The following is a 144,179-nucleotide window of genomic DNA, read 5'->3' as shown; positions in this document are numbered from 1 at the left end:
ATTCCTCTTTAAGCTCACATCCAAAGAAGGAAAAGAAGTTAAAGCGGAATCATCAATTCTAAGCCTGTAGAACCTTGATTATATACCACCCTTGCATATACCTTCTCCAGCGATAGATCAACCGTATGGATCTTCCGGTTGAACTTGACGTACTGTACGAGTGGTACTCCGAGGAGGTTTGCTGGGGTGTCTTCGGGAAGGGTACGAAACATAAGGTACTCTCTGCATGAGTACCTCGGAGTTCTGGATTGCCGGCTTCGCTAGAAAGGCGATTTCGGAGAAAAGGATTTACGCATGAAACTGGCATGGTGAGGATCGAATTGGCTCTTGTTACATGATACTGTTGGACTACGCAGAATAAAAGGCGTTAGACTAGATCATAAAGGTGTTACAAAAACATAATGGTGCAACTTTTACAGAGTTTCGGTACTTTAGTTTTACCTATAAGTCTACTGCTGCGAACAAGGTATACTACAAAAAGCAAGTATACGCAGCACGAGAGTCCCTTGTCTGACACGGTCTCGCAAAAAGATAAGACTCGAGTTGCACTAGTTTTTAACAGTTTATAAGTCTACTAAAACGAAATGCCCTAATATTTCAACGTGGGTCCGGAGTAGTCTCTCCTGCGGCGGTGATCCTTAGTATCTTCCCGTTTGCGCCAGAGTTCTCTGTTATTGGACAATCCTTCTTGAGATGTCCTATCTCACCACATAAATGACATATCTGGCTTGTACCAGCATCAGTGGTGGAAGTGAAGTGTCGGGTCGGAGTTATGTGGACACGGTTGTTTTCGTTGATCTTCCCTTTTGGACAATTCTTATAATAGTGTCCTGCCTCACCACAACTATAGCAAACTTGGCTGGCTCCGGTGGTAGAGGTGGTTCTACAGAAACAAACAATGTGCCCCGTTTTGTTGTAATTGATACATTACAATACCCGGCAAGCTCCATTATGATGATAGTTACACTTGTTACGCTTCGGGAGTGTTCCCTCATATCGCTTGACCGGTTCTGAGGTGGCAGGGGTCGCCACTGGTTGTTGTTGCATGGCAAGCCTTTGGAATCGCTTGCGTTCCTTTTGAGCTTGACGCTTTCGTTTCTTAAACTCTGAGTTGTGGCTTTGGGTGTTTGCAACAGTTATCATTTGTTGACTTCCCGGGTGGTTACAACAATTTGAACTGTCAACACCTTTTTCAGCCTTGCTTTCGTTACTAGTGTTGAGGTGTGCAAGGACAGCTGTTACTGCAGCTGATACCGCTGCTTGGAAGGTGGCAGCGTCTATATGAAGGATCGGGGTTGTGTCGTTCAGCGGATTACCTCTTGGTGACGACATGATTCTTCTATTTGACAAGAAAAGGAGTTTGTGAGTGATTATGGTCGGCCCTAGATGTATTCTACTCAATCATGTAATTGTAAAGTTTTTGTTTTGTTAAACTGTTCTCGATGGTTCGACCTACATCCCTATGATGCAGTACAGGAAGAGAGTTGAAGTAAGTTCATAGAATGTTTACTAGACATTTGCTATTTTGAACTAGACTATCGTTGGTTGGTGGATAACCGGATCCAACCTTTGACAAGACTTGGAAGTAATCCTTGAGCCAATTCACCACAACTCAATAATTTGACGAAGTGGGTGTTTAGATAGGATCCTAATGATAGCAAAATGAAAGCATTTGAACAAGGATTAGCACAGAAATTAGCCGACTGTCAATATCATTGATATTTAAGATGTAATACGTTTAGGAAAAATGACCTTGGAGTAGGTCTTACATCATATCCGAAGTAGAAAAGTCTTGACGGCATACTGGCCTAACTAGAAAGTACTTACAGTACAGAGTTAGTTACTTAGAAAAGTGGTACTTAGAGCATAGATAGGAAGACTATTCTTTCAACCAAGGAAAGAAAGGTAGAATATCTCCTACTGGTGATGGTTATCCCTTGGGTGAACCCTCAGTTTAGCCAGCTGACGCTCCATATCAAGTAGGTACCTTTCGTACACCCTTTGGCGTACTTAGAGCTCTATGACTTCAGCTCGAGTTTCAGCTAGCTCTTGCTGCAGGGTCTCATGGTCTCCCCTAGATCTGTCACGGGCATCTTCCAGACGAATGGTACGGAGGGTATGCATTCTCGCATTGGCGTCAACTTTCGTGATTCGATGGAGAGCTGTCCTGCCCTGAATCTCGTTTCGGGCCACTCTGCGGACCAGGATTGGCAAGACTCTGTCTGCTGAGCCTCCTTCGCTCAGGTCATAAAAGCTTTGGTCCCCGTTGAATGGTATGGGTTGATTCTGTTCTTGGCTCCATGTTTCCAAGATTTCCACCCACGGAGGCGTCGGGCGTTGAAAGGCCGGACGAGGGTTAGGATTTGGGACAAGAGCCATCGGGGGTAGGTTCTTAACTTCAGGCTCGGAGTCAGAACCATCTGCAAAGCCTTCTGCCTGGTGATCATCCAAAGGGATTGGATAATCATCATCTGGCTCCTCTTCAAGCCATCCTGCATTGCCGTTGTTGGGATAGTATGGGTCTCCGGGGATATGGAATCCAGCCATGATATCTACGCGAGAAAAGGGGGTATAAGAAATAAGCACATAAGTAATTTGTAGTAACACAAAACACTCCTATAGTATTTTAGGTTTATGTTCTGTTCTAAGGTTTTCGTTGTGGTATTGTTGGTAAGTTTTTAGACTTGTTGCAACCTCACAACCACACTTAGGCACATGCTAGTCACTCCTCGGATAATATAGTTGATCAGGCTATATCTTCCCAGATTTGACTATATGTCTCTAAGTCTACTTGTGCTGCCCAACAATCGTAATACTTTTGTTCTGTCCTAGTGACACTGATTTTAGCATGAATGCAGGTAGGTATACTTGGTTAAATATTTTATTATTTAAAAGTATAAACTCTTTATCAGAGTATATTTTTTTTAATCCCGCTGTGTTTATAGTTCGTCTATCTTTTATGCGTTGATATACTCGATTCACTATAAACAATGCTCTGATACCAATCTGTCACACCCCAAAACCGGAACGGCGGAATCGTTCGGGGGTGGAGGACGTCATGTATAGTATCACAACAATGAATAGTAGTAAACAAGCAACAACATCATCCATTGCATTAATAATATAATTTAATATAAGTGTGTTCTGTCAAGTTAATAGACACTAAAAATATGAATCAAAATAAAAGATGAGTCTTGAACGAGCTCCATCTTCTCAAAACCTGACGTCGGTACCTGTCTACTGGTGACCTGAGAATACAAGTTATTTTGAAAGGGAGTATCAGCTTTAAAGCTGGTGAGATCATAAGTATCTTAGTGTCTGTGTTTGTATGAAAGTGTTTGTAAGTAAGTGATGTGTAAGTTTGTAAAAGTTTGTGTATGTTTGCAAAATGTTTGAATCTCCTAGAAAACCCTATGTTTTACTACTAATAGTAGCCTTCTACCAAGGCATCAAGTATCTGTGTGTGTGTCTCTTGTAAGAGTATGTATTTTCCCAAATCTGACTATCATTAACCAAAAATATAGTTTTTACATTACTGTTCATTGTGTGAAGATCACAAAGTGAATGCAATGGGAAAATAAAATAGTACTGTAGTGTTGTATTAAGTAACTACTGCTGTACTAACTACCTTAAACCATTTGTTATTTAAAGTATTATGTGATCGGCCTATACCATACTACCGACTAGAAACACGACGATGTAAGACGTCGGAAGGAATGACGTTTGGCACCCGTAGACTTGCAAGTCCCACTGTAGCGAGCAGCAAGGTGTAGGATAGTCAATCCAGTATAGATCTATACACAAACTCAACGCTCTCCAATTAAGGAGATTTTGGATACAAAACGAGCCATGACAGGTGATGCCATGCCCCGTTACGTGGCTCACATAACTATAGTAATATTCTTGTATATATATTATATGTACTAGCTGTATTGTGTGTTCTTTCTCTGTCTAGCATGTATGTTCGTTCTCTCTCTATCTAGCATGTATGTTTTCTTGTAAAATGTATAATATGTACTAGTTGTCTTGTAATGTATAGTATGTACTAGCTGTATTGTAATGTATACTATGTACTAGCTGTCTTGTAATGTATAGTATGTACTAGCTGTATTGTAATGTATAGTATGTACTAGCTGTCTTGTAATGTACTGTATGTACTAGATGTATTGTAATGTATGTTTCATTGTTCTAGTAATAGTATTAGTAACTTCCTAAACTATGCCAATATAGTTTACTAGTAATGTTGTTTGTATGTATGAACATGTTTGTATACCTTTGCTACCCAAAGGTATTGAATAGAAAGAAGGAACTTTTATATCTATATACATATACATAATATATAACTAGGATTCAAACGACCTTCGGACAAACAACCGATACCCTAAGTCCATCACCAAACAAGGAACAGGAGGTAAGGCGAGCTATTAGTCCTAAGTCCTTTCAATCCTACTTATATAACTATATCTATATAGATACATATTTAACAGAATATAAGTTTAAAAGAGTTTAATAAAAGTATTTGACATGTAAAATAGTTTGTAAAAGTATTTGACATGTAAAAGAGTTTGTAAAACAGTTTGAAGTAGTTTGTTTGATAACACAGTTTGAAAAGTAAGAAATCCACTTGTTTGGTAGTTATTAATCACATGTGATTGATATAATAACTAAAATAGTTCAACTTGTATCCCCCCCATAAAAGCATTTAAAATCATTTAAAAGGTTGATTAAGGGGTATGAACTCACCTGTAGTGATTGGTTTGGATGAACAGATGGTATAGGATGCTAAGTGTCAAGTGAAGACTTGAACACACACAAGGATCCTAGTTAACATATAATAACACATATATGTATCCAATTAGTCATTAAACAACTAATTAACCAAGTTAAGACACCCTAGGACATGAAAACACTTGATTCAAGTTCTATAAGTACCAAGGATTGCATCTAAGGGTTGTAGGGCCTTGCTTTTGAGTTTAAGGTCCAAGGGTAAACTCTTTTGGAGTTTACGGTTTTGGGACCAACTCCCATGGAATTTACGGTCGTAAACCCATGAGTTTACGGCCGTAAACCCATGGTAATTCCTACCATTTCAAGTTTTAAGGTCTTCCAAGTCATAAAGAAGCATCCTAACTTCAAGTCTAAGCCTTAGGAAGTGATTGGCGCACCATTGCACCAACTTGTAGAGTTTACGACCCATGGACCATTTCTCCATGAGTTTAAGGCCGTAAACTCTAATGGTTCTTGGTCTTTTTGATGATTAAGGTCCTATACACTTCAAGGATGTGATCTAGACTAGTATCCAAGGCTTGGTAAGGGACTAGGGCACACAATGGTCCTTTCATTTGAGTTTACGGTCCACGGAGATTGCCTTGGCCGTAAACTCCTATGATCTTATGTTTCTTGATGTTTTCTAGTTGTTTAACAAGTGTATCAAGCCTATAACAAGCTAAGGTAAGAGTACTTACAATATAGAAGCTTGTAAGGGTGCTAAAAGTCCAAGAACACTAGTGTGTGTTCTTGGTGTTCTTAGTGGAATGAAGAACACTTGAAGATCTACACAAATGGAATGATTTCATGGATGAAATCATGTAAGATCACTAGATTAAGGAAGATATCAACTAATTAAGGCAAGAAACACTTACAAAGTTGAAGATCAAGAAGGAAAATCGGATGATACTTGAGAGGATTTTGATGTTCTAGCTTTGAAAATGTGAAAAAGTGATAAAAATGACTAAGTGTCATATTTATACTCCTTAGAGTTTACGGCTGTAAACACCATGTTTGGGCCGTAAACTCCAAACTCTTGGAGTTTTGAGACTTTATTGATGCACAATAAACCCTAGGGTATCCTCTCTCCTGTTATCTCTTGAAGTACTAAGCTTTAAAACACTCAAACTGACTCCAAAAAGCTTAACAGTTAGCAAAAACAGTTCTGACTTCTATTGAAGTGAATGGTTGTACAGAATAGAAATTTCGGGTTGTCACATGATATTTTAATATTGTAGTTTACTTAATTTATGATTATAATTTAGTTTTTACGTTAAGTTAACATTATTAACCAATTGATAATAATTATTAGAATGAAATTGAAAAGTTATGGAAGTTTCAAATGAATGTAGCAATAACGTTGTTGTTAAATTTGATATAATAATTTGTATACTAAATTAATATAATATATTGATTATTTTGAATTATATGATAATATATATACATCTATTATAACTGCATAATCTCAATCGTTTGAATGACTTCTACCCGCGAGTTACACATGAATAAAATTAAATATAATATATGGTTTAATGTTATTTATAGTTGTTGTTATTGTTAAATAATTTTTTAAAATTTATTGGCTTAATGTTTTAATTTCTATCATTGTAATTATTTAAACATCAAACATTGTTTTTTTATTTTAAAGGTAACAATATAATCATTTATATAGAGTTATTTTTAACTATTGTTATTGTAAATTATTTTAAGCTATTTATTTGAAAACTTTTAACGATTATAAAAAAATCTTTAGGAAATATTTTAGTTAAATTGAGATTACAATTTACTTTGCACTTATCACTACAATTTATCACTTTTAATTATTTACAAAATATTCTTTGGTTTTTAAGTGGAACTGAAATTTATATTTAAGTTGACACTGTAATGTTATATTTATATTAACAATTTAAGTATTTTGTACAAACTGTTCAAAAGTTGTAACTTTAAACCGATAATGGTTTACTTATAACAACATTTTAAATCTAATAAATTAAGTATAATATGTTAAAAGGCAAAGACATAACTTTATATGTAGCCGTAAAGATATTATTTTAAAACTGAAATTTAGTTTATTTATGATTACACTTTAAGTTTGATATTTATTTAACCTTATTAGCCAACTTATAATCATTATTAGAAAGACACTACAATATATCACTTTTAACTATTTACAAAATATTTTTTGGGTTGTTTAAGTTAAACTAAAATTTATATTTAAGTTGATCCTGTAATATTATATTTAAATTAATAATTTAAGTATTTTATACAAATTGTTCCAAAATTGTATCTTTAAAATGATAATGGTTTACATCCAACAATATATTAAAACTAATAAATTAAGTATAATATGTTAAAAGTTAAAAAACATAACTTTATAAGTAGAAGTAAAGATATTATTTTAATATTGAATTTTAGTTTATATATGATTACACTTTAGGTTTGATATTTATTTAACCTTATTAACCAACTTATAACTATTATTAGAAAGAAATTGAAAAGTCATTGGAGTTTCAAATGAATGTGGTGAAAGGAAAAATGCTTCCTCAATAAGTATATATATATATATATATATATATATATATATATATATATATATATATATATATATATATATATATATATAGACCTAAGTTCTTTTTGATAACTTAAATATTTGTAGGAACATGAGAACTCCTAATCCGATCATCATTTTCAACACTAAAACCACCAATATTAACAAAATGCAACGTCTAAGTCATATGTAGGCTAAAAAAATAAAATTGACTGTTTTTTTTTAAATGTACGTATGTATGCATTGCGTTCCAAGTCCATACGACTGCTGATGTATATATGAATATATGTGTTCACAGTCCCATATGACTACTGATGCATATATATATATATATATATATATATATATATATATATATATATATATATATATATATATATATATATATATGTGTGTTCCAAGTCCATATGACTGCTGATGTATATATGAATATATGTGTTCACAGTCCATTTGACTACTGATGTATATATATATATATATATATATATATATATATATATATATATAGGCAAAATTGGAAAAATGGTCTCTGTGGTATGCATTTTTTTGGGGTTTTGGTCCAAACCACAACTGTTTTGGATTGGTGGTCCTTTTGAGCTAGTTTCATTGCGTTTTTGGTCCCTCAAAAAACTGAAAAGACTAAAATGTCCTTCTGATACATTTTTTTATGGTTTTGCTATTTAATTTAAAGTTTTATTAATAAAAATTATGGGGCCCACCTCTTTCTCTCTCTCTCTCTCTCTCTCTCTCTCATTTCTTGATCGCTAGCCAAAGCAACAATGGTTCTTCCTCCTTCAACCACTTCCCAACCACCCATTGTAGCTCCTTTGCTCCACTAGATTCGTGACAGCCGGTGACGGAGATTCGACCAACAAAGGAGCGCCGGTATCGACGGACCCCTCCCCTTTCTTCACGATCTGTCTCACACAAACCACCCCTATCAACCCTATGCCCCCGCTATCACCATGGATCGAAGGCAATAGCCCCGTCAGAAGCTTACAACCAAGAGAAGACAAGCCGGAAAACCTACTGTCCCCTCTCCCACTCGACATTTCAGATTCAAAAACCATTGTCTCCATCCACCACCTGCTATATTGCCTCCAATTTGCTCCACCCTCTCCCTCACTTTGTGTTTTCTTCTAATCGGAAAAGGAAGTAACCGTCAAGAAACTGTTGGATTAGTGTCTAAGTCCATAACTATATTTGGTATGTACTTGACCCGGTTGTGCATGGTCCTTTTGGGTTGCCTTCACCAAAGCAACTTGACTGGCTGAATAATAGAGAAAGAGGTTATTATGGTTTATTAATATATTATAAGAATAATATATTAAAGGAGAAATCATATTTGTTTAATTAACATTGGTCAAGAATTAATTAAGAATTAATTTTGTGGTCAAAAGAAGTTAATTGAACTAAGAGGAATGAATTGTAATTATGTGATAGTTACAATGATGGGCAAGGAAACCCTAAATGATAGGGTGGACGAATTCTAAGGATAAGGCCTTAAGAATTCGTCCATAATGGGGATTCTAGAGTTATCTTATGGGCTGCTTGGTGGCTAAGTAACCAGATAAGGATAATGACTGAAACCCTAATTCCCACACCTATATAAGGACCCCTTGGGCATGAGAATTCGGTTACACCTAACCCTAGAAGTCTTGGAGCCAAATTTTCCCTCTCCTCTCTCTATCTCTCTCTCTCTCTCTCTTGCTTCATCCAATTGCTATTGGTGTTTGTGATTCATTAGAGGCACAACATTTGAGGTGCTAAGGTACTCAAAGCTTCAAGATCTACAATCAACAAGCAAGGTATTCATCTAACTTGTTTATTTGATATTCGATTAGATTTTGTTATATGCTAGAATAGGGTTCTTCAAGTCTTATACAATATGCATGAATCATTAGAAAAACTAGATCCAAGCATTAGGGTTTTCATGAACACCATAGGAATGTTGTTTTGTTCATAACCCATCAGTGGTATCAGAGCTTAGATTGTTTATTCCAATGTATTTGATGTAAAGTTTATTGTTCAAATCTGCAAAATTCGTTTTTCTGTTTTGACTGAACTTACGACGTGACCATAGAGGCTCACGACGTGAGTACAGCAGATTGCTGGATTACGAATTTTCTGCCTTGATTTGCTTTGGATAATTACCATAAATTAATTTTTCAAATTAAAAAATCAGATTTTTTATTTTGGTGATTGATATCCAAATCAAATTAATGGATAATTGTCAATTTAAGATAATTACTAGCTTTATAAGACAAAAATTAATCATTTGTAAATTGAATTGAATTATCTTGTATGGAAAAGATTAAATTATGTGATAAATATTAATAATGTGATTATCTAATAATTTTCGAATTTAATCTAGTAATGTTTTGAAAAGTTTCAAAACTTTCCTTCAAGTTTTGGAATTTAATTTTTGGATTAAAAGTTTAATTTTATAATTGTTAAATTCCAAACCCTAGAATTTTACAAGTTTAAAATTCACCCTATACTATTATAATATTATAAGAATAGTTATTATATGTATAACTTAAATGCTAGTCTTACCGTTAGTAGGCCTCATTCACGAAGCGGATCTATAAGGGGGGTATAAGGTTATGGCCTATAAAATGGCCGTTGAATGGGTGTCCACTCTCACCCACCGCTCCCTTGATTGGTGGAGGGTCGTTAGCCGAACGGGTAGGATAGGGCAACCCTTTCCTCATTAAAAGTATAATGAATTTATAAAAGTAACTAAATGTTTTACAAAATTCCCAATCTTAGTTACTTTAGGTAAAAGTGAATTGATGCAATTCCATGAAATTACACTTTGTACCCTTGCTAAGACGTTAGTGGAGCGTGTGTGGTTAACCGGCACACTAATTAGGCTCTAAGAAAAGATGGCAAAGGGTGACTCGATGTTTGTCATAGTTCGATGGAGCGTGTGTGGTTAACCGGCACGTCGAATAGGTGACTGTAACATTGAGGGCACCATGTACATTTGCATGGTTATTTACACCCGCTTTGTGATCCTCGGCATCCCAGTCACAAACTAGAGGGGCATATCGAGATTTAAACATGCCATTAAAAAGTTCAATGAATCTCAAAAGATCTAGGAGTTTTCAATACATTTAAAACTTAGCTTTAATTTGTTTTTCATGGTGGAAATTAGTGAATCGTCATTCACTAACTTTCAAATTATTTACATGTTAGATTACGACATCCCTTTTCTAATTTGTAAATAATGTTGTTGGGTCCTAGCCCTAATTTCTCATTTGGGTGTTTAATTTGGGATTCATTTCTAATCAAACTTGTCTCTTTTCTATTTCAGATGTCGAACGTTAACAACAACGTGTCCGGCTCAAATTCCTCTGGCTCGTTCTCACTCATGAACTTGTGTGGGAGAGTGATCTTTGACGGGTCCAATTTCAATGATTGGATCCACAACATCCGAATGGTCACTTGTTACGAGGACAAAGAGTATGTCCTCGATGAGAAGCTGAAGGAAATCAACATCAACACTGCCTCTGCTGAAGAGATCGCTGCCTTTGAGGCCCATGAGCGTGATGCTACGAAAGTCCATTGCATCATGCTGACGACTATGACTGCAGAACTCCAGAAGTCCTATGAGGACATGTACCCTTATGAGATGCATCAAGATCTGCTGGACTGGTACCACCAAAGCGCTAGGCAAGAAAGGTACGAGATCATCACTTTGATGATCACTGCCAAAATGGGTAATGGAGAGTCCCTTACTGCTCATCTGCAAAAGATGCAGAGATATGTCGATCACCTGCTAATGTTGAATGTGAACTTTGATGAAGAGCTGACAATTGACATCATCCTTCACTCCTTGCCTCCCTGCTACAACCAGTTCCGCATGACCTACCACATTAACAAGGAGGATGTCACTTTGAGCAAGCTTCAAGGATTGTTGAGGACTGCTGAGAGCAACCTCAAAGAAAAATCTGTTGCATCAACTCCTACTCCTACTGCTGTCCCAGTCTTGGCAATTGGGCAAGGGAAGGGTAAGAAGAGGAAGGCTCCCTCAAAGAGCCACCATAAGGGAAAGTCCCATGATGGCACCTCTTCTAGTGGAACCAAAGTTGGTTCTGCTAAACCCAACTCCAACCCCAAGGAGGCAGAGTGCCACCACTGCCATGAAATAGGGCATTGGAATTCAAAACCGGAATCGCCTAAGTGGTTCCGGTTCCAGTTCTCAAAATGTGGAACCGATTGGAACCGGTTCCGATTCCGGTTCTCATATTTACGGAACCGTTACCCGCTGGATACCCGTTGGAACCGCCTTCATATATGCATTTTTATATATAACTTCCAACACTATTTCGTTTTAACTTAAAACTATGCCCTTTAGATAATCGTATATTTTCAATATAACTATTTTCCTACTTTAATTCTCGGTCACGTTGATTTCAGTCGTTCCTTCCATTTACATCTTTAATAAAATCACTTTTCTATTTTACTCATTTTAAATTTGCAGTTATAACGTAATCGTTAGTTGATTTCCATCGTAATAGACAATTTGACATGAGTATTTTTTAGTCCTTATAATTCAAGTATATCAACAACTGATCGATATCACAATGAAAAAAAACACATATAAATCTCTGTTTTGATAAATGCTTTCTTTTTATTGTCATTTAATTTTTGAATGATTAGCAACTAAATTTTTGTCATTTAAGACACTTAATTTTTTGTCATTTGTAATGAATAAATTTTATATGTCGTATTAAAAAAAAAAAAAACGAAACCGGGTTACCTGACATCGGAACCGGAACCGCCGGTTCCGGGACTAGTTCCAAAAATTTAAGAACCGCTTAGACCGGTTTCGGTTCCGGTTCCAACTTTAGAAGAACCGTCGGTTCCGGTTCCAATCGAATTAGGCGGGTACCCACTTATGCTCACCCCTACTAATAGCTACAAGGAAGCCATGGCAGGCCCGAAGTCTGCAAAATGGAAAGAGGCTATGGATGGCGAGACTCAGTCCATGTATGACAACCAAGTTTGGAATTTGGTTGACAATGTGCCGGGTCGTAATACGGTCGGGTGTAAATGGATCTTCAAGAAGAAGACCGACATGGATGGGAAGATACACACCTATAAGGCGCGATTGGTTGCGAAGGGTTTCACTCAAACTCCCGGAGTTGACTATGATGAGACCTTATCACCAGTTGCGAATATAAAGTCTATTAGGGTGATGCTAGCCATTGCTGCATTTCATGACTATGAGATATGACAAATGGATGTCAAAACCGCTTTCCTTAATGGGAAGTTGGCTGAGGATGTTTACATGAGTCAGCCAGAGGGTTTTGTCAATGTGAAGCATCCCAATAGAGTGTGTAAGCTTGAGAAGTCCATTTATGGACTGAAACAAGAATCTCGCAGATGGAATCTTTGTTTCGATGAGAAAGTCAAAGAGTTTGGTTTTCTGCGAAGCGAGGATGAATCATGTGTATATGTCAAAGCCAGTGGGAGTATAGTAAGCTTCCTCGTATTGTATGTCGATGACATACTACTCATAGGAAACGACATCCCAACCCTGAAGGAAGTTAAATCCTGGCTTGGGAAGTGCTTCGCTATGAAGGGCCTCGGAGAGGCTGCCTATATTTTGGGTATAAGGATAATGAGAAACAGAAGTAAGAGACTAATAGGACTTAGTCAGAATACTTACTTGGACAAGGTACTAAAACGTTTTAGTATGGAGAATTCTAAGAAGGGGGAGTTACCTATCCAAAGTAATGCCAAGTCGAGTAAGACTCAAAGCCCGAGTACCGAAGTCGAGATAGCAGAAATGAGCCGAGTACCATACGCTTCTGCAGTTGGCTCGATCATGTATGCTATGACTTGTACTCGTCCTGATGTGGCCTTCGCTTTGAGCATGGTCAGCAGGTATCAAGGGAATCCTGGCAAAGCACATTAGACCGCAGTCAAGAATATTCTTAAGTACCTTCGGAGGACCAATGAATGGTTTCTAGTCCTCGATGGGAGTGATGACTTAAGGGTGCGAGGGTATAGTGACGCCAGTTTTCAGACCGACAGGGACAACTACCGTTCGCAGTCGGGCTGGGTCTTTACTCTAAATGGAGGAGCAGTGACTTGGAAAAGTTCCAAGCAGGAGACCGTAGTTGATTCAACGTGCGAATCAGAGTATATAGCGGCGATAGAAGCGTCAAAGGAGGCGATATTGTAGTGGTGTTGATTATGATGGCATGTGCGGAATTAGAAAAGATCTAGTGAATCATCATGTAAACTCAAGAACACAAGGAGTAAATAAATCTGTGTAAGCTCATATTAGATCTAAAAAGGATATACAAATTGGTTTGTACAAATTTCTCTCTCTAGTCTAACACTCTAAAATGATCATCCTAAATATGAGTGTCACTCACTTCCTATTTATAGGAAAGACAACTCATTTACACATCAATAAGGGTAAAGCGCAAATACATCCAAGCGTGACTTTGCACCCTAACATTCTCCCCCTCAAAGTTAGGATTGGATGTCCGACTTCAATATCCAACGAGCTCACGCGATCAAGACCAAACTCCCCCTCGAAGTAACACCAGTCTTCAAATCCGCAAATGAATACTCGAAAAAATCGCTTCGAATACCCATCATTCTCCCCCTTTTTATAATCAAAAAATGATTATAAAACTCATTAAGGGTGAGAAGCACCCGAGGAATGAACTTCACAATACTCCCCCTTGATGTGTACCAAAAATGAATCACCAAAAATCTTGCACGGAAAAACAATCACGAAAAAGCCTCAAAAAATTTCCAATTTGTGAAAATTTTTGACTTTTGTGGGTGAAAGCTGCAAGATTTTCCAAAATCCGGGTAGAAATTGTCATTTTCTGAATTATGCAGGGACCCATTGCGCCAAAAACAACTAAATATGTGAAACACTCCCCCATTTTCCAAACTGGGTAGAAAGTGTAAATTCGCACAAACTTCAGGGACTGATCTTGTAAATTCTTCAATTTCTCAGATTTTTTTTATCCCAATTTCGAAGTTGGGTTATTTTTGCCAACATTTCGAAACATCAGGGACTTAATGCGAAAATTCAGGTTATATCATCACTTTTACTCCCATTTCGAATCTGGACCTTTTCTGCCATTTTGTTGAAAGTCCATGGGTGCAAACTGAAACTCTTTGTGTTCTTCCCCAAACCACCGTGTTCCAGTCGAATAAGACTTTAAAGACAAGTAGCGACTATCGATCATCGATGTTCAGTAATACCCATCGACCAAAATCGACATCTCGATTCCAAGTACAGACTTTGTTCGTCGCTTTTCATTCAACATCGACACCAAATCATCACACTTCGATCCCCAAGGCTTCGAACATCGACTCCAAAATCGACATTAACATACCTTCGAAATCAAAATCACCCAAGTCGATACTTAAAATCAAACTCAGCTTGACCACCAAAATCGAACTCTTCGTTTTTTCAGTTCGTTTTCCAGTTCATCAACCTCAAAATCAAAAATCAATCAATTCTTAGACTTCGAAATCAAAATCAACTTCCATTTTCTTCATTATCATTCAAAATCAGCTTTGACTATTGACTATCGACCTGTAACTATTCGAAATCAAAATCAATCCTTCCAAGTTGATTCCAAATGTCGACTAAACACCCAATACCATTCATTATCTATTAAGCTCCAAAACTCAGCCTTTGCTTTCAATCATTCCACCCAATAATGAACACAAAAATCGACATATAGCCATCGTCCATCGATACCAAAACAATCTATCGATTCTCCCATTTCAAATCTGTCGATGTCAATACTAGGTCTCATCCTCACAACTTCAAACGATTAGATACACACAACACACCCAAGATATTCAATCATCCCTATAGATTCGAAATCAATAGAACAAAGTTTGACTTCAAAAAGTCAACACAGATCAATTTCCTGAATTCGTTCACAAATATGAACTGAACACCAACTTCAATTGATTTCGAATTATCCTTACAACAATGCACAGTGAAATCGATTCCCCATTCAGATGAATTTCGACATTCAAACAAATCAGTCAATTAACCCCCAAGCAAAACTGTAACAGTTCGTCATTGTTCTTGAGAGAGTTTTTCGAAAATCAAGACATTAATCGACTTCAAATCCACACTTATCGATATCATGACTCTACTTTACTCAAATTGATATTAGATTTTGATTTTGAGTAGAAAACGAATGCGAGAATAATCTGATCATGAACTGATGAACAATCGGATAAACAAACGATTAAGAATTGAGCCGATGGTATAATCAGATAAGGCATATGTACAAGTCAACCGATGAACAATGCTCATACGACTTTCGGACTTAATCAAATACATCAGATCTTGAAAGGAATGATTGGGCTCCCAATAACTGATCAATGAATAGTAACATGTTAACAATTTTGGTCTCAAATGATTTATGAACAGTGACAGATTATCATTTTTAACGAGGAATGAATCAAAATTTGGGCTAAATCAAGAGTAATTTGGCTTAATCAAAGAAAACATGAATTGGATCAACAACAAGTAGCCTCGAAACGAATATTATTGATCATTAAAAAAATAATTGGATCAACAATGGGGTTGAAACGGATTAGATCCAATGAAGCAAATCGATCAAAAATGAAAAAACGCTCAAATACGAATCGAAATTATGGACGTTTTGGAATCCATTTGAGAATTTGTGATACCTTTTTGACGAATCGAGTTCCATTTTCAACGAACGAATCAAATTTAGAAGATCTTGGTTCTTTTGTTGGAATGAGAAAATCTCCAATTTAAACATTGTACCACCCATTATGCGTGATGTACAACTCGTTCTTCGTGTTCTTCAACGATCCAAGAACATCTTCAAAAGAACCACCAACACATTTGGGTTTTGACTTCAAATTCATTGCAACCTTTGGAGATTGTTGCTTTGGAACCCAAATTTGCTTCACGGATTTCGGATTCACAACAACATTCAATGATTTTTGTGAATAAACCCGCTTGTTCTTCCGTTTAATCTTCTTCTTCTTTTTCTTTCTCATCTTTTTGTATCTTGAAGATTTGATTTCATGAACAAACCCACTTTCCACAACTTCAACATTGTGAATTTGAATAAAATCTTTTGGAGTTTGATACTTGTGAATTTCTTGGATCACCGGCTTCCGATAAGGAATCATTCCTTCAAACGAATCACAAGGACACAAAATATCATCGGTTTGAACTCCAATCGAGCAAAAAACTTTTTCATCATAAGAATCAACTTGAACTCCTTTTTCTTGAACATCAAGAACATCACATTGAACTCCATTGTCAAGAACTTCAACAAACTTAAGAGCACGAAGATCATTCGGTTTTTCAATTAGAGAAATGTATTTCTTATTAAACAAATCTATTTCTTCTCCTTCTTTTTGATTTCTACTACGAACTAATATGGACAAGGCAATTTTATTCAACCATACAATCTTACAAAGTAGTTGAAAAATCAAGCTTCCATTATCATCCTTCAAATCTCCATAAGAAACCATATTACCCCATGAAATCAATTTGCTTAACACCAACCCATAAAATTGATCTTCATTGACTTTGTATTTGATATCTTCAACGATCACAATCCAAGAATCATATGGAAAATCCACCATGATCACAAAAACTTGAAAATTTCTAGAGAGAGAAAGTGATTTGAAATGGGTTTTCTAGAAAGAGAAAGCAAAAATCACTTGAATTCTAGCGAAGAAAATCGAATTATGAATAGAAGTAATGATGAATTCGATTTCTAGAATCCAAAAACTCTCTAAAACATGAAGATCAAAACACAATGAAGAATCACCAAATCAAGATTGCCACCATGGATCAATTCTTGATGAAAATCAAGAACACCCGCTCTGATACCAATTGTAGTGGTGTTGATTATGATGGCATGTGCAGAATTAGAAAAGATCTAGTGAATCATCATGTAAACTCAGGAACACAAGGAGTAAATAAATCTGTGTAAGCTCATATTAGATCTAGAAAGGATATACAAATGGGTTTGTACAAATTTCTCTCTCTAGTCTAACACTCCAAATGGTTCCTTTTAAATATGAGTGTCACTCACTTCCTGTTTATAGGAAAGACAACTCATTTACACATCAATAAGGGTAAAGCACAAATACATCCAAGCGTGACATTTCACCCTAACAGATATGGTTGAAGAACTTCATCAGAGACCTTGGAGTTGTGCCAGCCATAAAGGAGCCTATGGAAATTTTCTGTGATAATGAAGGAGCGGTTGGCTTGACCAAGGAACCGAGGGATCATGGCAGACCTCGACATATCGACATGAAATAGCATTTTATTCGACATCGGGTAGAAGAGGGACTCCTCGTAGTGAAGAGGGTATCGTCGGAGGATAACCCAGCAGATCCCCTTACGAAGGGACTGAGTAGGGTTAACCACTTGCAGCATGCTAGGAGCATCGGGCTGAAGGACGATATTAGTTTAGATTTGATAGTTTAGAAACATGTAATAGATGAATTGTAATTTGTAACATCCCAAATTTCGAGTCCAAAAATTTCTTCTAAAAACATTACTGATTCATATCATTAAGTCATTCAAACATACTAAAAGGGTTTATATGACAAATCATAGTTTCATTTCCAAAACACTTGTTTAATTATCAGAGTAAACATCCAGGCTAACTTGTCATGGTGTGTGCACTGCAACCCTTCCGAGCTCCTCTTCTGAAAACTGAATACCTGAAATCAAAACTGAAAACCGTAAGCACGGAGCTTAGTGAGTTCCCCAGATACCACATACCATACAAACCAACTGATCCATACATACCATATGTAACCATGAGCCATACATAACAAACATATCCATAATCAAGTAAAGTGCTATGTGCCAAACATAGTCTTGCTGTATTGCCACGGCCCGCACGTGGTCCTTCTTGTCAAGCCTGGGGCCACTCCCTGGGTCTTACAGACAAGTGCCAAGGGCCACCCCCTGGTCTTCCATGCAAGCATCACAAAGACAGCTATACCTACTACTCTACTAGGCTACTCAGCATCTAGTGTGCCAGGAGCCACCTCCTGGTCTTTCATTCATAATAGTATACAGTGTGCCAGGAGCCACCTCCTGGTCTTTCATACATGTTGCCTAGGGCTAACCCCCGGGTCTTCCTACCATACATAATAACATACTGTGTGCCAGGAGCCTCCTCCTGGTCTTTCATGCATAATGCCTAGGGCTAACCCCGGGTCTTCCTACCATATATAATAACATACTGTGTGCCAGGAGCCTCCTCCTGGTCTTTCATGCATAATGCCTAGGGCCAACCCCCGGGTCTTCCTACCATTCATAAACTAAATGGGTCGGCATTGTGGCCGTAGACCCATACAAACAGTGAGGAGACTCACCTCGCACTGCTGAACTTTGCCGATAACCCTCTGGCTGCTGTCCGACCACTCTCTGAACCGCTGCTCCACTAGCTCCCCGAGCTACTAATATCAATAAAAAACTTAGTTCCAAACTGAACTCTAGGAGTCAAACTAAGTCAACTCTGGTTAAAGTCAAAGTCCTGGTCAAAGTCAACCTTCCAGTTGACTCGACTCGCCGAGTCCTTAAACTCAGAAGCTCTCAAAATATGACCCAACTCGCCGAGTCACCCCAGGACTCGTCGAGTTCAACGATCTCTGAGTCCCATCCTGTCCAACTCACTGAGTCACCGCTCAACTCACTGATCTGCGTCTTAACCAGAAGAGGTTGGGGGTTCTGCGACCTGACTCGTCGAGTCCAAGAACAGACTCGCCGAGTCCTAGGCAATCTTCAACAGACTCGCCGAGTTGTTCTTCCAACTCGCCGAGCCCATGCACATATTCATACAACTCGTCGAGTACACCCATGTGACTCGCCGAGTCTCTCCAGTTCTCAATCCATACAGTGGCTTTTCGAGCCATGCAGGGGCTCCAATCCATAGATCCACTCTTCTACAGTCTATCCCCCAAATAAAGTTGCAAACTTTACGTGAAACCAAGGAGCTAAAGGCCTAAAACACTCTAGGGATAGGGTTTAAGGCAAAGGGGCTTCACCAATAACTTATTGACATAAACTTTATGACCTTCTGGACCATCACAAGTCTAGATCTGAGGTAGAAACCTCAGATCTAGGCCTCTAACTCGACATAGATCTCAATCATGCCCAAAATGCCCCAAATTTCAAACATAAGATAGATCTATTTGCAATAAAGCCAAAGCAACAGCTTATTACCTCCAATATATGCTCCAACTGAAGTAGATCCCGGATCTACACCACTCCTTTGCAGCAAGCCTCTTGATCTTCAAGACCCTTTCCACCAAAATCACTTATCTAGGCTCTAAATTGCTTCCAAGGGCTCTCACTCACGATTTAGGGTTTCTGGATCTCAAAAGGGGAGTAAAGAGGCTGGGGAAGGGATGTAACGTTCTTTAAATAGGGCACAACCCCCGGGATTAGGGTTTTTCTCGCCCAGGCCAGACTCGCCGAGTCCACTAGCCGAATCGCCGAGTCGGTCACTTACTCTATGCCCCGGATCCCGCTTCGACTCGTCGAGTTCCTCCCTGGACTCGACGAGTGGACTCTTGACTTAGAGCCTTTCCTTCCTTTTCTTGGTCTTTCTGATTCTGGGTGTTACAACACTCCCCCACTTAAACCAGACTTCGTCCTCGAAGTCTGCCACGGCCAACTACCTTACCATCTGGTTGCCACTTTACCACTAGGTACACACTCCACCCATCCGATCCAAACCTTGAAGATGTCATCTTCAGAATAACCCGTTACTTACTACCCTCGAGTACAACACTTTTATCTAACCGGTAATCATACCGATACTCCTGATACACTTACCCTTGATTTGCAAGGGGTTTACCCTTTTACCCTACACTGTCACTGGCCTTTCTAAGGCACTTTCCACAAGAAACAACCTTCCCAATTTCCTTCGAGGACCGATCCTCTGCTGAAACCGCAATCCCGGCCACTCCCAGTGCCGACCATCATACCAATACTCACGGAATAACCCCCATACAATGCTCTAATACTGAAAGCTCCACCCAATCGTGAGAATTCAGACAATCCTTCGGGTAGCAGATCCCTCTATGCTACGTTTAAGGCTCAGACGAGAACGGCGTCACCGAGCCAAATCCTTTACTCTGAGATCATTCGATCCCGCGATGAGCAGCTTAGCATCATCCAATCGGCTCACGGCTTTTCACACCGAAACCCTTACCATCATTCTTGCCTGTAGTCCTGTTGACTCCCATCCGCCTACCGGATGATCCGAGACCGCCCTGGTCCCAACTGATCTACCATTACCCGGAATACCGGTTTCCCCCATGCTACCTCGGAGATACGGGCCCCCACCCACACTCCGCGAACTAAGCTACTAATGAATGCCACGGCTTACCCGCAGTCTTACGCCACTCTTGGTCTCCAATGACCTACCGCCTTCCGGACCCAACCATAATGTGGCCCACTCACATCCGGGCGACTGCCCCGTCCTGAACTTAGCTATCTGAAAAACCCTGAATCACACACCTGATACATTCGCACTAGCGAATAGGGACCGACGAATGCTACGGGCCACCCTGTAGTCTTACTATACTCGCTCTGTCAACTAGTGAATGCTACGGCCACCCACATAGTCTTACAACACTTCTGTGCTGCCAGCCAACTAAAGCTACGGGCCACCCCGCAGTCTTGCTAACCCAGTGCTACGGGCCACACCGCAACCTAACTATACTCACATACGATTACTACGGACCACACCGCAGTCTTACTAAACTAATGCTACGGGCCATACCGCAGTCTTACTAAACTAATGCTACGGGCCACACCGCAGTCTAACTATCCTCACATACGATTGCTACGGGCCACACCGCAGTCTTACTAAACTAATGCTACGGGCCACACCACAGTCTTACTAAACTAATGCTACGGGCCACACCGCAGTCTAACTATCCTCACATACGATTGCTACGGGTCACACCGCAGTCTTACTAAACTAATGCTACGGGCCACACCGCAGTCTTACTAAAGTAATGCTACGGGCCACACCGCAGTCGCACCACACTTCGACGCTATCTGTTAACCATTGCTACGGACCGCCCCGCAGTCTTACCACACTCTTCATACTATCTGACCACTGGTGAATGCTACGGCCATTCGGTAGTTTGACAACACCTTTCCACACCGACTGGCTGCTAGTGGATGCTACGACTAACCCATAGTCGAGCATACAAGCACAATCTAGTACCCGCAAGTGGTACTCATGTCCCAAATGGAACTCCCAACCGATTTCGCTGCGATCTGCTACCAGACATCTCGAGAATGAGGTCTCGTAATTGGCAAGTTTTTTTTTCCAAACTTCCAATTCACACTGTCCTCAATTCATACAGCCACCTGGGCCGTCTTTCTTCCTGACAGGAGAGCGAAACTTATCCTAGTTTCAAAACGGCTTCTGCTCCCATAACATGATTGTTTCTCCGCCACTTAGCTTCAGCTAAGTCTTTCCTGCACGCGAAAGCCCGAGGATTTCCATTCCTTCCTCCCTTGCATAAAAGGCATGATAACTACCGTCGCCTTGATGTCGCTAGCGATCCATCACTAGTCCGCTCCAAATACCGTACGATTACCGAATACTAGATGAACACCTCCCACATCCCCGATACTGATAATCCCCTGAGCTCCAACTAATGCCCTTAAGGTCCGAATAACTAATGCTCAGAGCAACCCCATCAGTGATAGACCACTTCCCTTGATGCTTCCAAAAGCTATCCCAAGTACCAAGACTAGAACCACCAAACCCTAATGATGGTGGAGGGCTACTCCATGGACTCTGTCCACCAACCTCCACGCAACGCTCCTGAACCGCTTTGGTCATAATCGAGATAATACTGGACACTTCGAACCCAAAGTGAGGGATGACCGTACACTAGCTACTAATAGTTCCCGGTATGCAATTGGCATATGACAATTCTGAATGTACAATCCGAATACAAGTAGAGAGACAACTCATACATACTATTACCTGAGTCCGGGGTAAGAACAACCCTAATACACATAGAATCGAAAAATAGCCATAGATACGTACCTGCAACATTCCCTGCTGTAATCCAGATCTCCCTCATCTATCACTGCAAGGCCCTACCCTCTCACCCATCCGTAATCCTCGAAGTTGTCGGGGCAGACGCACTCCCTGCTCCTCCCCTCACCGTCGGGCAGTCGGCCTTCTTGTGTCCCACCTGATTGCAGTGAAAACATAATGGGCTTTCCCCCTGTGGGCAGTCCCTGCTGACGTGACCATCACTGCCACACTTGTAGCAGCCTGAACCCCTGGAACGACAAACTCCCTCGTGTGGTTTCCCGCACGTGCTGCACTGACTTCGGACCTGCCGACCTACTAATCACTGATCTGAAGTCTTGGGTCTCTTCCCGGGACCCTCCAAAGTATACGTCTAATCCGACCTCCTCTTTGCAATGTGCTCCAAATCAATCTCCCTTTCCTGCGCCCTGGCAATCATAGAGTTCAGGGTCGGGCATGCCGAGAAGCTGACATGCTCCCGAATATCAGCTCTCAACATGTCATGATAACGGGTCCTCTGCATCTCATCATCCCCTGCATACTGATGCACCAATAAGGCCCTCTCCCGAAACTTGGCGGTAATCTCCACCACCGACTCCGTCGTCTGCCTCATGTCTAGGAACTCTCTGGCCAGCTGCTGAAGCTCCACCGCCGGCGCAAACTTCGCCCTAAACTTGGTCACAAAGTCGGACCAGGTCATAGCCTCAATGGCTGAGGCTCCCAAGGAATCACCAACTGACTCCCACCAATCTCTAGCTCTGTCCCTCAAGCATCCTGCAGTAAACCGAACCTTCGACCCCTCAGGACAGAAGCTCGTCAACTATGCAGACTCAATGTCACCAATCCATCTCCTGGCAACAATGGGGTCCTTCACCCCCGTGGAAGTCTGGCGCGCCACTTCCCCTGAAATCCTTGAAGGACAGTGTGCGCGATCCTATCTGGCTGGATGCCATATCACTTCGGAACGCTCTGAGGCGATCCTCCATCAGCTCAATAATCCCTTCCTTGATCGACCCGAAAATGACCGGGGTCGACTCAAGGATACCTCTCGTGATCTCAGACGCGATGAACTCGCGTAGCCCGTCATCGACCTACTCGGATCCTGCCCCCGAGCCTGATCCTGATCCTGACCCAGATCCTGATCCTCCTGCTCCATGTCGCGTAATCATCACCATTCTAAAACGAAACACATAATCGTCAGGGTCACACGTAACCTCAGAAGGTCTCACATACCACAAGTTTCCTGGTTCTATCTCGGCCCTCCTTGACTCGAGTACGGATCCTCTGCTTTCAGTAGTACAGGCCCATACTACCTTCCACATCTATCCGTACTTTCCTCAAGGATTGCTTCGACTTCACCAAGTGCCTTCTACTTCTAACACTGCTCCCAGCACTACTCTCATCCTAGGCTTTCCTAGGTTCCCGAACTCACCCAGTCCTCAGCTGCTGAAAGATTCCCAGTAATGTCAACTAGCTACCTCATGAATATAGCTAGCTCACATTACTAAGAGTCTCACAAAGCACAAAGTAAGCAACATTCAGACAATAGAAAATATAACCATCATATTCCAATCAAATCATTCTATCCTCTAATCAGGAATCTGTACATGCACTTCAAGGGCACATACAATCAGGCATAACCTAAACAGGCTATCCTATTACTGACTGGTCAGTACTAGCATGCAAGTCTACAAGCACATACAATAGGCATATAAGGCATCCTCCTAGATCCTTAGCCCTAATCTAGCATGCAATTCTCATAATCATATCATAACATAAACTTGTATGGGTAATTTGGGAGAACTTACTTGAGCTCGGCTGATTGCATGCACCACACCCTTTTCTCTTTTAAAAGTTCCTTTTTTTTGTCTAAAACCCTTTTCTTTCCTCAAATTCCTTTTATAAATATGGTTTCTCCTTTTGAAAATTTTATACCACTTCCTCAGTTTGAGTTCAGACATACCCGAGAGTGTGCCCGAATCCCTCAAACCAAGGCTCTGATACCAACTTGTAACATCACAAATTTCGAGTCCAAAAATTTCTTTTAAAAACATTACTGATTCATAGCATTAAGTCATTCAAACATACTAAAAGGGTTTATATGACAAATCATAGTTTCATTTCCAAAACACTTGTTTAATTATCAGAGTAAACATCCCAGGCTAACTTGTCATGGTGTGTGCACTGCAACCCTTCCGAGCTCCTCTTCTGAAAACTGAATACCTGAAATCAAAACCAAAAACCGTAAGCACGAAGCTTAGTGAGTTCCCCAGATACCACATACCATACAAACCAACTGATCCATACATACCATACGTAACCATGAGCCATAAATAACAAACATATCCATAATCAAGTAAAGTGCTATGTGCCAAACATAGTCTTGCTGTATTGCCACGGGCCGCACGTGGTCTTTCCTGTCAAGCCTGGGGCCACTCCCTGGGTCTTACAAACAAGTGCCAAGGGCCACCCCCTGGTCTTCCATGCAAGCATCACAAAGACAGCGATACCTACTACTCTACTAGGCTACTCAGCATCTAGTGTGCCAGGAGCCACCTCCTGGTCTTTCATTCATAATAGTATACAGTGTGCCAGGAGCCACCTCCTGGTCTTTCATACATGTTGCCTAGGGCTAACCCCCGGGTCTTCCTACCATACATAATAACATACTGTGTGCCAGGAGCCTCCTCCTGGTCTTTCATGCATAATGCCTAGGGCTAACCCCCGGGTCTTCCTACCATACATAATAACATATTGTGTGCCAGGAGCCTCCTCCTGGTCTTTCATGCATAATGCCTAGGGCCAACCCCCGGGTCTTCCTACAATACATAAACTAAATGGGTCGGCATTGTGGCCGTAGACCCATACAAACAGTGAGGAGACTCACCTCGCACTGCTGAACTTTGCTGATAACCCTCTGGCTGCTGTCCGACCACTCTCTGAACCGCTGCTCCACTAGCTCCCCGAGCTACTAATATCAATAAAACACTTAGTTCCAAACTGAACTCTAGAAGTCAAACTAAGTCAACTCTGGTTAAAGTCAAAGTCCTGGTCAAAGTCAACCTTCCAGTTGACTCGACTCGCCGAGTCAACCCGAAGACTCGCCGAGTCCTTAAACTCAGAAGCTCTCAAAATATGACCCAACTCGCCGAGTCACCCCAGGAATCGTCGAGTTCAACGATCTCTGAGTCCCATCCTGTCCAACTCACTGAGTCACCGCTCAACTCACTGATCTGCGTCTTAACCAGAAGAGGTTGGGGGTTCTGCGACCTGACTCGTCGAGTCCAAGAACAGACTCGCCGAGTCCTAGGCAATCTTCAACAGACTCGCCGAGTTGTTCTTCCAACTCGCCGAGCCCATGCACATATTCATACAACTCGTCGAGTACACCCATGTGACTCGCCGAGTCTCTCCAGTTCTCAATCCATACAGTGGCTTTTCGAGCCATGCAGGGGCTCCAATCCATAGATCCACTCTTCTACAGTCTATCCCCCAAATAAAGTTGCAAACTTTACGTGAAACCAAGGAGCTAAAGGCCTAAAACACTCTAGGGATAGGGTTTAAGGCAAAGGGGCTTCACCAATAACTTATTGACATAAACTTTATGACCTTCTGGACCATCACAAGTCTAGATCTGAGGTAGCAACCTCAGATTAAGGCCTCTAACTCGACATAGATCTCAATCATGCCCAAAATGCCCCAAATCTCAAACATAAGATAGATCTATTTGCAATAAAGCCAAAGCAACAACTTATTACCTCCAATATATGCTCCAACTGAAGTAGATCCCGGATCTACACCACTCCTTTGCAGCAAGCCTCTTGATCTTCAAGCCCCTTTCCACCAAAATCACTTATCTAGGCTCTAAATTGCTTCCAAGGGCTCTCACTCACGATTTAGGGTTTCTGGATCGCAAAAGGGGAGTAAAGAGGCTGGGGAAGGGATGTAATGTTCTTTAAATAGGGCACAACCCCCGAGATTAGGGTTTTTCTCGCCCAGACCAGACTTGCCGAGTCCACTAGCCGACTCGCCGAGTCGGTCACTTACTCTATGCCCCGGATCCCGCTTCGACTCGTCGAGTTCCTCCCTGGACTCGACGAGTTGACTCTTGACTTAGAGCCTTTCCTTCCTTTTCTTGGTATTTCTGATTCTGGGTGTTACATAATTAACATTTGATGATTAATTAAAAGAGTGTTATTTTTGAGTAAAGTTACTGTATTATGTTAATCATTTACCTATTGTTTCATTTTGCATGTTTTTGACTTCCTGAATAATAAGATTATTCGAACAGTCCACAGTCGTTCATATGTTGGAAGTAGGTATGAAAGAAGACTGTCATGAATTGGTTTGTAGATTGTCTAAAGTGTATTAGACATAACAAAGGTTTGATGCAACGTTCATGAGTGCTTATGAATAAGATTTGAGCATTGGGTTAGACCCACGCTTGCTGGTATCACTTCATGGAATTTATCTCGAGTGATCGCAAGACGATAATATCATATGGTCTTAAAACCTAGATATATGATTTATTATTTGCAAGTTGGTTGTGCATTGATAATGCGTAAACGTATCAGTAACTTGATGTTATAAAACACATTGTTGTGTATGATTTGATGAGTGAATGGTATATGCATATAAGTCGAAGTTTATCTGTTCCTTTTAGCCTAAGAGGGTAAAAGCGATATCTGGGCCCCTCGATGATTTGGTTTAACTTATGTGCCGGGCCCGGTAAGGACTGAATTGATGTGTTCAATTAAGTTCTATGTCAGACGACTCAGAGATCGAGAAACAAACAGCTGGACAATAAGTATGACTATGTTCCATGTAATTGTCCGCACGATATCTAGAACGGAGGACTATACGATCCATTATCTAAAGGACAGGTTATTGATAAGATCAAGAGTTTTGAGAACTGCGATTGCTAATCGGATCCAGAAGTTACGTTTGCATTTGTAGTTATTAGACTTATCCAAGTGGGAGACTGTTGGATTAGTGTCTAAGTCCATAACTATATTTGGTATGTACTTGACCCGGTTGTGCATGGTCCTTTTGGGTTGCCTTCACCAAAGCAACTTGACTGGATAAATAATAGAGAAAGAGGTTATTATGGTTTATTAATATATTATAAGAATAATATATTAAAGGAGAAATCATATTTGTTTAATTAACATTGGTCAAGAATTAATTAAGAATTAATTTTGTGGTCAAAAGAAGTTAATTGAACTAAGGGGAATGAATTGTAATTATGTGATAGTTATAAGGTTGGGCAAGGAAACCCTAAATGATAGGGTGGACGAATTCTAAGGATAAGGACTTAAGAATTCGTCCATAATGGGGATTCTAGAGTTATCTTATGGGCTGCTTGGTGGCTAAGTAACCAGATAAGGATAATGACTGAAACCCTAATTCCCACACCTATATAAGGACCCCTTGGGCATGAGAATCTGGTTACACCTAACCCTAGAAGTCTTGGAGCCGAATTTTCCCTCTCCTCTCTCTCTCTCTCTTTCTCTCTCTCTTGCTTCATCCAATTGCTATTGGTGTTTGTGATTCATTAGAGGCACAACATTTGAGGTGCTAAGGTTCTCAAAGCTTCAAGATCTACAATCAACAAGCGAGGTATTCATCTAACTTGTTTATTTGATATTCAATTAGATTTTGTTATATGCTAGAATAGGGTTCTTGAAGTCTCGGACAATATGCATGAATCATTAGAAAAACTAGATCCAAGCATTAGGGTTTGCATGAACACCATAGGAATGTTGTTTTGCTCATAACCCATCTGTTGGGTCTAAGTGTTGCGTCTTTGGGCTCAGTTAATAGTCTATTTTGTTTACCCGGTTTGGGCCTGTCCAACCGTGGAAAATCATTAGGGTTAGCATATATATTGTGCATGCATGTATAGCTTTTAGGTTATCGATCTCATTAATTACTTTGCATTGTAACCCTTACACACCACTACAGTCGAAGTTCTTCATCGAGATCTTTTGAGGTGTGAGTTATTAATCATTCAACATCATTTGATTCATTCTTGTGTTCTTTACTTGATTGATATTGTTTTTCAGCTTAGAATCTATCGATCTGTCGTGTAATATTCTCAACAAGTGGTATCAGAGCAGGAGACTGTGTAATACATACGCATCTCTTTTGTTTGAAGAATCCTTTAGGGTTTCCGCTTTTATCAATATATAGAAGATGTCCTCTTCTTGTCGACGGCATCTCTTGTGTTGGATAAAACCCTAAGTTCAACTTTACAAGTCTGATTCTAACAGAAAAAGTTCATCATGTCTCACGATGACTCACAAATCAATCCGATCAACATCTCCAACAGCATAGGATCAACTACAAGGATTCCCATTCTCTATACTCAAGATTATGAAGTGTGGGCGCATCACTTCGAAGACTATGTAGTTGGATCTGAAGACAATGGCTACTTAATCTGGGAAGCAATAACATTGGGTACGTTTGTTCACTCTGGAACAAACCGAACAGTCAAGACTCAAAAAGAGTATAACCAAATCTTGGCGGACGTAGATAAGATGCCTCAAGACGAAAAAGACAAGGTGTTATGCAACGTTAAAGCCATGAGGATGATTCGATTCGCATTGCAATCCGATACTTTTCGTCTGGTGAGTTCATGCACAACAGCTAAAGAAATATGGGATAGGTTGAAAGAATTTTATTCAACCGATGAAGATCTAGAGCACTCGATCCAAACCCTTTTGCTCTCTGAGTTCGGTGCTTTCGAACAAAGACCTGAAGAGAAGCTTGTTCAGACATTCGGTCGCTTCAACCATCTGCTCAGTAAGATGATGAAGCATGGCATTGAAAGGAAGGTGATTGAACAAAAGGTTACCTTCATGAATGGATTGAGGCCCGAATGGATGGCGGTAGTTTCGACTGTGAAAGCTCATGAGCAATTTAAATCATATTCACAAGCGAAACTGATAGGAATTCTCAAATCTCATGAAAGCGTGGTGACAAAGGAAGCGAAGGTGGTTTCGGGTGTGGGTTCACTGGACCTTGTTTCTAAAAGCAAGAATGTAGTAGACGAAGAGGAGGAATATGATATGTCAGAGTGTGATCTATCCAACGAAGAATATGCTATGATGGTCACAAACCCAAAGAAGTTTGCTCGCAGAAAGTTCCCGATCAACAAGAACCGAAACTGGCAGGGAAGCTATAGTTCTGAAAAGGTGAAAGAAGAACCGAAGAACACCACTCAAAAGGACGAAGAAAAGAAGGAGAGTAAGCTTGTGGGAGACTCTGGGTATGATTGCAACTACTGTCATGGCAAGAACCACTTTGCCAAGGATTGCATGCTAAGGAAGATGGATGAGAAGAAGGATGGTCAAGATGACGAAGCTTACTACATGAGAAAGCTGGAGGAAATAAAGAAGAAGAAAGCTACTAACGTTTCTATGAATGCTTTGATTGTGAAGGAAAACGTTATTGATGATGAGTTCGGTGGAGTGGAAGTCTGGTCTACAGATTCTGAGGATGAAGAGGTACGAAGACCCTCACATGGAAGAGCATATGTGGCGAGAGAAGGAGCTGCTGAGTCGACTGGGAGATGCTTAATGGTTACAACCGAAAGCAAGCATGAGGAAGCGAAGGTCGTTGAAGACAAATGTTTCGCTGCCAAGCCCATGAGTGAAAAGATCAGCGATTGCGATCAGTTGATCAAGAAGGTACAAACTATCCTAGAATCTCATAAAGTACGAATAACAAACTACGAAAAAGACTTAAATGAATTAAAATTCAAGTTTTCTAATTTAAGTGGCAGTCTTATGCAAACTCGTCTAGCTAATTCTAACCTAACTGACCAACTCAGCAGGGTGTCTTCCAAGAGTGAGGAGAGAAGGATGTGGATTCAGCAGAAGGAGTTAGAGTTAAGTAGGGCTAGGGATGAACTTATTTATGTGCAAAGAGACAATTTGAAAATTTTGAAACAAAGAAATGTTTTCTGTTTGATTGCTAAACACCTATATACTAATATCACTCAGTTACATTTAAATTGTGAGATAGGAAAACAGATTCATAAAATGATTTTGCCTTTCCTTGAATTTAAGGAGGACGAAGTCATTGCTGAATGTGAATCTATAATGTCCTCGGATGAAATCTCTATCACCTACAAATATGGACTGGACAAAATTGAATCTTTCATTGAGTCTAAAGAACATAAAAGCATGCTTAAGAATTTACTGGACGAAAACGATAAATTAAAATTAAAGACCGAGACTATACAGAAGTTTGACTCATCCAACGCCAAATTGAGTTTAGAAAATAAAATAAATTTAGAAACTACTTCTGAATTTGATGAGGAGAGTGAGATGAGTGAAATCTCTGTAGAAGATGAGGTCGACTGTTCATAATTTCTTAAGAGCGAACCCGAAGCAGCAAAACCTCTAATATCTGAAAATTCGGTTGAATACGCTCAGATGTCAAAGGACAAATCGAAGAAACTCAAGGAAAAGGCCGTTGTTTATCAGAAGGTGCAAACTACTCCAAACCAAGTGTATTCAGTCACTGGAGTAACTAAGAAACAAACGGTAGAATTGACGTCCTTGGTTGACAAAGATAATGCTGAAGGTTGTGATAACTACTTCTGGTCTGCTCCCATCGATAATGCAGACGAAACAGTTGGTTTGTCAGAACAAACCTCATGGAGAGTTAAGGGACGATACATACCCGAACCCATCAACAATCCTTCAAGCTTTGATAAACCCAGTACTAGTGGTACAAAAGACATACCTAGCGAACCACTGAAAGCTTCAAGTGAATTATCAACAACAACCGAAGCTCATGAGAAGAAAACAAAACCGAAGGCCAACATACACTTGACTCAAGAGCAACTTGCTGAACAAAAACGTCAGAGGAACAAAAGATACATGAAGAATCTCAATGAGAGAAAACATTTTTCGCAATCCCAAAACCCCTCTTATGTTCGCTCTGAAAAAGCTTCTAATCTTAAGAAGGAAGCACCGGCCAAGTTTCCCTCTTGCAATCACTGCCAGTCATGCAGTCAGGTAAACCGAACAACCCGGTTCGGTCCTAATAATAGCAGTGCCATGAACCGAAAGTCAAGTTTCGGTCCCAACTCTTACTACGCCAAGAACCGAAAGTCCTGTTTCGGTCCCAACGCAAGTGCTCAGAACCAAACGTCAGGTTTCGGTCCTAAATCTCATCCTCGTCACTCTCAACCAAAGTCCAACTCTGTGAAGGACATCAAAGGAAAGGGAAAGCTCGTCTCAGATTCTGAAGTTCAAAATACCAAAAAGGCAGCTAACCCTAGGACTCCGAAGAAAAACTCAACTGAAAAACCATCTAACAAAAACACACCCCAATTGAATAAAGATAAAAATAAAATCAAAGTTTACACCATCAAACGAAAAGATGAATCCACTTTAATAAAAAGAACATACATGGTTGATCTTTCGGTTGCAATTCCCTACTCTGTAAAAGACTCACCAGGGCCCAAGAAACTTTGGGTTCCTAAATCTGCTTAATTATTGCAGGTTATCAGTGACGAGCAGTTTGACGAAGAATGGTATATTGACAGTGGCTGCTCTCGTCACATGACTGGAAAAAGGGAAGAGCTTAGGGAGTTTCGGTCCCTTAAGGATGGTGGATGTGTGAAATACGGAAACAACTCTCACGACACGATCAAAGGGTATAGAATGATCACCAATGGAGAATTCTCAATACGAAAAGTGGCCTACGTGGAAGGATTGCAACACAACCTCATCAGTGTTTCTCAACTAGTTGTGGGAACCGGTTTGAAAGTCTCGTTTGATGATGAGGGCTCAGAGATAATTGAAAAGCAAACGAAGAAAGTTCTGTTGAAATCTGAGCGCAAAGAGGAAATGTATCCTCTAAATCTCAATCCAATAAAAGGAAAGCCAGCAATATGTTTATTGTCGAAGGCGAAATCAGATGAAAGCTGGTTGTGGCACCGAAGACTATCGCACATGAACTTCAAAGATATTAATAAACTGGTGCTCGGTGATCACGTGCGTGGATTTCCCGTTCTTAAATTCGACAAAAAACATTTGTGCGCAGCATGCGAGATGGTCAAGCAAAGCCGAAAGAGTCACCCTTCTCGTATTAATACAAAGATCATCGAACCTCTTGAACTACTCCACATCGATCTATGTGGCCCTTCGGCTATAGAAAGCTTCGGTGGTAGTAAGTTTATACTTGTAATTGTAGATGATTTTTCACGCTTCACCTGGGTTTTCTTTATTAAACTGAAATCAGAGGCGACTCCCAAGCTGAAGGTCTTTATCAAGCAAGTGGAATTGCAGATGCGAAAGGTGGTAAGAAATATAAGAAGCGATAATGGGCTAGAGTTCAAAAACAAAGACTTTGAAGAATTTCTGGTAGAAAAAGGGAGTAACTCACAACTTCTCTTCTCCCTATACTCCACAACAGAATAGGATCGTTGAAAGACGAAACAGTTCTTTATGTGAAGCAGCCAGAACCATGCTAAGCTTCGCTTCTCTTCCACTGTATTTCTGGGCTGATGTAATTGCTGCAGCGTGTTACACACAGAACCAATCCTTCCTAAACAAGCGATTCTCCATCACTCCATACGAGATTTTGAATAATCGTAAGCCCAATGTGAAGTTTTTCCACGTATTCGGTTCAAGATGCTTTATTTTCAACTCCAAAGAGAACCGAAACAAATTTGATGTCAAGGCAGACGAAGGAATCTTTCTTGGTTATTCGCTTACTTCAAAAGCATATAGGGTTCTGAATAAACGCTCGAAGAAGATTGAAGAAACCTATTATGTCACTTTTGACGACAATTATGTGAAGAAAATGCGAACAACCGAAAGTCCAACAGAGGAAATCTTTCCAGAATCAGGTCAAGTCTCGGTTCCTATTTCCAATCTGTTTGAAGAGTACATGCTGCTCTTGGATGAACCAGAGAAGGCGATCCACTCAGAAGCGAAAGCAGCAGATAACAAAATCAATACCTTGAAGAAAATCATCGATGAAGCTACTAAAGACATGGAGAGTGACCCTCAACAATCAACCGAGAATCAGACTCAAAGTGAACACACCGCATCAGGTAATCATCCAGCTACTGATGACCCTCCAAGAGAAAGCACAATACTCCAGGGGGAGGGTTCGTCTACACCAAAACCAAACGACATGCCTTTCCAGGGGGAGAATCCATCAAATACCCCAACCCATGAAGATCCATTTGAGGGGGAGAGCACTGAACCTGACATAGGATTCGGTTCGCCATTTGAGGGGGAGAATGAAAACGCAAATGACGAAGGCAATATGTCAGAACTAGAAGAAGAAGTCAATGTTGAGCTGGATCCTGCCAATGATCCAAATTACCCTCCTCTCATAAAATGGACAAAGGATCATCCTAAAACACAAATTGTTGGTGAATCATCTGAGGGTGTTCTCACACGCTCACAAATGAAAGCGAATCAAACTGCTTTATTCTCTCAAGTAGAATTCTGCATGTTTAATTCGTTTGTCTCTAAAGTTGAACCGAAGACGGTAAATACTACTCTTGATCACTCTGAATGGGTCCAAGCTATGCAAGACGAACTCCATGTGTTTGAACGAAATCGTGTTTGGAGACTGATTCCCACACCAAAGGATGCATCTGTAGTCGGTTTAAAGTGGGTGTTTAGAAATAAGTTAGATAAAGAGGGTAATGTCATTCGCAACAAAGCAAGGCTGGTGGTGAAAGGGTATTGATAGGAAGAAGGAATAGACTATGAAGAGACCTTCGCTCCAATAGCAAGGTTGGAATCTGTAAGAATCTTCTTGGCATATGCTGCACATAAAAACTTCGAAGTTTTCCAAATGGACGTAAAATGTGCTTTCTTGAATAGAGAACTAGAAGAAACGGTATACGTTGAACAACCACCTGGATTTGTGAACGAGAAGTATCCTGATCACTGCTACATTTTGGATAAAGCAGTCTATGGATTAAAGCAAGCCCCGAGAGCCTGGTATGAAACTCTAACTCGTTTTCTCAAAATGTCAAAATTCAAGCAAGGTTCGGTCGACCCAACCTTCTTTCGCAAGAAAGAAAGCGAACACTTAATGATTGTTCAAATTTACGTTGATGACATCATCTTCGGCTCCATGAATCCTAGCCTAACAGCTGAATTCAGGAAGTTGATGGAGACTAAATTTGAAATGAGCGCAATGGGTCCGATTAACTTTTTCCTTGGATTGAATATAAGACAGGGACCAGAAGGCATCTTCATCAATCAGGAAGCGTACACAAAGACATTGTTAACGAAGTTCGGCATGACGGGAGATTCTAAAGTAAAGGTTCCAATGACATTTGGCACGAAGTTGAATCCATCTCTTGAGAAACCGGCTGTTGATATGACTCTTTATCGTCAAATGATAGGGTCACTAATGTATCTAACGGCTAGTAGGCCATACATAATGTTTTCTGTCTGTTATTGTGCCAGGTTTCAAGCAAATCCAAGAGAACCTCATATGATTGCAGTGAAAAATATCTTCCGATATTTAAAGCGAACCTCGTCTCTCGGTCTTTGGTATCCTGCAAAATGTGGCTTCTTTGTTCAAGCTATTACATGTCACCTCACGAAATCTCTTTTTATTTTTATTTTTTGCGTGATGTTTATGAAATTGTCTAACACCAGGACGTTTCTTCCCTTAAGATCCAGTTTATTTTTGTTTTGAGATTTCTAAATACATCCTGTCACTGAATATTTTATCAAACCTACTTGTTCAAAAGGCCACATCGATCTCACAAGTCCTTCATCCAAATTTCAGTCTTATTTTAAGTATCGATGTTCGGTTGAAGGTAAACTCCCCACTAAAGCCTAAAATTGAAAAGATGCCTTTCAATGTTTCTTTACAAACATTTGATCGTAATTCACGGGAAACCACACAGACACTTTTCAGTCTCTCTTGACTTTGAAAGAAGAGATTCGTGCCCGGAATCCACAGTTTCGTGTCTGAATAGACATCACGTATATCCCACAAATATTTTGCTTTATTTCCCTTATATGACACACTCTAGCACGAAGATCTTTATGATTTTCTAAATTCTTGTTTGTGGTACTTATGGCACTTTTCCAGATTTGTACTTTCGGCTATAACTGCAATGGTTGTTCACTGTAATATGGAGCAAAGGTTCCTTAATATAAAGAGAAAGGATGCATCACGATTTAAATCAAATCAGGTGAGTCAGCATGAAGTTGAAACGGTTCAAAATTTGAACAGGAGATAAGGTTGAAAAGGCGCGTGAATTTGAAACGACACCTAATTTCACTCCTGCTGTCGTAACCAGGCTGTCAAATTTCGCTTTTTCTGGCGACGTTTCAGAGATCGAATCATCATCACAAACGGATTTTTCTCTCTCTTAGCGACCGTATAAAAGGTTTTCTCACACCTCTTGGGCTACTTTACCAGATCTTCTCTCTCTCTCAAGAACAAATCGGCGATTTTGTTACTGTTCATCTTCTTCTTCTTCACTACAACAATGACGATTCGTACATGCTTCATGTTGTCGAGTGCCTCAAACAGTTTCGTCGTCTTTGCTCACGATAAAACCCAATCAGAACCTCATCATCCAACTGGACCCTTTTCTTTACGATTCGTACATGCTTCATGTTGTCGAGTGCCTCAAGTATTCTCCATTGGTGATTGCACTCACACAGGTCGAATCAGTTCCCATGTCTCTTTTATCCCAGGTGTATTTCACTACTTCATACGACAAACGCAAGGAACGAATCTTCTTTGATATCTTTAATCAAAATACATCGGTATCCAAAGCACGCTTTTGCTCATTACTAGGGCTTGCTGCAGATGCTTCTGTCTTCTCACCGAATTTTATCACTAACACCCAGTTGTTTTCGATGCTTTATGACATGGGATATACAGACGTTCTAACGACGGTGACGAAGTTCAAGAAGTCCTGTTTGCCACCACAATGGAATGGTCTTCTTACCCTTCTCCACAAGGGGTTAGCAGAACGTGTTGCAGGGTCGGATGGAGCTAGTAAAGGATTCTTAACCATTCTCTATGGTCTCTATAACGGGATCAATTTGGATTACGGGTCACTTCTCTGGGCACAACTGGTGCAGAGTCTCAACTCCTCAACAAAACATTCTGAAATTTCTTGTGGTCGTTTTTGGACTTTGGTCACTAACAGAGCTATTCAGACTTTTCAGATTCTTGTCATGGAAGGTGCTCTGGGGTCTTCTATTACGACTTTTCACACGGTCAAAATCATTGTGACTGACCCAACGAAGTTCATATACATCGGTTCTATTCCTGAATCAATGAGCCGATGTGTCTCTAGTGAAAGTAATGTCATGGCTGATTACAGGAAATTGACTCCATCAGGTCCACGCCAACTCACTCCCGAGATGCAAAGCTCGCTAGACGCTGCAGACAAGCCAGCAAAATGAGGAAAGAAGCCTGGTAACAAAGGGGAAAAGGTCGGTCAATCCTCCAAAGTTTCGACCCCTAAGAAACGAAAGTCAGAGCAAGCCGAGCCTACTGCTCCACAGAAGCGCAAGACCAAGAAGAAAGCTCGCAGACCGAAGTCTCCTTCCCCATCCACTAGTGACCCTGAGTATGTTCCTTCTGATGGACAGCCTGACCCTGAGTCAACTGACGACGAAGCCACCGAATCCGAGAGCCCACCTAGAGGTAATTTGCCTCCACCTCCACCTGTCTCCTCTACAACTGCAACATCTATCCTAATTCCAACCCCACTATTCACTACAGTCACTACCACCACCACTCATCCAACCGAACCTACTGTTCATGTCAACGTATCTGATACGGGGGCAAGTCCATTCGGTTCTGATCCTCCTGTTACCTCAACACCTTTATCCCCACCTCCATCACATGACTCTGATCCTGTTCTTGGCGGTGAAGACATGGAATTTGACTCCACTTACTTCAGTCCGTATCGAGTTCAGAGTGATGACGATGATGATGCTCCTGTGTCCAAAAAGCATCTCAAGGAAATGAATGACAAACTTGATCGCTTGCTCTCTTCATCTTCTGCCAGTGCATATTCAGAGGCAGCACTCAAAGCCCTGTTCTCATCTGTTGTCAAAGAACATGAGACCTCCATCTCCAGCGCTGCTAAAGCAATTGAAGCTTCAACCTCGACCTGACAGAAAGCTTCACTTGCAGTTGAAGCTTCCACCAAATATTGCAAGCAAGAGATCGCAAAAGTCGAAAAACTAGTTTCAGAGGCACAAATCTTTCTTGATTCTCTTCAAGTGGCTGCTCAGAAAAATGCTCAAAGAGTGAATGCATCGGTTGATAATCTTACGCGTTCACTGGAGGCCGAAAAGAGACATTTTGAAGAAGCTCGCCAAGCAATTGAGGCTGCTAACAAAGAGCTTCACACTTCAGTTGATGCTCGTCTGACTCAACTTGAAGCTGAGCTTGCTGTAGAAAACAAGGTTATGGATGAGCTGGATAAGCCAACTTCTCAGCTTAAAATTCAGAATCTCAAGCTCAAGTCTGCAACCAAAGAGATTGAAGAATTAAAATCTGAACGTGAAGTGATTAAAAGCTCGGTTGGTGATGTGCATTCCATTCTCCTACATCTACTGGAAGCCCATGACTCCATTCTTACCATCTCCATCCGACGCCACTTGGCTGAAAAGCTGAGACCTGCTTTGGATGTGTTGAGCACGAATGAAGGTGTTCTGGAGTCTGGTGTCCCTCCGAAACAAAGGGGAGATAAGGTTACTCAGGGCAAGGGCCAACCTCATCCATCTCACAAACCGAAACTCACTACTGAGCCGAAGGATAATGAAGCTTCGGGCAGTATAAAGGACAAGAGAAAGAAGAAAATTGGAGACGATGATGTGGATGAAAATGACGATGACGATGATACAGAAGGGAATGCTTCAAAAACTGAAAGTCTGAAAGTCAAGCCTACTGATCAAGAGATTCGGGAGAGGATTCAGAGAGAGAAGGAACTTCATGAAAAGGAGTTGAAAGCGAACGAATTGCTAGAGCAGAAGAAGTCCATGTTTCCTGAATGGACTATGGAATCGCTTCTAAGAGAGGTAATCGATGCACCGAGCACTCATTGGCTCGAACCGGTTTCTTCGTTCGACCTTGAGAACTCCAAGGACTCACAGTTTGACATGCCCATCACCCGAAAGGTGTTCATTTTCCACTGTTTTGAGTCAACGGATGGCATTCCTTCCCCAGACCCGAAGGTCGATCGGGATTTGCTTGAGTATTATCTGGAGTTTGCTCAGCCGCAATACATGACCTGGAGTAATCAGAAATCACAACGGTCAAGGTGTTGAAGCCCACTTCGGCAGGGAAATTCAACAACATCAAATTCAAAGTCACACAAGGCTCTGATAGCTCGATTCATATGATTTCCCTTGCTGACCTGCCAAACCTGAATCCTCATGATTGGACACTTCTGAATAACATTTTGTTGACCAATCCACAGGAGTATCAGCCTATTATCGATCACATCAAGCGAATGCTCGTATGCTATATTCATGAAGTCGCGAAGATGGATTAGGAGATCGCTTCTGCTATTCATAAGCGAACCACTGTGAAGGCGTTAGGAAGGGCAGGCGATGTGAATGCGATGATTAAGGGAAAAATTGATCCCAAGTTTCACACTGTCATGTTCATGAGGGGCGAAGGTCAAAAATGCATGTTTGCTCTGATTGACAAACACCTATTCTCCACCGCCTGTTTGGAGCATATTTTGGAGATTATTCATAGGTGTAATCAGAACAGTGAAGCCGATAAGAAGCTGTTTACTAATATGCTTCGATTGTATATTTTATTTCGGAAAACTCTTCTTTCCATCATTCCTAGGCTGTTCAAGGTTGTAAAGAAGATCAAAGTTAATCAGCCGAAGTAGTCTCTCGCCTCAATTGACGCAAAGGGGGAGATTGTTGGGTCTAAGTGTTGCGTCTTTGGGCTCGGTTAATAGTCCATTTTGTTTACCCGGTTTGGGCCTGTCCAACCGTGGATAATCATTAGAGTTAGCATATATATTGTGCATGCATGTATAGCTTTTAGGTTATCGATCTCATTAATTACTTTGCATTGTAACCCTTACACACCTATACAGTCGAAGTTCTTCATCGAGCTCTTCTGAGGTGTGAGTTATTAATCATTCGACATCATTTGATTCATTCTTGTGTTCTTTACTTGATTGATATTGTTTTTCTGCTTAGAATCTATCGATCTGTCGCGTAATATTCTCAACACCATCAGAAACCTCTCCATCTCCTTCAGTCGATCTTCGCAATCCCTCCCCTTTGATTCATCGAGCACCACCAAAGAACCACCATTCTTTCCCCTTTTTGTGATTGCTACCAATCGATCTAGAAGAGAAAGAAGACGCCGACGACAACCATCTACCGGCGCCCCTACATGCGATTTACTCGATCATCGCCGGGATCTGGTGGCTGCCTCTCCCCTCCTCACGATTGATTTAACACCACCGAGCCACCACCCTTTTTCCTCCTTCGACTGTGTTCTCTTCCCGATCGATTGAAGAAGACGCGCAATCCCTCTTTTTGTACATTTGGTGGTGTTGGCAAAACGAGTCCCTACATTTGGTTATGCAGCCATCGATGAACAATGTGTATGTTTGTTCATCAGATATAGATTGGGGAAGATGAAGGAAGTAGGTAGGGGGTTTGACTTTCTTTTTAGAGAGAGGGAGAGAGAGAGAGAAAGAGAGAGAGAGAGAGAGAGAGGTGGGCTCGATTTTATATTTAATAATAATAATAATTTTAAAAAGCGAAAGAATAATAAAAACTAAACTTATTAAGGGTATAATAGTCTTTTTAGTTTGGACAGGGACCAAAAATGCATGTCAACAAGCTCCAAAGGACCATTAATCCAAAAAAGTCGTGGTTTGAACTAAAACCCTAAAAAAATGCATACTACAGGGACCATTTTTGCAATTTTGTCATATATATATATATATATATATATATATATATATATATATATATATATATATATATATATATATATAGAAGTAGGATCAAGTAGGAACTCAAAAAATGGTAGAAACCGCGAGGAAATTTTTTTGCCTTAAGATTGAAAAAATAAATGGTCAGGATTTGATTTTATTTATCGTGAAAAGCTCACGAGATGATACTGTATTTTCGTAATAAATTACGAGATTCTGATAATTTCCGGGCGCTGACACATGCCCACAAGCTCAGCATGACAAGAGTCCAACTCTTATTTGGCTGGTGGTTTTTTTTCCACCCGCTTAGTTTTTTGGACATAACTTTTTGTTTTCTTTGAAATTTAAAAAAAAAAAAACAAATTTCTTAAAATTTAATTGTCCACATAATGAGTACGATTATGAAAATTTGAAAAAAATATTTATTTTTATTTTTTATATTTATAAAATAACCTAATTTTTTTTTTTCAAAAATTATAAAAACTTAAGGAATACTTCTACTCACTATTATAATGACTTTGTAAAAAGAGTTTTTAAAAATAAAGTATTTTAGATACCAAACTTTATTTTAAAAGATTAAAAGTTCTTAAAAAAATGTTGAACAGAATATGATCCAGATAAAGATGATTCAAAAATATTATGATTTAATATGTTTATGATTCTTAACTTCTTATGATATAAAATTATTTTAATTCAAATATTTAATGATCCTTAATTACTATATTTTTATGATTAAAAAATAAATGATTCAAAAAAAAATAATGATCCAAATGTTGTATCGAATAAATTTTTTTATTTAATTCAATATATTATAATCCAAATTAATATGATCCAAAAATGTATGATGCATAATATCGTTATAATTCAAAATACTATGAATCAAAAATAATATGATTCAAAAAAAACTCTGAACAAAAAATATTATGATCCTTAATATTATTCTTATTTAAAATTTTATAATAGTTAAACATTTAAAACACAAACTGGTATTTAGTTTTAAAAAAAATAAAAAAACAAAAATATCAAAAAATAACAGAAATAAAGAAAAAACCCTATTATCTTCAAGTATGTAGTAAGATATTAAAAAAAACAAACAAAAAAAATGAAAAAAAGAAAAAAAAATAACTTAAAAAAAACGAAAAAAAAAATTAAAAACGTTAAAACCAAGCATATATCTATTTTAAAAAATGTATTTTTAATGAAAAATTAAAAAAATTATAAATAAATGAAAGAGAAAGGAAAAACCCATTTCATTACGTTCCATGAACGTTCGTCGCACGTGATTATTCCATCGATTCCATATTACGTTCCATGCATATGCATCGCGTGCGAACGCATCACGACCAAGTAAATCGGTTTGACGTTTATGCCCTTGACGAAATGATTGGTGGAGAATAATCCTAGCGGTTCTTACCAATTTTTGGGTTACTTCCGGATCCGGACCCTATATATATATATATATATATATATATATATATATATATATATATATATATATATATATATATATATATATATATATATATAGAACCATTATTAACAATGGAACCAATCTTTTTTTCAATTTTAGAGTTTCTTTTTTATAAAAAAAAATACATAAATTCATAACTTTTTATCTTTTTTTCCGATGATATCAAATTCAAAGAAAAAAATTTACTTTTTTTTTTCATCAAATTCACTGTAGCACTCAAGTTTGGTAAGTTTCGCATTTAACCTCTTTATTTTTAAAACCTTGCATTTTGTTCCTTAAGATAGTATGTGGGGTGTACTAGGTCGTACGCTTGGCATACTAGCCCGACGTTTTGATCATGGACTCCACCCACGTACGTTGGGCGTACATGGAGTACGCAGGTCATATGTGGGCCTGGGACAAACCCTAATATTTAGGGTTTGTGCCCTATTTAAGCATCTTAAACTCACCTCCTGACCATTTTAGACCAGCCTCCATATCTTGAAAACCCTAACCTCGCCCTTAGCCTTTGTTTTGGTGGTTTTGAGCTCTTGTGAAACATTTTGTTGTGTTTTTGTGTATTTTGAAGTGGTAGAAGGGGATTGAAGACTCATTCTTTGAAGAAGAGCTTAGAGATCCAGAGTTAACATCATCAGTTCGTGACTTTTGAGGTATAAAGTCCATAAGTTGTCAACTCCTTGTATAGATCTACTCTTGGGCTTCTTTATGGCTATTTTGGTCCCTTTTAGTTGGTCCTTGTGAGCTAAGGTCACTTCAGAAGCTTACCCCTTTAGATCTGGACATTTTAGGGGTCCCATATGCATAAAAATGCAAACTTTATGGTGTATATTGACTCATGCATGTGTTAAGACCTTTGCTAAGCTCTTTTGAGCTCTAGAGCCCCATTAAGCATTGCATGCACGTAAAGTTGCCAACTTTACGTGATAAGTCATCTTTTGAGACAAGGTCTGAGAGTATGGAGTAGGAGCTGAACCGTTTAAGTGCTTAATGGAGTTGGGTTGGCACACTGGGGAGTACGTTGGGCGTACCCAACTGGTACGCTGTGCGTACTAGCCCTAGAAGGAGTACGCTTAGTGTACGAGCTGAGTACGCCCCGCGTACTCAGCAGATAGGCTTGGATTAGACGTTCTCGGTACTGGGCCATTGTTTGGGCTTCCATTGTTGGGGCCTTATTGGGCTACCAAACTTCTGTGTTGGACTTAGACTAGCTTGTTGGGATTCATTGGATTTTAGGCCCATGGTGGGTCTTGGGCCCAATTTGGAAGATTGGGCCATAATTGGGCCTTGGATTGTCAATTATGGGTTGAGATTCAGTTAATAAATTGGATATTGTTGATATTGATAGCGCGTGGATTTACCGGACCAATATCTAGAGATTTATTCCAGTGATTCAGCAGCTTGATGTGAGTCTTCCTGTCCATGTTTAGTGGGTCGAAGGAACAAATGCTGACCCATGGTTTATTATATCAGGATGCTAGATGTACGCGTGACTCTTGTATGCTTAGTGGGCGGTGCCCATGTTGGGTTATAAGCATTCTAACACTCCTAAGTGTACATGCAACCCTAAATACCTTGGATCTATGTTTTCTCTATTATACATACAATTATGAACATCCAAGGTATTATCCTAATCTAGCATACAAAATAATAAATATAACAAGATAGAATACATACCTCTTTGATGTAGAATGTCTTCATGAAGCTTGAGTGCCTAGTGCCCCAAGTGTGACACCTCAAATGGTTCACACAACACCAAATACACTTGGAATAACTTGAAAGAAACTTGAACACTCCTTGAAATCGTCTAGCCCTCACACTCACACATTAGTGCACGATTTCTTGAGCCATGGGATTCTTTTATATGGTGGCTATTAGGGTTACACCATGTAACTCATAACTTTACCCATTCCTTATGCTCCATGGATTTTAACCTCCATGGAGTATCCATGGGTCACCCCATGGACTTAGTCCAACATAAGGAATCTTGGATCACAAGCCCACATATATAAGAATGAATGATTTACACAATCAACCCATATATTTAATTAGTCTCCTTTTGATCACTTAATTAATTCCAAATTAATTCTTGATCAATACTAATTAAATAACCTTATTAATATATTAGAACTTATAATATATTAACCAACCTTAAGTGTTATTTCTCTCATTATAGTCTATCCAAATGCATGATGCCATGCAACCCAAATGGACCATGCCGGGTCGGGTCAAGTCTTACCAATTATAGTTATGGACTTAGACATTAATCCAACAGTCTCCCACTTGGATAAGTCTAAAACTATTATTGCGTATGACTTCAGGAACCGATCAGCAATCGTAGCTCTCAAAAGCTTCTGTCGAACTCTGACCTTGTCGATGAACTGTGACCTTTGTCAATGACTTGTCCATTAGATAAGGGATCATATATTCCTCCATTCTAGATATCATATGGACTGAGACATGGATTATCAATCATTCTCTCTGTCCATTTGTTGTTTCCTGATTTCCGATTCATGATTACTGACTGATTGAACAAAACAAATCAGTCCTGGCTTGGCCAAGCACTCACATGTATCATCTTTAAATCATCGAGGGGCCCACATATATCGCTTTTATCCCGAAGGTAAAAGGAATGGATAAACTTCGACTCATATGGCTTGTTCTACTACTTGTTGAATCATACACAAAGTCACGTTTTATAACATCGAGTTACCAATGCGTTTTCGTGCAATCAATGTATAACCAACTCATAGTAACAACTCATATCTCTAGGTTTGAAGAATATAAGATATTATCGTCTCATGATCACTCGTGATAAAATCCATGAAGTGATTCAAATGAGCGCGGGTTGAATCCAATACTCAGAACTTATGAGCACTCATGAGTGTTGTAGCACCACTTTGTCCACCAACTTGGACCTCTACAAACCAACCCATGACAGTCTTGATTCATATCTACTTCCAACATATGACCGACTGTGGATGGTTTGAATAACTTAATCATTCAGGAAGAGCGACTTAGTTATTCTGGAAGTCAAAACATGCAAAGTGAAACACAAGAATAAATTAATCAAATATGGTATCAAACCCTATGAATATAAATAAACACTTTTATTTATCACCATACTGATTACTCATTATTCATTGTTTCGGTTTTATCAACTTTATACTTGAATTTAAAACAATAGTTGTCCCATGCTCCAAGCATGTACACTATGTTTTCTAAACACTAGTCATGCCATACACCAAGTATGCATACTATGTTTGTCTATGATCTTTACTTTGTAAAATAGATCAATTGAACATCACTCCAATGATCCTCTTTTCACAGTCCCAAATCCTTACTGCAAATGCAAGAATTCCAAATTCATGCCATTTACTGAAATCTGTTAGATTCTAAACTTATATGCATTGATCCTCTTAATGATTATGCACGAAGTCAGAAAGACTTGACAACAATCATTACAGAGCATTCCAAAGGAGATCAGCTCCTTGGAAACATCCTTCTTTCATTAAGTTTCCTAATCTTACACAGATTGAATAATTTCTAACTTTGAAACATTTCCATATTCCATTTTGACTATCATTTCTGAACAAGAGTTGCCTCCTTACAGATTATGTCAATATGGTCCTTCCAAAATTAGCACTATACTTCCAACTGTCCCTGAGCAACCAATCATTGGTAAACCTCAGATTGTCCTCGACAATTGCTTAATCATTTTAGTCATATCCAATTCTAGACCTTTTCCCTTCTTAATGCCTCTGGGTATTTGGAAAAATTTAGAAATGACAAATATTATAGCACATGCAATCGATCCTGTACCCAAAGCAAATGGTACACGATTCATGATGTCTCACATAAAGACATGATTCTAGATCAGTCTTTTGCTACAATATTTTTATTTGCCATGTTTTCAAAATTTGACTATGAAGAGGGATGCCGTAATCATAATCGAATTTTGAGAACGCAATATATAGAATTTCCTTAAGTTGAACCAATCCAACATGAAATTCATATATATATATTCTTGACTGAAGATGATTAAGGTCTCAATCTAAGCCTTTAGAACTGAAATGAAGTATATCCTCTCCCTTAATTATAGCAAAACAACTTTTTCAATCCCTGCAGCCTCACGAATTGAAACTTTTGTTTTCTATAATTAACATTGCTAACTTGCAACACTAACAATAATTATCATGCTCCCACTAACATGATGATTATTAGCATAACACTTATGCTCCCACTAGCTTTGACATGTACTCAGAAATCAGCTGGACTTCTAGAAATCAATACTTTATTGACTTTCTTACCAAAGTTCAGATTTCTGATACGAGATTGTTTTGATAAAACTTTATCAAAATCATACACCTCTCTAGATAGCTCACATGTGTGTCTAAACAATTTTAGAACTATGAAAAAGGATGCCGTAATCATAGTCTCAATTGTTTAGACCTTTGCCACTTCTCACAAGTCCATGTTAGTGTGCCGGTAAACCACACACGCTCCACTAACGACTTTGAGAATGCAAATATCACAATTGCTATCTAGCTAAAATCTACTTAGTGAAAGTGTTTCCTCACCATCATTTTCATGAATCGGAGAGAAACCTTATGACACTTAGATTTAATAGTGTATGTGTTCTTATCCATGTGAATTTGTCAAAACCATAATCACAAGACAAGGTTAGTGACAAATCCAAACTCATATTGATTAAACTTGTGCAATCTTAAATTCTTGTCATTTGGCAGCTCAGGTGCCTGCCATTGCTTCCAAGTAGTTGTGCAACCAATTGCGAACTCTCAGAACTCCTATGCAAAGCCAACTTGAATAGGCACAAAAATTTCAACACGATAGGTTATAAACCTCAAGTCGTGTGCTAGTGAAGGACTTTAGGTTTTATTCTTGATTAAGTCTTGAAACTTTCAAGAGCTTTAAGACTCCCACTGTCCTCTTGACATATAAGACTCCCTTGTCAAATATTCAAGAGATAGTGCGGATTCTTTATCAAGACTAACACTTTACACAATTGGCCTAAGTTGGTCTCTGTTTTATCCAAAACATCACAACTTACCAATTTCAAATGTACAAGAGTAGATAACCTTTTACTCTTACATTTGACTAGTGTTAACAAACCCTCTTTAAGATATGTCACTCAAGTTACAATCTTGGAGTATGACTCTAAGAATTGTTTTGGAACGAAGTATGACTCATCTTTTTGATTTAACCATTTCAACAATTCATGACTACTCTTCTTAGTCATAAGAATGCACTAAGATGACTTTAGAGGACCAATTGTGATATGGTATCTTAATCATTAAGATGATCATAAACATGATACTAAAGTACTCTCCCATCTTTTCAGATTTGAGAAACTTTTATCTTTCTGCCATACTTTGATTCTTCTTATTCGTTCTGTCTCACATTGAAACTTCTCCAATGCTACAAACTTATACTTAAACTTATAAGTATAACCATATTTACTGAACTTAAGTAAATCATGACGAATAGTCTTCTTGATCTTTTGTGGTGGACTTGACCAGTGCACAAGAATGTGTACTCGATCCCTTAGTCCTTTCCTTATTCACATAAGGAATTAGTCTTAATTTTCCAAGCTGAAAGTTCTCATTCATCATACTATACAACTTGCATGATTCCAAGTTTCGGTCCAATTGAACCTTGGGTGATGAGAATCTTTCCTTATTTGGTAATATTAGACACTACCACAACCGAAAGAATCAAATCCATTTTTCCAATATTGCTATCAATGGAATCTTATAAGCAACAACTTTTCACAAATGCCATTGTAAGGATACTTAAAATAAATAAAATCAAAACCTTTTTCTTTTATTTTAAAACTTTGCGGAAAAACTTATCCTTACAATCCATATGAAAACCTTGTTGTTATCTATTCCTAAGCAATATAGATATCATTGGATTTGAAAGTCCTAGATCTTTGAGATTCATTGAACTGTTCAAAGGCATATTTCAATCTCGAGTGTGCCCTTCAGGTTTTGTGACTGGGATGCCGAGGATCACCAAACAAGGTGTGAATAACCATGCAAATATACTTGGTACCCTTAATATTTACCCCTTAATCAGTGTGCCGGTTAACCACACACGCTCCACCGATACTATGATAAATATTAAGTGACCCTTTGCCTACCTTGTTAAGTCCAGGTTAGTGTGCCGGTTAACCACACACGCTCCACTAACGACTTAAGCAAAGTGCAAAGTGTAATTTCATGGGTTAGCACCAAATTCACATTTTCCTAAGTAACTAAGATTGGGTATTAATAAGAGTTTAGTTACTTAGTATTTATCATTAATACTTTTAATGAAAGGAAAATTATAGTCCTTGTCCTACCCGTTCGGCTAACGACCCTCCACCAGTCAAGGAAGCGGTGGGTGAGAGTGGACACCCATTAAACTGCCATTTTATAGGCAGTAACCTTATACCCCCCTTATAGACCGGCTTCGTGAATGAGGCCTACTAACGGTAAGACTGACTTTACTCTTATACATATATATAAATATTATTAACTTATAATATTATAAAGTATAAGGGTTGAATTTTAACTTTTAAAATTCTAAGGGCTAACTTGGAATTAAAGTATTCATAAGTGAAAACTTTTCAAATTCCAAAACTTGAGGGCAAGTTTTGAAACTATTCAAAACTAATTAATTCCATAACTTATGAGTTTAAAGTAGTTTTAATTAAAAAAAAAAAAACTCTTCAAGTTCCATAACTTGAGGACAAGTTATGGAAGACTTTAAACTAATTAATAAAAAAAAAATAACTTTTTTTTATTGTAACTTATGGAACTAATTAAGGTTACACTTTTTTTTTAATTTAATGAAGAGACTCTTGAACCTCCATAACTTGAGGACAAGTTATGGAGTCATAAAACCATTTAATTAGAACTAGACTCTTCATTTTGTAACCTTTGCCAACTTTTATGAGTTTTATGATTCTTAAATGTGACTTTTCATATAACTTGAGGACAAGTTACAAAAACACACTTTGGAATCAACTCTTAGATTAAAATAGATTGAAAACAACTATTTCTATTAATCTAAGAACCTCATAAGAACAAGATAATTCAAATCATCAATCTTCAAGAAATTAGCATGAACATACAAACTAATACAAATCTTGAAATTATGACAATTATCTTAGAAATTGGATTAGCATGAACATTACCACATCAAAAACAAGTTTATAAGTCCAAAAACATCTTAGGGTAATGTTCCTAGTCCAATTCCAGCCAAAACAATCGAATATATGCATCCAACTCGATTTTTCAGCTACTTTTGCAAGTATAACAAGAAAACAAGCCTAGGCTCTGATACCACTGTTGGGTTATGAGCATTCTAACACTCCTAAGTGTACATGCAACCCTAAATACCTTGGATCTATGTTTTCTCTATTATACATACAATTATGAACATCCAAGGTATTATCCTAATCTAGCATACAAAATAATAAATATAACAAGATAGAATACATACCTCTTTGATGTAGAATGTCTTCATGAAGCTTGAGTGCCTAGTGCCCCAAGTGTGACACCTCAAATGGTTCACACAACACCAAATACACTTGGAATAACTTGAGAGAAACTTGAACACTCCTTGAAATTGTCTAGCCCTCACACTCACACATTAGTGCACGATTTCTTGAGCCATGGGATTCTTTTATATGGTGGCTATTAGGGTTACACCATGTAACTCATAACTTTACCCATTCCTTATGCTCCATGGATTTTAACCTCCATGGAGTATCCATGGGTCACCCCATGGACTTAGTCCAACATAAGGAATCTTGGATCACAAGCCCACATATATAAGAATGAATGATTTACACAATCAACCCATATATTTAATTAGTCTCCTTTTGATCACTTAATTAATTCCAAATTAATTCTTGATCAATACTAATTAAATAACCTTATTAATATATTAGAACTTATAATATATTAACCAACCTTAAGTGTTATTTCTCTCATTATAGTCTATCCAAATGCATGATGCCATGCAACCCAAATGGACCATGCCGGGTCGGGTCAAGTCTTACCAATTATAGTTATGGACTTAGACATTAATCCAACAGCCCAATGGGTAATCTATATGTTATTACTTGTTATAATTGTATGTTTGTATGCTGGGTGGGGCCCGTTGTGCGAGTTAGGGTGAGGCCCGTTATACTCAGTGGGCGGGGTCCGTTATGAGAATTACGGTGTCACAACCCGTTATTTTCGATATTGTAAAAGTCAACCAAAGTCAAACTTGGGTCAACTTGAGTCAAACTTATTGTTTTGATTTACTTATTAAGGTTAGATTAATAACCTATATGTGTTTAAAAGCCTTTTATTAGAAGTGTTGCTTAAATTAGAAGTGAAGTACTTAAATCCGAGAAGTCTCGTAGGAACCGAAAACCCTCGGTTCGCAGCCGAGAACTCACTTCGTGTCACACCCCCAAACCGAAACGGCGGAAACGTTCGGGGGTGGAGGACGTCATGCGTAGTATCACAACAATTGTATCATAGCAAGCATAGTAAACACAACCAGACATTGCATACACATATGAAAAAAGTTTACATTGTTTAGTACATAGTTTTGTTCATATAAAAAATATAAAAATAATACTCTTATTGCTCCGGCTTCTCAAAATACAAGGAGTACCTGTCTACTGATTTCCTGAGAATACAAGCAGTTTGAAAGAATATCAGCATAAAGCTGGTGAGTTCATAAGCATTCAGTTTTGGTGGAAGAGGTTCTTTGATTTTGTTGAAAAGTGTTCCTCAAGAAAATCCCATATTTTCTTATGAAAAGTAGTGTTGAAAGAGTATCTATTAGTAGAAGATAAATCATCAGTTTTAGAAATGCCAGTGTTATCCTGGGAAAATCCCATATTTTCCCTAAAAGCAAGTTATCCGTCCTAGAGGTAGAGATGTAAGTTTAGAAATCCCTGATTACTATCAGTGTATATATAAAGGTAGTTTTATTACTAAAAATAAAACAAATGAAGGGTAGAGTCCGTAAACTAAAGTTAGTTTATACTTATTTTGCGAGTCGTATAACCATACTTGATATGACCGAGAGACCTTAATAACGTTCTTCAGGCGTTAAGCTAAATGACATTTGTTCACCCCATGCGTGCCCGCCTAACTGTAGCTAGCAGTTCAGGTGTGGGATTGTCAGTCCCGACTAGATCTATTCACAAATCTCACGCTCTCCCTCCAGGAGACTCTGGTTATACTAAAAGGATTTATCCCTGTACACCTAAGGGTACAGTATTGAAGTAGAGCCTCACAATTATGTATAATCTTGTTTACAAGCTAGAAACAGTATAAAACAGTAATTATCCTTGAATAAATGTACTTTATACTTCTGAGAAAACATATAACATAAACTAAATCTGTCATAGTTTATATATACTCATCCATGGAATCTGATTTGGTAGAAACCACCTAGAGTGTTATCCCAAACTATACCCATTATAGTTTATTAGTGTTGTTATGGAAAATGTTTTGTAAAACCTTTCTGAAAGCTATGAAGTTAGATTTCCAAAATAACAGTGTCCCTTATGCTCAACATATTACAAAAGGGATAAAATATCCGAGTAGGTTATTAAACATGGAAATCGTTGAATTATATTAATAAGTTTAAAACTTAATAAAATACTTTGAGTTTGGCTTGTATCCCCCCTGAAAACATTAGAAACATGGAAAAATGTAGGGGTATGAACTCACAGTTTTACGTGGGATTTGGATGTAGGTCGATAGTAATGCCGAGTGTCAATTGAAGCCTCGGACACAATTGGATCCTATTTAACATATGGTTGCACATACATGTATTAGGTAAAGGCATAACACTATTTGTTATGGAAGGAAACCACCTTAGGGACTAGGAAACACTTGAAACTAAGTGTTAGAATCACATGTGATTGAGGTGGGGAGTTTGCGGCCGTAATCAGGGGTGTACGGTCATGGGTTTGCGGCCAAACAGGGTTTACGGCCCAAGAGTGTGTGGCCCAAGTGTTTGCGGTCCATGGGTTTACGGCCCATGGGTTTACGGTTTATGAGTTTACGGCCCATGGGTTTACGGCCCATGAGTTCACAGCCGTAAACACTTGATGAGGGATACGATTTTTGGTGTTTCAAGGTCATTTCTAGCCTCATAGAAATGTTCTAAGTCTCGTGCATAGCTAAAAGGGGAGTTTAAGGTCGATTCTTGACCATTTACTAGGGTTTACAGCCAATAAAGAGTGTACGGCCGTACACAGGGTTTACGGTCATAAACCCTTCGTTTTTCATGCATGTTGGGTCGATTTCCAAGTGAAAATGGAGGGTTTCTAATAGATATCAAGCATAGGAGATAGTTACTTACTATTAGGAAGCTTGGAATGAAGTTTTTAGCCACCAAGAACTAGTGTGTGTTCTTGGTGTTCTTAGTGAGAGAGAAGATCTAGACAAAGATGAGATTTAATGAGATAAAACATGAATTCATCACTAGAATAAGGATTTGCAACAACATTCAAGGTGGAAAAACACTTACATCTTAAAGATCTTGGAGAGAATTTGATGAATGTAGAGAGAGAGAGTAGAGAGAGGAAGTCCTTGGAGTGGTAAAAGGATGAAATGAAGACTAAGTACCCTATTTATAGGGTAGAGTTTTCGGCCAAGGGTGGGGTGGGGGTGTTCGGCCGTAAACTCGAGTTTGCGGCCGTACACTCCTCTCGAAGGGGTGTTTGGCCCGGATGCTATGCTTTGACTTAGAAAACCTCGTTTTTGAACCCAAAACTTAATTGGACCGAGCTTAGAATATTTAATTAAGCTCAAAATAATGATGGCAAGAGCAGAAATAAATTCCAAATTGTTTTATTTTTAACGGTTTGAACGAAAGAAATTTCGGGTTGTCACATCATCCCCCCGTTAGAGGGAATTTCGTCCCGAAATTCAAGAATAGAGATACAAATTATGGATTTGGAAAAAGATGAGGGTACTTCTGTTTCCTTGAATCCTCACGCTCCCAAGTGAATTAAGGTCCCCGCTTGGCATTCCAGCGAACCTTCACTATCGGGATGCGACTTTGTTTTGTTCGTTTGATTTCTCGGTCCATGATTTCTACGGGTTCTTCGACGAACTGTAGACTTTCATCTAGTTCGATCTCAATAATGGGAATGAGAAGTGTCTCGTTGGACAGACACTTCTTTAGGTTCGAGACGTGAAAGACAGGATGTACGTTGCTAAGTTCTCGAGGTAACTGGAGTTTGTATGCTACGGGACCGATCCTAGCGAGGATTTCGAATGGCCCAATGTACCTTGGGTTTAGCTTTCCACGTTTTCCGAAATGTATCATGCCTTTCCATGGTGAGACCTTCAAAAGGACACGGTCACCAACTTGAAATTCCAAGGGTTTTCGTCTCTTATCGGCGTAGCTCTTTTGTCTATCTCGTGAGGCTTTCAGTCGTTCTCGGATTTGTACGATCTTTTTTCAGTCGTCTCTCGGATGATCTCAGGACCAGTGAGAGTGCTGTCAGGGACTTGACCCTTGGCTAGCTGCGTGTCACCCACTTCAGCCCAACACAGAGGGGATCTGCACTTACGGCCATAGAGGCTTCAAATGGCGCAGCCTTGATGCTGGTATGGTAGCTGTTGTTGTAGGAAAATTCAACCAAAGGAAGATGAGTGTCCCATGAAGTGCCGAAGTCGATGACGCAGGCTCTCAATATATCTTCCAATGTCTGAATTGTGCTCTCACTCTGTCCATCTGTCTGAGGATGATAAGCCGTGCTCATATCCAACTTAGTTCCAAGAGCCTTCTGTAGCGATTGCCAAAATATCGAGGTGAACCTGCTATCTCGGTCGGAGATAATGGGTATAGGTACCCCATGAAGGCAAACTATTTCTCGAATGTAGATCCGCGTGAGTCTCTCCATCTTAAAATTTTCTTTGATTGGCAGGAAGTGGGCGGATTTAGTCAACCGATCGACAATCACCCAGATGGCGTCGTGCCCACTCGGAGATCTGGGCAACTTGGTGATAAAATCCATGGTGATCATTTCCCACTTCCACTCAGGTATTTCCGGCTGCTGAAGCAAACCTGAGGGCCTTTGATATTCTACTTTTACCTTGGCACAAGTCAGGCACTTGCCCACGAAGGTAGCAATTTCTGCTTTCATGTTCGGCCACCAATAGAGTTGTTTGAGATCCAGATACATTTTATCTGAACCTGGGTGAACGGAGTATCTCATCTTGTGAGCTTCGTTCATGACAACTTCTCTGTAACCACCATACTTCGGGGTCCAGATACGGTCCATGAAATAGTAAACTCCGTCTCCCTTGACCTCTAAATTCTTTTCCATTCCTCTCAAGGCTTCATCCGACGTGTTCTCTGGTTTTAAGGCTTCCAGCTGAGCCTCTCGGATTTGTGTGGGTAATCGGGAATGGATGGTCATAGTCAATGCCTTCACTCTACGACCTGAATACTCCTTGCGGCTGAGGGCATCTGCTACTACATTGGCCTTGCCGGGATGGTAGCGAATTTCGCACTCGTAGTCACTGAGTAGCTCTACCCATCGCCGCTATCTCATGTTTAACTCCTTCTGATCAAAGATATGTTGCAAGCTCTTATGGTCGGTGAAAATGGTGCACTTGGTTTCGTAGAGGTAGTGTCTCCAGATCTTTAACGCGAAGACCACTGCTCCCAATTCTAGATCGTGAGTTGTGTAATTGACTTCGTGTGTTTTCAACTGCCTCGAAGCATAGGCGATAACCTTTCCTCGTTGCATGAGCACACAGCCTAGGCCCTGATTGGATGCGTCATAGTAGACAACGAAGTCTTCCGTCCCTTCGGGCAGGGACAAGATAGGTGCGCTGCATAGGGCCTGCTTCAATGTTTCAAACGCAGTGTCTTGTTTTTCTCCCCAACTAAAGGTTACACCTTTTTGTGTCAGGGTGGTTAAAGGCTTAGCGATTTTGGAAAAGTTTTGGATAAACCTACGATAATAGCCAGCGAGACCAAAGAATTGCCGGAATTCGGTGGGTTTCTTTGGTGCCGACCAATTATCCATCGCTTTGATTTTGGAAGGGTCCAAGGTATGCCTTCCTCGCTAACCACGTGACCGAGGAAAGTTACCTTCCTGATCCAGAACTCACACTTTGAAAATTTTGCATATAGTTTCTCCGCCCTTAGTGTTTCGAGTGCCCGCCTCAAGTGTTGTTTATGATCATCTTCGCTCCGCGAATAAACAAGTATATCATCAATGAACACAATCACGAACTTGTCTAGGAAAGGGCGGCACGCCCGATTCATCAGGTCCATGAATACTGCCGGTGCGTTGGTTAGACCAAAGGGCATTACTACAAACTCGTAGTGTCCATAGCGAGTTCAGAATGCTGTCTTGGGCACATCATTCTCGTGAACCCGCAACTGATGATACCCTGATCTTAGGTCTATCTTCGAAAAGTAACTGGCTCCCTGAAGTTGATCGAAGAGGTCGTCGATTCTGGTTAGGGGATAACGGTTCTTGATGGTAAGCTTGTTCAGCTCTCGGTAGTCGATGCACATCCGCAAGGATCCATCTTTCTTCTTTACGAATAAAATCGGGGCTCCCCAGGGTGAGGAACTCGGTCTTATGAATCCTTTGCTGATAAGTTCATTAAGTTGGCTGGATAATTCTTGCATTTCTGCAGGCGCTAAACGATAGGGAGATTTAGCTACAGGAGTAGCTCCGGGGATTAAGTCGATACGAAACTCGACTTGACGCTCAGGAGGAATTCTTGGAAGATCTTCGGGGAAGACGTCAGGAAAGTTACAGACCTCGGGGATTCTCTCGAGGTCTTTAACTTTTTGCGTCTCGTCGACAACATGAGCTAGGAATGCATGGCACTCGTTCTGCAGATACTTCTGGGCCTTGATGCATGAAATGATACGAAGGTTCGAACTGATTTTATCACCGAAAATAGTGAGGGCTTCGCTAGAGGGAAGATTGAGACGGATAGCCTTCCCGTAGCAAAGGATATCAGCACGATTGGGGCTTAACCAATCCATGCCGATAATTACATCGAAACTCTTAATGGATACATGCATAAGGTTGATGGAAAAGGAATGACCGTCTAGCGTAAGAGTACAGCCTATGAATATATCGTTAGTGCTCTCCTTCTTTCCGTTAGCCATCTCGACGATAAATGTTTCGGTTAGAGGTTGGGATTTACATTTGATTAGATGTTCGAATGTATGACTAACAAAACTCCTTTCCGCACCAGAATCGAAAAGAATGCATGCATAAGAGTTGTCAAGGAGCAACGTACCCGTAACAACAGTAGGATCAGTGACTGCTTCCTCCTGGCCCATCGCCAGCATTCTTCCTGTATTGCCGCCCATTGTCGCTCTGGGGCAGTTTCTTTTGAAATGCCCAACTTCTCCACATCCATAGCAGGTTTGGCTGGCACCCGCTCTAGGAGTCGGGTTGGTTGGTTCGGCTGGTGCTCTACAGTATCGGGTCGTGTGTCCCTTCCTTCCACAGTTGTTTCAATTCAAATCACGGCAAGGTCCGTGATGATGAAAGGTACACTTGTTGCACAGAGTTAGTTTCCCTGAATAACCACCGCTAGGAGCTTGGATGGTTGGAACAGCAGTGGGAGCAGCAGTAGGAGTAGTAGCAGCGTGGACTGCCACTGTTTGTTGCTTCTTGGAGGGTTCCTGAGGAGACTGGCCCTTGCGTTTGTTCCAAAATTTCTTCTTCTTGTCGCCACTCTCCTTCTGTGGCTCGGCGACCGCTGATCTTCTCGCCACTCTCCTTCAAGGCTCTATCGGTGAAGGTGCAGGCGGCGAACTTCACCTTGTTGGCTTCGGAACATGCACAAATTTCGAAGATGGATTCAATCTTCTCGAACCATCGAGTTAGAGCGATAGCACCTCCATTTCCGTCGAAGGGCTTGGGTTTTGCGGTCATGAAGTCCTTGTAGGAACACTCCTTTTGATGTCCCTGACTTCCGTCTTGCCGCTGGGGGTCGGTTCCACCTCCAGCCCCACCAGAGTTCACTTGCGCCATTGCTGCGGTTACAACGGGGGTAACTACTGCCTAGAACATGACGGGGTCGAACTGAGGGGGTGGTGGTGGTGGTGGAGTGTCGTCGTTTCTTCTGATGGGTCTTGGTCGGGGAGGCATCTTGTTCTAGAAACAATCAGGAAGAAAAAGATGGTAAGTCCTCGAGATATGTAAAACAAGATATATCTCATCCTGATAATAAAAGTATACTACCGAGCGATAGGCACAGAAAGGTTACTAACGCAAGTAAGTTATCACTTAAGAAGAAAGTGGTATCAACACTTGGAATGAATCTGTATACTGAATTTGGCTCTAGCTAAAATACTCCTATAGTATTTTATGTCGGATGTTTTTGTTCTTGGTAAGTTTTAGGCTTGCTGTAACACCAAAGTCACTCCCAAGCACATGTTGGTCATGTCTCGAATGAATATAGTTGATCAGGCTATATTGACCCTAGACATGATTACATAACTGCCCATGTTTAAATGCAGTGTCCCAACATCCAAATACTTTTGTTTCGTTCTATCTATGACTCTGGTTCTGTTATGTATGCATACTAGTATACTTGTTACAAAATACTTTATATTTCGAAAATATACTTTTAGTTTAGAGCACTTAGGCCCCTTAGTGTTTATAGTTGTATGCCATGTAAGGTTCGGTATACTTAGTTCGCTATAAACAAGGGCTCTGATACCAATCTGTCACACCCCCAAACCGGAACGACGGAAACGTTCGGGGGTGGAGGACGTCATTCGTAGTATCACAACAATTGTATCATAGCAAGCATAGTAAACACAACCAGACATTGAATACATATATGAAAAAGGTTTACATTGTTTAGTACGTAGTTTTGTTCATATCAAAAATATAAAAATAAGACTCTTATTGCTCCGGATTCTCAAAATCCAAGGTGTACCTGTCTACTGATTTCCTGAGAATACAAACAGTTTGAAAGAATATCAGCATAAAGCTGGTGAGTTCATAAGCATTTAGTTTTGGTGGAAGAGGTTCTTTGATTCTCTTGAAAAGTGTTCCTCAAGAAAATCCCATATTTTCTTATGAAAAGTAGTGTTGAAAGAGTATCTATTAGTAGAAGATAAATCATCAGTTTTAGAAATGCCAGTGTTATCCTGGGAAAATCCCATATTTTCCCTAAAAGCAAGTTATCCGTCCTAGAGGTAGAGATGTAAGTTTAGAAATCCCTGATTACTATCAGTGTATATATGAAGGTAGTTTTATTACTAAAAATAAAACAAATGAAGGGTAGATTCCGTAAACCAAAGTTATTTTATACTTATTTTGCGAGTCGTATAACCATACTTGATATGACCGAGAGACCTTAATAACGTTCTTCAGGCGTTAAGCTAAATGACATTTGTTCACCCCAGGCGTGCCCGCCTAACTGTAGCTAGCAGTTCAGGTGTGGGATTGTCAGTCCCGACTAGATCTATTCACAAATCTCACGCTCTCCCTCCAGGAGACTCTGGTTATACTAAAAAGGATTTATCCCTGTACATCTAAGGGTACAGTATTGAAGTAGAGCCTCACAATTCTATATAATCTTGTTTACAAGCTAGAAACAGTATAAAACAGTAATTATCCTTGAATAAATATACTTTATACTTCTGAGAAAACATATAACATAAACTAAATCTGTCATAGCTTATATATACTCATCCATGGAGTCTGATTTGGTAGAAACTGCCTAGAGGGTTATCCCAAACTATACCCATTATAGTTTATTAGTGTTGTTATGGAAAATGTTTTGTAAAACCTTTCTGAAAGCTATGAAGTTGGATTTCCAAAATAACAGTTTCCCTTATGCTCAACATATTACAAAAGGGATAAAATATCCGAGTAGGTTATTAAACATGGAAATCGTTGAATTGTATTAATAAGTTTAAAACTTAATAATATACTTTGAGTTTGGCTTGTATCCCCCCTTAAAAACATTAAAAACATGGAAAAATATAGGGGTATGAACTCACAGTTTGATGTGGGATTTGGATGTAGGTCGATGTAATGTTGAGTGTCAATTGAAGCCTTGGACACAATTGGATCCTATTTAACATATGGTTGCACATACATGTATTAGTTAAAGGCATAACACTATTTGTTATGGAAGGAAACCACCTTAGGGACTAGGAAACACTTGAAACTAAGTGTTAGAATCACATGTGATTGAGGTGGGGAGTTTGCGGCCGTAATCAGGGGTGTACGGTCATGGGTTTGTGGCCAAACAGGGTTTACGGCCCAAGAGTTTGCGGCCCAAGTGTTTGCGGTCCATGGGTTTACGGCCCATGGGTTTACGGTTTATGAGTTTACGGCCCATGGGTTTACGGCCCATGAGTTCACAGCCGTAGACACTTGATGAGGGATACGATTTTTGGTGTTTCAAGGTCATTTCTATCCGCATGGAAATGTTCTAAGTCTCGTGCATAGCTAAAAGGGGAGTTTAAGGTCTATTCTTGACCATTTACTAGGGTTTACGGTCAATGAAGAGTGTACGGCCGTACACAGGGTTTACGGCCGTAAACCCTTCATTTTTCATGCATTTTGGGTCGATTTCTAGGTGAAAATGGAGGGTTTCTAATAGATATCAAGCATAGGAGATAGTTACTTACTATTAGGAAGCTTGGAATGAAGTTTTTAGCCACCAAGAACTAGTGTGTGTTCTTGGTGTTCTTGGTGAGAGAGAAGATCTAGACAAAGATGAGATTTAATGAGATAAAACATGAATTCATCACTAGAATAAGGATTTGCAACAACATTCAAGGTGGAAAAACACTTACATCTTGAAGATCTTGGAGAGAATTCGATGAATGTAGAGAGAGGAAGTCCTCGGAGTGGTTAAAGCATGAAATGAAGACTAAGTACCCTATTTATAGGGTAGAGTTTTCGGCCAAGGGTGGGGTGGGGGTGTACATCCGTAAACTCGAGTTTGCGGCCGTACACGCCTCTCGAAGTGGTGTTTGGCCCGGATGCTATGCTTTGACTTAGAAAACCTCATTTTTGAACCCAAAACTTAATTGGACCGAGCTTAGAATATTTAATTAAGCTCAAAATAATGACGAAAAGAGCAGAAATAATTTCCAAATTGTTTTATTTTTAACGGATTCAACGAAAGAAATTTCGGGTTGTCACACTTCGGATCGCAAACCCTCGGTTCACAGCCAATAACTCCCTTCTGACCGCAAACTTGGGTCTTATCCCCTCAGTGAGCAAACCAATGCATGTGTCCCATCAGCGATTTCGACCTTATACATATGGGGACACCGAAATCACTTCGTCACTTCTACTCTTCTAGCCGAAAACACACCTTTCTCTCTCAAGAACTCCAACCGAAAACCCCTATTTCTCTCTCAACTATCATCCGAATTCGACTTGTATCTCCTTCGGATCTTGCTTAGAACACCAAGTGAAACTTACAAATTAGTCCATTTCCTTATCATACTTGCGATTATATTCACTAATAGTATACATATATATTACGTGAAATGCTTTTAGGACTCGTTTTTGTCTCGGGATCTAACTTGTGGAAAAACATCCTATATCGAACCTTCAATCGAATCACTCACATAAGGTGAGTTCATAATCCTACAATTTACCTTTTTCAATGTTTTTAGGGGGGGGGGGATACAAGCTAAACACAATATAATTGTGTTAACTCTTACATGTGAAGACAAACAAACAAAGGATTTCTTATGCTTATAAATATTGTTAAAAATCATTTTCAAACTCTTTTAAACTATTTTAGATTTTTGTTTATATCAAAATCAGATTCATTTGTATATTTATGTATACTCATGCTTTAACAGATTTAGGATTATTGCTAATACTGTAACTCCTGTTCCTTGTTTGGTTGTGGGCTTAGGGTAGGATCACTAGTCCGACTGTCTGCTAAATCATAATTATAAACGCTAAATGTATACATCAATATTAAATCTCACGAGTCCGACTGAAGGATCTGATGAGGGGAGAATACTGCCCGAGGGGCAAAGTTCAGAAGCTAGAACAGGAACTTTGGAGCCTTACTATGAAAGGCTCTAACATAGTATCCTACACAACTAGGTTTAGTGATCTAGTAGCTCTATGTCCGGGGATGGTCCCCACTGAAAGCAAGAAGATTGAGAGGTACATCTGGGGACTGGTACCTCCATTTCAGGGGAATGTATTGTCTTCAAACCCCTCTACATTCGATAGTGCCAAACGCTTGGCACAGAGACTCATTTGACCATGGAGTCTGTTCACAAGTAACAACCCCTATCCTAGAACCAGCCAAAGCGACCGACAACAAGAGAAAGTTTTGGGAAAAAAAGAAGAATCAATCGACACAGAACTCCACCAAGAAACAGCAGATTGTGGCTGCTCATGCCGCAACGACCCCTGATGTCCATGCACCAGCAAAGCAGTACGCTAGAAGTCTGCCGAAGTGCAACAAGTGCAACTTCCATCACAATAGGCCTTGCCGCGAGATGCAATGTGCTAACTGCAACAGGAAGGGGGCACACTGACCGTTTCTGTAAAGCTCCGGCATGACCAATCACCCAGGTCCATGGTGTTGGAGTAGGCCAGGCCTGCTACGGGTGCGGTGAAGTTGGACACTACAAGAGGAACTGTCCAAAAGCAGGGAATACTGGTGGAGTAGGGAGAGTACTCGCTATTGGTCATGAAGAAGCCGTGGCAGACCCTACGGTGGTCATGGGTACGTTTCTCCTCGATAACTGTTATGCATGCATACTATTTGATAGTGGAGCGGAGAGGAGTTTCGTGAATCAAACATTTAAATACTTACTTAAACAACCACCACAAGCACTAAAAGAAACGTTCATCATAGAAATAGCTAACGGGAAGACTGAGAGCACTAACGATATATACATAGGATGCACCCTCACACTAGATATCTATTCATTTCAAATCGACCTCATGCCTGTCTCAATTAAAAGTTTTGACGTCATTATTGGCATGGATTGGTTGAGTCTCCATTGTGCTGACATTCTGTGTTTTGAAAAGGCCGTTCGTCTTAATCTACCGAATAGCGAAACCCTAGTTATCTATGGCGACAAACCAGGCACGGACCTTCGAATCATCTCGAGTATTCAATCCCAGAAGTACTTACAAAAGGAATATCATCCGTTCCTTGCTCACGTAGTTGATGTGAGCCAAACGGTGAAAGACATAAAGAGCATCCCAGAAGTCCGTGACTTTCCCGACATCTTTCTCGAAGATCTTCTAGGATTACCACCACAACGTCAAGTCGAGTTCAGAATCAACTTAATTCCAGGAGCTACCCCTATTGCCAAATCGCCCTACTGACTAGCACCAGCTGAGATACAGGAACTATCCAGTCAACTGAATGAACTAATCAAGAAGGGATTCGTTAGACCAAGCTTCTCACCCTGGGGAGCACCAGTCTTGTTCGTGAAGAAGAATGATGGATCGTTCTGTATGTGCATCGACTATCGTGATCTAAACAAATTGACCATTAAGAACCGATACCCTCTACCACGGATAGACGACTTGTTCAACCAACTTCAAGGAGCAAGCTACTTTTTAAAGATTGACATAAGATCCGGGTATCACTAGTTACGAGTTTTAGAGGAAGATGTTCCCAAAACAGCCTTCCGAACTCGTTATGGTCACTACGAGTTTGTAGTGATGCCCTTCGGATTAACCAATGCGCCCGCGGTGTTCATGGACTTAATGAACCGGGTGTTCCGTCCTTACTTAGATAAGTTCGTGATAGTATTCATCGATGACATACTTATCTACTCACACAGTAAGGAGGAACATAGTCAACACTTACGTCAGATCTTGGAAACTCTACAAGCAAAGAAACTTTATGCGAAGTTCTCGAAATGTGAATTTTGGATTCGGAGATCGAATTTCTAGGTCACGTGGTCAGCGAAGTAGGAATTCACGTGGACCCTTCCAAAATCAAAGCCATCAAGAACTGGTCGGCACCAAGGATACCTACTGAAATTCGTCAATTTCTAGGCCTCGCTGGCTACTATCGCAGGTTCATTCATAACTTTTAAAAAATTGCGAAACCACTTACCACCTTGACCCATAAAGGTGTGACCTTTGACTGGGAAGAGAAACAAGAAAAGGCGTTCCAAACGCTGAAGCAAGCCTTATGCAGTGCACCGATATTGTCCCTCCAAGAAGGGATAGAAGATTTCGTGGTATATTGCGATGCATCCAACCAAGGGCTTGGCTGTGTTCTTATGCAACGGGAAAAGGTCATCGCCTATGCCTCAAGACAGCTTAAGACACACAAAGTCAACTACACTACTCATGATCTTGAGTTAGGAGCAGTAGTATTTTCTCTGAAGATCTGGAGACACTACCTGTATGGTATGAAAAGAACTATCTTTACAGACCACAAAAGCCTTCAACATATATTCGACCAGAAGGAGCTCAACATGAGACAGCGATGAAGGGTTGAGCTACTAAATGACTATGAATGTGAAATTCGTTATCATCCCGGTAATGCCAATGTAGTAGTTGACGCCCTTAGTCGGAAAGGGTACTCAGGTTGTAGGGTCAAGGTATTGAATATGACAATCCATTCACATCTGTGCACACAAATCAAAGAGGCTTAGTAGGAAGCCTTGAAACTTGAAAATGTGACAGGTGAAACCCTAAGAGGGATGGATAAGAACTTAGAAGTCAAGGGTGATGGAGCCTTTTACCTCATGGATCAGATCTGGACACCGAAGTTCGGTGGTTTCAGAGACGTTGTCATGAACGAAGGGCACAATACTCGATACCCCGTTCATCCAGGTTCAGACAAGATGTACCTGGACCTCAAAAAGTTATATTGGTGGCCTAACATGAAAGCAGAAATTGCTACCTTTATGGGCAAGTGTCTTACTTGTGCCAAGGTTAAGGTAGAATATCAAAAGCCCTCAGGTTTACTACAACAACCGGAGATACCTGAGTGGAAGTGGGAGTGGATTACAATGGATTTCATAACAAAGTTTCCCAAGACAACGAGTGGTCTCGATACCATTTGGGTAATCGTTGACAGGCTAACCAAGTCCGCGCACTTCCTACCAATTAAGGAAACTGACAAGATAGAGAAACTGACCAGAACTTACATTAGAGAAATTGTGCGACTGCATGGTGTACCAATATCTATTATCTCCGATAGAGATAGTAGATTCACCTCGAGGTTCTGGCAGTCACTACAAAAATCTCTGGGAACTAGGTTGGACATGAGTACAGCCTACCACCCACAAACTAATGGACAGAGTGAGAGAACTATACAAACATTGGAAGACATGCTAAGAGCTTGTATGATCGACTTTGGTAAAGCGTGGGATATCCATTTACCATTGGTCGAGTTCTCATACAACAACAGCTACCATACTAGTATCAAAGTTGCTCCATTCGAAGCCCTCTATGATCGGAAGTGCAGATCCCCTCTATGTTGGGCTGAGGTAAGAAAAGCTACATCCGGGAAACGACTAGAAAAGATTGTACAAATCCGTGAACGACTAAAAGCCTCTAGAGATCGATAGAAAAGCTACGCTGACAAAAGACAGAAACCCTTGGAATTTCAGGTTGATGACCTTGTTCTATTGAAGGTCTCACCCTGGAAGGTCATGATACGCTTCGGAAAGTGTGGCTAACTAAATCCAAGGTACATTGAGCCTTTTGAGATTCTCGCTAGAATCGGCCCAGTAGCTTACAAACTCCGACTACCTCAAGAACTTAGTAACGTACACCCTACCTTCCACGTATCCAACTTAAAGAAGTGTCTATCTGATGAGACTCTTGTTATTCCACTCGATGAAATAGAGATTGATGAGAGCCTCAACTTCGTGGAAGAACCCATAGAAATCATGGATAGGGAAGTCAAACGAACGAAACAAAGCCTTATCCTAATAGTGAAGGTTCGCTGGAATGCAAAACGGGGACCTGAATTCACTTGGGCGCGAGAGGATCAAATGAAACATAAGTATCCGCATCTTTTCCCTTAGTCCATATGTATCACGTTAGATTTATTTTCGGGACAAAATTCCCTCTAACGGGGGGATGATGTGACAACCTGTTATTTTCGATATTGTAAAATTCAACCAAAGTCAAACTTGGGTCAACTTGAGTCAAACTTATTGTTTTGATTTACTTATTAAGGTTAGATTAATAACCTATATGTGTTTAAAAGCCTTTTATTAGAAGTGTTGCTTAAATTAGAAGTGAAGTACTTAAATTCGAGAAGTCTCGCAGGAACCGAAAACCCTCGGTTCACAGCCGAGAACTCACTTCGGACCGTAAACCCTTGGTTCGCAGCCAAGAACTCCCTTCTGACCACAAACTTGGGTCTTATCCCCTCAGTGCGCAAACCAATGCATTTGTCCCATTAACGATTTCGACCTTATTCATATGGGGAGACCGAAATCACTTCCCTACTTCTACTCTTATAGCCGAAAACACACCTTTCTCTCTCAAGAACTCCAACCGAAAACCCCTATTTATCTCTCAACTATCATCCGAATTCGACTTGTATCTCCTTCGGATCTTGCTTAGAACACCAAGTGTTATTCATTTCTTCAAGCAATCATTATTCTTTTTGGTGATCTTTAGCCGAAAACCCTTGAATCTCCTTGGTTTCACCAAGAACACCCAGATCTTCATTGGGCCGAAAACCCAAGGGTGGCCGAAAACGCATAGCAGCCTTCCAAAATCGCTTCTAACACTCTTATTTGTAATTGTAACTTACAAATTAGTCCATTTCCTTATCATACTTGCGATTATATTCACTAATAGTATACATATATATTACGTGAAATGCTTTTAGGACTCGTTTTTTTCTTGGGATCTAACTTGTGGAAAAACATCCTATATCGAACCTTCAATCGAATCACTCACATAAGTTGAGTTCATACCCGTACAATTTACCTTTTTCAATGTTTTTAGGGGGGAATACAAGCTAAACACAATATAATTGTGTTAACTCTTACATGTGAAGACAAACAAACAAAGGATTTCTTATGCTTATAAATATTGTTAAAAATCATTTTCAAACTCTTTTAAACTATTTTAGATTTCTGTTTATATCAAAATCATATTCATTTGTATATTTATATATAATCATGCTTTAACGGATTTAGGACTATTGCTAATACTGTAACTCCTGTTCCTTGTTTGGTTGTGGGCTTAGGGTAGGATCACTAGTCCGACTGTCGGCTAAATCATAATTATACATGCTAAATATATACATGAATATTAAATCTCATTTTTAAAGAACATACTTAACTCAATTCCATATGCTGAGAAAATGGGACTTTTCTCCAAATCATTTACAGTTCAAACAAACATACTAGTAAACTATAATACACATAGTTTAGGAAATCAATTCATACTACTTTCTAGATTAGAGAAACAATACATGAATCAATACATAAATACTATCATTTTTCATTACAAAGTACACTTTTCGTTTACAAGAACAAGAAGCATATACATACTATACGTAAACAAGTTAACTAGAATGTGAAATACTACTTCATGGTACTTAGCAACATTCTTGCTAAGTCATGTTTTATAACCAGAGTCTCCTGGAGGGAGAGCGTGAGTTTATGTATAGATCTATACGCGATTCACAATCCCACACCTTGTTGTTAGTTACAGTTGGGACCAGCAGGTCTACGGGTGACAAATGTCATACCTTTTTCGACGCCTGAAGAATGTCGTGTTTTATACTAGTCAATTTAGTATGGTTATAACCTCATTCACATTAAACATTAACTAAACCAGTTAGGTTTACAAGACAAACATTTCTTCAGTGGTTTTATTTTAAACAAAACTACTAAAAGATATTATCTTCAATTCCATACATACAGTGATGTTCACACATGAACAAGGCATACTATTTTTCTAGTAAAGATAGTTTACAAATATGGAAAACATACATTTTACACTATTTCAAGAGAACAAAACATACAAACAGTTGGGTCTTGGGTAAAAGACTACTTTTCATTTTAAGTGGAAAATATAGGATTTTCTGGAAGTATACTAACATTTTCATGAAACAAATACAAACATTAGACACTAAATACTTATGAACTCACCAACTTAAATGTTGATACTCTCTTTCAAAATAACTTGTATTCTCAGGGAACCAGTAGACAGGTACACGAGCACATGTTTTTGAGAAGACGGAGCATGTTCAAGACTCGTCTTTTATTTTGCTATACATTTTTGGTGTCATACACTATACAAAGAACACACATGTATTAAATATATTATTAATGCAATGGATGTTGTTGCTTGTTTTACTATTGGGCATTGTTATGATACTCTAAATGACGTCCTCCGCCCCGAATGTTTCCGCCATCTCGGTTTGAGGGTGTGACAGATTGGTATCAGAGCATTATTTATAGTGAACTAAGTATATCAAACCATAAAAGACATACAACTATAAATACAATGGGATTAAAACACTCTGACCAAGAGTTATACTTTTTAAATATAACAAATATTTTACTAAAGTATACATACATGCATACATACCAGAACAATGTCATACTAGAATAGAACAAAAGTATTATGATTGTTGAACAGCACGAGTGGGCTTAGGGATATATAATAAGGTCTGGGATTGATATAGCCTGATCAACTATATCTATCCGAGAAGTGATTAGCATATGCCTAGGAATGGTCGTGGTGTTGCAACAAGTCTAAAAACTTACCAACTCTTACTACAAAGAAATGCTAGAACTTAACATAAACTTGAAATACTATATGGAGTATTTTGTGGTACTATAATTTACTTATGTGAAAACTAAAAAGACCCTTACTAGTAGGTCTATAGTTGCTGAGTGGATGCGCTAAGGTTATATGTGACTAAGATGCTATAGAATTAGAATCTGTGATCTTCGCTTTACTTCCTGTTCCTTGTTTGGTTGTGGTCTTAGATTTGGATCACTTATTCGAAGGTCTATTCTATCTTGGTTATATATAGCTGGTATGCACTAAGTAAATATAGAAGTAACTAGTAAGGATCACCCTATAAATATCTTTAGTAATCTATTATATGCTTCTTACACCCCTATTCTCGCTTAGATAACATGGTTGGATTTCATCTACCGGGAGACCCGTACTTTCCCAATCAAGGGAACGGTGGATGGCTCGAAGCTGACCCAAAAGAAGATAAGCCTGTAGTCCCAGTAGAAGAAGACCCCGATGAGAGTTCTGAGGAAGAGAACGAAGAGGAAGTTCCAGAAGACTCCGACTCAGAACCCGAGGTCTATAATCCACCTCAAGTTGCCCAAAATCCTAACCCTCGACAAGATTTTCAAGGCCCGACGCCTCTGTGGGTAGTAAACTTGGGAAGGTGGAGTCACGAACAGGGACAACCACCTCCTTATAATGGGGACCGCAACTTCTACAACTTGAGCGAGGGAGGCTCAGCTGACAGAGTCCTCCCTATCTTGGTTCACCGTGTTGCTCGCAATGTGGTACAGGGAAGAGCGACCATTGACCAAGTCATGGAAATTAGGGCTAACTCGAGAGTCAATACAGTTCGCCTCCGCCATCTTAACGATGACCAAGAGTTAACAAGGACTCACACTGATGCACTGCAGAGAGAACTGAATGCCAGCCGATCCAAAGTTAGAGAACTTCGGCAGAGGCAAGTGGCATTGGAAAGGCGTGTGTGGGAAACAGAACACCAGTTGACTGAATCCAGGGCATAATCTAGTACTAATCAGAACAACACTCCTCGCGAGTAGAGCATACTCTACTCACTCTTTTGGATATAGATTAAGTCTACTTATAAACTCTAATTTTATTCTCCCATTGTTTGGGCTTCAATTTCTTGGGCCTTGTTGGGCCACCAGACTTCTGTGTTGGACTTAGACTAGCTTGTTGGGCTTCATTGGATTTTAGGCCCATGGTGGGTCTTGGGCCCAATTTGGAAGATTGGGCCATAATTGGGCCTTGGATTGTTAATTAGAGTTTGGCTATTGGTAAAAGGATTGGACCTAGGTCTGGGCCAATAGATTAGACTTATGATTATGGGTGAGATCCATTTAATAAATTGGATATTTTTGATATTAATAGAGTGTGGATTTACCGGACCAACGGCTAGAAATTTATTCCAGTGATTCAGTAGCTTGAGGTGAGTCTTCCTCACCATGTTTAGCGGGTCGAAGGCACCAATGCCGACCCATGGTTTATTATGTCAGGATGCTAGATGTACGTTTGACTCTTGTATGCTTAGTGGGCGGGGCCCAACGGGTAATCTATATGCTATTACTTGTTATAATTGTATGTTTGTATGCTGGGCAGGGCCCGTTGTGCGAGTTAGGGTGAGGCCCATTATACTCAGTGGGCGGGGTCCGTTATGAGAATTACGGCGAGGCTCGTTATACGAGTTAGGGCGGGGCCCGTTACACTCATCTGCCGGGTCCCATTATATGTTTTATAGACGCGGTATATGGTATTTAGGGGAAAATCACTAAGCTTCGTGTTTACGGTTTTTTGTTTATGTTTCAGTGATTGCAGTGCACACACGATATTGTTCCGCATTTTCATGATAACTTTGATATTCTATGATGTATTGATACATTTGTTCCACTTGGGATTTATGATGATGTTTTGGGATACTTTTTTTATTAATTTAAAAATGAAATTTTTGGGTCTTATTTTTGGGACGTTACATTCACAATGTAAATCTGTGCAAATTCTGTTGGGTTTTGAGCATTCTAATACTCCTCTGGTGTGCATGCAACCCTAGAAAACCTTGGATCTATGTTTTCTCTATTATACATGCAAACTTTCATTTTTCCAAGGTTTCATCCTAACTAGCATATCATGGGGTATATGTAATACAAAATTCTAGTAGAATGACATACCTTTCTTGTAGCTTTGATTCCTTAAGACTTTGTGAGCCTAGCACCCCAAATGTAATGCCTCAAATGCTTCACACAACACCACCAACAATTGGAATAACTTGAGAGAAGATTATATTGCACCAAAATCGGCTCGCCCTCACTTGTCTATGTTAAGTGCCGATTTTGCTAGTATGAGGCTTCTTTATATAGTGTGCACATTAGGGTTACACCATGTAACTCATGACTTTCCACATTCCTCATGATCCATGGGTTTTAACCTCCATGGAGTATCCATGGGTCTCCACATGGGTTTATCCCAACATGAAGAACTATGGATCATAAGCCCACTATATAAGAATGAATGAATTACCAAATCAATCCCCATTTATTTAATTAGTCTCTTTTGATCACAAAAATTAATTCCAAACTAATTCTTGATCAATACTAATTAAATAATATGATTTCATATTAATATATTAGAACTTATAATATATTAATAAATCATAAATATCTTCTTCTCACAATTGTCTATCCAAATTGTTCCGATGCCATGCAACCCAAATGGACCATGCTAAATCGGGTCAAGTACATACCAAATATAGGTATGTACTTAGACACCTTATCCAACAGTCTCCCACTTGGATAAGTCTAATAACTATAGTTGCAAGTACGACTTCAGGATCCGACCAGCAATCGTAGCTCTTAAAAGTCTCGTGGAACTAAGTTGTTGCATTTTAGATAAGTGATCATATAATCCTCTGTTCTCAAGATATCAGACGGACAAATACATGGAACAACGTCGTACTTATTGTCCAGCATTTTGTTTCCCGATTTCCGATTTGTTTGACATAGAACTTAATCGAACACATCAATTCAGTTCTGACCTGGCCTGACACATAAGTCAAAACAAAAATCACCGAGGGGCCCAAGATATCGCTTTTAATCCTCCAAGGACTAAAAGGAACATATAAACTTCGACTCATATGCTTGTACTAACTAATCATCAAATTGTACACAACAGCACGTTTTATAACATCAAGTTACTGATGCGTTTTCTTACTATCAATGTACAACCAACTCATAGTCAACAACTCATATCTCTTGCTTTGAAGACTTATATGATATTACTGTCTCATGATCACTCGAGATAAATTCCATGAAGTGATGCAAGTGAGCGTAGGTTGATTCCAATACTAAGAACTTATGAGCACTTATGAATGTTGCAACAACAATTGCTATGTCTAATACAATTCAGACAAATCTACAAACCCAATTCATGACAGTCTTATTTCAATACCTACTTCCAAAGTATGATCGACTGTGGATAGTTTGAATAATATAATTATTCTGGAAGTCAAAACATGCAAAATGAAACAATAGGAAATGATTGACACAAGACAGTGCCATACTAGTAAATAAAAACACCTTTTATTTAAACATCAAATGTCAATTACATTTCAACTATTACAAGTTCCGAAAGCTATCTAATTACTCAAACTAATATCATCCTTCAGCCCAATGCGTCTCACATGCTGCAAATGCTTAACCCTGCTCAGTCCCTTCGTGAGGGGATATGATGGGTTCTCATGTGATGATACCCTCTTTGCCATGAGGAATCCTTCTTCTATTCGATGTCTAATGAAGTGGTATTTTCTGTCGATGTGCCTAGATCTGCCGTGATCCCTTGGTTTTTTGGCTAAGGCAACTGCACTCTCGTTATCACAGAAAATCTCCATAGGCTCCTTTATAGCTGGTACAACTCCAAGGTCTCCAATGAAGTTCTTCAGCCATATTTCCTCCTTCGCAGCCTCGCTTGCTGCTAGGTACTCTGATTCGCAAGTTGAATCAGCTACTGTCTCCTGCTTGGAACTTTTCCAAGTAATTGCTCCTCCATTTAGGGTAAAGACCCAGCCCGACTGAGAGCGGAAATTATCCATGTATCTCTGAAAGCTGGCATCACTATACCCCACTACTCTCAAGTCATCACTCCCACGAAGGGTAAGGACCCAGTCCTTAGTCCTCCGCAGGTACTTGAGAATGTTCTTTACCGCAGTACAGTAAGCCTTACCAGGATTCCCTTGATATCTGCTGACCATGCTCAAATCAAAGGCCACATCAGGGCGAGTACAAGTCATAGCATACATGATCGAGCCTACAGCGGAAGCATATGCTATTCGAATCATCTCACCTATCTCAGCCTCTGTACTCGGACTCTAAGCTTTACTCAGTTTGGCATTGCTCTGGATTGGTAAGTCACCTTTCTTGGAATCCTGCATGCTGAATCTTTTCAGCACCTTATCCAAGTAGGTACTCTGACTAAGTCCAATTAGTCTCTTACTCCTATCTCTCAATATCCTTATCCCTAGGATATAGGTAGCTTCCCCAAGGTCCTTCATAGCGAAACACTTCCCAAGCCAGGACTTAACCTCCTGCAAGGTTGGGATGTCATTTCCTATGAGTATTATGTCATCCACATACAATACCAAAAAGCTAACTATACTCCCACTAGCCTTAACATATACACATGACTCATCCTCTCTCCTCGAAAAGCCAAACTCTTTGACTTTCTCATCGAAACAAATATTCCATATGCGAGATGCTTGTTTAATCCATAGATGGATTTCTCAAGCTTACACACTCTATTAGGGTACTTTGCATCAACAAAACCCACTGGCTGACTCATATAAACATCCTAAGCCAACTTTCCAATAAGGAAAGCGGTTTTGACATCCATTTGCCATGTTTCATAATCATGAAATGCAACAATGGCTAGCATAACCCTAATAGACTTAATCTTCGCTACTGGTGACAAGGTCTCATTATAGTCAACTCCCAGAGTTTGAGTAAAGCCCTTCACAACCAGTCGTCCCTTATAAGTGTGTACTTTCTCATCCATGTCGGTCTTCTTCTTGAAGATCCATTTGCACCTGACTGTCTTACGACCCGGTACATTATCAACCAAGTTCCAAACTTGATTGTCATACATGGACTGAATCTCGCTGTCCATAGCCTCCTTCCATTTGGCAGACTCAGGGCCTGCCATGGCTTCCTTGAAGTTGTTAGGTTCATCCAAATTTATCAGTGTACTATCACTGATAAAAGCATCACCTTCTTTAATAATATGGAAACCATAATAAAAATCAGGTGTGCTCCTAACCCTTGTGGAACGCCTCAGAGGTACGGACTCATCAATCAACTCAACATGAGTTTCCTCCTCAGGTTGATTGCTAGTGTTTGAGGTTCATTCACCGCTTGACTCTCAAATTTCTTCAAGGTCAATTTGCCTCCCACTGTTTCCTTGGCTTATGAATTCTCTCTCACGAAAGACTCCTCTTCTCGCCACGAAGGCAACATTGTCACTCGGTCTGTAGAAGAGATAACCAAAAGATTTCTATGGGTAGCCGATGAAAATACACCGCTCACTTCGAGGTTCGAGCTTGTCGTGAGTCTCGCGCCTCACGAAAGCCTCGAAACCCCAAATCTTGATGTGGTCTAAAGTGGGAACTTTCCCAGTCCACATCTTGTGAGGTGTTTTGGTAACCTTCTTGGTAGGGACTAGATTAAGGATATGGGCGGCAGTCTCTAAGGCATACCCCCAGAATGAGATTGGTAACGAAGCTCGACTCGTCATGGAACGAACCATGTCTAACAAGGTTCGATTGCGCCTCTCAACCACACCATTCCGCTATGGTGTCCTAGGAGGTGTCAATTGTGAAACAATTCTACATTCCTTAAGATAGTCAAAGAACTCGATACTAAGATACTCACCACCTCGATCGGATCAGGGCATCTTTATGTTCCTTCCCAACTGATTCTCCACTTCTTGTTTAAACTCTTTGAATTTTTCAAAGGTTTCTGACTTATGCTTGATTAAGTAGATATAGCCATACCTACTGTAATCATCAGTAAAAGTCACATAGAAGCGGTTAGCATCCCTTGTGGCGGTTCTGAAGGGTCCACACACATCAGCGTGTATGGGGTCCAACAAACCTTCACCCCTAGCACAAGTACCAGTGAAGGGTGACTTAGTTATTTTTCCAAGTAAACAAGATTCGCAACTATCATCTGACTTTAAGTCAAATGGCTCCAAGACTCCAGCCTTTTGGAGTTGGCCTATGCGCTTCTTGTTGACATGTCCAAGAAGACAATGCCACAAGGATGCCTTATCCAAACTTGTGGAAGAACCAATATGCAAGACATTATTTCCTAAGTTATCTACAACCGACACAGTTTCATATACACCATCACAAGGTAATGCTTTAAAATAAAAAACACCATTATAAAAAGCATTAATACCACCACATTCATTATCAAATGAAAAAGTAAATCCTTGTTTGTACAAACCATGAAAGGAAATAATATTTCTCGCCATTTCAGACGAGTAACAACATTTATTCAAATCCAATATTTACACACTACTAAGCAATAAAGAATAAACTCAAATCTTGGTGACAGGTGAAGCTTTCCTATTCCCCATGATCAAGTTTATCTTCCCATGCTCCACATCCTCACTTCTTTTTAAGCCCTACAAATCAGAACAAATGTGAATTCCACACCCTGTATCAAGGACCCAAGAATTAGTATGTGGTGAGTTATTAGACAATATAGTGTAAATACCTTCATGGGTGGGTTTTACTTTCCCATCCTTAACATCTTGCAAGTACTTGGGGCAGCTTCGCTTCCAGTGCCCTTTTTCTTGACAGTAGAAGCATTGTGCATCCTTCAGGTTGGAAGAGGGAGTGACAGAACCCTCTTTGGTTCCACTCGAAGAGGAGCCATCAAGAGACTTTCCCTTGGTACCCTTCGAAGGGGTCTTCCTCTTTTTCCCTTTGCTTTGCCCGATTTCCAGAACAGGGGCGGTGGTAGGAGTGGTAACAACATTCTTACCTTTGAGACTACTTTCCGCAGTCCTCAAAAGTCCTAAAAGTTTGCTAAGTGTGACCTCCTCCTTGTTCATATGATAGGTCATGCAGAACTGATCATAACCGTAGGGTAGGGAGTGTAGAATGATATATATTGCTAACTCCTCATTAAAGTTCACATTTAACTTTAGCAAACGATCCACAAATCTTTGCATTTTCTGCAGGTGGCCCGTGATGGACTCTCCATCCTTCATTTTTGTTGTTATCATGGAGGTGATGATATCATACCTTTCCTGACGAGCACTATGATGGTATCTTTCCATCAGGTCCTGGTGCATCTCATAAGGGTAGAAATCTTCATTGGATTTCTGGAGTTCTGCTGTCATGGTAGCCAACATGATACAAGATACCTTAGTGGCAGCCTTCTCGTGGGTAGTGTACTCAACAATCTCCTCTGGACTAGCAGAAGACTCATCAAGAACCTTTAGCTCCTTATCAAGGACATACTCCTTGTCCTCATAGAGAGTGACCATCCTTATGTTCCTAATCCAATCATTGAAATTAGTCCCATCAAAGATGACTCTCCCACAAAGATTCATGAGAGAAAAGGAGCCAATAGGGTTTGAGCCAGAAGCATTGTTGGAAGACATCTGAAAAGAAAGAAAGACAAGTTTAGATTAGATATAGAGTCCTTAATAAGACACCCAAATGAAATATTAAGGCTAGGACCCAACACAATATTTTATAATTTGGAAGAGGGATGCCGTAATCCAAGCTACAAAATATTTGAAGGTAAGTAAATGACGATTTACCAATTTCCACCATGAAAAACGAAACATATTATTAAGTTTTAATTGGATTGAAACTCCTAGATCTTTTGAGATTCATTGAACAATTCAATGGTATGTTTAAATCTCGATTATGCCCTTCAAGTTTGTGACTGGGATACCGAGGATCACAAACAAGGTGTGAATAACCATGCAAATTAACTTGGTGCTCTTCGTTTTATCACCTAATCGATATGCCGGTTAACCACACACGCTCCACCAATCTATGATAAACCTTAAGCTACCCTTTGCCACCCTTACTAGTCCATGTTAGTGTGCCGGTTAACCACACACGCTCCACTAACGACTTGGTAAGGTGCAAAGTGTAAATTCATAGGTTAGCATCAAATTCACATTTTTCCTAAAGTAACTAAGATTGGGAATTTATAAAAGGTTTAGTTACTTTATATTTATCATTATACTTTTAATGAGGATTATAGTCTTTGTCCTACCATTTCGGCTAACGACCCTCCACCAGTCAAGGAAGCGGTGGGTGAGAGTGGACACCCATTAAGCTGCCATTTTATAGGCAACAACCTTATACCCCCTTATAGACCGGCTTCGTGAATGAGGCTTACTAACAGTAAGACTGACTTATTCTTATACATATATATAATTATTAGACTTTTAATAATATAATATTATAAGAGTTGAATTTTAAACTTTTAAAATTCTAGGGTTTGGAATTAAAGTATTCTAAAGTGACTTTACAAATTCCAAAACTTGAGGGCAAGTTTTGAAACTATTCAAAACCTTTCATTTCTATAACTTATGAGTTTTAATGATTTTAATGGAAAAAACTCTTGGAATTCCATAACTTGAGGATAAGTTATGGAGTCCATTGAAAGACATTTAGATCAACAATTAAACTAACAAACATGTCAAATAATTTCTATGATCTAACAAAACTCATAAGCATGCATAATTCACATCAACAATTTTCAAGAATCATATAAACTTAATATAAAACTTGAAACTTTGACAATTATCTTTGAAATTGGATAAGCACAATCATTACCACATCAAAAACAGGTTTAACAATCTAAATACTGTTTAGGGTAATGATCCTAGTCCAATTCCAGCATTGAAACTCGAAATTCTGCACTCAGGCCCTCCAACTCATCGAGTGCATGAACCAACTCGGCGAGTTGGATGAATTTTAACATGGACTCGTCAAGTCCCCCAATGGACTCGGCGAGTTCACGGAACAGTGAGCAGAAAATCGACTTTTTTAAGCAAGTAGCATCAAGTATAATTGTAAACAAGCCTAGTCTCTGATACCACTATTGGGTTTTGAGCATTCTAACACTCCTATGGTGTGCATTCAACCCTAGAAAACTTGGATCTTTGTTTTCTCTATTATACATGCAAACTTTCATTTTTCCAAGGTTTCATCCTAACTAGCATATCATGGGGTACATGTAATACAAAATTCTAGTAGAATGACATACCTTTCTTGTAGCTTTGATTCCTTAAGACTTTGTGAGCCTAGCACCCCAAATGTGATGCCTCAAATGCTTCACACAACACCACCAACAATTGGAATAACTTCAGAGAAGATTATATTGCACCAAAATCGGCTAGCCCTCACTTGTCTATGTTAAGTGCCGATTTTCCTAGTATGAGGCTTCTTTATATAGTGTACACATTAGGGTTACACCATGTAACTCATGACTTTCCACATTCCTCATGATCCATGGGTTTTAACCTCCATGGAGTATCCATGGGTTACCACATGGGTTTAGCCCAACATGAAGAACTATGGATCATAAGCCCACTATATAAGAATGAATGAATTACCAAATCAATCCCCATTTATTTAATTAGTCTCTTTTGATCACAAAAATTAATTCCAAACTAATTCTTGATCAATACTAATTAAATAATATGATTTCATATTAATATATTAGAACTTATAATATATTAATGAATCATAAATATCTTCTACTCACAAAAGTCTATCCAAATTGTTCCGATGTCATGCAATCCAAATGGACCATGCTAAATCGGGTCAAGTACATACCAAATATAATTATGGATTTAGACACCTTATCCAACAGATTCACAATGTGAATCTAAATTCACACGACGAATCCGAAAAATGTATAGTTTATTTTTTTATCATTCACAATGTGAAAATATGAATTTAGATTTTTTTTCGATAAAGAATAAGCTCTAAAACATAAAAAAAAATATTTGGTTCTATGGAGAACCATTAATAATGGTTCGCTATTGAACTTTTCTATATATATATATATATATATATATATATATATATATATATATATGTCTTTTATACCCGGAAAAAAACTTTGATTCATTCCATTGATTTCGCTATTCATTCTAGCAACAATCGATATAGTTATAAAAATTACATCAAATTATTATGTTAAACAATGTATGTGGATGAACAATTTTCACCCCTTTAATAATTTCCTTTACCTATTGAATTACTATTTTGATAATGTATGAATAGAATGTTATGTGGTATAAATACTCATCAAATGTAAAGAGAAAAAACACACCATCTTGAATACAATCTTCTAAGAGTTCAAGAATCTTCTCAAATCTCCTTATTTTATTTTATAATGTTTTAGTTTAGGTTTGTTAGTTTTAGTTTTGATTATGTCGAATTTATAACATTTTATCAACACGAAAGCTCTAATCGAGTTGAAATCACATCTATCCTACTCAAGGTATGTATTAATTGACAGTAATACAAAAAAGGTATTTGTTATAAAACAACCATTTAAAAAAAATAAAAAATTATTCGTTAATGTTATTAACGACTAATGATATATTTTTTTCCAACCATTATTTATGTATTCTAACTTTTATTTATGCATTTACATTGTGAAACTAATTTTTATTTATGTATACTAACATTTAAATTATGCAACTAGTTTTTATGTATACTAACGTTTGTTTATACACATCCATAATTATATTTTAGATATTCTTCATGATTTTATTTAAACCTTTACTAATATTTATTTATGTTTTTAATTATTAAATTATACCAAGTAAAAAATATGTACTATTTAAAAGTCTTATTGTTAAGAATAAAACTTGAATGATCGATTAGATTCAAACAGGTAAAACAATCAAGAACACAGAAAGATGATCAAAGTGTCTCGAATGATTAATATGCACAACCTTAGAAGAGCTCGAATAAGAACTGCTACTGTAAAGGCTGTGTAGGGTTTACAAGATTGACAAAAACGACGATTGCAAGATACGATGCATGCATGCACCTTAAATAGTAAAACCCTAATAATAATAAATAACCGGGTGGACATGCCCAACCTGTTATACAGAACATGGACTAAGTAATAAAACAATTGATGCAATATATATGACCCAACAATCTTCCCCTTTGCGTCAATTGAGGCAAGAGACCTTCACTAGGAGTTCCCTTCTGTACTTCAAAAAGTTTTGGAATGGTGCCCAGCAAAGCCTTGCGAACCTGGATATACCAGAGGATCATATCGGAGAAACACTTCTTATCCCCTTTACGATTCCCTTTGCATTTATCCACAAACTCCGGGATGTACTGCAAGCAAGATGTGGTGTAAAGATGCTTATCAGCAAGATAGAAACATACTTTGTGAAAATAAACATCTGTTCGCTCTTTCATTTGAAACATCATGCACCATCCGTCCTTTCTTATCTTCCCCAGCTTCATTTTATCAATATCTTCAGGAGCTTCGTTAGGGGACACAGTTGGCCTCTTTCGTAGAACAGTTGCAATCTCAACATCCATTTTGCAAATCTCTTGGATATACGAAACTAACATTCACTTTAGATGAGAAACAACAGGTTCATAATTCTGTTCATCCTTGAGCAACTTGTTGAGCAGTAAAATACAATCGTACGGGTTCAGGCAAGGTAGTTCAGCAAGAGTAAATTCGCATATCTGACTCGTAGAACCTCTAGCAACCTTAAAGCGAGCATTTGGGAAGTTATCGGTTTCGATTGGACCTGAAACCTTCATGACTGTTATCTTCTTCACACTCCAGGTTTCATACTGAGGCTTCATGTGCTTTAAGTTGAAGGAGAAGAGCATGTGGTCAGCACCATTGTCAGTTGGAGGAACAGTCTCAACTTTAATGAAGCTACGAAACTTGAAGGATTTCGGTGTGATTGGAAGATCCAGTTGCGAATCTTGTGTGTTCTACAAGTCAAAAGACGCAACAGGCTCTAACCAATACTGGCTTGGATTGTCGATGGCCTCATTCATTATTCGCTCCAAAGTCCACAATGGAAACAAAAGTTTCCTTCTTTCCAAAGTGACTTAAGCTTATCTTTCAGATTTCTCTTTCTCTTCTGCTTCTCTCACAATTTTATTATGCTCATCAATCTGAGCTTCACGAGCCTTCCTTCGTTTAAGCTCGTTGCTCATCAGGTTCTTCTTCTTCACTGTCATCAATAATCATTTATCAGTGAACTTTTCTTTTCCTTTCGAACCTGAAGCTACATTAACCTTCGGTTCGTTTTCTGACTTTGGTTTAACAGTTGGCTTCACAGTTGTATCGGCTGGTTTTGGGGTTTCTTTCTTAGATTGCTTCATAGTATCTCCCCCTTGTTTCGGAAGTGAGCTTGACTACGAAACACCCTCAAGCCTGTTCCGCATTGCGAACACAGGCCTAAGTTTCTCAGCCAGATGCTTTTTAACTGTGATTGTGATTAGAGAATCACAAGTATCAATAATGTCTGATAGCAAGGCGTCCACATCTGCAACACAACTCTTCGTCACTGCCTTTTCAGATAAGAGTGTGTTAATCTGCTTCTCGACGTATTCTAACTTGACAGTTAGAACTTTCACTTTTTCTGTTTTCACTACGAACTGATCCATTATCTTGTTCTCCATAGCCAAGTCTTCATGAAGCTTGTCTATTTTGGAAGATATGGAGGAGTTGAGCTCTAAGTTGTCAGATTGGATGCCAGTGCGAACCTTTGCTAGAGCATCATTCTCTGTTCGAAGAGTTGATCCAAGACTGTGGATTACTTCATTCTCCTTCGCAGTATTTGATTCGAAAGAGTTTTGAAAAGTGCTCATAAATGACCAAGCATCAGTAATTAGTTTATCGACTTTTTCGGTTATTTCCTTGCACACAGAAGCTGAAACCTCAAATGGTTGATCGGTATTGTGAAGGTTCGCAGAGTGTTCATTCGTCATCGTTTCAAAGAAGGCCTTGATAGTTGATTATGAGTAGTCATCACGAGAGGATGATTTAGTGGACTCAATGAAGGAATCCAACTTTTCAAATAATGCCTTTGATTTCCTTCTAGTGACTGGAGCCTCATCATTACTCTCTGTTCGAATATTGAAAGGACTGTAGGTGAATCCACCAAAAACATCTTCATCATTACCATAGATAGTATTTGGATCGCCTTGGCGTAGTGGTGAGATGGGCGGTGAAGAAAGACCAAAAGTGAAACTTGAAGCACCTTCCCCTGTATTAGATGCATTTACACAAACTGGAGGTTCACTAGTGGCAGTAGTTATGGTTGCTGTTGAATCTGTAAACAGTGGGGTGGATTGGGCAAGAGTAACCTCGGGTTGCGAAACACCCGTAGGAGGACATGGTGCGATGGTAATGGGAGTAGTATTGGTAATAGGAGAGTAAGGGGGAGTAGAGTGTTGAAAGAAATCATCAGTGATGTGAACAGATTGAGGCATTGTAAAGGTTACCTCTGGGTTCGTTGGTATTGGCTGCGAAACTTGGGGTTGCAAAGATGCAACGGTATCATCATGTTCGTTGTGAACATTTTCTTGAACAGGAATCTCCGAAACTGTATTGGATTGCAAATCTTCATGGTCACTTGGTGTGGGAGTACGAGGCCTGCGAGCAGATCGCTTTATCTTCTTCTTTGGTTTTTGGACTGGTTCAGATGGACCAACCTTCGCAGCTCTTTTCTTTCCTTACTTCTTTGGTTTGTCTGACTCTTCAAGGACCTTTCGTACTTCATCGGTCATTGGGTGAAGGCCAGAGGCTGGTAGACTACGATAGGTTCACATGACTTCACTCGCTTTCAGTATGTTGCGCAGCATCGCCTCAGGGATTGAGCCAATGAATGAAAATCTTGAAGTGTTATCCAAGATTATGTTGTTGGTGTACAAGATCTGAATAGCAGCCATACACGAATCTTTTAGAAACGGGATGTTAAGCCGATCAATGGCCCTTTGAACTACTAGAGTCCGGAAATGAGCACAGGAAATCTCGGTGTGTCGTGTAGTCGAAAGGGTACTTTGGACCAGTTGAGCCCAAAGCACTGAGCCATAGTCAAGATTGATACCAAAAAAGATGTCGTACATTATTGTCATGAAGAGCTTGCTTGCACAATCAAAACCGGTAACCCTCTCAGAGAAACTTTTGAAGATGAGTGTGAACAAACCATTCCACATCGGTGGAAAATTTGGCTTCTTGAACTTGGAGACAGCAATCAAAACTTCCTTGTATCCCATCTGGTAAAACATCTCCAAGATTGCAGAATTAGAGACAGTCTCAGGGTCAACTAGGTCACGACGTTGAGGAAGCCCTAGCAGACTACAGAATCATGATTTCGAGATGTGATTTTTCTTGTTAAAGATCTCGAACATAATCTGTTCCTCTCTTTTTTGGTAGCTTGCTGTCGAATAGGCCTTGGACAGATGAACCAAGGGAATGATTTCTGATTTCGTCAGTGAGATTACCAGTGGGGAATACCGGAGGCACTCGTTGATGATGGGTTTTAAGCACTATAACATCCATATGGTGCACATACAACCCTAATGCTTTGGATCTAAGTTTTCTCAAGTTATACATGCAATAAAATTGTCCAAAGGATGAAGCCTACAACTAGCATACAACTTTGATATTTGAAACATAAAAACTAGTTAAATTAATACCTCTTTGTTGTAGCTTGTAGAAGTTGACCTTTCAAGAGCTTAGCACCTCAAATGTGATGCCTCTAATAAGTCACAAACACCATAAGCAAATGGAGGCTAATGAGAGAGAGGCTAGAAGACACACAAAACGGCTAGGGTTCTTCTTGGAACTCTTAGGGGCCTTTTTGGTGATGCTAGGGGTTAGCTTTATAGTGTGGAATTCCTAGGGTTTCACTTGTAAACCCTAATTCACTTCCTTGGGCCTTTAGTGCAATAATCCATATGATAAGTCCTTTGCACTAACTCTTCATGGGCTCCCACATAAAATTAGTCCATCCTAATCAACATGGATCATTAGCCCAAACTATATGTATTACTGATTTATTTAATCAGTCCCCGTTAATTTAATCAGTCTCTTTTGATCACTAAATTAATTCCAAATTAATTCTTGATCAGTACTAATTAAATAATATGATGTCTCAATTAATATATTATTCATATAATATATTAATAAATCAAAAATAACCTCTTTCTCAAATATCCATCCTATCAAATTGCTCCAGTGAAGGCAACCCAAAAGGACCATGCTACTATCGGGTCAAGTACATACCAATTATACTTATGGGCTTACACACCTAATCCAACAGTCTCCCACTTGAATAAGTCTAATAACTATAACTGCCAACGTAACTTCAAAATCCGATTAGCAATCGTAGCTCTCAAAAGTCGCTGTCGAACTCTGATCATATCAGAACTGCGTCCTTTAGATAAGGGATCAAATATTCCTTCATTCTACAAGATATCGTATGGACTTAGACATGGATTATAATCATTTTCTCTGTCCATGTGTTGTGTACCGACTTCCGATTTATGATGACTGACAACAGACTACATTAAACACATCAACTTAGTCCAGGCTTGGCCAAGCGCTTAGGGTGTCATCACTAAATCATCGAGGGGCCCACAGATATCACTTTTATCCTACATTGGGTAAAAGGAACGGATAAATATCAACTCATATGCTTGCTAAATTTACTCATCAAATCACACACAGCAATACATTTTATAACACCAAGTTACTGGTGCGTTTACGCATCATCAATGTGCAACCGACTTGCAAACTACAACTTATATGTCTCTGACAACAGACTACATTGAACACATCAATGTGCAACCGACTTGCAAACTACAACTCATATTATAGTCTCACAATCACTCGTGATAAAATCCATGAAGTGATTCAGATAAGCGTGGGTTTAATCCAATACTCAAATCTTATTACAGGAGTACTCATGAACAGTGTAGCAAACTTGTGCTATGTCTAAACGCTTAGTGTCACACCCCCAAACCAGAACGACGGAAACGTTCGGGGGCGGAGGACGTCATGTACAATATCACAACAATTGTATAATAGTAATCAAAGCAAACAACAACCATTGCATTAATAGAATAGTATTTACATTGTGTTCAAACATTGTTTGTATGACACCAAAAGTGTATAGCAAAAGTATAAAAGACGCGACTCGACAAAGCTCCGTCTTCTCAAAAACATGTAGTGTACCTGTCTACTCGTTCCCTGAGAATACAAGTGATTTTGAAAGTGTATCAACATTTAAGTTGGTGAGTTCATAAGTATGTTTTTGTGATAGAAAGCTTGTCATTGTTCTTTGAAAAACGTTAGTATGTTCCTCCAGAAAATCCAATATTTTCTATAGTAAATGAAATGTAGTCTTAGGCCTTAAGACCAAAATGTATGTTTGTTACTATACTCTGTAATATATTCTGTAGTCTTATTAATAAATAAAACCATATCATGAATGTTTCCCTGAATTGTATGATGTAGTAGTGTACGATGTACTATAAAAGTAGTGTGTCATAGTAGTGTTTTGTATGAAAACCTTTTGTATGAATTACTTGGAATCCACCAGCTGTAGTGTAAAATAGTGTACTGTAGTTTCATTATTTAAAATAAAACCCTTGAAGTAGTGTTAATCCCGTAAACAATATTTTAGTTGATACTATTGTGAGTTTCTTATAACCATGCTAAAATGACCTAGTGGCCTCCACGACGTTCTTCAGGCGTCGGAATGTTATGACATTTGTCACCCCAGGCCTGCCGGCCTAACTGTAGCTAACAGTTAAGGTGCGGGATTGTCAGTCCCGTATAGATCTATACACAAATTCACGCTCTCCCTCTAGGAGACTCTGGTTATAATTTATATGAATTGAACCTTTACCCTGATGGGTACAACGAAGTAGTGCCTCACAACCCTATATTAACTAGTTTACATGTAGTGTTATAGTGTTCTCTTGTACTTGAAACTGTATGAATTACCTTGTAGTAGTGTACTTTGTAATGAAAAGTAATTGTAGTTAAATAATCATTTTAGTAGCGTATCCTCGAATTAGTGAAATAGAGTAGTGTACCTTAAACTATACCTATTATAGTTTATATACTAGTTTATGTATAGTGTTCTTGAGCTTGTAAGATAGTGTAGTGTTTCTCAAACTATACCTATTATAGTTTAAAAGTATGTTCTTGTATCGTTTTTTGAACTTAATAAAATAGTGTGGCGATTCACAAACTATACATATTATAGTTTAAATGTATGCTCTATAATGAACTGAAAACCTTTGCAATTTATCAGTGTGTATAAAGCAGTAATAAAAGTTTTGTGTAAAGTTCTCTTTTGCTCGACATGTTACAAAAGGGTTAACAATATAATGGAATATGATTTATACTCATATATATTCCTAACATATATAATTAAGAGTGAACAGACAGTTGAATAAGTAATTCTATCCTAAACCCACAACCAAACAAGGAACATGATTTAGGGCGGAATTGCTAATTCTAAGTCTGTTGAACCTTATATATATATATATATATATATATATATATATATATATATATATATATATATATATATATATATTGATAAAATGCAGCAATAAATCAATTTGAAACAATTGCAAATGGTTAGAAACGGTTTGAAATCATTTGAATGTTAACACAAGAGTCCTTGTGTTTTACTTGTATTCCCCCCTAAAAACATTGAAAATTAGTAAAAACGTAGGGGTATGAAATCACCTCGAATGTAAGTTCGTGTTTGCATGCGAAGTGGTAGCGATGATCCTCGGGCTAGCGTACATGAAAATAACGGTATCCTAATATTATGTAATCATGTAATCGTATTTAAATTAGCGAAATAATTAATTAAAGTGTTAGACAACACTAATTTATGTAATAAATACTTACAAAAATTATCGGGAATTATTAGGAGGTATTCTAGGCGTTTTCGGCCTATCCCTCACCGAAATCCCTTGATTTCGGTGTAAAACATCAACCGAGAACCAAGTCCTCGGTCTTAAAGGGGTTCTCGGTCTGGGTGAGTTCTCGCTGGAATGGTTCTCAGTCCAGGTGGTTTTCGGCCAAGCTTGAAGATTTGAAGATTGTTCTTGGTGAATTTATGAAGATTTGAAGGATTTCGCTTGAAGATTTGAAGATTCTCGGATGATACTTGAGAGCAAAATGAGTGTGTTTTCGGTTTGAAAAGTGAGAAATGACTTATGTTTCCGGGTGAAATATATATATAGAGAGGGTTTTCGGTCTAAGGGGAGTTTCCGGTCAAGGGGAGTTCTCGGTGGGGTTTGCAGTCCGAAAGTGAGGTTCTCGCCTGGAGTTTTCGGTCCGAAGAGTAGGACCCTTCGCATGTTCTCGGTTCTAATTTGGCCCACAATTGTGTTTTGGTCTAAGTGTTTTTAAATTCAAAAATTTAAAAACACATATATAACAAAATTTCTAATTAATTGATTTTTGTTTTGACGTAGATGACTTGAAAATAACAGGTTGTTACATTATTCCCCCGTTAGAGGGAATTTCGTACCGAAAATCTTTCTATAGAGAGTACATCATGAACTAGGGAAAATATGCGGGTACTTTTATTTCATTTGGTCTTCTCGCTCCAAAGTGAATTCAGGTCCCCGCTTGGCATTCCAGCAAACCTTCACTATTGGTATGCGACTTTGTTTTGTTCGTTTGACTTCCGTATCCATGATTTCTACTGGTTCTTCCATAAAGTTTAGACTCTCATTTATCCCGATTTCATCGAGTGGAATCACAAGAGTCTCGTCGGATAGACATTTATTTAGATTTGACACGTGGAAGACATGATGTATGTTATTAAGTTCTTGTGGTAGACGAAGTTTGTAAGATACTGGGCCGATTCTACCAAGAATCTCAAACGGACCGATGTACCTTGGATTTGGTTTTCCACGCTATCCGAAGCATATCATGCCCTTCCAAGGTGAGACCTTCAACAGAACACGCTCACCAACCTGGAATTCGAAGGGTTTTCGTCTCTTGTCTGCGTAGCTCTGTTGTCTATCTCTAGAGGCTTTTAGTCGTTCTCGGATTTGGATGATCTTTTATGTGGTTTCTCGAATGATTTACGGCCCTTTAGCTAGTTGCGTGTCACCCACTTCGGCCCAACACATAGGGGACCTGCACTTACGGCCATAGAGGGCTTCGAACGGGGCAACCTTGATGCTAGTGTGATAGCTATTGTTGTAAGAAAACTCAACAAGTGACAAATAGGTATCCCTTGCCTTGACAAAGTCGATCACACAGGCTCTCATCATGTCTTCTAGGGTTTGAATAGTTCTCTCACTCTGCCCGTCGGTTTGTGGGTGATAGGCTGTACTCATGTCCAACCTAGTTCCCAAAGATTTCTGTAATAACTGCGAAAACTGCAAGGTGAATCTACTGTCTCTATCTGAGATAATAGATATTGGCACACCATACAATTGTACTATCTCTCTAATGTAAGTTCTGGTCAGTTTCTCAATCTTGTCTATTTCCTTTATTAGTAGGAAGTGAGCGGATTTGGTTAATCTATCGACGATTACCTAAATGGTGTCATGACCATCCTTGGTTTTGGGTAACTTGGTTATGAAATCCATTGTAATCTGCTCCCACTTCCACTCAGGTATCTCTGGCTGCTGTAATAAACCTGAGGGCTTCTGATATTCTACCTTGACCTTGGCGCAAGTTAGGCACTTGCCCACATAGCTAGCAATCTCGGCTTTCATGTTCGGCCACCAATAGTGTTTCTTGAGATCCATATACATCTTATCCGAACCTGGATGAACGGAGTATCGAGTTTTGTGGGCTTCGTTCATGACAACATCTCTATAGCCACCAAACTTCGGTGTCCAGATCCGATTCATGAACTAACGAACTCCGTCACCCTTTATTTCTAATTTCTTCTCCATTCCTCTTAAGGCTTCATCTGCCACATTATCTGGCTTCAAGGCTTCTAATTGGGCTTCTTTAATCTGTGTGGTCAGATGAGAATGGATTGTCATGGTTAGTGTCTTCACTCTACGACCTGAGTACTCCTTTCGACTAAGGGCATCTGCCACTACATTGGCTTTGTCGGGATGATAGCGAATTTCGCATTCGTAATCATTGAGTAGCTCTACCCATCGTCTCTGTCTCATGTTAAGTTCTTTCTGATCGAAGATGTGCTGAAGGCTTTGGTGGTTGGTAAATATGGTGCACTTGGTACCGTAAAGGTAGTGTCTCCAGATCTTCAGAGCAAACACTACTGCACCCAACTCAAGATCATGAGTGGTGTAGTTGGCCTCGTGTGTCTTTAACTATATTGAGGCATAGGCAATAACATTTCCTCGTTGCATAAGTACACAGCCTAACCCCTGATTGGATGCGTCGCAGTATACTACGAAGTCTTCTGTCCCTTCTGGAAGAGACACAAATAGGTGCGCTACACAAGGCCTGCTTCATCGTTTGGAACACAATGTCTTGTTTCTCTCCCCAACTAAAATTTACACCCTTCTGAGTTAGGGCAGTAAGCGGTTTAGCGATTTTGGAGAAATTTTGTATGAACCTGCGGTAGTAATCAGCAAGTCCTAAAAATTGTCGGATCTCTATTGGCGTTCTAGGTGCTGATCAGTTCTCGATTGCCTTTATTTTGGAGGGGTCCACATGTATTCCTTCTTTGCTGACCATGTGACCAAGGAAATTTACCTTCCTAATCCAAAACTTGCACTTTGAGAATTTCGCATAAAACTTTTTCGCCCTTAATGTTTCTAAGATTTGTCTCAGGTGCTGGATATGATCTTCTTTACTTCGTGAGTTGATGACTATATCATCTATGACTACTATCACGAATTTGTCTAGGAAGGGACGACACACCCGATTCATTAGATCCATGAATACCGTGGGTGCATTTATTAGACCAAAGGGCATTACTACAAACTCGTAGTGACCATAGCGAGTTCAGAATGTTGTTGTGGGAACATCATTCTCATGGACTTGTAATTGGTGATACCCTGATCTCAAGTTAATCTTTGAAAAGTAACTGGCTCCTTGGATTTGATCGAAGAGGTCGTCTATTCGCGGAAGAGGATGACGGTTCTTAATGGTAAGCTTGTTTAGTTCGCGATAATCTACGCACATTCGGAAAGATCCATCCTTCTTCTTCACTAACAGGACCGGTGCTCCCTAGGGTGAGAAGCTCGAATGAATGAATCCCCTACTGTGCAGTTCGTTTAATTAGCTGGATAATTCCTGCATCTCTGATGGTGCTAGACGATACGGGGATTTGGTTACGGGGGTAGCTCCAGGAATCAAGTCGATTCAGAATTCGACTTGGCGTTCAGGAGGAACTCCTGGAAGATCTTCGGGAAAGATGTCGGGGGAAATTACAGACTTCGGGAATGCTCTCAATGTCTTTTACCTCCTGTTTTTCATTGACTACACGCGCTAAGAATGCATAGTATTCTTTACACATGTATTTTTGAGCTTTGATGGATGAGATGATGTGAAGGTTCGTACTGGGTTTGTCGCCGTAGATAACGAGGGTTTCGCCACTTAGCAGATTAAGGCGAACAACCTTTTCATAGCAAAGAATATCAGCACAGTGAGGACTTAACCAATCCATGCTGATGATGACGTCGAAGCTTTTTATGGAGACCGACAAAAGGTCGATTGGGAAAGAATAGTTTTTTAGAGTGAGGGTAAAGCCTATGAATATGTCGCTAGTGTTCTCTTTCTTCCCGTTATCCATCTCGACGGTGAATGTTTCGTTTAGTGGTTGTGGTTTTTGTTTGAGTAAGTGCTTAAATTTATGGATGACAAAACTCCTCTCTGCACAACTATCAAAGAGTATGCATGCATAAGAGTTATCGAGAAGGAACGTACCCGTGACTACTGTAGGATCCGCTACTGCCTCCTCCTGACCCATCACTAGCACTCTTCCGTTACCGCCAACATTCCTTGCTTTCAGGCAATCCCTCTTGTAGTGTCCTGTTTCACCACACCCATAGCAGGCCTGGCCTACTCCAGTTCCAGGGGCCTGGGCATTAGGCTGTGTCGGTGCCTTACAGAAACGAGTAGTATACCCCTTCCTATTGCAGTTAGTGCATTGCAATTCCCAGCATGGTCTGTGATGGTGGAAGTTGCATTTGTTGCACTTTGGTAGGTTACCAGCATATCGACTGGGAGGTGTTGGAGCAGCAGGAACAACAACGGGAATCGTAGCTGCGTGGACTGCCACCATTTGTTGTTTCTTTGAGGTCTCCTGCAACGATTGTCCCTTTCTTTTGTTCCAAAATCTCTTTTTGCTGCCACCTTCTTTGGGTTGTTCAGGAATGGTTGTCATGGAGCCTTGATGATCTCCATGATCCACTAGTGTCTGTGCCAGACGCTTGGCACTGTCAAAAGTAAGTGGATTGGCAACTATAACGTTTCCTTGAGTCGGGGGAGTTAATCCCCAGATGTACCTTTCCACCTTCTTACTCTCTGGGGTGACCATCCCGAGGCACAGAAGAGTCAGTTCATTGAATCTGGCAGTGTATACAGCAATATCAGAGTCCTTCATCTTCAGACTCTAGAGCTCCTGCTCTAACTTTTGCACCTCGCCCCTAGAGTAGTATTCTACCAGCATCAAAACTTTTAAGTCTTCCCAGCTCATGACATTGGCTACCGGGAGGGTTAATGACTTGACATGGCTGTTCCACCATGAGAGGGCTCTGTTTATGAAAGTGCATGCTGCAAATTTTACTTTGCTGGCCTCAGGGGACACACAAATTTCGAACACCGATTCGGTCTTCTCGAACCAGCGGGTGAGGGCAATGACACCTCCAGTGCCATCAAAAGATCTAGGTTTGGCGTTCATGAAATCTTTGTATGAACACTCCCTCGGGTGTCTGTGGCTTTCTCCGCGGTTAGAAGGGTTTCCACCACTACCTGCCCCACTAGTTCCATGCATTAGTTTGCATCATGGCAACTGCCAGAGCGACGATTACTGCTACTTGGAACACAGCAGGTTCATACTAAGGAGGTGGTGACGGTGGTGGATTCGTTGGAGGGTTGTTTTTGTTCCGGTTGGACTTCTTTGGAGGCATCTTTATCTATAATGATTATAGAGAAAGTAATGATAAGTCCTCTATAGTGGTCATGATTAAGGTAATAATGAACAAGATATATGTTATCCTGACTGTTATAGTGTTCTATTAAGCGATTTACAGTGGAAGTCTACTAATATAAGTAAACAATCTCCAACTTCATTTATAGCAACACTTGTAAAGAATTTGTATAGTGTGGATCACACTGGGTCCCCCAATAATCACATAGTGTATACAAATTATATATAACTATTGAGGCCTAAATGTTCTTGTTCTAGTGTTGTAGGATCATAAAATACTCCTATAGTATTTTATCTTTATGTTTGGTTCTAGAGTTTCTCTTGTATATAGTGTTGGTAAGTTTTAGACTTGTTGCAACACCACGATCATTCCCACACACATGTTGGTTATATCTCCAATATATATAGTTGACCAGGCTATGTTTATCCCAGATATGATTACATAACTGTCTAGGTTTAACTGCAGTGTCCAACATCTAAATACTTTTGTGTAGTTCATACTATGATACTGTTTCTGGTATGTATGTATGTTTGTATACTTTTAGTCAGAGCGCTTCAGCCCCATTGTGTTCATAGTTGTATATCTTGTAAGGTTTGATATACTTAGTTCACTATAAACAATGCTCTTATACCAATCTGTCACACCCCCAAACCGGAACCGCGGAAACGTTCAGGGTCGGAGGATGTCATTTACAGTATCACAACAATTGTATAATAGTAATCAAAGCAAAGAAAAACGATTACATTGATAGAATAGTATTTACATTGTTTTCAAACATTGTTTGTATGACACCAAAAGTGTATAACAAAAGTATAAAAGACGCGACTCCACAAAGCTCCGTCTTCTCAAAAACCTGTAGTGTACCTGTCTACTGGTTCCCTGAGAATACAAGTGATTTTGAAAGTGTATCAACATTTAAGTTGGTGATTTCATAAGTATGTTTTTGTGATGGAAAGCTTCTCATTGTTCTTTGAAAAACGTTAGTATGTTCCTCCAGAAAATCCAACATTTTCTATAGTAAATGAAATGTAGTCTTAGGCCTTAAGACCAAAATGTATGTTTGTTACTTTACTCTGTAATATATTATGTAGTCTTATTAATAAATAAAACCATATCATGAATGTTTCCGTAAATTGTATGATGTACTAGTGTACGCTGTACTAGAAAAGTAGTGTGTCATAGTAGTGTTTTGTATGAAAACCTTTTGTATGAATTACTTGGAATCCACCAGCTGTAGTGTAAAATAGTGTACTGTAGTTTCATTATTTAAAATAAAACCCTTGAAGTAGTGTTAATCCCGTAAACAATATTTTAGTTGATACTATTGTGAGTTTCTTATAACCATGCTAAAATGACCTAGTGGCCTCCACGACGTTCTTCAGGCGTCAGAATGTTATGGCATTTGTCACCCCAGGCCTGTCGGCCTAACTGTAGCTAACAGTTAAGGTGCGTGATTGTCAGTCCCGTATAGATCTATAAACAAATTCACACTCTCCCTCCAGGAGACTCTGGTTATAATTTATAGGACTTGAACATGTACCCTAATGGGTACAACGAAGTAGTGCCTCACAACCCTGTATTAACTAGTTTACATGTAGTGTTATAGTGTTCTCTTGTACTTGAAACTGTATGAATTACCTTGTAGTAGTGTACTTTGTAATGAAACATAATTATACTTAAATAATCATTTTAGTAGCGTATCTTCGAATTAGTGAAATAGAGTAGTGTTCCATAAACTATACCTATTATAGTTTATATATTAGTTTCTGTATAGTGTTCTTGAGCTTGTAAGATAGTGTAGCGTTTCTCAAACTATACCTATTATAGTTTAAAAGTATGCTCTTGTATCGTTTCTTGAACTTAATAAATAGCATAGCGATTCACAAACTATACCTATTATAGTTTAAATGTATGCTCTGTAATGAACTAAAACCTTTGCAATTTATCAGTGTGTATAAAGCAGTTATAAAAGTTTTGTGTAAAGTTCCCTTTTGCTCGACATTTTAATTAAGAGTGAAAAGACAGTCGAATAAGTAATTCTATCCTAAACCCAAAACCAAACAAGGAACAGGATTTAGGGCGGAATTGCTAATTCTAAGTCTGTTGAACCTTATTTATATATATAAATATATTTTGATAAAATGAAGCAATAAATTAGTTTGAAACAATTGCAAATGGTTAGAAACAGTTTGAAATCATTTGAATGTTAACACAACAGTCCGTGTGTTTTACTTGTATTCCCTCCTAAAAAATTGAAAAATAATGAAAACGTAGGGGTATGAACTCACCTCGAATGTAAGTTCGTGTTTGCATGCGAAGTGGTAGCGATGATCCTCGGGCTAGCGTACATGAAAATAACGGTATCCTAATAATATGTAATCATGTAATCGTATTTAAATTAGCAAAATAATTAATTAAAGTGTTAGACAACACTAATTTATGTAATAAATACTTACAAAAATTATCGGGAATTATTAGGAGGTATTCTAGGCGTTTTCGGTGTATCCCCTACCGAAATCCCTTGATTTCGGTGTAAAACATCAACCGAGAACCAAGTCCTCGGTCTTAAAGGGGTTCTCGGTCTGGGTGAGTTCTCGCTGGAATGGTTCTCAGTCCAGGTGGTTTTCGGCCAAGCTTGAAGATTTGAAGATTGTTCTTGGTGAATTTATGAAGATTTGAACGATTTCGCTTGAAGATTTGAAGATTCTCGGATGATACTTGAGAGCAAAATGAGTGTGTTTTCGGTTTAAAAAGTGAGAAATGACTTATGTTTCCGGGTGAAATATATATATAGAGAGGGTTTTCGGTCTAAGGGGAGTTTCCGGTCAAGGGGAGTTCTCGGTGGGGTTTGCAGTCCGAAAGTGAGGTTCTCGCCTGGAGTTTTTGGTCCGAAGAGTAGGACCCTTCGCATGTTCTCGGTTCTAATTTGGCCCACAATTGTGTTCTGGTCTAAGTGTTTTTAAATTCAAAAATTTAAAAACACATATATGACAAAGAAATTTCCATTATTAAACCAAAATTTCTAATTAATTGATTTTTGTTTTGACGTAGATGACTTGAAAATAACAGGTTGTTACACTTAGACAATCTACAGTCGGATTCATGACAGTCTTTCCTCATTACTTACTTCCAAAGTATGATTGACTGTGGATGTTTGAATAATCCTATTATTCGAGAAGTAAAACATGCAAAGTGAAACACAAGAATAATCGAATACAATATGGTCTCAATACTTTTGAATATAAATATAACACTTATTATTTAATCACCATATTGATTACACATTATTCATTGTATAATGTTTCCATTAATCATCTTAACACTTGAATTAAAAAATAGCCATCCTATGCTCTTGGCATGCACACTATGTTAACTTATGGTCCTTTCTTTTATGAAATAGATCAATTGAACACATTTTCCAATGATGCTCATTTCACAATTTCCTAATCCTTATCACAAGTGTAAGAATACCAGATTCTTGCCACTACTAGAATCTGTTCGAGTCTAAACTTACATGCAATGATCCTTTTGTAATGTCTAGACACAAAAGTCTCAGAGACTTGGCCAATGATATTACAAAGTTTTCCATTTGAGAATGTTACGAGACTATTCCCTAGAATTGAAGTCTCACATTCAAAGAGCACTCCTTGAACATCCTTCTTGCATTAAAGTTTCTAATTCACACAAAGATTCTTAATATCCAACTCCCATTATGGAAACATTTCCATAATTTCCATATGACTATCCTTTCTAAATAGAATCCTATCTGTTCAGAATCATATCAATATGGTCCATCTATTACTATACTTCCAACTGTCCAAAAGCAACCAATCTTTGGTGAACCTTAGATTGTCCTTGACAGTTGTTTTAATTACTTTAGTCATTTCCGGTTCTGGTCCTTTTTCCCTCTTAATGCCCTAGGAATTTGGAAAATCAGAACAGGCGAATATTATAACATATGCAATCGATCCTATACCCGAAGCATATGGGATACGATTCATAATGTTTTACATAAAAACATGTTAATAGACCAGTCTCTTACTATAATATTTCCATATATAGAGTTGAAACATATCAACTTGCTATTCATATATGTTCATGACTAAGTTCGATTAATACTTCAGTCTAAACTTTTAGATTCAAAATAAAGTATAAGTATCCTCTCCCTTACTATAGCAAAACAAATTTTCAACCTCTGCAACTTTTCAAATGAAAACTTTGTTTTCTATAAATCGCATTGCTACCTCGCAACACCTATCATAATGATTATGCCCCAACTAGCACAATAATCATGTCCTTACTAGCATAACACTTATGCTCCCACTAGCTTTGACATGTACCCACAAATCAGCTGGACTTTTAGAAATCAATACTTATTGACTTTCTTACCAAAGTTCAGATTTCTGATACAAGATGCTTCGACAAGACTTTATCTAGACTTCTTAAACTCATACACCTTTCCTTAGATAGCTCATATGTGTGTCTAAACTATTTCAGAACTTACAGCAGTAAGTCCCGAGTGTTCAGAGTATTTGCCATTTTCTCACAACTCGAACTACGAAGAGGGATGCCGTAATCATAATCGCATTTTAGAACGCAATTAACACAACTGCTATCTCCTTAAAATCTACCAGTGAAAGCATTTCCTCATAATCATTTTCATGAAGGATAGAAACCTTTTGCCACTTAGATTTTATAGTGTATATGTTCCTATCCATGTGAATTTGTCATAACCATAATCACAAGACAAGGTTTGTGACAAATCCAAACTCATATGGACTGAACTTTCTTAATCTTAATTTCTTGCCATATGGTAGCACAAGGGCCTACCATGTCTTCCAAGTTGTTCAACAACTCACCCTTACTGAACAATGTACTTTCACTGATCCAGGTGCTTTGACTTATGCAAACAATTGAGAAGTCACAAAACTCACATGCATAGTCAACTTTAACTGAAGTGGGCACAGAAATAAGAATGTGTTAACACGATAGGTTGCAAACCTTAAGTCGTGTGCTAGTGATAAACAATATGTTTATTCTTAATTAGTTCTTGAAGCTACTCAAGATCATTAAGACTCCCACTGACCTCTTGACATATATGATTCTCTTGTCAAGAAACATTCCTTGACAAACAAATATTCAAGAGTTAGTACGGATTCTTATCAAGAAAAACACTTCATATAATTGGTCTTAGTTGGTCTTTGTCTTATCTAAGACATCACAACTACCAATTCCAAATGTGCATGAGTAAGAAAACTTTTCTACTCCACATTTCATGATGTGTTATGAACCTACTTAGGATATGTCACTCATAACTCTAAGAATCGATTTTGGAATGAAGTATGACTCATCCTTTTGATTTTAACCATTTTAACAATTCCCAATACCTCTCCTTAGTGATATAAATGCACTAAGTTATCCTTCGAGGATCAATTGTGACATGGTTCCATAATCATAAGGATGATCATAAAACACGATACTTAAGTATTCTCCTTTCCTTTCAGATTGGAGAAACTTTTATCCTTCTGCCTAATTGATTCTTCTTATTCGTTCTCCTATACTTTGAAACTTTTCAATGTAATAGAATTACATTTAATATTGTAAGTATAACCATATTTACTAAACTTTTAGTAAATTATGACAAATATTATTTATCATTCTTTGTGGTGGACCTGACCAGTTCACATAAATGTGTAGTAGATCCTTTAGTCCTTCACTTGACTCACATACATATGAGAACAAGGAATTAGTCTTAATTTTCCCAAGTACCAAGATTTTTATACATCATATAATTCAAATCACATGATTCCAAGTTTCTGTCCAATTGAAACTTGGGTGATGAGAATCTTTCCTTACTTAGAAAATCACGACACTACCACAATCGATATAACTAAGAATCAAACCATTTTCAACATTGCTATTAATAGAAACATATAAACAACAATTTTCACAAATGTCATTGCAAGGAAATATAAAATCAGACAAAATCAAAATTTTCTTTTATTTATAAAATGCGGAAAACTTGTCCTTACAACGCAAATACATATGAAAACTATGTTTCTAAATATTCCTAAGCAATCTATCATAACTCCTAAGCAGCCGCTCAAAAATCTGATCATGGAACCATGCGATCGAAATCCATTTCTTCACTATCAAATTCAGCTTGCTTCTTTTTTAAGCTTCCTTCCTTTTCTTCGATCCTACAAAATATAAAAATGCAATCTTATCACATCATGTATTAAGAGTCTACAAATATGAACTCAATAGAGTTAGATAGTGGACTTGCCTGAAGCAGAGTCATACATTTTGTCTTTACCATCCTTATGATCCTTCAGGTAGATACGGCAGCTTCGCATCCAATTCCCATTCTCTTGGCAATAGAAACAAACAGACTCTTTCGGAATGGTACACGGGACAATATCAGACTTAGCCTTTCTCTTTACCATTTGGTCAAACGGGTTGACCTTGGCAGATCCCTTTCCATTGGGAAGAGAAAACTTTTATGGACTTCCAATGTTGCCATTGTCAATGTCCATGGAAGTTTGGGAGATTGATCTTCCAATCCAATTTGCTTTACTAGTGCGCCAAATCATTGCTGATTCAACAACAATTAGCAAATATGTTAGATCAATAAGGGTCACACCGTGATCTGTCATATAGTAGTCATTAACAAACTGACTATACGACTCTGGAAGTGATTCAACAACCAAATTCCTCGGGAAAGCGACACCCAACATTCCCAGCCTGTCAATATGCAACTTCATCTCCAAGACGTGAGCACATACAGACTTTCCATCTTCGTGTTTACTGGCCAATTGGGCTTGAGTGATCTTGAACTTTTCAAGTCGACGAACATGTGGGTCAGGGAGAATTATTTGAGGTGGTGGAGGAAGTGAAGAATGATTTCCAGTTCCACCAATGCACGACAAGGAGATTGATCTTTCACCTTGATCGCCATGTGGAAAATCATCTTCATGAAGAAATCTTTTTCCAAAAGGATAAGGAAGACCATAGTTGTCAAAACTAGACATCTACAAGGGGAGAAATTCAAGTAAGTTGATTTAATCCTTAATATAACACCAAATGAAATATTAAGGCTAGGATCCAACACAATAATTCACAATTCGGAAGAGGTATGTCGTAATCCAATTGCAAATTATTTGAAGGTAGGTAAAATGACGATTTACCAATTCCGCCACAAAAACGAAATTTAAACGAATTAGGTTTTAAATGAAATTCCTAGATCTTATGAGATTCATTGAACTTTTCAATGGCATGTTTAATCTCGAATATGCCCTTCAAATTTGTGACTGGGATACCGAGGATCACAAATAAGGTGTGAATAACCATGGAAATTAGCTTGGTACTCTCGATGCCATTTATCACCTAATCAATGTGCCGGTTAACCACAGACGCTCCATTGATAAACGATAATTTACGAGAAACCCATTACCATCCTTCATTAGTCCACATTAGTGTGCCGGTTAACCACACACGCTCCACTAACTGACCAATAAGGTGCACTGTGCAATTTCATGGGTTAGCATCAAATTCATATTTTTCCTAAAGTAACTAAGATTGAGAATTTATAAAAGGTTTAGTTACTTTATATTTCATTATACTTTTAATGAGGACTTAAATCTCCTATTAAACCTGTTCGGCTAACGACCCTCCACTGGTTAAGGGTGCGGTGGGTAAGAGTGTATACCCAATGGTAGTCATTTTACAGGTCGCTTCCTTAAACACCCCTTATAGACCTGCTTCGTGAATGAGCCTACTAACGGTAAGACTGACTTTTAAATTATACATATATAATATATTAGACTTTTAATTTTATATAGTATAAGGGTGTATTTTACACATTTAAAATACTAAGTGGTTTAATCTATTAATAAATTAGACTTTTAATTTAATTAAACTTACACCATGTCATTATGGATTTATTAATTCTCTCTTTTAATTAAACACTTAATTAAATTAATAAAACCATAAGGGTGTAATTTGAACTATTCAAGATATCAAGGTTCTAAATTTAAGATTTCACAATTAAGGCTACTTAATTAAATTTTAAGTTACAAAACCAAGAGGTGCATTTTTTTTTAACATTTTCAAATTACTAGGGTTTTAGAATTTAATATTAAATTCCAAAACTTGAGGGCAAGTTTGGAAACTCTTCAAAAACTCTTGAATTTTAGAATTTAATGTTTCATAAACGAGACTTTTTAAATTCTAAAACTTGAGGGCAAATTTTGAAACTTTTCAAAACCTTTTGGATTCCAAAACTTGATGGCAAGTTTTGTAACTCTTCATAAATGAGACTTTTCAAGTTCTTTTAGATTAAAATTTTAAACTATTAAAATAATCATATAATTTTATCTCTTACTAATTTGACCTAATTCAATTCATATAGCAAGACAATTCAAATCAAATAAATAATCAACTTATCATATAATCAAATTATCTTCAAATTTGACAATTATCCTTCAATTTGGATGAAGATAATCATTACCTTATCATAAAAAAACGATTTTTTAGTAGTCAAAACAATTTGAGGTAATGATTCTAATCCAAAACTTGGCCAAAAAACTGAAAATCTGCCCACTGAACAATCACCACGTCGTGGTAACTATGACCACGTTGTGGTCACCAGCCAGATTCCAAAAAAACGATTTTTTGCTTTGAACAATTAACCAATGCATCAATATAACAGAAAACACCCTAGGCTCTGATACCACTGATGGGTTTTAAGCACTATAACATCCCTATGGTGCACATACAACCCTAATGATTTGGATCTAAGTTTTTTCAAGTTATACATGCAATAAAATTATCCAAATCATGAAGCATACAACTTTGATATTTGAAACATAAAAACTAGTTAGATGAATACCTCTTTGTTGTATCTTGTAGAAGTTGACCTTTCAAGAGCTTAGCACCTCAAATGTGATGCCTCTAATAAGTCACAAACACCATAAGCAAATGGAGGATAATGAGAGAGAGGCTAGAAGACACACAAAACGTCTAGGGTTCTTCTTGGGACTCTTAGGGTCCTTTTTGGTGATGCTAGGGGTTACCTTTATAGTGTGGAATTCCTAGGGTTTCACTTGTAAACTCTAATTCACTTCCTTGGGCCTTTAGTGCAATAATCCATATGATAATCCCTTTGTACTAACTCTTCATGGGCTCCCACATAAAGTTAGTCCATCCTAATCAACATGGATCATTAGCCCAAACTATATGTATTACTGATTTATTTAATCAGTCCCCGTTAATTTAATCAGTCTCTTTTGATATCTAAATTAATTCCAAATTAATTCTTGATCAATACTAATAAATAATATGATTTCTCAATTAATATATTATTCATATAATATATTAATAAATCACAAATAACCTCTTTCTCAAATATCCATCCTATCAAATTGCTCTGGTGAAGGCAACCCAAAAGGACCATGCTACTATCGGGTCAAGTACATACCAATTATAGTTATAGGCTTAGACACATAATCCAACATATGAGTGGTTGAAGAAAACTGTCATATTTAGCAGGATCAAGGTCCATAATGAGATTCTGGTTTGCCTTGATGTTGAGAATTGATGATTGCGCCATTTGTTCTGCGACGAAGCGGGTTTCTGATGAAGCTGCCATGGAAGCTTGATGAAGACGATGATGAACAGTAACAAGAATAATCGCCGAGAGGATTTTGATTTCTGTTGAAAGTGGTAATGAATATTGAAGCGTCAAAATCCTTTTATACCGTATAGTAAGAGAGAGAAATCTGACGGTTGGTTGCGCCCTATCACTGAAGTGTCGCCTAGAAAGACGTGAGTGACAACTGTTACGTCAGGAAACGTGTGTCAGCCGGCGGAAAAGCAGGCGTCAGACTTGAAATTTACGCGCCCAAAGCAAATCTTATCTGTTTAATTGAAACTTGGGTGATGAGAATCTTTCCTTACTTAGAAAATCACGACACTACCACAATCGATATAACTAAGAATCAAACCATTTTCAACATTGCTATTAATAGAAACATATAAACAACAATTTTCACAAATGTCATTGCAAGGAAATATAAAATCAGACAAAATCAAAATTTTCTTTTATTTATAAAATGCGGAAAACTTGTCCTTACAACGCAAATACATATGAAAACTATGTTTCTAAATATTCCTAAGCAATCTATCATAACTCCTAAGTAGCCGCTCAAAAATCTGATCATGGAACCATGCGATCGAAATCCATTTCTTCACTATCAAATTCAGCTTGCTTCTTTTTTAAGCTTCCTTCCTTTTCTTCGATCCTACAAAATATAAAAATGCAATCTTATCACATCATGTATTAAGAGTCTACAAATATGAACTCAATAGAGTTAGATAGTGGACTTGCCTGAAGCAGAGTCATACAATTTGTCTTTACCATCCTTATGATCCTTCAGGTAGATACGGCAGCTTCGCATCCAATTCCCATTCTCTTGGCAATAGAAACAAACAGACTCTTTCGGAATGGTACACGGGACAATATCAGACTTAGCCTTTCTCTTTACCATTTGGTCAAACGGGTTGACCTTGGCAGATACCTTTCCATTGGGAAGAGAAAACTTTTATGGACTTCCAATGTTGCCATTGTCAATGTCCATGGAAGTTTGGGAGATTGATCTTCCAATCCAATTTGCTTTACTAGTGCGCCAAATCATTGCTGATTCAACAACAATTAGCAAATATGTTAGATCAATAAGGGTCACGCCGTGATCTGTCATATAGTAGTCATTAACAAACTGACTATACGACTCTGGAAGTGATTCAACAACCAAATTCCTCGGGAAAGCGACACCCAACATTCCCAGCCTGTCAATATGCAACTTCATCTCCAAGACGTGAGCACATACAGACTTTCCATCTTCGTGTTTACTGGCCAATTGGGCTTGAGTGATCTTGAACTTTTCAAGTCGACGAACATGTGGGTCAGGGAGAATTATTTGAGGTGGTGGAGGAAGTGAAGAATGATTTCCAGTTCCACCAATGCACGACAAGGAGATTGATCTTTCACCTTGATCGCCATGTGGAAAATCATCTTCATGAAGAAATCTTTTTCCAAAAGGATAAGGAAGACCATAGTTGTCAAAACTAAACATCTACAAGGGGAGAAATTCAAGTAAGTTGATTTAATCCTTAATATAACACCAAATGAAATATTAAGGCTAGGATCCAACACAATAATTCACAATTCGGAAGAGGTATGTCGTAATCCAATTGCAAATTATTTGAAGGTAGGTAAAATGACGATTTACCAATTCCGCCACAAAAACGAAATTTAAACGAATTAGGTTTTAAATGAAATTCCTAGATCTTATGAGATTCATTGAACTTTTCAATGGCATGTTTAATCTCGAATATGCCCTTCAAATTTGTGACTGGGATACCGAGGATCACAAATAAGGTGTGAATAACCATGGAAATTAGCTTGGTACTCTCGATGCCATTTATCACCTAATCAATGTGCCGGTTAACCACACACGCTCCATTGATAAACGATAATTTACGAGAAACCCATTACCATCCTTCATTAGTCCACATTAGTGTGCCGGTTAACCACACACGCTCCACTAACTGACCAATAAGGTGCACTGTGCAATTTCATGGGTTAGCATCAAATTCACATTTTTCCTAAAGTAACTAAGATTGAGAATTTATAAAAGGTTTAGTTACTTTATATTTCATTATACTTTTAATGAGGACTTAAATCTCCTATTAAACCTGTTCGGCTAACGACCCTCCACTGGTTAAGGGTGCGGTGGGTAAGAGTGTATACCCAATGGTAGTCATTTTACAGGTCGCTTCCTTAAACACCCCTTATAGACCTGCTTCGTGAATGAGCCTACTAACGGTAAGACTGACTTTTAAATTATACATATATAATATATTAGACTTTTAATTTTATATAGTATAAGGGTGTATTTTACACATTTAAAATACTAAGTGGTTTAATCTATTAATAAATTAGACTTTTAATTTAATTAAACTTACACCATGTCATTATGGATTTATTAATTCTCTCTTTTAATTAAACACTTAATTAAATTAATAAAACCATAAGGGTGTAATTTGAACTATTCAAGATATCAAGGTTCTAAATTTAAGATTTCACAATTAAGGCTACTTAATTAAATTTTAAGTTACAAAACCAAGAGGTGCATTTTTTTTTAACATTTTCAAATTACTAGGGTTTTAGAATTTAATATTAAATTCCAAAACTTGAGGGCAAGTTTGGAAACTCTTCAAAAACTCTTGAATTTTAGAATTTAATGTTTCATAAACGAGACTTTTTAAATTCTAAAACTTGAGGGCAAATTTTGAAACTTTTCAAAACCTTTTGGATTCCAAAACTTGATGGCAAGTTTTGTAACTCTTCATAAATGAGACTTTTCAAGTTCTTTTAGATTAAAATTTTAAACTATTAAAATAATCATATAATTTTATCTCTTACTAATTTGACCTAATTCAATTCATATAGCAAGACAATTCAAATCAAATAAATAATCAACTTATCATATAATCAAATTATCTTCAAATTTGACAATTATCCTTCAATTTGGATGAAGATAATCATTACCTTATCATAAAAAAAACGATTTTTTAGTAGTCAAAACAGTTTGAGGTAATGATTCTAATCCAAAACTTGGCCAAAAAACTGAAAATCTGCCCACTGAACAATCACCATGTCGTGGTAACTATGACCACGTTGTGGTCACCAGCCAGATTCCAAAAAAACGATTTTTTGCTTTGAACAATTAACCAATGCATCAATATAACAGAAAACACCCTAGGCTCTGATACCACTGATGAGTTTTAAGCACTATAACATCCCTATGGTGCACATACAACCCTAATGATTTGGATCTAAGTTTTTTCAAGTTATACATGCAATAAAATTATCCAAAGCATGAAGCATACAACTTTGATATTTGAAACATAAAAACTAGTTAGATGAATACCTCTTTGTTGTATCTTGTAGAAGTTGACCTTTCAAGAGCTTAGCACCTCAAATGTGATGCCTCTAATAAGTCACAAACACCATAAGCAAATGGAGGATAATGAGAGAGAGGCTAGAAGACACACAAAACGTCTAGGGTTCTTCTTGGGACTCTTAGGGTCCTTTTTGGTGATGCTAGGGGTTACCTTTATAGTGTGGAATTCCTAGGGTTTCACTTGTAAACTCTAATTCACTTCCTTGGGCCTTTAGTGCAATAATCCATATGATAATCCCTTTGTACTAACTCTTCATGGGCTCCCACATAAAGTTAGTCCATCCTAATCAACATGGATCATTAGCCCAAACTATATGTATTACTGATTTATTTAATCAGTCCCCGTTAATTTAATCAGTCTCTTTTGATATCTAAATTAATTCCAAATTAATTCTTGATCAATACTAATAAATAATATGATTTCTCAATTAATATATTATTCATATAATATATTAATAAATCACAAATAACCTCTTTCTCAAATATCCATCCTATCAAATTGCTCTGGTGAAGGCAACCCAAAAGGACCATGCTACTATGGGGTCAAGTACATACCAATTATAGTTATAGGCTTAGACACATAATCCAACATATGAGTGGTTGAAGAAAACTGTCATATTTAGCAGGATCAAGGTCCATAATGAGATTCTGGTTTGCCTTGATGTTGAGAATTGATGATTGCGCCATTTGTTCTGCGACGAAGCGGGTTTCTGATGAAGCTGCCATGGAAGCTTGATGAAGACGATGATGAACAGTAACAAGAATAATCGCCGAGAGGATTTTGATTTCTGTTGAAAGTGGTAATGAATATTGAAGCGTCAAAATCCTTTTATACCGTATAGTAAGAGAGAGAAATCTGACGGTTGGTTGCGCCCTATCACTGAAGTGTCGCCTAGAAAGACGTGAGTGACAACTGTTACGTCAGGAAACGTGTGTCAGCCGGCGGAAAAGCAGGCGTCAGACTTGAAATTTATGCGCCCAAAGCAAATCTTATCTGTTTAATATGCCGTTTCAGTTACGTACTTTCGCAATGGATGCAGTTACACCTTTCACAATTAATCACCAGAAATTCTTCTGCGAAACTGAAAGTAATCATGAGTACCACGAACCAGACTTTGGAAAATCACAAGGATCTTCGTGCGAGATTGTGCCAAAAATAAAAAAATAAATCAATATTATTCTATGGGATTCTAGTGATGTCTGAAAAGACATGAAGCAGATGGATCCCATGCAATGATCTCTTCCTTCGCAGTCAAGAGAGACTTTGAAGTGCGTGTGTGGTGTCCCGTTGCATTACGATCATCTGTTTGTTGAGAAACAGTGAAAGGCTTCTTTTCATTAATCTTAAAAGGTGGCTTACTCTTCAACCAAACTATGAAACTTGATATAAGTCCGAACGTTCGGATGAAGTACTTGTCTGATCAGTGTAGCCATAAGGACAAGTATGCTTTGGAATCATTTTATGTGGCAGGAAAAATATAGAAATCTGAAGAAAAGTAAAAAGTGGATCTTATGTGCAGAAATGTCTTAGGTCTAGAGCATTTCATTAAGATCTCACAAAAATAAAAAAAAAGATTTCAAGGTACAAGCCACGAAGGTGGACATTCGTGAATTCTTTGGTGAAAAGCTAGAACATTTATATTGTTCACCGTTAATTCTTAAATTTGTGTTGGATTTTGGGTTTCACTAAATTCGTGGTGATAACAAATTTAAGATCATAAACACAGAATTTGTGTAACCATAAACCTCAGTGGTAATATCTGAGAGACTCAAGGGTTACATTCATGAATGTGAAAGTGATGGAGAAGTAGTAAGAGGTGGTTCCAAAGAAATAATGTATATTTGCTATGCGGAAGTGACCAAGCAGTTAACTCTTAACTCAATGCGAGAAGTGTAAGGTAGCTCATGACTAATGTTAATGAACGGCCTAATTGGGAAGAAACGATTGGTATTACCGATTCATTAAGGCTTCAACATAGAGTCTTTGAGGCTTCAGACTACATGCAGCAACATGCTTCTAGGGACACTTAACTAGTGCATAGATTAGGAAATTTATACCTGCCCCATCATTCATAATTGAGCTCATCAAGATATGTGCCTTCAAATCTACTCAATTAACTAATATTTTTGGTATTTTTGTTTATATTATAAAAATAAATAAGTGATGAAAATAAATAAAAATACTTTTGTATTTTTCTTTTTCTGAAAAAGAAATAAAGCAGAAAGAAATAAACAGCAATAAAGAAAATGTATAAAGGATACATGAAGTTCCGAACCACGAATGAATAGTAGACTGCGAGTCACTACGAGCGTTCGCTGATGAATAGTGAACTACGAGTCACTACGAGCATTCACACCAATTCGCAGTGCTACCAATACCTTATGAGTGCGAAGGTGGTTTTGGAACAGATTCAGCCTCTATCATTCCTAAGCCTTGAAGAATGCGATTAAAGGTTTGTTCCGGTAAGACTTTCGTGAAGATGTCGGCCAACAGATCAACGGATCTAACAAAGTGTATCTCGACATTTCCATCCTCCCATGATCTTTGATGAAGTGATACCTCAATGCGATATGTTTGGTCTTGGAGTGTTGCACATGGTTATGACAAATACGAATGGCGCTCTTAGAATCGCAGTACAATGGGATTCGCTTCATGTTGATACCATAGTCACGAAGATTACTTTGAATCCAGATCACTTATGAAGTACAAGAGGCAGCGACTATGTACTCTGCTTCAGCAGTTGATAGTGAGACGAACGTTTTCTTTTTAGACTACCACCTTGCGAGTTTTCCATCAAGAAATTGACAACCTCCCGTTCTACTTTTTTGATCGAAACCACAACCTCCGAGATCAGCATCCGAAAATGCTTGCACAAAGAAACCTGAACTTGAAGGGTACCATATGCCTAGTGAGGATGTTCGTTTTAGATACCAGGAGATATTCTTAACCGCAATCATGTGGGTTTCACGAGGATTCGCTTGAAACCTGGCACAATAGCAAACAAAAAAACATGATGTCTGGACGACTAGCTGTTAGATACATCAATGAACCTATCATTTGTCGATAGAGTGTCATATCAGTAGTTGGTTTGTCCAGAGACTGTGTTAGTTTCGTTCTGAATGCCATTGGAACCTTCACCTTCGAATCTCCCACCATTCCAAACTTAGAAAGTAAGGTCTTTGTATAAGCTTCCTGATTGATAAAGATACCTTCCTAACTCTGTCTTATATTCAAACAAAGGAAAAAGTTAATCGAACCCATGTAGCTCATCTCAAACTTAGTTTCCATCAACTTTCGGAATTCAGCAGTTAAGCTGGGGTTAGTAGATCCGAAGATGATGTCATCAACGTAAATTTGGATGATCATCAAATGGTCACCATCTTTCTTGCGAAAGAAGGTTGGGTCGACCGATCCTTGTTTAAATTTTTCCTGTTTTAAAAAAGCGAGTAAGAGTTTCGTACCAGGCTCTTGGAGCTTGCTTTAGACCATAAGCTGTTTTTTCGAGAATGTAACAGTGGTTCCGATATTTTTCGTTTATGAACCCTGGTGGTTGTTCCATATAAACTGTTTCTTCTAGTTCCCTTTCATAAAGGCACACTTGACATCCATCTGATATACTTCAAAGTTCTTGTGTGCTGCATATGCCAAGATGATGCGAACTGATTCCAGTCTTGCAACTGGAGCGAAGGTTTCTTCGTAGTCAATGCCTTATTCCTGGCAATGCCCCTTAACAACGAGTCGCACCTTGTTTCGGATCATATTTCCCTTTTTGTCTAGCTTGTTACGAACTACCCATTTTAGACCAACAACGGATGCATCCTTTGGTGTGGGAATAAGTCTCCATACCTTGCTTCGTTCGAATTCATTGAGCTCCTCCTACATTGCTTGCACCCAATCAGAATGATCAAGAGCAATTTGAACATTTTTAGGTTCAATTTTGGAGATAAACGTGTTGAACATGCAATATTCCACTTTAGAGAATAATGTAGTCCGCTTCACTTTTTGTTGTGCTATCGTAAGAACTCCTGAAGACGAATCTCCTATTACTTGGTTTTTGGATGATCTCTGGTCCATTTGGACAACAGAGGGTAATTAGGATCATAGTTTGGATCTAATTCAACATTTACATCATCGAATTCTGACTGCACATCCGAATCATCATTCGTATTTTCATTCCCCTCTCGAATGATGTATGTATCTCTTCTTCTGGAATCGGATTCTCCCCACGGAGAGTACTTTCGTGGGTCACTTGAGGAGTTGAATGCTCCCCCCTGAAAAGGTGTATCGCGTGCGGAGGTTGATGTAGAACCCCCCCTGAAATGGTGTATTCGTAGCTTGAGGAGTGTTCAAAATATAGAATCTGATCACCACAAATAAAGGCTCGGATACCAAATTACCGTGTGACAGATATATAAATTAAAGATATAAGATGCCGATATATAAAGAATAAGAATTGCGGAATAAATATAAATTGGAAAGCTATAAATGACTGAAAGCTATAATAATATAAATGACTATATTTAAATGACATAAAGCTATAAATAATATAAATGACTGTATTTAAATGACGTAAAACTATAAGTAATATAAATGAATGTATTTAAATGACATAAAGCTATACTAAAATATATAAATATATAAATATATATCAAGTAGGTTCGTCAATAAATTGATTGAACTGGTTTAGAAGTGGACTAATGGAACGACTGGTCGAAAGTTGGACTAATGGAACGACTGGTCGATAGTTGGACTGGTGGAACAATTGGTCGAAAGTTGGACTGATGGAACGACTGGTCGAAAGTTGGACAAATCTTAATACACTTTGTTCCTTTTTTTGTTCAAAGAGCAATCCGGTATTTGATAAGTAACACAAAGTTCATTTTCATGTAAAATGGGTTGTTTATAAAACAATGCAAAGTACACAGGTCATGTATTTGTATACGGGTATAGGGTGTTTTAAGGAGATTTGATGAGGTTGGAGTGGGTATTTGGAGGGTGGTAGGAGGTGGAATAAGGTTGTAGTTTTGGTGGTGTAAGACAACAAAGATGGTAATGTTGAAGGAGCTTTGGGTGGTGATGAATGTAGATTTTCAGAGTAGATCTCTCTGGATAGCCAATTCTCTCTCGCGTCTCTTTGGGGTTTCCCGTGGTCAAAATCGTCCACGAAAATTCCTAGATGTAGGTAAATTTCTAAAGAATTTGTGGTGAAAATCTCTCTAGTAGTATCTTGGTTGTGTTGTGCTCACTTCTCTTCGTTTTTGACTTAAAGATTCTGAACTCGAGAACATAAATCTCTCTGGATAGCCAATTCTCTCTCGCGTCTCTTTGGGGTTTCCCTTGGTCAAAATCGTCCACGAGAATTCCTAGATGTAGGTAAGGTTCTAAAGAAATTGTGGTGAAAGTCTCCCTAGTAGTATCTTGGCTGTGTTGTGCCCAGTTTTCTTCATTTCTGACTTGCAGATTATGATCTCGAAAACTGCAAGGTGGTGATAGTTGAGGTGATTTAAAAGGGTATTTGGAGGAGGTTTAAGGAGGGTTTTTGGAGGGTGTTTGGAGAGTATTTTGAGGTTTTTTGGAGGTTGAAAGGAGGTTGATATAAGAGAGGTGTTTTGTGGTAAGTGGTGTGATGAACAAAGGTGGTGAAGTTGATGATCTTAAATTTTGATGAAGAACATGTGATGAAGATGGTTGATGGTGTTCTTCATCTAGCTTGTTGATCTTGGTGTTCTTGAGGTTTGGAGTGGGTTTGTTTGGTGATGTTGTTGGAGGTATTACAAAGGAAAAATGAACACTCACTTAATTCATGCACACATACATACGTATATACATACAAGAGGAAGCAAATATCTTAAAAACACTTGAGTATGTATGGGTGTAGCTTATAGCTCTCAAGTTTGTCAAGCGGTAGTAGTAGTATGAGGAAAATGTTGGATGCTTGACTAGCTTCTTCTTTGTTTTGCAGGAGGTAACGTGGCTTTGGCTTTAATTCTCATTTCCACTTCACTGAGAAATCAAATATATCTATTAAATTCAATTAGTGAATTGAATTTCCATTTTTGACCCTTGAGGCTTTGAAGTCTTGACAATTTTTATGCCTTGATTTGTTTTGTCTTCAAACGACCAAATACACAACTATTTTTCCGTCTTTGCGTATTCCGTCTTTTGCGTATTTTTTTATTTCATATTTAAGCACGAATCCACACAACCTGAAATTACTTATAATATTTGTTAGATAATATAAAAATAGTTCGTCTTATTTCAATGATGGTCACATACAAAAACATTTTTCAACAATTTCCCTCTATGTGATCATTGTTAAAATAAGGACAGTTATCACTTAATCATATTGTCAGTTTTAATTCTGAAGATTCGGGATAAAAGTTTTGTCAATGATAAGATATATATAAAATCATAGTAATCGATTTGAAAGTTTGTGACTTGGTTTATCATATCTTATGTAAAAGATTTTGAGAAAATTGTTTCCGAATCAAAGTCTCGGGTTCGGTTATCAAAGGGTAGCCATATATGTATATAAAGAAATTTCTTAAGATTTTATAGCATTATTAATCACGACAAGTTGGCTAACAGGTCGATTCAGATGAACGCTCATAGGTATAGCTCACACTTCACTTGGGTGTTTGGTTGTTCTGGCAGCAGAACAAGTTAATGATCACTAAGAATGAGTGATATCTCTCTCTGACGACTCACACTCATATTGGAGGTGTTTAACTATGCTTTTGCTGTAAAGTCACTTAGTCTCATTATTAGATAATCAATCACATAAGACTGGGTTCGGCATTACTCAGCGGTTTTCCTCATTCATGCCATTAAAGTTCCCTCTCTCTCCGTTGGGAAATACATGTAGAGGGGTTTAGCAATTTTCATAGTGCAGTTTGCAACTAAGAATCTTCAGTAATGAAGGCTACAGTATCCCGGGAAATCCAATGTTGTTGCAGCTTGTTCTTTGATGGTATCCTATTTGTTGATCAATATCGATTTATTGTAAAAAGATATTTTGTTTTAGCATCGAGAATTTGCTACATTTGAGAAAATTGGGTTTTTGAGAGTATCTATCTTAAGTGATTGAGATATCTTCTTTTGTGAAAAATGGTTAAAAACAAATCACGAGATTTTATGATGTTTGTTTTGAAATAACCATTTGGTTGAAAGTTTGTTTGAAAATACAAAATGTAGAATATTTTTGTTTTGTTTGGTATTTCTTCGGTGAATGATTTGGCTTTCTTGTTGATTCATCTTTATCTAGATTCGTCTTTGAGGATTGGATGTTAATATATCTTTGTTTCTCCTTTGGTTTTCTTGTAAGGATATGTCGTTGTTTGGAGTCTTTCTGTTTTGAGGCTGTCTTTGATCGATGATTCTTGAAATCCTTTTCGTTTCGTCTTTTCTTATTGATGGATCATGGGATCGTAAGTATTCATTTTTGGTTGGCTTTTATCTAGGTAGGGATAGGTGGCATAAAAGACAATTTTTCTAGTATGTAAGAAATGAATGTATCGTCCCTGGTCATTTTGATATCTAAGTAAAAATGAGACCGTGACAAGGTATAATCGGGTATACCTTATAAGCATAGTGACACACCTAAGCTCACAAGAAATGAATTCCACAATGATTCAAATTGACGAGGCATAAATTCTCACATGGGTTTTTGTTTCATCTGAACCTCCTAACCTTATGTCCCTTGATTGTTTAAAATTGTCAATAATGAAATAAAATCGAAGGAAATAAAGTTATATACATTATGAAAAGTAGGAGATTTGAACCTTCACTCCAAATGAGAATCAATATGACTTAAAATATTCATCGAGCATAAGCATCTGATAATTAAGTCAAGAGACGATTAATCACAAGGTTCTATAAAAGCTTATAATGGTAAGGCTTTTATTATCTTTTTTAAGATTTGTTTATCTGAATATTTTTGGAAATATTGGTTATTTGAATGTTTTTGGTATTTTTGAAAAGAAAGCAATTTTCAATTGTTTTTGAGTTTTCTTTTTGAATGAAAGTAAACACACTTTTGTACAAACAAAAAGTAAAAGTTTAAGGATGGATGTTATCTGGATTTAACATTCCTAGACGGCCTAGGAAGTATTGAAACTTTGTTTCATCGAGAGCCTTAGTGAAGACATCGACAATTTGATCTTCGGAGTTGATGAAGTGTAGTTCAATATGACCCTTTTGAATGTTGTCTTTGATAAAGTGATATCGAATGTCGATGTGATTTGTCATGGAATGGTGAACGGTATTGTGAGAAATGGCAATTGCACTGGTTGAGTCATAAAAGATGGGAATTTTTGAGATTTTGATGCCATAGTCATGCAGTTGAGTTTGCATCCATATGACTTGTGAACAACAGCGGGCGGCAGCGATGTATTCAGCTTCTTCTGTTGATGTGGATACACAAGTCTGTTTCTTTGAAGTCCAACTCACTATTCTACCTCCTAGGAATTGACAGCTACCATATCTACTCTTCCTATCTAGCTTGCATCCTCCGTAGTCTGAGTCGGTGAAAGCGTTCAGCTGAAAATCGGATATAGCTGGATACCAAAGGCTAAGTTTGGGAGTTCCTTTTAGGAGTTTCTTGGTATCTGGCACAGACACATGTAGAAAACATGATGTCAGGTCTGCTGGCAGTGAGGTATAAGAGTGATCTGATCATTCCACGATATATTTTCTGGTCAACGGGTTTTCCATTTAATTATGCATCAATTTTATATCCAAAAGCCATTGGGGTTTTTGCGGTACTGGATTTGTCCATTGAAAAGCGAGTGAGTAGGTTTTTGACATAATTCTCTTGGTTGATGAAAATGCCATCAGTTGACTGTTTGATTTGAAGTCCAAGAAAAGTAGTCATCTCCCCAATCATGCTCATTTCAAATTTGCTCTTCATTAGATCTGCAAACTTAACACTCAAAGATTCAGCAGTAGAACCGAAAATAATGTCATCAACATATATTTGTACGATTAATAGATGTTTATTAAAGATTTTACGAAAGAGGGTTTGATCGATTGAACCTCTTTTAAAACCTGATTCTTCGAGAAAGGTTGACAACGTGGCATACCAGTCTCGGGGTGCTTGTTTCAAGCCATAGACAGCTTTCTGCAGGATGATTTCTGGTGGTTGTTGGATGTATACTTCGCGGTCTATCTCTCCATCTAGGAATGCACATTTAACGTCCATTTGGAATACTTTGAAGTTCTTATGTGCAGCATATGCAAGAAAGATGTGAATTGTTTAAATTCTGGCAACTAGAGCATATGTTTCATCGTAGTCGATTCCTTCTTGTTGTGAATATCCTTTGACTATAAGACGTGCCTTGTTTCGACAAATGATTCCTTGATCGTCAGTCTTGTTTCTATATACCCATCTTGAACCTATGACAGTAACATCGGGTGGAGTAGGAACAAGATTCCATACATCGTTTCTTTAAAATTCTGCTAGCTCTTCTTGCATAGCTTTTACCCAGTCTGGATCTTTGAGAGCAGAATGTATGGTTTTGGGTTCAGTTATAGATAAGAAGGCTCCAAATAAACATTCATTTGTGGATGTTGCTCTAGTCTGAATGCCTCAGTTGGGATCTCCGATGATTTCGTCTGTAGGATGATTTCTGGTCCACTTTATTAAGCGATTCTATTCCGCTATAATAATTGGAGTTTCAATATCCCATTGTTCTTCTCCGGGGGTTTCATCTTGGAATAGGTTTGAAAGTTCCCCCACAAATGATGCATCAGGATTGTTTTGGCTATTTGGGGATGGGGTGTTCAAAGGAGGATTTGGTGTTTGTTCCAAAGAGGAAGTATGTGTTGCTGGTTCCCCCTCGAATTGATCTGCATCATTTTGGTTTGTTAGTGGAATTCCTTCAGTGGGTGTTCCTGAAGGATCAATTGAAGTAGTTAGAAGTTCAGAATTGTATGCGGTTTTGGGTTGTTCAAAAAGTAAATCAAGATCAATTTCAATGTCTATGTCAGTAGAAGGTGTTTGTTGAATTGGATTTTGAAAAATATTATCAATCATTTTAGAACCAAAATGTTCACGATCAAATTTCCTGACATAAAAATTCATCGAAATGAACATCGGTACTTTCTTCAATTACTCTGGTACATTTGTTTAGTACTCGATAAGCAGCTGAGGAAAATGAGTAACCAAGGAAAATTCCTTCGTACGACCTTGATTCAAATTTTGAAAGGTGATCTTTCTTGTTCTTTACGAAGCATCAACAACCAAAAATATGGAAAAATTTGATGTTTGGTTTTCGGTTGTTAATGACTTCATATGGTGTTTTTTTGAAGATGTTTATGGATTAAGGAACGATTTTGAGTGTAGAAAGTTGTGGCTATTGCTTCTGTCCAGAAGTATTGTGGCAGATCAGCGAAGATACGCATTGATCTTGCAGCTTCACATAGAGTTCCGTTCCTTCTTTCGACAACGCCGTTTTGTTATGGAATGTATGGGGCTGAGAAGTTATGTTCAATTCCTTTGTCTTTGAGAAATGAATCTAGAGTCTTGTTTTTAAACTCTAAAACATTATCACTTCGGATTCTTCGAACAGGTCGTTTGAGCTTCAATTTGATTTGTTTGATGAAGTTGATCATCTCTTCAGGTGCTTCTGATTTTAGTCTTAAGAAAAAGACCCAAGTAAAGTGTGAGAAACCATCAACGACAACAGGAATGTACTTCTTCCCTTGTATGGTTTGGGTTTTGGCAGGGCCACAAAGGTCTATATGCAGCAATTCTAGTGGTTCAGATACACTAGATTCTGAGATGATTTTATGAGTGGATTTGGAAAGTTTTCCTTTTTCATATGCGGCACAAAGAGTTTCATTATCAAGCTTCAGAAGTGGTATCCCTCGAACAAGATCATCGCCGATCAATTTGTTGATGTACCCAAAGTTTAAATGGGAAAGTCGTCGGTGCCATAACCAACTAAAATCTGTTGGGGCTTTAGATAGCAGACATATATAAGGTTTACCATAGATAAGATCCATGTCAAGTGGATACATATTTCCGACATGGTTAGAATCAACTATAACATCTTTGGTTTTGGCGTCCATGATCAAGCTTCGTTGTTTGGTGAACAGAACTTCAAGATTGTTATCACAGAGCTGAGAAACATTGATGAGGTTGTGTTTCAGGTCATCAACATAGGCAACTTTATTTATGGTGAAATTACCATTTGTTATGTTTCTATAACCCTTGATTTTTGTTGTCATGTTGTTGCCTAAAGTAACATCTTGATTGGTTTGTGTAGTTTTGAAGTCACATAAGTAGTTCCGGTTTCCTGTCATATTCTTGGAGCAGCCACTATCGATATACCATGTATCATCATTGGGTTCTCCAACATTAAGTACCTGCAATCAGACAGAAGGTTTAGGTACCCAAATCTGAATGGGTCCTGTTTTGTCAGTTGTTGTTATTTTGGGTGCTTTGCTTAATGAATTTCTTTTAGCATTTAACTTCACGTTGTTGTAAGAGTTTGGTTTATGAGGATGGAATGGTTGAGGTTTGATTTGATTTATCAAGTTTACCCAAAATGTGATTTGTTTTTGAAAACCTGTGGGTTGATAAGATCTATGATTTGGTGAAAGATATCCTAGATTTGAAGGTTTGTTTGAAAAGTGTTCTTCATATCTGGGATGTGAAGGGCGGTTTTGAAAATCTTTTTGATGATGATGGTTTGGAACTTTCTGATGTGATTGTTTTTGAAAGTTCCTTGAATGATTAAAAGTGATATCTTGAAAGTAATTTTCAAAAGGTTTTCAAAAAGGTTGTTTTTTTTTTTTTGGAAACCTGTTTATGAGGTATGACGTAGGGTTGAACTGGTTTCTTTGGTTGGTTTTTAAAAGCGTTTGGCTTGATAAGTGGGGTTTTGGTGACTTGAATGGATTTTTTTGCTTGTTTGTTCTTTCTTGGAGTATTTTTTTCCCAGACTAGTTTTTCCAAGAATTGATGAACTCATTGTAGGAAAAGCAGTTCGTACTGAACTACTACCATCCTCATTAGAGGAATTTTTTTGCATTCAAAAAGTTTTCAAGTTTGGTGGTTCTGTTGGTATGTTTGATTTGGTGAGTTAAAGAACTAGCAGGGTCTATTTCAGAATTTACAACTCTTTTGAAAGACTTTTTGGAAACAGTGAAAGCAATATCATCTGGGCTACAGTTGATAATTGTTTCGTCATCTGAAACTTCCTCATTAACAGATGTGAAAAGATCTGGTAGAGTGGATTCAGAGTTTTCACAATTCTTCATGTTTTCCTGTTTTGCTTGTTCAATTTCAAAGGATTCTCTTCCAATTCCTGGTCTGTAATTTGTATCAATTTTGCCAGTTCCTAAGGTGTTTACCTTGGTTAAAATATCATCACTTAGTTTTCTAGCAACTTTGATAGAATCCATATTCCATATCAGTCTTTTAATCTCAGTTTCAAGAGAATTGATTTGTTTTAAAGAACCAGTCAGTTTTTCATTTAAAATATTGTATTTGTCACTTGATTCTTGAAAGTCTTGTTTCAACTAAAGGATTTCCATTTCTAAAACATCTTTTATTTCAGAAGAAATGACTGACTGATTTTTTTGTTCCAAATCCCTTTTCTGAATTAGGGTCTGATTTAATTGTTCCAAGACGTGATTATAATCTTCCGATTTTCTTTCAACGTCTCTTTCCAATTTTCTTTTTGTTCTTGTTGATTCTCCAAATTTGAGTTGCAAGGTTTGTAACTCAGATTTGCAAATATCAAAATTGACCATTGTGTCATGATATGTTTTGAGATCAGCTTCCAGACTTTTCTCAATCTTGGTTATGTGGGACTCAAAAATTGTTTTGGAAAAACCAAGTTCAGAAATCATAGACCATACATGTTCTATGACGTTGGGAGCTCTTGAAGGTATATCAACACCAGCTACAAAGCAGAAGTTTGATTGTGTTGGTTTATTGCCAACTTCATCATTAAAAGTTGGCCAGTATTCCACGTTTGGTTCATGGATTGCCATCAATGCTCTTTGCTTTTCTTGGTTTTCCAGTTTCTTCAATTCATCGGCTCTTTGAGCATAGTATGTTGAGTCTTTGATTTTGGTTTTCTTTTTGGCTCGACATTCTCTGGCATAATGATTTGTTCCTTTGCAGTTGTGACAAATGATCACTTCTTCATCAGTGTCATCCTTTTGACTCTTAATCGGAAGTCTTTTAGGTGCTTGAGTTTGGGTTTGTTGGGAAGGTTGAGAATGGTTTTGTTGGAATCCAAAATTTTGGTTGTTTTGAAAACCATTGTTTTGATTGTTGTAACCTTGATTTTGGAAACCTTTGTTTTGATTCTGAAAACTGTTGTTTGGATTATTATTATGACCTGAGTTGGGATTGTTTTGAAATCCCGGGTTTTGAAAATCTTGGCTTGAGTTGTTATGGAAGGAAGGTCTTTGAGAATTTTGTCCAAAGTAAGGTCTAGGTTGAAAACCTGAGTTGTTTTGTCCAGATGAAGGTCTTGATTGAAACCCTGAATTATTTTGTCCAAAAGATGGCCTGTTTTGAAAATTTGGTCTAAAATTTGATTGACCATGATTTGGGAGAAATCTCTGGAGATTTGTGTTTGCAACCAACGCACATAGTTGTTGATAGTCTGCTTCATCATTCGAATCGGACTGATCAAAACAATTATTTACAAAGGCTTGGTTTTGAAAAGATGTAGCCTGATTAGAATGATTAAAGTTTTGATCACTGAAAGGTGTTTGGTTTTGAGAAGATGTGGACACAAGAGCAAGTGGTCCTCCAAAAGCTGTAGTGGTTGGTGGGTCAATCGAGGATTCATACGATTGAAGTTCTCCATACAAATTGTACAAAGTTTCAATATGAATAGCTGGATTTCCTTGAATAATGAGTTTAACCATTTGCCAGCTTTCGAAAAGATTGTTTAAAAACTTGAGATTTATGTCGTGTTGTGTCTTTTTGATACCCAAGTTGTTCATTTTAACCATAATAAAATTGAACCTATCATGAGTATCATGGATGATTTCTGATGAAAGCATTTTGAAATTATCGAATTCATTCAAAACAGATGTTCTTTTGTTTCCAATAATTCTTTTATTTCCACAAAAACGATTTTTCAAACTTTCCCAGATTTGATTTGTGGTTAACAGTATAATGTCATCCATTTGACTTAGAATACTGTGAGGTATTCCAGACACAAGTTCCTTTTTGGCTTGGAGTTCCAACCTTCTTCTGATTTCAACTTGAGTGGCTTGATTTGTAGCAAGAGTAGCCATATTTTCTAGAGTAATATATGTTCCTTCTATGCATTTCCAGACATCTTCATTATGGTGTTAAGATGAAGATTCATACGGCCAACCCATGAATTATACTCTTCAGGAATAAGTATGCGTGCCCGTGAACCAGATCCTAAGCTATTAGCAATAGAGACAGAGTTCATGTTAGAGTAATTAGCAGAAGACATTTTTTTTAAAGGATTTTTTTTTTAATTTTGTTGAAACTATTTTGAACAAGTGATATTAAAATGAAATATTTAAATAAAAGCTTATGGATGGTTTATAAACGCAAATCAAAAGTTTTCGACAAAAATTTCAAAGTAAATCACACAAGCTCTGATACCAATTGTTGAAAATATAGAATCTGATCACCACAAATAAAGGCTCGGATACCAAGTTACTGTGTGACAGATATATAAATTAAAGATATAAGATGCGGATATATAAAGAATAAGACCTACGGAATAAATATAAACTGGAAAGCTATAAATGACTGAAAGCTATAATAATATAAATAACTATACTTAAATGACGTAAAACTATAAATAATGTAAATGAATGTATTTAAATGACGTAAAACTATAAGTAATATAAATGACTGTATTTAAATAACGTAAAGCTATAATAAAATATATAAATATATAAATATATATCAAGTAGGTTCGTCAATAAATTGACTGAACTGGTTTAGAAGTGGACTGATGGAACGACTAGTCTATAATTGGATTGATGGAATGACTGTTCCATAGTTGGACTAATGGAAAAACTGGTCGATAGTTGGACTGATGGAACGATTGGTCGAAAGTTGGACTAATTGAACGACTGGTCGATAGTTGGACTGATGGAACGATTGGTCGAAAGTTGGACTGATGGAACGACTGGTCGAAAGTTGGAAAAATCTTAATACACTTTGTTCCTTTTTTTGTTCAAAGATCAATCCGGTATTTGATAAGTAACATAAAGTTCATTTTCATGTAAAATGGGTTGTTTACAAAAACAGTGCAAAGTACACGGGTCATGTATTTGTATACGGGTATAGGGTGTTTTGAGGAGATTTGATGAGGTTGGAGTGGGTATTTGGAGGGTGGTAGGAGGTGCAATAAGTTTGTAGTTTTGGTGGTGTAAGGCAGCAAAGATGGTGATGTTGAAGGAGCTTTGGGTGGTGATGAATGTAGATTTTCGGAGTAGATCTCTCTGGATAGCCAATTCTCTCTCGCGTCTCTTTGGGGTTTCCCGTAGTAAAATTGGTCCATGAAAATTCCTAGATGTAGGTAAGTTTCTAAAGAATGATTGGTAAAAATCTCTCTAGTAGTATCTTGGCTGTGTTTTGCTCAGTTTTCTTCGTTTTTGATTTGAAGATTCTGAACTCGAGAACATAAATCTCTCTGGATAGCCAATTCTCTCTCGCGTCTCTTTGGGGTTTCCCGTGGTCAAAATCGTCCACGAGAATTCATAGATTTAGGTAAGGTTCTAAAGAATTTGTGGTGAAAGTCTCCCTAGTAGTATCTTAGTTGTGTTATGCCCAGTTTTCTTCGTGTCCGACTTGCAGATTATGATCTCGAAAACTGCAAGGTGGTGATAGTTGAGGTGATTTAAAAGTGTTTTTGGAGTCAAATTGCCCATTTTTCTTCGTTTCACTCTTCCTCCATCCTTTAGTGCTATAAACTCTCTCAGTTCTTCCTTCCTTCCTGTCATGTGATGTGAGCAACCACTATCAATGTACCATTCAGAGTCAAATTGCTCGTCACGAATCACCTACAAAAATCAAGGAGATTTAGGAACCCACAGTTGTTTGGGTCCACGTGAGGCTTTCACAGAAATAGGAAAAGTAATAGCAACATCAACTAAATAAGATCTTTTCATTAAGGTGGAGTTATCTTTTTTTTGTGATTTTAAAAACAGTGATCCTATTATTTTTTAAGTTTTTATCTTTTGAGGATATTTTATTCTCAACTCTTTTTGGGCCAGTTTCGGACCTCTTGATAGGAATTTTGGGCTCCGAAAATATCTTTCCTTTGCCCCTAACATCTTTCGATGTCTTGGCAGATTGTGAAGCATTCTTGTTAGGAGAGAAGTGAGACTTTGTCTTCTCCATAGGTTTTGCATGATTTGAAAAAAAGGGCTTTTGAAAAATTTTAGCTTTAGAAACATGCGGAGACTGAGACTTAGTTCGTGGAAAGTTCCAACGTTTTGCATGTGAAGAGACATTCACATTTGAATTGGATTTGGATGATTTTTCTTGATTAACGAAGTTGGGATTTTTGGATCTCCAGAAATGATTTCCTTCCTTCAGATTTTTGTTATATCTCGCATTTCTTTGACGTTTTTGAACTGCGAACTGCTCAGAGGATTTATGAACATTTGCCCTAGACTTTGGCTTTCTAAGGTGAGTTTTGGTCTGTATGGATGATGTATCACTTGGAACATTCTTGGTTCCACTTGGACTCCCTTTTTCATAGCTCGAGTTGACTTTGTTAAACGGTTCTACTACATATCTGCTCTTCGTTTTCCAAGAGGTCATCTCAGATAGACCTCTAGTTTCATCTGCATTGTCGATAGGAGCTAACCAGAAAAATTCATCACATCCATCTTTATTGTCTTCTTCGACCAGGGACGTTATTTCTACAGTCTGATTTTTATTCAGTCCCTTGGTTGCGAAAACCTGATAAGGAACAATTTGAACCTTTGGGAAAACAATTGCTATTTCTTTTAAAACGTTTGATTTAACTTCATAAAAACGTGCAAACTTAACTGAATTTTTCAGAAATTAAGACTTTCGCAGATTCAGGTTCGCTTTTAACAAATTCAGAGCAATCAATCTCATCCTCCACAAAGATTTCACTTATATCACTATCATCATCGAATTCATATATATTTACAACATTAAGTTTATTTTCTGAACTCAACTTAGTGTTTAATGAGTCAAACTTCTGTACAGTATCAGATTTAATTTTCTTTTTTTCATTTTCATCCAAAAGCTGTTTCAACATATTTTTGTGATCTTTGGACTGTAAGAAAGATTCAATTTTGTCCGGTCCTACTCTGTAAGCATCTGAGACTTCATCAGATGAGACGATGGATTCACACCTGTAACAATCTGCATCAATTTCATCCTCTTTCAATTCAAGAAGGGAAAAATCATCTTATGAATTTTCTTTCCAATTTCGCAATCAAGATGTAACAGGGTAATTTTGAAATAAAGTCTTTTAGCAATTAAACAAAAAATGTTTCGCTGTTTCAAAAGCCCTAAATTATCTCTTTGCAAATAAATCAACTCATCCCTATACCTAGACAAATGCGACTCCAAATTTTCAATCCACATGCGCCTCTCTTCACTTTTGTTCGAAACCTTGCTGAGATGATCGGTTAAGTTAGAATTATTCAAACGGGTTCTTTTTAAACTTTCACTGAAACTAGATACTGTATATTTTAGATCATCTAATTCAGTTTCATATTGAGACACATGAATATTTAGAGATTTAAGAATGGTGTCTACCTTTTTTATAACCTTCTCACACTCGCTGATCTGCTCAGGGACGGGTTTCGCAGCAAAACAACTGTCGGAGACACGGCCGCCATCTGTAGCATATCTTCTTAGCTCTGAAGCTTCATTGCTCACCATTAAGCAGCTTCCACTGAACTGTGAACCATCTTCTTTCTCCATGAAGCTTTTCCCGTAAGTTGGTCTACAAACCTCTTCGTCCTTAGAGTCAGTCGACCAAACTTCAACTCTGCCACACTCGTCTTCGTCTTCTTGCACAATTAAAGCAGGTTTAGCATCTTCAGTACTTTTCTTCTTCTTGATTTCCTCCAGCTTTATGAGGAAATAAGCCTCATCATCCTCCTCTTACTTCTTCTCATTCATTCGTCCTAGTATGCACTCCTTTGCTAGATGATTTTTTCCATGACAATAATTACAGTCATAGCCGGAGTCACCTACAAGTTTCTTCTCTTTCTTCGTTTCTTCCTTTTTAGAGTTGTTCGCACTCTCATCCTTAACTTTTTCAAAACTGTAACTACCCTGCCAGTTTCGGTTTTTGTTGCGACCAAAATTCTTCTTTGCGAACCTCTTAGGGTTGGATACCATCATAGCATAATCTTCCTTTGAGAGTTCACAATCGGAGAGCTCTGACTCCGAACCATCATCAACAAACTTCTTTCCTTTTGCCACAAGGGCTAACGAACCCATGCTAGAAACGACTTTTCCTTCACTGGTCACTTCGTCCTCATGTGACCTCAGAATACCAACGAGCTTTGCTAAGGAGTAATTTTTGAACTGCTCGTGTGCTTTAACTATCGACACCAAATCTTTCCACTCAGACCTTAACCCGTTCATGAATGTGACCTTCTGCTCTATTAGTTAACGTTTGATCTTGTGCTTCACCATCCTGCTCAATAGATGGTTGTAACGATTGAACGTTTGGTCCAATTTCGCCTCAGGCTTCTGAACGAAAGCTCCAAATTCTGAAAGTAACAGAGTCTGGATAGAATGTTCAAGATCAGCGTCGCTTGAGTATAGTTTCCTAAGCCTATCCCATATTTCTTTTGTAGTTTCACAGGAGCTTACTAAACGAAATGTGTATGCTGGTAAGGCAAAACGAATGATCCTCATAGCCTTGATATTGTTGATTAGCTTGTCCTTTTCATCATTAGGTATCTCGTCAACTTCAAGAAGAAGATCGTTGTACTCCGCTTAAGTCTTGATAACCCGTTTTGTACCTGTATGAGCAAACGTCTCCTTGGTTATTGCATCCCATATCAATGAACCATTGTCTTCAAGCTCTAGAACGTAATATTCAAAGTGCAGTGCCCACACTTCATAATCGCTTGAAAACAAAATAGGGATCCTTGTTGTAGATCCAATACCGCTTAAGAGATTGATTGAGTTAACATGAGAATCGTCAGGCTGCATGTTGTTAATTTAATAAAAACCTGTATGAACCAAATGTGTAAACCTAGAATCGAGTTTAGGGTAAAATAAAGATCAAGTTTTAACGTCTGTAATCGATGAGATCGAAGAAGACGACAAACACTATATCCTATTAAAGCGGAAACCCTAATAGATCTTTTAATAGAAGAGATGTGTATGGATTACACAGTCTCCTGCCCTGATACCAATTGTTAAGAATAAAACTTGAATGATCGATTAGATTCAAACAGGTAAAACAATCAAGAACACAGAAAGATGATCAAAGTATGTTGAATGATTAATATGCACAACCTTAGAAAAGCTCGATTAAGAACTGCCACTGTAAAGGTTGTGTATGGTTTACATGATTGACAAAAACGACGATTGCAAGATACGATGCATGCATGCACCTTAAATAGTAAAACCCTAATAATAATAAATAACCGGGTGGACATGCCCAACCCGTTATACAAAACATGGACTAAGTAATAAAACAAATTATGCAATCCATATGACCCCACACTTATTTAATGATTTATAAAATACATATACATATATATAATATATATACACAATGGCTATATATATATATATATATATATATATACACACACACACACATATGCAACGGTTATAAATGGAAAAAATAACGACTATTTTTTTCTAATGTAAATAACATCACTATCATATTTCTTTCTACCACAAAAATGAATAAATTCTTTCACTTTTCAAGGTTATCAAGATCAAAATGATTTATCCAGTTGTGATTCTCGCAACTATAATGACCATAGCACTTAGCTTCCTGTTTTTCAATCTCATGCCAAATGTATTTTATCCTAATCTATTTTTTCATGTCTTAGTCTTGTATGAGATGATTCTTCTCCCGCTTCTGTTTTGTGCAATACATATTGAAATAAATCGATTTTAATTTTCATCTTGTTATTTTGTTTAAATTTATAGTTACAATATGTCCAACATTGCAAAGCTCGAGTTTGCAGCATTTGAAGTTAGTGGAAAAAACTTTGTGCCGTAGATGATAGATGTAAAAATGCATCTTGAGTCTATGGGAATCTCAAATGCTATATATGAATTTAATAATTGCTTGGCACAAGATAAGGCGAAAGCAGAAGTTTTCCTTCGTAAGCATATTGGGAAATGTTGAGATTTTAATATATATATCTTGATATTACTGATCCAAGTATTCTCTGGAATCTCTTGAAAGAAAGATTTGATCATCAAAAGGAATTTTTACTTCCAAATGCTAGAGATGAATGGAGAACACTGAGGTTTCAAGACTTCTGGAAAGTAAATGAATACAACTCAACTTTATTCAGAATATGTTCACAACTCAAGTATTATGGATAAGGAGTTACTGATGAAGATATGTTAGAGAAAACTTACTCGACGTTTCATGCAATAAACATTACCTTGATGCAACAATATCGGTTGCAGAAGTTCACAAAATATTCTGAATTCAATGCATGCCTGCTTGTTGTATAGAAAAACAATGAGTTCTTGATGAAAAGCTATCAATCTCGTCCAATAGGACGAGTAGCACTTCCTGAAGCAAATGGTACAAATGTTGAGTGTCATCGTAACAATACACGTGGACGAGGGCGTGGTCATGGTCGAGGACGAGGCTGCCACTATTTTAATTAAAACCAAATCAATAATCATAGCGCCATAATTCTAGTCATGGATAAGATAATAATCATGGCCCTGGCCAAAAAAGGAATAATTACCAATCTTCACAAAGAAACAATGTCAATAGAAAAAGACAAGGCCAAAGTGGCAAGGCATGATGCTGGGACATCACATAAATTTGATGGTTCATGTTAAAGATGTGGTAGAACATGTCATTGGTCAAGGACCTGTCACACACCTGCACATCTTTATCAACTTTATCAAGAGTCCATTAAAGAAAAAGGAAAAAAGTAAGCCTCATTGATATTGTTGAATGCACTCTGCTAAGTATTGTTGATTTCTGCAATGACATGGAAGACATAAACTAATTTTTTTTATTTATGTTCTAGTAAACCTGTATTTCCTTCCTTTGTTTTTCATGTAATGTCTTTCCTACAATAAATGAACTTTCTTTATAATAACTATGATTATGTTTGTTAGCTTATTATTTATTTCATATGTGAAGTTTAACATGATTCCAACTGGAGCACAACACCCAGAAAAGGTAGTACACATACTATTCTGAAATCAAAGAAATATTTTTCAAAACTAGTACCAACAAAAAGAATCATACATACAATATCAGGTCCTGCAGACCTGATAGAGGGAACTAAGAAAACCCATTTTATATTACCAAATGGTACAAGCTTTTGTATATAAAATGTCTTATTTTCTCCAAAGCCTAATAGAAACTAACTAAGTTTCAATGACATACATTTCAAAGCATATGACACGAAAATTGTGACCTTTGAAAATAAGAAATATATGTATATTATAGACAAAAACCATGTGTAACACTTGGATCCTGGTATGTTTCTTTATTGCCCCTTATGTTATTTAAAAGTTGCATTTTGGTCCTTGGCCAGCACGCGGGGTGTACCAAGTGGTACACTTAGCGTACAAGATGAAAACCCAGTTTGTGGGGCATACCAAGGGGTACGCTTAGCGTACTAATACGAGGCTTGGTCATGACTCTGGACATATACGCGGGGCATACATGCATGTACGTGGGGTGTATGTGATAGTTAATGAAAACCAAATTTAGGGTGATGCATCCTATATAAACACCTTAAGTCATTAGGGTTGGCCTCTTTACTAGCCCCTAAACCTCCAAAACCCAAGAAATCATTCTATAGCCTCCATTGTTGTGTTTTGAGCTCATTGTGTGCATCTTGGTGTGTTTTGGTTCATATTCAAGAAGAAGGAGTTTGGTGCAAGGTTGTGGATCTTGATTATCTATTTCATTTACAGCTTGTTTGAGGTAAAAATTTATGACCTTATTCATTAGAATCTTAGATCTAGTTTATATGGGTTTTGGATCTTTTTTGGCCCCACGAATGAGGTCTAATGGTTTGACACCACTCTAGGAGCTATGAGTTATTAATCTTGGTGTATCTGAGGTCCAAGGTCCATAAAGTTGGCACCTTTAGGGTTTAGAATCACCCATGCATGAGATTATGTCCCTTTATTGAAAGTAGAGTGCTATATCTTGAAGTTGGGTCCTTATGGGGCATGCAAAGTCACCAAGTCAGTGACTTTATGGTTCTAGATGCTTATGGGGGCTTAGATCTGTGGTTTGGGCTTTTGGTCTTAAGCATTAAGTGCTTAACTCGAGTTTGGGCTAAATGGGTGAGTACGTTGGGCGTACAAGCAGGTACGCTAACCGCCGCTCGTACGTGTTGGGTACGCCCCATTATTCAGTCTATTGGGCTTCACATTCTTTAGGCCTCGGATGGGCCATTCCTTTTGGGTTTTGGTGCATAGGGTCTTATTGGGCCATCTGAAGTCAAGTGTTTGGACTAACTGAATGGGTGGGCTTTAGGGTAAGGCCCATGTAAGGGTTTTGGTCCAATCTGGAAAATTGGGCCATAAGTGGGCCTTGGATGATTAATTGGTTTTTGGGCCTTTTAGATTGTGACTTTGGGCCTTAGTCTTAGACCAAACTAGGTGAGGGGTAAAATGGTCTTTTTACCCCAAGTATGGATTGTTGGATATGGATTGAAACCCATATGTTAATGGGATGTTATTTGGTATTGATAGCTCGGGGATTCGACGGTTCGCAACAACAGCGGGTGTAGGATCTTTTATCCGCCGTTTGAGGTGAGTTTCCTCACTGTGTTAGTGGGTCGATGACACCAATGCCGACCTTTATTATTTATGTTAGGATGCTAGGATTCTGTGTGACCCTTTCATGTGTTATGTGCTACTATGTATACCAGGCAGGGCTCGATGTCAGGCAAGGCCTGATGACTGAATCGTATGCTATTGTTTTATGATCATTGTTAGCATGATTATGTGGTATATATTGTATGTTTATAGAGGGTGGGGCCCGACGACAGGCGGGGCCTAAGAATAACAGATCTATATATCGAGCGGGGCCCGATGGAGGGCGGCAGCCTAGTATATGATTTATTATATATGGTATGGGGTAGTTTGGGGAACTCACTAAGCTTTATGCTTACGATTTTCAGTTTATGTTTCAGGTACTTCTCGTTCCAGGGGGAAGAGCTCGGGATGAATGCATGGTACACAACACATAGTTCCGCTTTTGTGATTTACTCTGATTTGAGATCATGTTTGATACACTTCTTTTATTTTGTTTGTATTGATGATGTTGGTGGGAATACTATTTTATTAAATTAAAAAAGAAAATTTCGGGTCATATTTTTGGGATGTTGCAAGTTGGTATCAGAGCCTTAGTTTGAAGGATTTAAGCACACTCTTGGGTGTGTCTGATCTCAAACTGAGGGTTTGGTAGAATTTGTAAAAAGAAATTTTTTTTATAAAAGGGATTCTAATAAAAGAAAAAGGGTGTGGTGCATGCAATCGACCGAGCTCAAGTAAGTTTTCCCAAATTACCCATACATGTTCTCTGATATGATTTCATCTGTGAATCACATGCTAGTTAGGGCTTAGAATCTGCTCAGTTTTTGCCTGATAGAATGCTAGAAGAGATGCCTTTGTATGCCTAATGTATGAGCTTCTAGACTTGCATGCTAATACTGATCAGTCAGTGATAGGATGGCCTGTTTAGGTGATGCTTGATTCTGGTTACTTGATTCTCGAATGCTACTTGCTATATGCTTTTAGGAGTTCTAACTAGCTTCAGCTAACTAGTAAGCGAATATGCTAAGTTACATATTATGGGAACTAAATAATTTTAGAAGGTTAGGTTTTAACTCTATTGCGCAGGTCTTGTCTGAGTCCAACCGTTGTAGTGTGAGACTTATCATTCGAATAATTATCTGGTTTTAGTAGTGTGCATATGTATTCGTGAGCTAGTTAGAGGGAGTTAGCAAAAGTTCCTTCTACAGATGATGGCGGAGAATGGTATGGAGTTTCGCTAGGAAAACCTAGGATGAGATCTAGTTCTGGGAGCCTTATATGTGAGGGAAATTTGTATGGATATAAAGTAACTTGGTTGAGTCAAGAAATTTTTTGAGGAAAGTACAGATACATGTGGAAGGTAGTATGAGGTCGTACTACTGGAAGCAGAGGATCCGTACTCGATTCAAGGAGAGCTGCGATTGAACCATGGAGCTTCTGGATTTTGTGACTCCCCTATATATATATATATATATATATATATATATATATATATATATATATATATATATATATATATATATATATATATATATATTTCGATGCATATTCTGATGGTTTATATGGTCTATTTCCGGTATGGTGACATTGAGAGGTAGACATATTGGCAGTTCTGGTGCTGGTGAGGGTTCAGGCTCAGGATCTGGAGTCGGGCAGCTCGATGAGCAAACTAGAGAGTTCATCTCATCTGAGATTACTCGTTGCATTCTTGATCATACTCCTGTGATCTTCGACACGGTCAAGGAGGGTATTCTTGAGGTTCTGGATGAGCGGTTGAGCTCGTTTCGCTCTGAGATGATGGCACTAGTGGTAGCATGTTCTTTGACATTCAGGGAGTTCTGGGCATGTAGATCTCCAGACTATCACGGGGAGAAGGACCCCATAGCGATAAGGCGGTGGTTAGCAGATGTTACTAACGCCTTCTGCACCAGCTATTGCCCCGAGGAGGCAAATGTCTGACTAGCTTCCTGCCTTTTGAAGGACAGGGCACAAGACTGGTGAGAGGAGGTAGGACGTGCAGTGGGTGATGATGTTGTTGATGTGATGTCATGTGATGATTTCTCGACCAGGTTCCGAGCTGAGTTTGCACCGGTGATTGAGATGCAGCAGTTGGCGTGAGAGTTTCAGGATCTCCGCCAGACTACGGAGATGGTGGCTGAGATCACCGCGATATTCCGGGAGAGGGCGCTTCTGGTTCCGCAGTACGTGGAAAATGAGGAGATGAAGAAGGCTCGATATCATGAGATGTTGAGGAGTGACATTCGGAATTTTATGAGCCGATCCAGCTGCAAGACGCTAGAGGGTATGATAGTGCGAGCTAGGGAGAGGGAGATTGATCTGGAGATGGAGAGGAAGAGGAAGCCAGATTATGTGCCGAGCGCTGAGGGTTCGGACAAGAGGGCCAAAGTATCCGAGTCTAGATCAAGAGGCCATGAGGGTCGGAGCCGATGTGCCAAGTTCAGCAAGATGCACGAGGGACCACGCAGGGTTGGTGGTTTTGGCTGCTTCAAGTGCGGCCGGACGAGTCATTATAGCAGGGATTGTACTGCTACCACCACCCAGGGATCTGATCTGATTTGCTTTCATTACAATCAGAGGGGCCACAAGAAGGCCCATTATATGAGTTTGGTTGCATCAGGACCGGTGTTAGCACCTGCTCCTGCAACTCTTCAGATTACATACGGCCGCCAGGGCCGGGCAGACGCGCCTATGGCGAAGAGCAGGGCTTTCCAGTTGACGGCCGAGGAGGCGCGTGCAACTCCCGACGTGGTGACATGTATGTATCTTCTCCTTATCTCTTTATTTATATTGAATTGCTTGCTTATGTTTATGTGTTTTATTCTAGGATCATTCCTTGTGAACGATATTTCAGCATTGGTATTGTTTGATTCGGGGGCTACCCGATCCTTTGTATTGCTTGCACTTAGCAAGAGATTTGTTGGATCTTCGGGGGAGCTGGATTATCCTCTTGATGTTGAGATTGCTGATAATAGGTCTATTCGGGTTTGGAGAGTTCATCGGGGTTGTACTCTTCAATTGTTTAGTGAGCAGTAATTGATGGATTTGGTTCCCATTCCGTTGCGTGGGAACAAGGTTATTGTGGGTATGGATTGGTTGAGCCCTAATGGGGCAGTGATCGATTGTGACAGAAGTTGGTACTCGTTCGAAATCCTAGTGGGGAGAGTTAGTGGTTCATGGAGAGAGATATCAGCGTGCGTCGGTTTTGTGTTCAACAGCGAGGGTCATACGCTATTTTATGCAGGGTTGTTCCGGATATGTCGCCTATCTTATAGATACTCGGGATAAGGGTAAGGAGACTATGGATGATGTGCCAATTGTGCGGGATTACCCGGATGTATTCCTGGAGGATTTCCCTGCGGTGCCTTCGGAGAGGCAGGTTGAGTTTAGGATTGATCTGGTTCCAGGTGCGGCTCCGATAGCCAAAGCACCGTATCGGTTGGCTCCTCCCGAGATGCAGGAGTTGTCTACACAGCTGCAGGAGCTGTTATAAAAAGGATTTGTTTGATTGAGTAGTTCGACTTGGGGGCACAAATTCTCTTTGTAAAGAAGAAGGATGGGTCTCATCGTATGTATATCGACTACCGGGAGCTGAATAAGGTAACGGTGAAGAACCGTTATCCACTCCCGAGGATTGATGATCTTTTTGACCAGCTTCAGGATGCATCTTGGTTTTCCAAGATCGATTTGCGATCGGGTTATCATCAGATGCGTGTCAGTGATGAGGATTTGTAGAAGACCGTTTTTCGGACTCGTTATGATCATTACGAGTTCGTGGTGATGCCTTTTCGGCTCACCAATGCTCCAACCTTGTTCATGGATCTCATGAACCGCGTGTGCAGACCGATGCTGGATCAGTCTGTGATAGTATTCATTGATGATATCTTGGTTTATTCCAAGACTCGGGAGCATCATGAGGAGAACTTGAGGGAAGTGCTAGAGACTTTGAGGAGGGAGAGACTTTTCGCAAAGTTCTCCAAGTGTGAGTGCTGGTTGCGCGAGGTGCACTTCTGGGGAACCTTGTCAACCAGAATGGTATTTTGGTCAATACGGCCAAGGTTGAGGCCGTGATGCATTAGGAGGTTCCGAGGTCTCCATCTGAGATTCAGAGTTTTCTTGGGTTGGCGGTTTATTATCGGAGATTCATCCAGGATTTCTCCAAGATAGCAGTTCCTTTGACCCGACTGACAAAGAAGAAGGTTACTTTTCGCTGGGGGCCTGAGTAGCAGGAAACTTTTGAGACTTTGAGACAGTGTTTATGTGAGGCGCTGATTCTGACCCTGCCAGAGGGTGTTGAGGATTTTGTGGTTTATTGTGATGCTTCAATCACAAGATTAGGGGCAGTGTTGATGCATAAGGGGTCGCGTGATCGCTTACGCTTCGAGGCAGCTAATTTGTGATGCTTCAATCCAAACTAATTCTTGATCAATACTAATTAAATAATATTAATATATTAGAACTTATAATATATTAATAAATCATAAATATGCTCTTCTCACAAAAGTCTATCCAAATTGTTCCGATGTCATGCAACCCAAATGGACCATGCTACTCTCGGGTCAAGTACATACCAATAATAGTTATGGGCTTAGACACCTAATCCAACAGTCTCCACTTGGATAAGTCTAATAACTATTATTGCAAGCATGACTCCAACCCGACTAGCAATCGTAGCTCTTAAAAGCCGCTGTCGAACTCTGATCTAGTCAATGACGTGTCCATTAGATAAGGGATCATATATTCCTCCATTCTGGATATCATATGGAGTGAGACATGGATTATAATCATTCTCTCTGTCCATCTGTTGTTTCCCGATTTCCGATTTATGACGGCCGACTAATTGAACAAATTAAATCAGTTAGGCTTAGCCAAGCACTTAGGAGTGTCATCACTAAATCATCGAGGGGCCCACAGATATCGCTTTTATCCCTCTAAGAGTAAAAGGAACGGATAAACTTCGAACCAAATGCTCACTTACTCCTCAAATTACACACAACGATATTTTTTATAACAACCAAGTTACTGGTTCGTTTACATATGTCAATGTACAACCGACTTGCAACTACAACTCACATGTCTCCATTTGAAGAATATAAGATATTATCGTCTCATGATCACTCGTGATAATATCCATGAAGTGATTCAAATGAGCGTGGGTTGAATCCAATACTCGAATCTTATTCCAGGAGCACTCATGAACATTGTAGCAAACTTGTACTATGAGCAAAACACACCTCTACAGACCCATTCATGACAGTCTTGCCTCACTACCTATGTCCAAAGTATGATCGACTGTGGATGGTTTGAATAACCTAGTTATTTGGGAAGTCAAAACATGCAAAGTGAAACACAAGAATAATACTAATCCTATATGGTCCCAAAACTTTTGAGTCCCATATTGATTACTCATTATTCATTGTATAATGTTTCGAATAATCAACTTAATACTTGAATTAAAACCATATTCATGCCATTCTCCAAGCATGCACACTATGTTTGTCAAAATAGTAGTTATGCCATGCTCCAAGCATGCACACTATGTTTGTCTATGGTCCTTACTTTGTGAAATAGATCAATTGAAAAAATTTCAATGATGCTCATTTCACAATTTCAAATCCTTATTGCAAGTGTAAGAATTCCAAATTCTTGTTGCTGCTAAAAAGTGTTACATTCTAAACTATCATGCAATGATTCTTTTGTAATGTGTAGGTACCAAAGTCACAGAGACTTGACCAATGATATTACAAAATATTCATTTGGAGATTGTTATAGGACAATTCCATGGAAATGAAGTCTCAAATTCAAAGTACATTCCTTTGAACATCCTTCTTGCATAAAAGTTTCTAACTTTCTCATCTATTCTTCAACTCCCAATATGGAAACATTCCATATTTGTCATACGACAATTCATTATTAATAGACTCATGTCTTGTAACACCCCGTTTCCAATACAAACCCTAAAATCTGAAGATGCGTTTCAAGTATTATTTTATTCTGGCATATGAATATATTTAAATAAAGAATTTAGTGAAAAAAGTGTGTAATTGACATTGTAATTTGTTTTGGAGGTCTAAAGAATGCTTTTGGGATTAAATTAAAAAGATTTCATGGAATCAGGGGCTAAAAGTGTAAGTGTTGGATTCAAATTGAGAATAAATTGTGGAGGAGGGACTGTTTAGTAACTTTTGGGCTTATTCTGAAAAGAATTTAGGAGCCGGGGTCTAAAGTGTAGATAAAGGAGCAATATTGAAAGGAATAAGAGAAGGAGGGGCTGGAATTGTATATTATGGGAAGTTTGGAAGTAACCGGGTATATAAACCCATCACTCTTCGGTTCCCTAACCCTAGGAGCCCTTAGCAGCCGCATCCATCTTATATCCCCTCCGCCAATCGCCACCTTCGCTTCTTGACTTCCGGCGCCGCACCACCATCCTCGTGGAGATCAGAAGCCACCAACGATCATCCCATTTTCCGGCGAGAATGTTACCACTATTACATTACTCCTCCGACCACCGAGCCGTCATCTCCGGCCGTTAAAGCAGTTGACGCTGTCGCGCCGCCGTTGAGCCGCCTCCCTGCATTTCCTTCTTCTTCTGTTGCAGCCACCATCTATGTCGTTTCTCCGATCAGATCAAGCTGCCTAGCAGCCACCTTACCATCAAAGTGCCGCCACCGCTACCGGCTGATGGAGAAGCTATGTGTAGTCGGAAAGCTGCCGAGATCGGAGAAAACAAGCCTTGTTAGTTGTTGTGCGAATCGGGAAGCGATATTGTGACGCTGCTACCGCCTCTCCGGAGGTTCTGTCGCCGCCAACGCCACAGGTGGGTGGCTGTTCTTCCATTCCGGGTAAAGGATGTAGTGTGTGTTTATAGTGTGTGTGTGGCTGTATTATTTTGTTATAATGTTTTTGCTTAGCCGGAAAAATCAAGATCAGTCGTTGCCACCACCGTGAGGTGGTGGTTGCCGCCAAGCGCCACCGCCGGCCACCACGGTGCAGCCGTGTGTATGTGTGTGTGTTAGTAGGTGTGTGTGTTTATTTGAGATTTAGCATTGTAAAGTGTAATTACAAATTGGAATAATGAAAGGAAAACTGAAAACCACCACCGTGAGGTGGTGGCTGGCGCCACCGGCTGCCGTGTCGGGTGGCGGTGTGCTTGCCTCGTTGAGTTTGATTTGTTTGGGGTGCTTGAAACCTTAATGGGCCTTGTAAGCCCTAATGGACCCTAATTGACCCAATAAAACCATAATGGGCTTAATGATATTCTAGTGGGCCTAATAGGCCCAATAAAGCCCTAATTGACCTAAAAGCCCAACAAATTGATAAATGGGTACTATTTGGGTTGGAAACCCTAATTTGGGTTTGGAAAACCCTAATGCCAATAAAACCCTAATTTGGGGAATTAACCGGGACACACGGAAATTATTTAATAACTTGAAAAATTAAATAATAATCATTGGCAAAGATTAATCTAAGCAATATTGGACTTAATGGATTAAGTCCTTAGTGGATTAAGTCCTTAATGGGTTATGTAGGAAACTTAACCCTAATCATCATTTTATGTAAAACCCTAATTTCACTTGGGTTTATTGTTGGGCCTTTCTATTGGGCCTTGATGATTGGGTTATTAATGGACCATCCAAGATCAAGCAAATGGACTAGAATAATTAATGGGCTTTGAGGTAAGGCCCATATGAGGAGTTGGGCCCAATTTGGAAAATTGGGCCATAGTTTGGACCTTTATGATTATGTGATATTGGGCCATTAGAATGTTGAATGTTGGACTGGACTAAATGTTTGGGCCTTATGGTAAGACCTTGTAATGGTTTGGGCCCAATTTGGAAAATTGGGCCATGTGTTGGGCTTTGATTTCCTAATTGACTTTGGGCTTATGGATTAGGCCTTGGGCTTGCATAAAGCCAAGCTTGGGGTAATGTAGTAATTATCCAAAGTATGTACTCATGGTTATTTAGTGGAACCCAATTATTAATTGGGTGTTATTTTGGTGTTGACAGTTGGGGAATCTGTCATCCAGCAGCTGGGGTTGAGTCTGCGGGACTTTAGCAGTGTGGGATTGTGTCTACGGGACTTCAGCAATGTGAGGTGAGTTACCTTCTAGTAGGAGTGGGTCTACGGCCACAATGACGACCCACTAGTAGGAGTTGTTTGTTAGATGATTGTCTTTGTGATAATTATCTGGTGTGGAGTTGTTTTTTAGATGATTGTCTTTGTGATAATTATTTGGTGTGTTGTTATCTGATATGCTTTATGTGCTAGGATGTTATGACATATGTGTTAGTAGTGGTAGGGGTGATATAGCCTATACTTACCGGTTGAAAGATATTGAAGGGGTAGATAGTACCCATGCATGCCTAGCAGTATGATCATGATATGTTATTATGTGATAGTGGTAGGGGGTGAAATAGTCCCCGATTACCAGTTGAAAGATACCGAAGGCAGTTACCGGTTGAAAGATATCGAAGGGGTATACAGAATCCTTGTATGATATGTTATAATGTTATCAATATGCTTATGATATGTTATTATGTGATAGTGGTAGGGGTGAAATAGTCCCCGATTACTGGTTGAAAGATACCGAAGGGGAGGTTAGCTTCCGATTACCGGTTGAAAGATACCGAAGGGGAGGTTAGCTCCCAGTTACCGGTTGAAAGATACCGAAGGGGAGGTTAGTTCCCGGTTACCGGTTGAAAGATACCGAAGGGGAGGTTAGTTCCCGGTTACCGGTTGAAAGACACCGAAGGGGAGGTTAGCTCCCGGTTGCCGGTTGAAAGATACCGAAGGGGAGGTTAGTTCCCGGTTACCAGTTGAAAGATACCGAAGGGGAGCCCAGCTCCCACTTATGCCAGACAGATACCGGTTGAAAGATACCGAGGGATAGTCATTATGTGGTATGTGGTATGATGGGGGAACTTACTAAGCTTCGTGCTTACGGTTTTTAGTTTTGGTTTAAGGTACTTCATTTCCAAAGGAAAGGAGTCGGCTCGATCGCAGCGCATCACACTATATTTTCCGCACATGAGATCCTTTGGATTACACTCTGATATTATTTTATGATAACATGTTTTGATTACTGACACTTTGGTTTGACACGAGATATTATTATGAATGTTTTTATTCTGATGGTTTTATATGATTACTTAATTAAAACGAAATTTTTGGCCTTGAATTTTGGGATGTTACATGTCTATTCATAATAATGTCAATATGGTCCATCCATTACAATACTTCCAACTATCCTTAAGCGACCAATCTTTGGCGAACCTTAGATTGTCCTTAACAGTTGTTTAACCACTTTAGTCAAATCCGGTTCTATTCCTTTTTCACTCTTAATGCCCTAGGAATTTGGAAAATTAGAACACGAGAATATTATAGCATATGCAATCGATCCTATACCCGAAGCATATGGGACACGATTCATAATGTCTAACATAAAGACACGATACTTAATCAGTCTTTTGCTATAAAATTTTTATATTTGTCATGTTCTCAAAATTCGAATTATGAAAAGGGATGCCGTAATCATAATCAAATTTTAAGAAAGCAATTAACATTTCCATATATAGAATTTCCTTATGTTGAACCATTCCAACATAACATTCATATATATTTGACTAAAATTGATTAAAAAGTCAATCTAAGCTTTTAGAATTAAAATGAAGTATGAATTCATCTCCCTTAATTATAGCAAAACAACTTTTCAAACCCTGCAACTTGTGATTTGAAACTTTGTTTTCTATAATTAACATTGCTAACTTGCAACAATTTCCATAATAATTATGCTCCTACTAGCATTATAATTATTATATTACCAGCATAACACTTATGCTCCCACTAGCTTTGACATGTACTCAGAAATCAGCTGGACTTCTAGAAATCAATACTTATTGACTTTCTTACCAAAGTTCAGATTTCTGATATGAGATGCTTCGATAAGACTTTATCTAGGCTTCTCAAAATCATACACCTTTCCTTAGACAACTCACATGTGTGTCTAAATAATTTTAGAACTTACAACCATAAGTCTGAAATGTTTAGACCTTTGCCATTTCTCACATGTGAAGAAGAAGAAGGAAAACAAGAATTTTCGAAATAGATCCCTCATCTTTTAACGAAGTAACACACATTATCCAAATTCGACAGTTGGGATAAATTTTCGACAGTTTGATGCCATAAGGCAGAAAATTCACATTTGGTCCTTTCTGTTTCGAAAGATTGACAGTTTGCACCCGCATTCGACAAAAGGACCTAATTTCGAAAGTCATTGAAGTTTCGAAAGTTTGACAGTTTTTGCCCAAATTCGAAAATGGACTAATTTTCTGAGAAATTGAAGAATGTTCATTTCTGGTCCCTGCAGTTGGTGCGAATTAACATTTTCCATCCAGTTTCGCAAATGGGGGTGAATTTCGCATATTTGGTTGTTTTGGCGCAACGGGTCCCTGCAGAATTCAGAAAGTGACATTTTTACCCAGATTTTGGAAAATCTTGCAACTTTCACCCAAAATGTCAAAAAATTTCACAAATTGGAAATTTTTTTAGGCTTTTTCATGATTGTTTTTCCGTGCAAGATTTTTGGTGATTCATTTTTGCTACACATCAAGGGGGAGTATTGTGAAGTTCATTCCTCGAGCGCTTCTTACCCTTAATGGGTTTTATAATCATTTTTTGATTATAAAAGGGGGATAATGGGTTTTCGAAGCTACTCGGGTTTGTTGGATATTCATTTGCGGATTTGAAGACCGGTGTTACTTCGAGGGGGATTTTGGTCTTGATCGCGCGAGCTCGTTGGAGATTGAAGCCGGACATCCAATCCTAACTTTGAGGGGGAGAATGTTAGGGTGCAAAGTCACTCTTGGATGTCATGAGGGCTTACTCCTTTGTATGTGTGTAATGAGTTGTCTTTCCTTTATAAGGAAGTGAGTGACACTTATTTTATCTAAGGAACACTTTGAGAGCATTAGTTTAGAGAGAGAATTTGCAAGACCCATTTGTACTCTTTCTATGAAAACTAATGAGAGCTTAAAAGAATTATTTACTTCTTGTGTTCATGTTCTTGATTTTACTTAAGGATTCACTAAATCACTCTTAATTCTGCACATGCCATCATAACCAAAACTCTACAAAAAAGGGATGTTGTAATCATAATCGAATTTGAGAATGCAAATATCACAATTCTATATCCTTAAAATATACTTAGTGAAAGCGTTTCCTCACCATCATTTTCATGAATCGAAGAGAAACCTTATAAAACATAGATTTTATGGTGTATGTGTTCCTATCCATGTGAATTTGTCAAAACCATAATCACAAGACAAGGTTAGTGACAAATCCAAACTCATATGGATTGAACTTGTTCATTCTTAATTTCTTGCCAGCTGGCAGCACAAGGGCCTACCATTGCTTCCAGGTTGTTCTGCAACCAATTGAGAACTCTCAGAACTCATGCACAGTCAACTTTAACTTGAATGGGCCCATAAACAAGAATATGTCAACACGATAGGTCACAAACCTCAAGTCGTGTGCTAGTGTTTAACAATAGGTTTTTTCTTGATTAGTTCTTGAAACTTGTCAAGATCTTTAAGACTCCCAATGACCTCTTGACATATAAGACTCACTTTGTCAAAGAACATTACTTTACAAAAAAATATTCAAGAGTCAGTTGGGTTTCATATCAATACAAACACTTCACACAATCGGCCTCAGTTGGTCTTTGTTTTATCCAAAACATCACAACTTACCAATTTTAAATGTACAAGAGCAGAAAACATTTTACTCTACATTTGATAAGTGTTATAAACCTTTCTTAAGATTATGTCACTCGAGGCTCGATCTTGGAGTGTTACTCTAAGACTCGATTTTGGAACGAAGTATGATTTATCTTCTTGATTTAACCATTTCAACAATTCACGATTCCTCTTCTTAGCCATACAAATGCACTAAGATATCCTTAGAGGAGAAATTTTGACATGGTTTTCATAATCATTAAGATGATCAAAAAACACGATACTAAAGTACTCTCCCATCTTTTCAGATTGGAGAAACTTTTATCTTTCAGCCTAATTTGATTCTTCTCATTCGTTCTGCCATACATTGAACTTTTCCAATGATTCAGAATTGTACTTAAACTTGTAAGCATAACCATATTTACTAAACTTTCGTAAATCATGACGAATAGTCTTATCGTTCTCTGTGGTGGACCTGACCAGCGCACACCCAGTGTACCCGATCCCCTAGTCCTTCACTTGACTCACATAAACATGTGAACAAGGAATTAGTCTTAATTTCCCAAAGATGAAGGTTCTCATTCATCACACAATACAAGTTGCATGATTCCAAGTTTCTATCCAACTGAAACTTGGGTGATGAGAATCTTTCCTTATTTGGTAAATTCTCGACACTACCACAAACGAAAGAATCAAATCCATTTTCCAAATATTGCTATCAATGGAAACATATAAGCAACAATTTCACAAATGCCCTTGTAAGGAAACTTAAAATAAATAAAATCAAAAAATTTTCTTTTGATTTTAAAAGTGCGGAAAACTTATCTTCACAATGCAAATACATATGAAACTATGTTGTTATCCATTCGTAAGCAATCTGTCATAACTCTTAGCAGCAGCTCAAAATTCTGATCTTCAGATCATGCGATCGAAATCCATCTCTTCACGATCAGAATTAGCCAATTCTTCCTTTAATCTTCCTTTCTTTTCTTCGATTCTACAAAACATCAAAATGCGACCTAGTCACATCATGTAATAAGAATCTCCAAATAGGAACTTAATAGAGTTAGATAGTGGACTTTACCTCAAGCAGAGTCAAATTTTTTGACTTTTACCATCCTAGTGAACTTTGAGGTAGAAACGGCAGCTTCGCAACCAATGCCCCTTCTCTTGGCAATAGAAACATATGGACTCTTTGGAATGGTACACGAGACTATCTCAGACTTAGCCTTTCTCTCTACCATTTGGTCAAATGACTTGACCATGGCCGATCCCTTTCCCTTGGGAAGAGAAAGCTTTTCTGGACTTCCAATGTTACCATTGTCAATGTCCATGGAAGTTTGGGAGTAGATCTTCCCATCAAATTTGTTGTTCCAGTACGCCACATCATTGCTGATTCAGCAGCAACAAGCAAATAGGTAAGACCAGTGAGGGTCATGTCGTGGTCTGTCACATAGTAGTCCTTAATGAACTCACTATATGACTCAGGAAGTGATTGAAGAACCCAGTCAACCGCCAACTTCCTCGGGACTATGACACCCGATACTCTCAGCCAGTCAATATGTGACTTCATCTCTAAGACGTGAGTACACACAGACTTTCCTTCCTTCCAATAGGGCTTTGAGTGACCTGGAACTTGTGGGTTAGGGAGAATTATTGGAGGAGGTGAAGGAAGTGAAGTTCCACTAAAGCACAAAGAAGGGATTAATCTTTCACCTTGATTGCCTTGTGGAAAATCATCTTGATAAAGAAAGTTTTTTTTTCAAAAGATTTGGGAAGACCATAGTTGTCTGAACTTAGACATTTATGAACGGAGAAATTCAATTTTAGTTGATTTTAGTCCTTAATATAACCCCCAAATGAAATATTAAGGCTAGGACCCAACACAATATTTTACAATTTGGAAGAGGGATGTCGTAATCCAAACTGCAAAATATTTGAAGGTAGGTAAATGACGATTTACCAATTTCCACCACGAAAAACGAAAAATAATTTTAGGTTTTAAGTGAATTGAAAACTCCTAGATCTTTTGAGATTCATTGAACAATTCAATGGCATGTTTAAATCTCGAGTGTGCCCTTCAAGTTTGTGTCTGGGATGCCGAGGATCACAAACAAGGTGTGAATAACCATGCAAATTAGCTTGGTACACCCAATGTTACAACCACTCAATCAATGTGCCGGTTAACCACACACGCTCCATTGATCTATGATTAACATCAAGCTATCCTTTTCCATGCACTCTCAATCCAGATTAGTGTGTCGGTTAACTACACACGCTTCACTAACGGCTTAACAAGGTGCAAAGTGCAATTTCATGGGTTAGCACCATATTCACATTTTCCTAAGTAACTAAGATTTGGGAATTTATAAGTGTTTAGTTACTTAGTATTTATCATTATACTTTTAATAAAGGGAGAATTGGAGTCCTATCCTACCCGTTCGGCTAACGACCCTCCACCGGTCAAGGAAGCGGTGGGTGAGAGTGGACACCCATTAAACTGTCATTTTATAGGCAGTAACCTTATACCCCCCTTATAGACTGGCTTCGTGAATGAGGCCTACTAACGGTAAGACTGACTTTGTTTTTATACATATATATATATATATATATATATATATATATATATATATATATATATATATAAATACTAAACCTATAATATTATAATAGTATAAGGGTTGAATTTTAAAGTTTTAAAATTCTAGTGTTTGGAACTAAAGTATACACGAGGGGTAACTTTACAAATTTCAAAACTTGAGGGCAGGTTTTGAACAATTCAAAAAACTTTTGGAATCCATAACATATGAGTTTAATATAGCTTTAATGGAAAGACACTTGAGAATCCATAACTTGAGGACAAGTTATGGAGTTCATAAAACTATTTATGGGAAAAGACTCTTCAAGTTTATAACCTATGGCTTTAATAACTTTTTAAAGGAAAAACTTTTGGTTTTCCATAACTTCAGGACAAGTTATGGAATCCATTAAAGGCCATTTAAATCACCAAATAAACTAACAAACTTATCTAGCAATATTTATGATCTAGATTAAACTCATATGAACAAGACAATTCAAATCAAACAATTTTCATGTAATTAGCCTAAGCATTAAACTAATACAAAACATGAAACTTTGACAATTATCTTTTGAATTGGATTAGCATGATCATTACCACATAAAAAAACAGGTTTATAAGTTCAAAAACAGCTTAGGGTAATGATCCTAGACCAATTCCAGCCTTAAAACTCAAAAATATGCTGTCAGGGGCTCCAACTGGTCGAGTGCATGAACAAACTCGACAAGTTGGATGAGTTTGTGAGTGGACTCGGCGAGTCCATCAGTGGACTCGGCGAGTTCACTGTCCAGAATGCACAAAAACGAGTTTTTTCAGCCTTTTCAAGCAAGTAGCATCAACTATAATTGAAAACAAGCCTAGGCTCTTATACCACTGTTGGGTTTTGAGCATTCTAACACTCCTAAGGTGTACATGAAACCCTAAATACCTTGGATCTATGTTTTCTCTATTATACATGCAAATATCAATTTTCCAAGGTATCATCCTAACTAGCATATTATGGAGTATATACAATATGAAATATAGTTGAATAACATACCTTTTGTTGTCGTTTGATTCCTTGTACCTTTAAAGAGCTTAGTGCCCCAAGTGTTGCACCTCAAATGGTTTACACAACATCACCAACAATTGGAATAACTTGAGAGAAGATCATTTACACTAAAAAATCAGCTAGCCCTCATGTGTTTATCACTAGTCATTCCTTAGTGCCAATTTCATGAACTATGAGGCTTCTTATATAGTGTGTACAATAGGGTTACACCATGTAACTCATGACTTTCCATATTCTTCATGATCCATGGGTTTTAACCTCCATGGAGTATCTATGGGTCACCACATGGGTTTAGCCCAACATGAAGAACTATGGATCATAAGCCCACTTTATAATAATGAATGATTTACCAAATCAATCCCCATTTATTTAATTAGTCTTTTTTTATCACAAAATTAATTCCAAACTAATTCTTGATCAATACTAATTAAATAATATTAATATATTAGAACTTATAATATATTAATAAATCATAAATATTCTCTTCTAACAAAAGTCTATCCAAATTGTTTCGATGTCATGCAACCCAAATGGACCATGCTACTCTCGGGTCAAGTACATACCAATAATAGTTATGGGCTTAGACACCTAATCCAACAGGAATGCCAATGTGGTGGCCGATGCTCTCAGCCGCAAGGCGGTCGCGGCTCCGATAAGAGATATATGTTTTAGGATGACCGTAGTTACTCCATTGTTGGAGTGGATTTGTGAGGCACGGGTCGAGGCTATGAAGGAAGAGCACCGAAAGAGCGAGCGTAATGTGGGTCAGGTGGCTTCCATCGATTATGATAGTCATGGATTGTTGACTCTGCATCGGCAAGTGTGGGTTTCGTATTGGGGCGGTGCATGTCAGATTCTTATGGAGGAGGATCACAAGTCGAGATTCTCCATTCATCCTGGGGAAACGAAGATGTATAGGGATCTTCGTTCTGATTATTGGTGGCCCTGCATAAAGCAGGATGTGGCCTGGTACATGGAGTGGTGCTTGACTTGCAGGAAAGTCAAGGCTGAGCATCAGCGACCTCACGGCAAGATGCAGTCGTTGGAGATTCCCGTATGGAAATGGGAGGACATCACCATGGATTTTATCACGAATCTTCATAGGAATGCACAGAGTGGATTCGATATGGGTCATCATGGATTGTTTGACCAAGAGTGCGCATTTCATTCCGATTCAGGAGAGTATTTACACAGAGAAATTGGTTGAGATTTATATTAGGGAGGTTGTGGCACGTCATGGGGTGCCGGTTTCATTGGTTTCTGATAGAGATGTTCGATTTACTTCTAGGTTTTAGAAGAATTTTCTTGACAAGTTGGGAACTCGTCTCCATTTCAGCACATCATTCCATCCGCAGACCAATGGTCAGAGTGAGCAGACGATTCAGACTCTAGAGGATATGTTGCGGGCGTGTGTTCTGGATTTCAGTGGGAGTTGGGATACATATCTTCCGTTAGCGGAATTTTCATATAACAACAATTACCACACCATCATTGACCAAAATCCTTTTGAGATGCTCTATGAGAGGAAATGCAGGACCTCGATTTACTAGGGCGAGTTTGGTCAGCGGGTTATGGGGAGTACCGAGGTGGTACTCAAGACCACTAAGCTGATTCAGCAGGTTCGGAGCAGGCTCCAAACAGCTCAGAGTCGACAGAAGAGTTATGCCGACATGCGTAGGTAAGACTTAGAGTTCCATGTGGGAGATATGGTTCTCCTGAAGGTGTCACCTTGGAAAGGTATCATCCGATTCAGGAAGCGGGGCAAGTTGGGCGCCAGGTATATTGGTCCTTTCAAGGTTTTGTCTCGGGTGGTACGGGTTGCTTATCGCTTGGATCTTCTAGATGAACTCAGTCATATTCATAGCACGTTCCAAGTCTCTCAGCTGCGGAAGTGCTTAGTGGATGATTCTGCAATGGTGCCATTGGAGGATATTCAGGTGGATGACCGCCTGAATTATATTGAGAGACCGGTGAAGATTCTGGATCGGAAGACGAAAACCTTGAGGAACAAGGTTGTCGAGCTGGTGAAGGTGAAATGTTAGCACCGCAAGGGTTCAGAG

This window comes from Lactuca virosa, chromosome 2 (genome assembly GCF_052849685.1).
Source record: "Lactuca virosa cultivar CGN04683 chromosome 2, Lactuca_virosa_CGN04683_v6, whole genome shotgun sequence".
Lineage (NCBI taxonomy): Eukaryota > Viridiplantae > Streptophyta > Magnoliopsida > Asterales > Asteraceae > Lactuca > Lactuca virosa.
The sequence above is the reverse complement of the archived record's forward strand: the minus strand, read 5'-3'. Positions refer to the sequence as shown.